This window comes from Excalfactoria chinensis, chromosome 1, assembly GCF_039878825.1.
Source record: "Excalfactoria chinensis isolate bCotChi1 chromosome 1, bCotChi1.hap2, whole genome shotgun sequence".
Taxonomy (NCBI): Eukaryota; Metazoa; Chordata; class Aves; order Galliformes; family Phasianidae; genus Excalfactoria; species Excalfactoria chinensis.
Window position 1 is genome coordinate 84,185,743 of NC_092825.1, and position 142,785 is coordinate 84,328,527.

The 142,785-nt window shown below is 42.7% G+C and overlaps 5 protein-coding genes across 7 annotated transcripts in view; all 5 read left to right on the forward strand.

The window, feature by feature from the left end:
* The window catches only part of TAGLN3 (transgelin 3), a 10,151-nt gene extending 3,207 nt beyond the window's left edge, over positions 1-6,944 (forward strand). Inside the window, exons 4-5 of the mRNA XM_072340076.1 lie at positions 3,350-3,452; positions 6,392-6,944. Of these exons, the coding sequence (XP_072196177.1) occupies positions 3,350-3,452; positions 6,392-6,533 (245 nt within the window). The 3' untranslated portion in view covers positions 6,534-6,944. The remainder of the gene's footprint in view (positions 1-3,349; positions 3,453-6,391) is intronic.
* Positions 6,945-16,830: 9,886 nt separating this feature from the next.
* On the forward strand, positions 16,831-50,789 carry TMPRSS7 (transmembrane serine protease 7). Its single transcript, XM_072350959.1, has 19 exons — positions 16,831-16,866; positions 22,721-22,862; positions 26,968-27,160; positions 27,938-28,068; positions 30,315-30,382; positions 31,391-31,584; positions 32,002-32,040; positions 36,396-36,624; positions 37,423-37,553; positions 38,686-38,798; positions 40,740-40,846; positions 43,264-43,400; positions 44,025-44,132; positions 44,738-44,848; positions 45,940-46,056; positions 47,011-47,188; positions 47,372-47,640; positions 48,635-48,771; positions 50,619-50,789. Exons 2-19 carry the CDS (start codon positions 22,812-22,814, stop codon positions 50,787-50,789), a joined length of 2,484 nt encoding a protein of 827 aa, XP_072207060.1. The 5' UTR covers positions 16,831-16,866; positions 22,721-22,811.
* Positions 50,790-52,638: 1,849 nt separating this feature from the next.
* Positions 52,639-105,080, forward strand: LOC140259542 (suppressor of tumorigenicity 14 protein-like). The gene is made up of 17 exons (XM_072350975.1): positions 52,639-52,719; positions 53,065-53,233; positions 53,813-53,937; positions 54,891-54,958; positions 55,969-56,150; positions 56,247-56,285; positions 57,037-57,256; positions 59,185-59,324; positions 60,204-60,301; positions 91,892-92,004; positions 92,838-92,971; positions 95,521-95,628; positions 97,557-97,676; positions 98,275-98,458; positions 100,474-100,745; positions 102,338-102,474; positions 104,922-105,080. The coding sequence occupies exons 1-17, from the start codon at positions 52,639-52,641 to the stop codon at positions 105,078-105,080; spliced, it is 2,349 nt and encodes a 782-aa protein (XP_072207076.1).
* A 3,900-nt stretch (positions 105,081-108,980) lies between these two features.
* C1H3orf52 (chromosome 1 C3orf52 homolog) lies at positions 108,981-116,540 on the forward strand. The gene is made up of 6 exons (XM_072337783.1): positions 108,981-109,385; positions 112,207-112,330; positions 112,894-113,021; positions 114,185-114,252; positions 116,016-116,215; positions 116,527-116,540. The coding sequence occupies exons 1-6, from the start codon at positions 109,209-109,211 to the stop codon at positions 116,538-116,540; spliced, it is 711 nt and encodes a 236-aa protein (XP_072193884.1). The 5' UTR covers positions 108,981-109,208.
* Positions 116,541-129,550: 13,010 nt separating this feature from the next.
* On the forward strand, positions 129,551-140,196 carry LOC140261800 (OX-2 membrane glycoprotein-like). 3 transcript variants are annotated; one of them, XM_072355630.1, is made up of 7 exons: positions 129,551-129,723; positions 131,108-131,214; positions 133,048-133,198; positions 134,206-134,541; positions 138,526-138,837; positions 139,224-139,363; positions 139,933-140,196. In XM_072355630.1, exons 3-7 carry the CDS (start codon positions 133,150-133,152, stop codon positions 140,017-140,019), a joined length of 924 nt encoding a protein of 307 aa, XP_072211731.1. In that variant the 5' UTR covers positions 129,551-129,723; positions 131,108-131,214; positions 133,048-133,149; the 3' UTR covers positions 140,020-140,196. The 3 variants fall into 3 exon arrangements, with proteins under 3 accessions (XP_072211731.1, XP_072211740.1, XP_072211749.1); XM_072355639.1 differs by lacking the exon at positions 133,048-133,198; XM_072355648.1 differs by lacking the exons at positions 131,108-131,214; positions 133,048-133,198 and having other exon boundaries at positions 129,681-129,723.
* The last annotated feature ends 2,589 nt before the right edge of the window (positions 140,197-142,785 follow it).

The following is a 142,785-nucleotide window of genomic DNA, read 5'->3' on the forward strand; positions in this document are numbered from 1 at the left end:
CTAGAAGGGATGACATTAGCTCATTTCAGGTGCTTCTGATTGGAGGCTTCTGCATTTTGTAATAGTTTTGCATAATGCAAATGAAAGAACAGTATGTCAATCCTTATGATGAAAAGGACTTACTTTTAAAGGAAGATCATCTTCCTTTCCTTGGTGACAATCTCTTCATTTTCTTTCTTTCGCTCATCTCCATTCCTGTAAGATGTAAGGGGAAAAGCTGGTAACTTCCCGATGACAGAAGGTCAAAACACAACTTGCAACCCAGGGGAGAGATGTACAGGACTTTTCTCCACTGTTGTTTTAGGACTTCCCAAAACTGATCTTTGTCTCCTCACTCCCACATTCTCTTTGCACCCCTCATACTGCTCATTAGAGTGCTGAGGTGAAGCAGCGCGTACAGGAGGGATCACATGAGGGCTTCTTGTGCCTAACCATAGCTCTGACCTCCAGCATCAGTATTGTTTTGAGCCCAAACCATCAGAACTTTGATGCATTGGCTAGACAGAAAGGACAGAATCTTTCCCACTGTTTCAGAATTACATAACTCCTACACTTATGAAATACTTCCAGGCCACAGTGTGTTTAGACAGACAGCAAACATCAAGGTATGTTTACATGGAAAGGAAATTAAGTGTGGCTGATAAAACAGTTTCTCTTTCACTGATTATTTTCCAAGAGCTTTCTCTTTGCTTTGAGATTCTTAGTAGTGATTAATGAAAATGTTTTAGTACGCAATCTGCAGTTGGCTGTTTCAAACTCACTCAGTCCATCTGGTGCATTTCTTAACAGGATCACCTCTCCTTTGGTTCTTCTTAAAGGAAGGGAGAGGCTGAGCAGCCTTTCCTAGTCCGTGCCCAAGAGAGCATGTTTGCTGTTTTACAGATATCTCCCTGCTATGTTTCCAGAGAGATAAGAGGCAGATGTAACTCTGGTTATAGCCCAGCCTGCACAAAGAAGTGTCTTGGAAATATAATTCAGAGCAGTTCTCCCTCTGTGGGTCTGAGCCCTTCCTCTCTGGTCCTGGAGAAGGCGGCCTTCTGGCTGCACATCCCCAGAGAGAAAGGGAGAGAGGTGACTGAGGCCCCCCTCCTCTAATGGGCCATGCCAAGACTCTCTACAGGGCCTATTGCACAGGACAAGATGTCACGAGATGAAGCAGATCTGGGGTATTCCCTGACTCACAGTGGCCAGTGTGTGTGCAGGAGCTCTGGGCCCCACTCACAGTTGCCTTGCAGCCCCTTCCCTCACCACTGAGAAGGGAAGCCGAGCTGAGCACAGAGTGTGTGGGGAGGCTGCCAGATGGTTGCCCGGGGCCCAGTGGAATATTTTGCTACCCTTTTGCTCTTTTTTGTGTCTTTTGTTCCTTTTTTCTTTTTTCTTTTTTTTTCTTTTTTCTTTTTTTCCTTTTTTTTCTATCTGTGTATGCGCTTGATGTCGTTATTCAGCTCATTCACTTTTAAATCCTTTCTCCATGTCTCTTCTCATCCCCTTCCCTTACCACAATGGGCATCCCAAGGACGTTATTTGTGGCATCTGTTAAGGCATATGGTACGTCTGCTACTGTTTGGAGCTTGAAGCGTCCCTCCCCATGCTGCTCCCTGTGTACGTGCCTGTGCGAGAGACCAACCCTCAGCTGCCCTCCCTCAAGCAGAAGCCATCTGACTCAGTCTGGTTAACAAACACAGGCGCAGGAGGATCCTGGATGGCTGATGATTTGTTTTCTGTACCAATGGTCCCCTGCAGAGAAGATTCCTGTAAGCTGTAATGGGTTATGTGACAGCCACAGCTGGAAGCCACTCGTCATTTTCAGCTTTAGGGTGTCTCCTTCACCTCAGCCAGTGCTTTATGCAGTGAGGTCTGTGTGAACCAGAGCCCCGAGCCTCATCTACCTGTAAGCAGGGCGATACTTATACATCATATGCTGAACTCCTTTCCTGTGCACTCCTGCTGGTCTACAGTGTTTTTCATTAACATTGTTCCACAGGAGGCATTTCTGGAGTCTGCTATCTTAGTTATGTCTTGAGCGTCACATGATTTTGTGAGTAACTTATTTCCCCATATGAAGAACTGATATGATCAGATCGCCCAGAGCCCTATCCAGCCTTGCCTTGAACGCCTATTTCCATTTTCATTTCAGAAGGAAAAAAAAAGGGTATATGAAACAAAATGTCCAAAAACTTATTCACCTCACACCATTGGAAAGGCATATGACAGCTCCTAGCGAAGCTGACTTCTTGCTAGAGAGTTTTTTAAATGTCCTTGTGTTTGAGTTGCTTTGTTTTTAATTAAGTGGAGAAATAAATGAAAGATGTTGATACAAAAGGAAGATTTACTTGTTGCCTTCATTTTGGAAGGAGAGACCAGAGGAGCGGGTACTACTTCTTTAAATAAAACCAAGTACTGACAGCAGGAATAGCAACATCTTTTGGAAATGAGCCTTATAATTCAAGGTGCCATCTTGGAAACTTGGTGAATTCTCAAGCAGGTGGAAAGCATGCATCTATGCAAGTAATAGACAAGTCCATCACCTCTCAATATAGATAGGAAATTATCCCTGAGAAGCTTTTTCTCTCTGTGTTGTTTATGAAAGAATGTTAACAATGAGTGAAGAGCAGGCATGGAAATTTTACTTGGCTAAAGGGGAGATGAGCACTGGCATTCTGAAATGAGAAATCAAATGTGATAAGGTAAGGAGGGAGGCTGTGGAAGAGTAATGTAAGTCAGGATTGGATGACAGCGACTGAAGAGCATCGACTTCTGACAGCCAGTGAAGGGAAACCAGTAGGAAGGATTTGAAAAGTGATTTGATGGGTAATCTTGGAAAGGCTGGTCCAAGTTATCTGCACGGGTCCTTTCCAGGACTGCCACGAGTCTCTGTCAGCAATGAGGACTGTCTGCAACTGCCAGTGTTTATATGATGGGATCAGTTTACAGGTGAAGCAGCAGAGGTACAGCACAGTTATTTGTCACATTGTTCTCCTTCAGCCACGTTTTACAGAGCACAGTATCAATCTTTTTATGTTCTCTTCTTAGCACAAAATGGGGTGGATTATCTAGAAGAGCTTAAAATAGCAGGAGGGAAAGCATTAAAATAGCTTTGAAACTTGAAAATTCCCAAACAGTTAAATTTTGCTTTAACACCATTCCTTTGATAATCTTTTTAATAATCTTTTGCATGGCGGCATTTTAATTTGAGCAACTCTAAAATAGCATTTATAGTGCTTCTAATGTACTTCTTCGGAGTAGCCAAGGGAAGCGGTTAATGCATTGGATGAAAGCGTTGTTCAGTGTGCCAAGCTATTTGTTATGCAAGGATTTCTTAAATTGGTTTTGCTGTTTGCCTTTCCAGGGAAGGACATGGCAGCAGTGCAGAGAACCTTAATGGCTCTAGGCAGTTTGGCAGTCACCAAGGATGATGGATGCTACAAAGGGGATCCATCCTGGTTTCACAGGTAACACCCAAAACGCAGTTTCCCAGAGCTGCCATTCATGGGAAGCTGGTATTACTGTCTGTTCTTGGCCTTTGAAGAAATTTACTGGGGAAGGAAAGGAAGACTCTTTACAAAATTTCCTTGTAGTGGAGAGATTTCCTCTTCAGAGTCTAGACAAGGGGATCAAATATCCAACCAGGCAGCAGCACTTTCTGCTCTTCACTAGTTCCCAGCTCACCGGCATCATTTGGCCTCTGCCTAACTACATCAGCCTGAAGTTAAACCGAGGCTGCTGTGGAGGAGCCCTGTGGGAGGGATGCAGTGCTTCCATGCTGCTGTCTTTTCTCAAGTAGTCCTCTTCAGCACACCTCACATCTCTCCTGCCCTGGAGCTGGGAAAGCACTATTGGTACCAGGACTAAGTGTACCTTGCCCATGGCTGCAGCTCTGAGTTCCACCTGCAGGCACCCCTTTATACTGAGCTGTCTTGGTGTGGACATCTGTATGTGCATGTGGGGATCCTACTGGATTTCTTTCTTAGCCATTTTTTCTCTTGTGGAGTACCACTTATCTGCAAAGAATGCTCTGTCTTCAAAAAGATGTTTATTTGTTAGAAAGCCCCATTTGTTTTATGGAGGCTGAGAAGAAGAGCAGAAAGAAAAGGATATCCTCCTACAGTTATCTTGCCTCACAGACGTAACATTGAAATGAGGTTCCCCTATCCAAGGGTATTTCATATGCTGAAACAGCTGAGGCATGTTAACAAAAAGGGTGCTGCCTGCTGCTCATTTGTTTCCCTGAATTTTCTGATGATTAGTTAAGGATCAGCAAAAAGAAAGCTAAATTTGTTTGTTTGAGCTAAAAGAGACTTAAAGTTTAGGTGAGCAAGTGTCAGCTCCTATACCTCCTTCACATGACATTCATTGAAATTTACTTTATACAGTCCACAAAGAGATTTTTATTTATTGAATATTACCGGCTTTAAAACTCAAATCCAGTTACATGCTTTAATTTAAACCAGATGTGAATTCACCATGACCCAGACAAGCTTATTTGTTTTATGTAACTATAACAAAGTCATGCAAGGAAACATTTATTTTCATCTCTGCTCTTAATTGTGGATGGGATAGTTTTCATTGGCATAATTGAAGATCATCTCCCTCCTTCCCTGACTGTCTGGGCTACATGGACAGCCAACCTGCATATCCTGCAGTCCCTGAAACACTGTTTTATAGCTGCTGCCTTTGGAAAACCTGTTGTTATTTCTATAAGGAAATAACATATGGCAGATTGGGAGCTGCTTTCCAAGTAGCTTAACCATCCCTTCAGGCAGATCGAGCCCCCTCCCCACCACCCAGCATTAGTCATGAGTCAGGGCATTCAGTCCAATTCTTAATCACCTTAAGTTAAACTGAAACATTTCAAGATTAAATTGAATGAGAGTACCCGTGCAGGAATTAGCGGTGATCAATACACCCCCACATTTGGGCAAAGCTGTTTAACTTTCCATTGCCTATGTCTTGCATGTCCACTTCTATTGGACCTGGCTGCTCTTTCCCAGTGTGTTCTGGTGAGGCTCATGGATGCACTGCTGCTTGTTATCTGTGAGTTGGCAGCCTCTGGCTCTGGTGCAAAGTTGGCATGAAAAGTTAACAAGTCTGCACACTGGCTTTGTCTGCACAGGTGGTGGAGAGAGTGCTGCTGGGTGATGGCAAACAGGTTAAACACAACTTGCAGCAGTGTGAGATGCTCTCACCTCCTTTTCTACAGCCTTGGTTAAGCCCATTTCCACCAGCCTAAAAACAAATCACAAGTACCTGCTGTTACCTGTAAGACTATCATACTAAAGGCAGCATTTATAATTGTAAAAATAACACCACGTGATTCAAACTATACAAGCAATCAAGTTTTACTAGCATATCCTTGGTCTCTTCTTTGATTTTCTCTGCAGTCTTTTTTCTTTTCTTTTTTTCCCCAGTCATTCTTACCTATCAACTGTCTCTTGATTTGCTCCACAGCACAACTGAAAAGTCCAGGGGGAAAAAAAGGTAGATTGAGACTGTACCTGGATGGGAGCTGGCTGAAAGCCTCCCTCCCTTTAAGACTGCAGGTTCTTGCCATTTATTTGGCAGCAGCAAACTGATCCTTCCCCTTCTAAGTGACTTGTTTTCCCCACCTTGTGTAAATGAAAGATTAATCAAGTACAAACTTTTATGCTTCATTTTTCTCCCAGTGCTATTTTCATGGAAAAGAGTCCAGATCTAGATGGCTTTTGAGACCGCTAATGCCAAAAGTGGTCAGCATGTTTTGGCAGAAGATAAAGGACTGTCATACGGTTAAGACACAGGTGCAAAAGCCAAAGTCTATTGCTTTAAAGGAAAGAGAGCTGGAAATGGCAACAGGGCAATTGTTCTGTCCTGCAGGCAAACATCATCCACACTTGTGAAAATGAACAAGCCACTTTGCTGTCCCTTTGTTTCTCTGGGTACACTGCGCTCACAATTACCTCAGTGAGTTGAATGTATACCATTGCTCTAGATGGATATCAATTTGTTCTACAGCACGGATAAGTATCTCAGTGATCAGATCCCATAGACCACAGTTTCTAAGAGCTATAGGACAAAATACTAACTCCATCACAAGTGTTTTACACAGCACTACATAAATATTTTACCTATCATAGTTGCTGGGGAAGCTATGAACCTGAAGGTTTTGAGTAGGCAGTACAGCGAAAGACTGAAGTGGTGTGGGTTTGAAGAGAGCACTTCTTCTAACAGCAGGAAAGCAATTAGCCCAGCCAGTATTGTCCATCCAGTGGGATGGTGCAAATGAAATACTGCAGTACAAGGGGAGGAGCTGTAAACACGAGCCAGTTTCAGATTGCTTTTCCCAGTCACCTGGACATACGCAGAATGACTGTGTCTGTGATGGTTTGTTTGGTTTTTTTTATGCATCTTACAGGAAAGCACAGCAGAATCGACGAGGATTTTCAGAAGAGCAGCTTCGTCAGGGACAGAACGTAATAGGCCTTCAGATGGGCAGCAACAAAGGAGCCTCACAGTCGGGTATGACGGGCTATGGGATGCCAAGGCAAATTATCTAAAAGCACCTCTGCCTGTAGAGATAACACTCCTGCAGCATGGTCTGTTCAACAGCAACAACAGGAATAAAGAAAAAAAACACGAGCTCATTAGTTCTCTTTCTGCCTGGTTTTAATCGTTAGTGCTCTGAGGTGTGGGGTATTTTTGGTTTGGTTTGTTTTATTTGCAGCTACAAGAGTTCATCTAGGAACTTGGGTTTTCGTGGTGTTGTGTGTCAGTTCACAGCACGTGCGCACCGCTGCCTCCTACTTTTCACTTCTGAACTATGCAAAGACAATTATTCTGTATTAATTTATTTGCGAAGTGTTCTCTTCCGTATTTGTCTCACACTTCTCTTGTATCTCAACCAGTAACCTCGTTCTTCGATTCAGTGATGACATTGTTTGATCTAAGAATAAAGACGTTAAAACACATCTTAGCCTCCTTTTTTGAAGGAAATAAAAGCAATGTGAACCTCTGACAGTGTGGTACAATGCTGAGGAGTGACATGTATTGATGACTTGGCCTTTGTTGCCTATAACTCCATCCCAGCCAGAGCAGGTGGAGCCAATCATTTCTTTCTTCTAAGCAAGTAGGAAGGGAAATGGGATAATCGGACTTTGTGAGCTTTTTTAATTCACAACAGAATTCTAAGAAGGCCTGAAGAGATGGTATCTTGAAAGGTAACAAGCGGTGACTTCCATTGGTCTCATGCTGCCCTGGGTCCAAACCTAGTGACACCCAGTGGCAGCTAGCTGCCCACTGACTAGCCCTGGAGCCAGTGGCACACACACTGACTCTGCTTAAACAAATTTCTTCTAGTGTGTAAACTGGGAGGGTGATCCTCCCAACCCAGATTAAGCTCCAGCCTACCTGTCAGGAGCATGAGAATAATACCTACCCACTTAATTCACACTTTGGTGAAGCTTGATAAGATCCTGGTTCTTCCTCTATGCTCTTGCCAAGCACTTTACTTTGGTGTTTGCTACCTGCTTAGGGCTGCCTTCCTATTACTGAGGTGAAATAGCTCAGAGTAGGTGTCTGTCTGAAATGGTGTACTTGGGGCAAGAGCTTAACCTGTAGCCGTGGTCGAAGTTTAGCTTGGTGTAATTTCCAACATTGTATGGGAAACTGGTAATCACAGCCTGAACCTCTGTTTAATCAGCTGAGGCAAGTGTTGGGTCAGCTGTGGGAGCACAGATGAGAGTAATCGAGCTGTGCTCCTCTAGACCTCATTTAAGGGCTGACCACCACTAAGGCAGCCTTTCTCTTGGAGATTGCTCCCTGGTGGAGATTGCCTCGGCATTTCCCAGTGAAGGTGTCCCTATTGGTGAGTTTTTCCTTATAAATAACCTTTTGAATATCTGTTATCATCTTTGTATTGTTCCACCTTACACAACATATAATCTAACTTGGTTATATATACCACACTGGACATGTTATGAATAGAATAGCTAATAAGCTGATTAAGAAAAAAGTAAATCCTTTACCTCCTTCTGATAAGGGAACCTCATTTTGTAGAACAGAATTATGAAGAGTTTAACATGCCTTGTATAGGCAAACAACAACTTGTGCTCCTGGAAAGAAAAACTGTATCTTATGGTGTATGCATAATGTGGCAACAGCACTGGAAAACCATAGCTGGAATGCCATCCTTGGAAGGCCTTCTCTAGCTCACAGAACCCTCATTCATCACCTGAATGGCCCTAAAGTATTCCCCTTAAGTTGCACCAGGGGAGATTTAGTTTGGATATTAGGAAAAATTTCTTCTTGGAAGGAGTGATGAGGCATTGGAACAGACTGCTAAGGGGGTCACCATCTCTGGATGTGTTCAAGAAAAGGGTTGATGTGGCACTGAAAAGCGTGGGTTAGTGGGCATGGTGGGGGATGGGTTGATGCTTGGACTAGATGGTCTTCAAGGTTTTCTCCACTGTTAATGATCCTATGGTTCTAAAACCATCAGACTAACCAATCTGCTAGTATCGGGCAGGAGATGCTCCAAAGGTTAACTTTGTCCTTTTGTGTTCCCATATTATGATGCTGAACTGCAAGCATTATTATTATTTAAATATTAACATGTTCTGACTTATTTACATCTTTATATTAAAATGTGCTTCTCAGCAAGTTTACGAACATCTTAATGTAAGAAGTAAATTAGTACAGTACAAGGCTGGTTGAATAACAAAGATGACAGGAGGGAAATATAGCTTTTCTTATGCCAACAATGAACTACTGTAAGCTTGCTTCTGTTGCATTAAAAGCACCTAGGCGGGTCTCCCACAAGCCTCATTAATCTCCATGACAACCTTATGTATTGTTCCTGCTAAAAGGCTGAATGTATATTAGAAATGTGTTTGTGTTGTCAGTGGTAGAGATGTACTCAACAAATGTCAAACACTGCACGTGCACTGGATATAATTATGCTTGTGTTCAGTGATTCATGAGTGAAAGAGAATGGAAAGTTCTGAGGTGGCGTGGAATAGGGCAGGGGGGCTGAAATGTGAGCAATATGTAGATTTTATTTCAGAAAGGGAGGAAGTGTATGAACCTTGAGCAGATGCAGTGTGGTGTGATGGTGTGCCCTCCACGTGAGTCTGTGTTTATCTTCAGCTATGGGGCTGAACTGCATCTTGCTTCCTGTGTGGGCTCGGTTTAAGGGCAAGTATGAGCTAAGGGAAGCCCTCTCCCACATTGCTTATGGCCCTTCTTGAAGCACAGCCGTAGCTGGAACAATGATCCTAGCTTAAAAGCAACACAAAATATGTCTGTAAGCAAGTGCTTATATATCAACGCCCAACAGCAGGCTAGGCCGGAAACACTGTTAGCATTGCTACCCTGTGCTTCAGTTTGCTGCAGCTGTAGAAATATGAATGGCATGTATTTGCCTTCGTGAAGGCATTGTGACCATGAGCTGGTTACATTATAGAACCATGAGTTCTAATGGTAAAGTGATATCTTATGCCCTTGTGAAGGGATGTTCTATAGGCATCCACATACGTGAGCTTGGAGTCTGAGTCCATCCCTATTTAAAGTGAGACCAGGTAGAAAGTAAATAAAGTCAGTATTAAGTTCAGTCAACTCAGTTAAGCCAAAGTTTGAGGACTGTTAGGCTAACATAACCTGACGCATTTTAAATTAAAAGGAATGAGTGTGCACATCCTTAGCAGATCTCACTCTTCAGTAAATCTGCCTGAGGCCGAGCTTTGCAGCATGCCTCTGCTGAAGATGATCTGTTTCCCTGGCTGCTGAGGCTAAGACAAAGCTACGAGGAAGGAAGGATAACAGTTCAGTGCACTAGGGTTTTGTTTCTGTTTTTGTAATAGATTGTATTTGGCTCTGCTTGTGTTGTCTGAAGTTGTTGCCTGTGTTTGTCTTGTGTGACAGCAAGGCTAGCACTTAATAAGGATAGACACAAGCAGATTACTCAATTGGCCTCAGTGTGCTTTTAACAGGGAACCTGTGTTGTGCCTGTCAGGGGGGCTTGCTGCTGGAGAGGCCATGGACCAGGGAAAGCACAAGCTACTAGTGGGGAAGTGTGCACAGCAGCCACATCTCCTGCTATTTAAGCTGTTTGATTGCTTAAAGAGGTTGTTCCACCCACCTGAATTCCCAAATAAAAACACCACCATTCAGTGACTAAGCCCAAGCTATAGAAATTCAGGAGGTAAAACAGGATAGAAAGATATTAACTGTTACAGTGGGGGAAAATCACAGCCTTGGATGAAAGGCAGTTTTCATCCTGCTGTGTTCATGTGATAACAAAGTGTGATGCTGTGACATTCAAGTGAAGATATAGCGCTGTTTCTCAAATACAGAAACAAACATCTTATTGTCATCTTATTGGATTTATTAAAGAAATTACTGTGGTGACCTTTCTTCCTAATGAAATTTCTGTTAAATGGCTCACTTTAGTAGAAATGTTATTTAGTGAGTAAGTCCTGCACTGTCTTGCAGCCTGAAAGGCAGGGTAAAGCCAAGTTGAGGAGTGCTGCTCAACATCACAAAGCAATCCCTGCTCTGCCCTGGTTTGTAAGGCTGTCTCACACAGTAGCATTCAAAGAGAGGAGGGCATGGCTGGCTGCAGGTCATCAGGTACAGGCTGCTGGGCATCTCCAAACCCCGCTGTAAGAAAGGGAGCACTCTGACTTGTCAATAACGATGGAAGATGGATGAGAGCTTTTGTGTGCACCATCAGTTAAATATCTTGTTTATCTTATTTTTTTATCGTTAAGGCACAGAAAGAGAGAAGGAAAAAACGTGCCAAGACTGTTTTCAGGGGTTGGTTTTACAGCATCATTGTGATGAGTCAACACTGCATGCTCAGTGTCTTTGGATAAGCTCCCACGCATAGCATAGTGTAGGAAAAGGGTAACTCTGCCGCTTCCAGTTCCTTCTGATAGATGTTGTTACAACCCAGCTATATAAGATATTCGAATGCCTCAGACACAGACATACCCTAACACCACAGGGCTGCTGGGCACCTGACTGGTCTTTTCAGGTTTGGCCATTGGTAGATGAGGACAATAGTCCTTCCCCAGCATGCAGGTACTTTCAGTATCTAAAGTGAGCCTATAAACAGGAGGGGAGTCAACTCTTTGAAGGGGCTGATAATAGCAGGATAAGGGGAAATGGTTTGAAGTTGAAGGAGGGAAGATTTAGGTTGGATGTCAGGGGGAAGTTCTTTACTGTGAGAGTGGTGAGGTGTTGGAACAGGCTGCCCAGACAGGTTGTGGATGCCCCATCCCTGGAGATGCTCAAAGCCAGTTTGGATGGGGCCCTGGGCAGCCTGGCCTAGTATTAAATGTAGAAGTTGGTGGCCCTGCCTGTGATGGGGGAGAGGGAGGGAAGGTTTGAAGATTCATGATCCTTGAGGTCCCTTCCAACCTGAGTCATTCTGTGAGAAGGGCCACAACAACATATGTCTGGCTGTAAAGTGCTTGAATGTCACAGCAACGATATTTTTTTCTAGCTGAACAGAAAAGCTTTTGATGCAAGGAGAAAAATCAATACTTCAGGAAGAGGTTTGGAAGGCTTACATGGGGTATCAAAGGAATTTGTGCTGGGAGTGATTGTCCTCTCTATATATCCTCTGAAGGGACATTTTGCACTCATCTGCCACAGAAGCTCAGATGAATCAAACGGTATGACACCACTGTGGTGGGATTATTAAAGCAAATATGCTTTTCTTGAATCCCCCCCTTCTTCAGATGAGTGTTTGGTAAGACGGGTTGTGGCTGGGTGCACAAGCAACCAGCTGAAGAAATCTTTGCTGATGAAAAAGCAGAGACTGAGCTGTAGCCAGGTGTATTTGGTTGCAAGATTACATGAAGGAGCTGCAGTGAAAGGTTTAATCATTGCCTTAGAAAAGATAAGTAAAATTCAGGCTGGTGCACATCACCTGGGGAACACTCTACTGTCTTTGCTCTGAGACAGCATCCCTTCAACAGCTCGGCATGGGCAGAAGCTGCAGATAAGCAGCTATTAATCCTCCTTGGCTGCTCACTAGTAAGTGCATCTTATTGCTGGATGGTGATGGAGTAGACGTTAGCCAGGAGCAGTGTGGCTGTTGCTGAAAATAGGGCATGTGGGAGTGAAGCTGTGCGAAAGCATCTGTCCCCTGAGCATGGCCAGTCCATGCGGGAGCTGCTGGGGACAGCTGGGCCCTGGGGAAGGCTTATGACCCGCGTGTGTTGCCTGCCTCCACCAAGGCCATGGCAGGAAGCTTTAGGGGTGGATCTGAGGCTCCTAAATATCAGAGAATATCTTGCAGGCCTCTATGCATCCTCTGCCTCTCTATGTGTTCTCTATCTTTCATATCATAGGGATATACTCTTCAGGATGTTTTTTGTGTTGTTAGAAAGTAAATTAGAATTGCATTATGCAGCCTTGGAAGTCTTGCTTACAAACAAAAGTTTATTTCTTTTTTCTGCTTTGAAATGTCCAGTTGTGTTCATCCTTCCTTTGGAAATGTTATCACACAGTCTGAGCTGTTTTGTGAGGTGCCAAGTGCAAAGAATGGAACATGCATGGCATTTTTCATTAATAAGTCAATTTATTGCCATTGCCTCTGAATGAAGAGAATTATTGTGTGAAGGTCTTTGTTGTGGTATATTTCTGTGTTTTCTGGATACAAACTCCTGTTAACAGTTGGCTTAAAGTAAGTAGGGAAAAAAAAATGTAGTACGTTTGTAGTAATTGATTATTTTCCTTTTAAAATGACTTCGCTCTGTCATTTTCATCTCATATGCTTGGTGCAGGATGAGCTCCAAAGCCAAAATGAATGTCTACCACAAGATTCACATGAATCTGTTTTATAAAATGACACCATGAATAATTAAAGTGCTCTTGAGTTGTTTGCTTTTCTGAAGCAGGATTGTAAAATAAAAGCAAGCTGCACAACTGCAGTGTCACTGGGGCAAGCTGTGTATGTGAACTTCACTTTGTTCTGTATTTAAAATCTCTGCCTCTGTGTAATCTTATGAATCCCTGAAGAACTACCCCTTGCAGTCAGTCTGTGAATTGCTCTCCCACCAGAGTCAAATACATCCAGGCAAATTGGAATATGAGATGGAGATAAATGGGCCCAGGGAGCACTTAACTGGAGGAGGGATGATATTCATGTCCTTCAGCTGAGTACAAATACTGTCTCCTATAAAAGTGAGAGGTATGGAAGAAAGTTTCAGTTCTGAACATTTTCTGCTTTCTTTAAGATGCTGTGTTCTACCTCTAATGGAATGAATCATGAACCTCAAGGTTCATCTGGAATGACTCTTTAGTTTTTAAGGAAATTGGTTTCAGCAAATGTTAACCACTTCACAGCAATTTTGAAATTAAAGGAGCAATTTAACCTTGTGTTTTCAGACAATCTTCTCAAAATTGTATTGTACATTTAATCTGTCCCTGGGTTGTAAAATGCATGATTAAGGCCAGCTGAGAGTAGTGAGCACGCCTTAACCTTCAACACCTTTTCTTGCAGTGCTATTTTTAGAGTATCAGAATCTTAAAATGGAGGATGGGGGCAGATGGATTTCTTTTGCTTGCTTGCAGTGTTGAGGTGAGTGGTGCGCTCCAAACTACACACTGTGTGGATAGGAAAGCCTGGATAGAACTGCAGGGATTGTGATTCTTATAAATGGGGGATGATGCATGCAGTGGCCTAAAACAAGCAAAGAAACACAAGGTATTTTTGATTTCTGGACTGCATGTTTCAGGTTCAATGGGAAACAAAAAACTAAAAGCAAATATTTTATATTCGTTACTGAAAAGCCTGTTTTATGGGTGCAGTGGATCATTAGGAAAAACAAATTAATGCAAATTAGAAAGTAAATGAATTAGAAGAACAGATGGATTTCAAGTTTTCTCCCCAGTGAGAAAGCTTGAAATAGCCTATGAAATACAGGGGAAGATAGGCAGAGGAAAAGATGCTTCAAGGGAAATAGGGCCAGAGTGGAAAAAGGGGGGAATCAGCAGCTGCTTTACAAAAAGGAGCATCCCTTATCTTTGTGAGGAGGGTATGAATGACCTCTTCAGACAGAAACATGAATCAGTCAGACTTAATGTCATTGGCATCACTCCTGCTGCCATCGCAGGTCACCAAAGGTCTTGAATTTTAGTTGTCCCTTTGGACACTGCTCATATATTTTCAGATAATATTGATGATTTAAACCTATGATTAACAAGTGAAGGTGAAAAGTCTGCCATCTCAGACAGGAATAAGGGAGGATGGACCTTTACGTGCATTAGTGGGAAGCAGTTCATAGGAGAGACTGATAATGTACCTTGCTTGAAGAGAACTGGCTCTTGTTTGTTTACTTGTCTGTCTAAAAATAAGACTGAAAAACAGCAGGATGAAAGTGCTTTTTTTCCAGAAGCTCACCTCTGTGCAGGCGAAGCTGCTTCACTGGGTGAGCTGTCCCATGTCTGGTGGGAGCTACTGATCTGAAAAAAGGAGGGCACTGTTCTCACTGAGGTCTTTTTGTTCTGAGATTTATCCATTAACAAATGTCTATCAATCAAATCGAAACCAGGATCTCTAAAAGAACAGGATTATTATTACTCTTTTTCTTCTGAAACTGTTTTGCTCCTCAGAGTGAGGAAAATTAACTCCAAAAATAGCTCTTCAGAGAACATTACTTATGGGCTGGGTGCTGGTAACTACATTTTGTCCTTTGAGATAAAGGTTGTGGCTACTGCTGTTTGCTTGGTATTCTGCAGAATGAATCACGTTTCCTCCCTTGGGACTCATTAAGAATGCAAAGCACTTCTGAGACTTACTGTGCTGCCATGGAGTCCTTTAAAATCCTTAGGAAGAGAAAATGAAATGTATTATGGATAATTCTTGAAAAAAGTCAGTATCTCTAACATGTTAAAATGTAGGAATTGTTATATATATTTCTAATGACCTCCCCCAGGAAACATACGTAAATTGGAGCCTGAATATTCTGTTCTTACTGAAATGCTTCCAGCTTTTGCGGCTATGGAGAAATGTTTGAAAAATGATCAGCCTCAGATAAATTCAGAAATTTGGTCTCTTGAACAGGAAGCCAACAAGGTGATCAGTTCAGCATAAGCATGTGAGTATAGTGAGACCCTTACAGCTGCCTCCTGGTAGTGGTTTTGGAGGCAGGGTATTGCAGTCCTACATGTTACTGGTGAGATGGAGAACCAAGATCCTATTAGGCTGTGGAAGATCTTGACCTAAGAAGGTATGGGTCTAGGCTGGCCATGTAAAAACACAGGTGCTTTTTGTCTTGTTTGGATTATTAAGTGGTCATGGTAGTAAAAACTCTTGGGAGGCTGGCTCTGTCAGTGTCTTGGCTGATCCAAAATTGGCTCAACTCTTCTTGTAACTTAGTAAAACACCATGAGGAACACAACTCAACAACTTTGTTTAAAAAAATCCACTACGGATTGGAGTGGAAGATCATCTCTGTTCTATTGCAAGGCAAGAAGATCAGAGTCTTGGTGGGTTCTGGCATTATTGTACACAAAGGATTCAGCATGGGGATCTTAGCCTATGTTTTCCAGATAACAAGACATTGAAGTTTTGCTGCAGTAGGCAAATGTAGCTTTCTTTACTAGACACCATACTGATAGACATATTGATTAGCTTTTCTTTCCTGTGATGACCTCTTGATCCTCATATGCTGATCCTTGAACAAATCTCAGGTGACTTCCTGAATTTGGCAAACTGCTGATCAGATTGATTTCCTGAATGGTCTTGAGTAGCTCCATTTTACGTTTCATGATGCATCAGCTCTAGCACTGACTGAGTTGAAACTCATACGAGCGGACTGTTTACCTGAAAGAACATGGAGAAGGGCTGCTTCTGAAAATGAAAAATGAAGTGTTTAATTTTCAGGTAGGCGTTTTGTCCAAAGAGCTGGCTCAAGTGGTGTTGATAAGAGACGTTGATTGATGGAGATGTATAACATAGCAGTACCGGAAGAAGGCCCACAGCTACCCTGAGTTTAGGCTGTATGGAGACCCAAGGGATGGAAGGATGCTTCTGTCTTCTGAAGTTCCACATAGCAGGCACAAGAAGCAAGAACAAAACAAAAAAGCCCAGAGCTATAGATAAGCTATGGTAACAATTTTTAGTTAGGAACATGTGAGACAAGTCATATACAGCCAAGAGGGTTCTAGCTCTCTCCATCTAACAGTTCTTTATTTCTTGCTATTTTGTCATGCACTAGTGAGTGCATAAATACACTGTGTGTGTCGATCATGCCAGGTCCTGGTCTTTTGAAGCTCTGCCACTGTCAGAAACACACAAACAGCAATCTCTGCAACACAGAACAGCAGAAGGGAGAAACAAATATAGTTTATGTGGATCATAGTTAATGAGTTCAATATGTAAACTTGGTTTGTTTTTTTTTGTTTCCATCAGTCCAGACCTTCTTCTTCCTGTTCTCACACAGCACTGAGCCCAAGGGTGCCAGCAGACATTCAAGTTGGTGAGGTCTAAGAGCTCATAATGAAAATTTCTGCCCCTGCAGATAAGGCAGAGCAGCTGCTTGCAAGTACTCAAGATGTCAAGGTCAAAGGGGATTGCACTCATCTAGGTAGAACAACAGGTGCATCTTTGGGGGGGAAGGAAAGTGAGCAACTGTGGGATTTGGTGAATCAGTTAGTGCAGTTCTTGGCCAGGTGTAATTCAAACAATAGAACTATTTCTGTTTAAACTTTCCTAGTCAAATTGGTGATGTTAACTCCTTGATGTCTCTCCCTGTTCGGTGAAGGACTGAAGAACATACTTAGCTTCTGCTTGCCTTTTGAGAGCTCTGTTACTAACCAAAACCTCTGGTGGATGAGAGAGGTCAACAGCAGTGTCAACGGCCCTGTGTCATGTCTTGGGTATGTTAAGCTGCACCATAATTCATGAAAGAAGGAATTGAATCCCCATATTCACCAGAGTGAGCAAAACACCTTGTTTGAAAGTGGAGGGGAAATAATCTGCCTAATAGTACGTTAATTCACATCACTGCTTTAAAAACAAATGAAGGAAATAATAATTTTGTTCTGCTCCTTTTGCTCCTACAGCTTAAAGTTGTAACTGCAAGGAAAGCACAACTGTGGAAAGGCATGATAGTCTGTTATGTTACTGTTTTATAGGGAGCTTTATTTGTGGCTTATGGAGAGATAGGCTGGCAGGAGGACTGTGGGCGTGCTGGATATAGTGTTCACTGGGAGAGAGGCTGTACTCCTACACAAGGGCTGCATCTTTGGTTCACTAACATTAGACACTGTTCTCTTGTCAGTTGGCCGTGCCTTACAGCAATGACTACTATAGAAGTGTGGGAAGAGTGATATTTGCCTTCCATGTGACACTCGGGGTTTGATGATAGAGAATGAGGTACCTGCGAATCATAACTGCTTCTTGGGATCTTAGTCTCAAGGAGTGATGCATTTGGAAATCTCTGCTTAGGAACTGAAGCTGTAAGGAACTTCGAAATATCTATTTTTGTTCTCTTTCAGTAGATCACAAACTTAAGTGTGATTTGAGGGAGAGCACAGGCACATTCACTGGTGAGCAAATATTTTGTCTTCACATGGTAAATTCTATTCATGCTTAGCCTATCTCAAGAACAGATGACTGAGCACTCTGATGGATGGGAGCTTGAGCAAAAGGATTTTCCATCACCTGAAAGGCTACAAACACAGCTTTCACTTGGCTGCAACAAGGCCTCAACTTGACTTCTGTAAAGGGTGATATCATTGGCTTTAGCACCAAGTGAACCAGGTCAACCTCAGTATTGTGAAAAACATTTATTTTTTTAGAAGTACAGCAGATATCCTAGGGCTGTGATTCTCCTAACAAGCCATATTTAATCTAGTAGAACAACCTTTGTTTTCTGTTTTTTAACAATCCTTGTCTTTCTCACTGCTGTATATAACTGTCTAGTAAGCAGGGGAGAAACTGAGAGTAACATTAGCTAGTGGCCCCAGTAAGAGGCGAGCGGTGCTTGGCCACTAACTGATTGAATAGCTAGGGCTTGTCTGTCTTTAAAATGCCACAGACTGATAAATGTGAGCAGTGGCTGAAGGACGTGCTCATATAGCCTTTTTTCTTTAATTAAAATAAATGAAGACACAAATAATTAAGCTGTACTCAGTCTGCATAGGCGAGGCAAAATAGTTGAATTAGTGCTCAGGGAAGCTTGCTATGCGAGGTTGTTGGCTGCTTCCCTTCAGATGATAAGCTCTGTCAATGGCAGTTACAGGCTGTGTCTGAAGCTTTAAAGAGACCTGTGACTTCCAAAATTATTTTATCTGTTGGTAACTGTTGCATCAGAGGCCTCAAGTGTGCACACATGAATGCTGTCAAGAATGGGAAATTAATGAAGAGTTTAAGGAGAAGAAAAGAATGTGTGAATGCTATGATTTCAAGCTGCTTTCCTAGATGTGAGAGATCTAACAAGTAAGCAGTGGTATTCGTTCAGTGGTTAAAACTGATACTAAAACATATGTTCAAAGTCAACTATTAATCACTTAATGTTTAGTAATCAATTGTCACCCACTTCCATACTTTGGTAAAGTCTCATTTCAACTTGCTCGCAATAAAAACCTCCAAAAACAAATCAAAGACACATCAATTCTGTGCATGCTCACCCTCCTGTGAGGGAAGACGTGTATCCAAAATATAAATGTATGCATGCAGATCTTTGTAGACTGGTTATTATCTGTACGAGGTTTTTTTTTTTTTGAGTATGTAGGTATTTGACCTTTCCAGGTTCAAACCTAGCTGAATTTGTAATTCATCTTCACGTACTGAAAAGGACAGCCAAAATATTTCTTCCTCTGGAGGTAATGTTGGCTGTAATTTGAAGAAATTATGCAAAGGGCACAATGTGTCGCTGTACAGTATTAGATTGTGCCATACAATATTAGACTCAAGAAGCTTTCTGACTGCCTTCTCAAGTGCTATCAGTAATCATCATTTAAACCCTTGCTCAGTCTTCACAGGCATATTAAGACCTCCGTTTTGATTAAGGAAAAATAGCTACAAGCAATATGCGAGAGAATTCAGGTTTTACTTGAACTAACTTGGGTTTATTCATTAACTCTTTTTCCTTCCTTGTTTTTTGGCAGTTTGCATGTCATTGCTACTTAGCAAATGGAGACCCTAAAAATGAGCAAACTCTGTTTTGAAGTCCAGATTGAAAAGGAGAAAAAAAATGAAATAAAAATGGGGCTTGTAGCTCTCTAGCGCACCCTGATAATTTAGTGGGCTCCTCTCCTAGCAGTAGGTTAGTATAGTGCAAGATGAGATCTTTCTCCTAGAGAGTTGAATCACTGGTATACCAGATTTCCCTGTGAAATCTGTGCAGTAGAGTCAGGCATCTCAGCTGTGGCTCGAGGCTGTTGCATAGACTGTCTGCAGCCTTTCCCTTAATTGAGGACTCAGTGGGCTGAGGTAAGGGATGTCACAGGTTATACCAAGTTGGCTTTGGTTATGTCAGAGTCTTGGAGAGACGGAAAACCAAGTTAGGTTGTCAAAAAAATATGCAACAGGAAGTCACAGCCCTAAGAGAGAATGATGTGGGTAAAACCAAGTGGCACATTCGGAGCATGAATGAACTGAGATGTCTATGATTTGTAACAGTGGTTTCTGTAGTAGTGGGGAAGAACGGGGAGGTGGAACTGATCTGGAAGCCATGGCAAAAGCAAGGAAGCAGGAGGCTACTGAAACTAATTGATGTGAGTATCATGTTGACTCAGGTCAGAAAGGGATAACAGGCATACTTTGATATGCATTAATTACAGAAGCTGAAATGAAACTGCTTAATTACCAGTTCATGTGAGCAAAGTAATGGCTCAAAGCCAACAACCATTTCTGGAGGACGTATGTGAAAGCACATTTCTCAGAAATTGAGTAATTGGCTCATATTAACCTTTCAAGCTGGCCTGGAATCAGCAGTGTCCATTGGGGAATCTAAAAGTAAGCCTATCATTGTGAGGAGATGGTATTTTTTTTAACGTCTATGCCTTCTTTTATAGGAAATATGTAACTAATGGCTATAGAAAGGAAACAGCAATATTTAGTTTAATAACCTGATTTCATTTCTTACATGTTTTCTGTATTATTTCAGTTTGCTAACCTGTGTTACCTGGAAACAGGGAAAGAAACCACCGAACTATGATTTCTCTATTTAAAAGTAGAGGTGGGGAAAAAGAAATAGCAGGTTTTAGGGCTTGGCTAGCAATCAGATTCCTGCTTGCTCGCTCCTCTCCTAAGCTGGACATGTGGAGAGAACAGGAAGAACAGGGAAGAGGAAAAGGCTTGTGGGCTGAGATAAAGGCGGGGAGGTTGTTTTGCCTGCAACAGTAATTGGTAAACTGACTCTAATTGGAGAAAACTGACTTAATTTGTTGCCAACTAAAAATAAAAATGCAGCTGCTAATTTGGGTGGTGGGAAACAAAAAGGCAAACACTGAAATAACACCTTTCCTCCTCTGCTTTCCCAAGTTCATCTTTGCTCATGTCTTGTCTGCTTGGTTACTTGTGGGGAAGTAACCAAGCAGTATGGTGAGAGCTATGGTCAGCATACAGTGGCTTCTCTCTGCCACTCCTGCCTTCTCCGCAGGATGCAGCTCTTAAGGAAAACCCATGTATTCTGGCATGGTCTCCTCTATGGGCTGTGGCATGGATATCTGCTCCTACAGCAGGAGCTCCCTTTTTTCCTCCTCTGGCCTTGGTTTTCCATCTGCTTCTTGTTAATTTTATTTTCTTCTCTCCATCAGGCATTTTTTCTCTTCCTGAAATACATTTTTTTCCAGCAGTGTCACCAGGCTGGCTGATGTGCTCAGCTGTGCCCTGCTATGGGCATACTGGAGATGACTGGCACTGGCTATATTCAGCACAGAGCAAACACTTGCCTCTTTTCACACAGCTGCATCACTCTGCTGCCAATGCTTTGCCTCCTACAGCCAATACAAACACTCAATTAGATGCTGTTTGGGATAAATTCTATTTTCTGCTTCATTTATTTCATGCGAGTGGCTCAGATGATATAGCCTAGGTATGAGAAAGATGCATTATAATGTTATTTACCTCACTGAAGGGAATGGAAATAACTTCTGTCTCAGCTAACCTTAGTAATCTGGAGAAAATGGCATCGATTTTCTTCCCAGGTTTAAAGCATACATCTAGCACTACAGCTTTTGATTGACTTTTACTATTGTCTTAATAACAAACAATGGTTATTTTTGTCTTCTCAAGGAAAAAAAAATAGCAGTGTTCCCCAAACTTTAATTCTAGGGCCTGTCCTTTTCATCTGAAGTATCTACATATTCCACTCTACTTCTGTCAAAATTAAGTGTAATTTAAATAATTAGAAAAAAAAAAAAAAGTGGGAGATGGATGCAAGCAATTATACACAGTAATCTGTATATACGTAATGTGTAGATGTATATACGTAATGTGTAGATGTATATACGTAATGTGTAGATGTATATACGTAATGTGTAGATGTATATACGTAATGTGTAGATGTATATACGTAATGTGTAGATGTATATACGTAATGTGTAGATGTATATACATATACATATATACATAATGTGTGTGTATATATATATATATGTTACTAAAGTGTTAATAAGGCCTGGAGCTTGTGGTGTGACAATATAAGGATAAAACACATTGCAGTTCTAGCTGAAATAACAAAAAGTAGATATTGAAGACACTGACATTGTGCTTAAAGGCATAGGCCACGAATAACCTTTAGACAAAATATCTTAATTTACAAGCACTTCAAAACTGTAGGATTTTTTGACCCATAGACGTGTACTTGAAGACTTCTATTGCTAGTTGCATTTATGGAGCATAGATTTTGCTTGGAGCTTGTGTTATGAAGTCTGGCTGCATCTTTTCTTTCTATCCTGTATCTCTTCATGATTACGTTGCTAATGTTTTTATGATTTTTAGTGTAGGCTTGATATATTCAATGATAAATTCGAAGAATATGTACTTTTTAAAAATAAAGTTGCCCTTTCTCCAATGCCATTTCCAAACTTGACCCAAGGAAGGCATTAAAACTGCTAATCACTTAAAAGCGCAGACAGCTCTATAGTTAGTATCCATTGAAGAAAGTACTGTTTTACATCCTCTATAAATATTTAATTACCAGAGAAAATAGGATGCTACTATTATGGAACAAGTGACTTCCTGCCTTTCATTACAAAAAAGGAGTCTCAGTTTGAAACTTGATCTGTTTTAACAATATAAAATATGCTTATTTCCAGGTTACAATAAAATAACTAAATTTGAGCCTTCAAAAGGTACCTTATGAAATTCAATGTGACAGAATGCTATTTTTGTTTGCAGTGGTCATTTGCTACTTGAAGCGCTCTTTACTCAAGGTGCTTACATTTTTTTCCTTCTTTGTACTTGCATAATTTTTCTTTCATTTGCATTTTACTTGGTATCTTTTTTTCTTGTTCATGGCAACTGATTTTGATAGATTTTAATGATGCGTAGATTTCAGCACTCTGATTTGATGTGTTAACAAGCTGGAGTCTATTTCAGATTAAAAAAAAAAAAAAAAGACTATGAGAAGCCTGTTATATTCAGACTGACTTTGATGTCTAAAGTTACTTGATAGCATCCTTCTAATATTCACAATTGAGCAACAGGGCAGATGAGATTACAACTGGAAACTCATCAAAGTAAACTGATGCCTCTTTTGGTTCTGGTCATTGCTGTTAGCTGTCTTCAGCTTTAGAAGGAGGAGCGGCGCTTGGGGAAAAAGTGCAAGGCTTTCTTAGCTGAGACAAGCAATAAAATTAATTTTGCTGGAATGGATGAAAGAATTGATCACCCAGTAGCGAAGCCTGAAGATGACCTAAGTGTAAGTAGGTTGAATTAAACATTCTTTATTTCTTGGCACTGTTAGATCTGTTACGATCTAATTCTCAAATAATAACCTTCACATTCCAAGATTTCTTATACCTTTACATTTTATAGCTTGATCTGTAAAAGTCCACGTATGTTTGTATATCTTCCAATTGTTAATAACCTGTATTTTCAGACAACTGAAATAATGGGATTGTTCAAGTAACAATGTGAAAAGCTTATATTAGTAACATGGCAGCATGTTTTTCCAAATCTATTTCTAGACAAGAAAGTCAACACTAGAATAGGTGAAGCGTTTGTGTTTTCTGGTTTTGGTTGTTTATTTTCCCCTGAGGTGATACAGAGTAGGATTACTGCATGAACATTAACTCACAACAAAGAAGTGGTTAAATAATTTAGTGATAGTCAAATTGCAATTTTAGCCAGAAAACACTTCTAGAATACAGAAAGTAAGCTGCAGCAACAAAGAGATGAATTAATAATTGTGATCCCTATTCAGGGAAGGCAACAGCTTAACTTTGCTTCTGTCTTCCTTACTACAAACTGTTTGTGATAAACTAATTAGGGAAATATTCAAAATGTAGAGCACAGCATTCAATACTGCTCTGAATTTTTTAAAAATAAGATTACTATTACAGTAGATGAAATGAAGACAATCCCAGCGTATACTCATATTCCAGTGATGTCAACCCCATGTAATTTCTATTGATCCCTGACAGGGATCTCTCTTTCTGTTTGTTTTTCTTTTTTCTAAGAAATAAATCTGCCTGGCTAGGCCTACAGATATGAACAAGAATGAAATCTCAAGATTTGGATATAAACTTTTCTTGGGGGAAACGATAAAAGCAGCAAGTGTACCCGTTGATCTATAAAATAACTCAAATTTCAGATCCTAAACATTGTTAAGCTGTCTTAAGTTATCCTACTGAACAGCTGAGAGTATAAGTGAACTTTACAGGACAGAACAAAGCTTAAAACAAACAACCAGGCAAATTGTTTTTGATCCTTACGTTAAATTGTGCTCAATAAAGCCTTACAAATACAACAGGTAAATTTTGTTCTTTTTGAGAACATGGCAAATAAGTACTGGTATTATCCTAGACAGAAGATATAGGTCAGGACTCTTTAAGTTATTTCACATTTTGTATGAACAAATGCCTTTAACTTACTTTCGTACATTCTCAACTCTGCAATCAAAGGTGGCTAGCTGTTGTGTTTAACAGTGGGCCTGGCAGTATATTTGTCATGATGGGTCTTCAGTTTTGTCTGTTTGGATATACAGAGCTCCTTCATCTAAAGCATTGCTAGGGCATAATGTCAGAGAATCTGACAAATGCAGGATGGTGAGAACTTCAGAAGGTGATTTACCAAGTGCTATTTTCAAACAGGGCAAAGCAGAACAGATTTCTGGGGCCTAGTCCCTCTGAGTTTTGAAGAACTCTAGGGATGACTCAGGTGTGCAACCTTTAGGGCAAAATTCTGTGTTTTTCATGTGTTCAAATGGAATTTCCCTTGCTTCCACAGGTGACTGTTGCAGCTGTCTCTTCATTGTGCTTCATAGAAAGAAGTGTGGCTGTGTGTTCTCTGTAACCCACTTTAGACAGGGAAATATATGACTAGCATTGATCACGCTGATTTTACTTGCAGCTCTCAGATTTTCCCAATACAATACAAGCTGTAGCTCTCACCTATTAGTGGCCATTCTCTGTAGTAGTTCCAGCTTATCAACATCTCTGTTGTACTGATGGGAGCTCTGATGCAGCTCTGATAGCATTAGGCAGAAGGAAACAAAGACTTATTTCCGATTATATCACAAATGGCTTTTGCAAATGTCTAATATTTATGCCTAGCACTTCCTGGATGTCAAACTCCAAAGGCATACAGTTTTTGTAAGCAATGAATTAACATAGCAACCCATGTTGATCATTTGGAGGGCAGTTCTTGGGTAGGTAACTTCTCCAGTGAAATACAATTGGTAATGTTGAAGAATGAGCCTTGTGCCTACAAGGCCTCTAAGAATTAAATGATGGCAAGTAGCCTGGAAGCCTGTTGCAGTCTGTCTCCTCACTATCTACTCCTGATAGCCCTGCAGAGATATGGAGGCCTATTCAGCACAGGGAACAGCTCAGTTTCCATAAGACAAAGCCTGTGCTGAGATATGTGTGTCTGTTCTGGTGTGGCTGTGAGCTCTCTTATGTACTTGAGTAGTCTGTACTGTACAGAGTCTACCCACACCTGAGCCAACAGTGTGATGGTTGACAATTGGATCGTGACAAGAGATTCCTGGTTTGGATAGCTGGGAGATGATGCAATTCTGAGTATGTCCCAGCCCACATGTAGCATAGAATTGTCTGAAGAGTGAGGGAAATGAACTTTGAAATGGTCATGAAGATTAAGCTGAATCTAAAATGAGCTTTTTCCTTACATTTTGAAGTGGTGGAGTTCATCTTTGTATTCATGAAATCTTGGACCAGGTCTTTTTGACCCAAAAATCTGTTATGTGCTTTATATAAGTCTTCCCACAAAAAGCTCTTTCTACTGACTTTTGACAGGAGTATGTTAGCACTTCACTCAAGGATATCCCACAGCTTTCCAAGGCATCCTCATGAGTGCCTCCCTCTCACAAGCACCAACGTATTTGTGAGATGTTTCTTGAATCTTTCCTATTACGTGGCAATATTATGTAACTTATAGTTGTGATATGAGAAGCAAATGTAAGTTTTTTTTTTTTTGTAGTTATAATTTTAGATTTAGCTAGGTATCATGGCCTTGTCTATCTTCAGACCCAATGCACTCAGTTATTAAAGCTTTGAATGGCCCAGGAACTTGCCAACTAATCTCTGTGTGGATGAGACAATGAGTCAACATGGAAAGATAGCTGAACCTTTACCTGATGCTGCTAGGAAATATTTGACTATCACAGGAGCTCTTCATGCACGAATTTTATGTAATCCCATGGACTTTCCCTGGCAGCTCTTGCTGTACACGTACCAACTGATAGACAGTATTTGTATGCTTATATGCATCAATTTTTTGCATGGAGAATCTGTTTGTACTGGGTACTCCCTCTGGCATTTTCATCTTAAGAACAGACAAAACAATGAATAAATAATGTAGGGAGTAGAAACTTCTCCTGTAAATGCAGATATGGTAACATACTAGTCTTTCAAACTGAGTTAAGACAGTCAGAAGATATTCTGAATAGTTTAGGACAACTGGGAATGTAGTTCAAAATAATCTTTTAAGGGGCTGCAAATCCAGATACTAACCTTGTCTAGGTTCTATCCCAACAAGAATTCAATTATTTGTTCCTGTCCACTGGGGAGAATTTCTTAAAGGGAGATGGATATGCAGGAAGAGACTGCCCAAACCCAAGATTCTTCATCCTGAAAGGAAGCTGAGTACATTACTATAGGAGTAGCCATGGTCTGAGAAGAAAGTGTGCTTTACTTTTGGAAGAGCAGTGATGCTTTGACTGTAGGCTTGGGAGGAAGCAAGGATAGTGTGCATGCATGCATCTGTCTCCTGGTTCCTTAGCAGCGGAATGAGGAGCATAGTACTGGGAAAAGGACAGTCTATCTGAACACTTCACTAACACTTCCCTTCTATTTCATGCAAAAAAACATGTGCCTGATTTTGCACCAAATTTGTATCACCCTAGTGAATGTTTGGGTAGTGAGACCGCTTGCTAAGTTATGTCAGCAAGTTGCCAGTGAAAAGCTGCTGTTCTGCAGTACTCATCTGTGTATACACCACCATTTAAACCAGTAAAAGGTAATTCAAGTTTGCCAGCTCTTTAGAAAAAAGAGGGTTAAGTTAAACTAATAGGAGATGCACAAGATATAAACATTTGTTCAGCTGGTTAATTTTGGATTCCTACTGCATAGTAAGCTATTATCCTAGGGCCCATCTCGTTTTTACACGCCCTCTGCAATTGTCTGGAAAAAAAGTACCTTGCTTTCTCGCTACAATTTAAAGTGTTGCTGCATTAATAATTGTTTTGTATGTGCAGTAACAGATGATTGTGTGTGGGTTTCTGTTCTAGCTTTTTATCAGTCAAATGCTTTTACATTTGCTTGTTGTCTCTCACCTTATTTTAGGTAGCCAACATCTCAGTCCAAATGGTGTCTGCAGAAGACAAGTTGGTAAAGAGGATTCTGGCGAAGAAAAAACATGGCAAGCTGAGGAAAAAAGAAAAGATGCTGTGGAATTTTCAAAACCAAATAATTCTTTTTACCCTCATTCTATTTGTTTTAGGAGTTGTAACCTGGACTTTACTGTGGCTCTTCATTGGTGAGTTGCTGAAAGCTCAGGCCTCTTTCAAATGTTGCTAATAACATCTTCAGTTGTTTGTAGGATCTCCCTTGTCTTGAAGGCTCTTCCTTAAAGAACAGAACAAACAAACAAACCCTCATGAATCTTATTTAAATGGAACACAGAAGAATTTTGAGTACCTTTGTTAGAACTTCATATGATTGCCTGCTGTTATGTTTGTAAATTCACAGCTATTGGTTTAGATATTGTGCTTTGTCTTTTATCAAGGATTACACAGAGCATTTCTTATATGCTAGCTAATTGGGCATATAGTTCTGATAACCTGATTCCTCATAAACTGTGACCTCCACTGTGTTTCTTGGGCTGCTGGAGGCCAGGTAAATCTTTTCCTTATGCAGAACAGATTTAATGAAGGAGAAAAATATAGAAAGTAACTACTTTTTTTCATGATCTGTAAAAACACTAGACAGGTCAAGAAAAGACATGATAGTTCCTGTGGAGTTTTGCCTTCTTGCTTAATGTGGACAGTGAAAGCCTTAGCACTAATACTGCCTAGGGTTCCTTAAGTACACTCCAGGATATGGACGTTGACATTGCCTTCATTATGCTTGTTCATTCATACCACTGTATCTTTGTATTGCACACACTAAACAAGTTCTTAATTAACCCCTGGCCATGAGAATTTAGAGTTGATTTGGTAGTTCTCTCCACTGTAAGGCTGAATGGATGAACTTGGTTTAGCATTTATGTGTTGTTTTAAAAATAACTAGAGTTTGTTTTCTTTGTTTCTTGCAGTTCAGGCAGAAAACAAAGATGCATTGTACTTTGTTGGGTTGTTCCGTGTTGCCAACATAGAGTTTCTCCCTGAATATAGGCAGAAGGAGTCAAAAGAATTTCTCTCCATGGCACAGAATGTCCAGCATGTGGTAAGATGAGTGGGCTGCTTGGCTAGCAACAAATAGCAAGAACTAGAGCTGTAAACAGGAGGTGTGAATTTCAGGTGCCATTGAGTCTGCTGTGATATTCTTTGCTTTCCCCTCTTTCTTTCCTTTCTTCTTCGTTCCCCCCTCGGAAGACTGCAAAGGTGGCTGTCTGAAGGCAGGAAGGAACTGGCTGCTTTTAGCTTGTTATTGTCAAGCTAAACTTCGGAGAGGTCTGTTTGACATTTACATTTACTAAGAGTTTTACATATTGTCCCCCACAAATCTGAGTCTATGAACAGAACTCTACACAAACCCTTCAAAACTTAATTGCCGCTTTCAAGACATTGATGAGGTCTTTTGCATTCAAATTGGTATCTGCTGCCAGTCTTCTGCCTTAGAGCATCTACAATTACACTCGAACTCTCGTACACATTTACATTTATATTTCCTTCTGATACCAGGTGTTCTAAAGACCATTATTCTTCCCAAACGCCTTGCATCAGTCACAGCAGAAGGAGCGCTCAGTGTTGTAGGCATACAGATAGGACTGCTTTACTGCTGGAAAGAAGTGTGCATCTCAATTACAAGCAAATTTGCCTTTGAAGAATTGTAGTATGGGCAGTGATCTATCTTTGAAAAGAAGGATGACATTTTTTCCCCTGGAAGCTGTCATGAAAGACTTGAAAGGAAGCTAGTTTTCTTGTCCTGCATGTCAGTGTCTCTTGAAGTGCTTTCTGGCCGGAGATGGAGCCATGCAGGTATTGCCTTTCCCCCACTCACAAGGGAGTAGATCCAGCCTACTGTGGGCCCTATGTCTTGCTCTTGTCCTGGATTATCAGAGGGAGATGGCAGATAAGAGGGTGAAGTGGCAGTATTACCACCTTCTACTTGAATGTAACTTCAAAATCATTTATTGTCTCTAAACTTTGCTTGAAATCACTTATAGAATTTTGCACTGCTGATACAGTGTATCTTGTTACCTGACTGGTAAGGATGCAGGGACTTTGAGTTTGTGAGGTTTGTGTTTACTTTTTGTCATTGAAACTCCTTTGTTTATGATTCACAGATATGAGATCCCCAGAACAGCAGCTAAAGGACCTCTCAAGATAGAACTGTTTCCCCTTTGATAGTAACAGTAGTGTACAAAATCCCTTATAGCCTAATCTGGAGAAAGTCTGAGCTCCACCTATTTTATTTAGGCCTGTAAAAGCATTGTTACGTTTTCTTGTGTCAAACACCAAAAGTTAGGAAATAACATTAATGTGCGTTCACAGGTTTTACATCAAAAGAATAGATATTACAGTCCCTTGGGTATTAATGTTAATGATAAAACTGCAGAGTACAGGCTCTGAACAGCTTGAGGTACATGCCACCTGCTGGTGTTAGCAGCGTGCCTCCTTCAATGAAAGGTCTGAAGTAACATGACATCAACACACTTAGCTAAAGAACTGGGAATGTACTTTCCCCAGTGGCAGTCCCACAGAATGAAATGGCAGTTTTTCCTTCTCCGTGTATATTGTACTGTATATTGGAAAGAAATATGTTAATGCTAAGCTGCAAATAGAGAAAATACAGGCACAAACTGAATGAGAATGCAAGAAATCCCCATTAATACTGGGATGAAGAACAAAACATAAACAGTGTTTTCTGGTGAAGGTGTTCAGGTGGTCCAGAGAGATTGTGGAGTCTCCATTCTTGGAGATATAACACCAACTGACTGTGGCCCTGAGCTGTTGTTGATGCTGTTTTGAGTAGGTGGGTTGGACTAGATTATTTTCAGAGACCCCTTCCAGCCTCAATCTTCTTATAATTCTGTAAAAAAAAAGATCTCTGTTTTATGCTGTTCACTGCATCTTAGTGGCAATGTGCATACTATGGATGCCTGTTCTTTTCCTGAAGATTGGCACTAAAGGTTTTGCATTTGGAGAGAGGAGGACTTTGTGTTTGGAATTTTCAGAGCAAAGGAAGTGCACCCTTTTCAAAACTCATTTATTAGGGAAAAGTGTTTACTGTACACACCAGCTGGCCTTGTACAGAAGATATGATGTTCCTGTTAACTCCGGATTCAGTATCAGTGCATTACAGGGACAATATCTGTCCGTGTCTATTGCTGTATGTCTGAACATGTGTGCTGATTTTTTTTTTATTCTTGGTGAAAAAGAGGATATTCCTGGGAAAATCTAGGCCTAGAACATCTGATTTTTTTGAAAATGTTATATATTTCACCAGCTTAATACTTTCTCTTTCAGATGAACTTGGTTTACACTACCTCCTCTTTCTCCAAATTTTATAAGCAGTCCACTGTTACAGAAGTCAGGTAAGACTGTGGTTAATGCATTCATATTTTTGCAGGATAATATGTGATATAATGAGCCCACAAGAGAAGCCTGTTTTTGGTCGCTGTGAATTAATTGTTCTGGTTATCACTTATACTGATAGCAAAATACATGTATAACCTGCACCAATTCCTTTCATGCAAGCAAGGGCAAACTAAAATCATCTCAACACTTTGTTTTCTTCAGGGTAAATGGAAATATAAGGTTAATTTAAGTTGCACAGAAATAACGTCCCTGAAGAATTATGGTGATACTTCGTCTGATAGGTCATTGATACCCTGATGTTTAGCCACTCTAACATGCTGTTATACATGTATAACATGCTATATTATTTACAAAATTTCATGTATTTTGTAGATGTTACTGATATTATTTTGTACTGACAGATATCTTTGCATGGGAAAAAGGAAAAACCTCTGTGCTGCGATCAAGTATGTTTACTTCAGTATTAAATGTGCAATTGATGTGAAAGGATTAAGTATCTCAATCCTCATGAACTAAGCGCAGTTCTGGAACAGGAGTTTCTGCCTTATGTTTGATTTAAGGAATCATCTTCTCATCTGATGAGCAAAGATTGACCATATTCAGCATCTGAAGTATTACCTAAGTAGTCTAGAAATTGGACCTTGCACACTACAGTACTCAGTACAGGGAGACATGCGCTGAGATGCAGAGTTCTGCATTTCTGGAGATGGCAATTGTGCCATTTCTGTTATGATTTTTAGGAAGTAACCCGGCTCTAACTCAAGTAGTTATGATGTTTTTGGCAAACCATGAAAGCCAGGAAATCATCCTAGTGAAGATCCTCAGCTAGGCATAAAGCATGTATTTTGGGGCTCCTTTCTTCAGGAAAGAAAATACATTTATTGTTTCAAATCAACATGACAATTTGTAAATGAGCCATGTTGCTCTAAAGAAGCTCGTGCTAAGAGTCGAGTCTTCAGAAAACTTTCAACGTGATAGTAATCTGTAGGACCTTCTTATTTCAGTAACAACAATAACGGAGGCCTTCTTATTCACTTCTGGATCGTATTTGTGGTACCGCAGGCAAAAGGCCAAGCACTGTGTGAGGACTGTGTGGCTGCCATTTTAAAGGATTCTATTCAGACAAGCATTGTTAACAGGACCTCAGTGGGAACGCTTCAGGGCCTTGCAGTTGACATGGACTCCATCGTACTAAGTGGTTAGTATCAGCACATGACCCTGTCCTTGAAGGGAATACTTTTTTAATAAATAAGTTTTTCCCCTTGGAGTTGCAGATTCTATAAACATACCAACATCTCTATCCTGTGCTTCTAAATGGGGGGGGGGGGAGAGACCAAGGGTGAGGAAATCACTTCCTAGGTACCTATGCCTCTGGCCTTCAATTGAATTGGACTGCTTAATTGAGATGCTGTCCCTTCATTCCTCAGGCACTGAGGTTTCATCTGCAGACATGACTGCTATTTCCAAAGCAGCTCGCAGGATTTATAGAGATGGGGTGGGCTCGGGCAGTTTCCCTCATTGAGACAGCTGTTTCATTCTGTGTGCTTAGTGCTAGGATTAGAAATTCTGGGTTTTGTGCAAATGAGAAGACTCACATGACCTTTCTTCTGTGCAGCAGGTCTTCGCTCAGATTACTGGTCGACAACGGGAACAGGTAATTCACCATTTTGGCAGCTTCCTGGCAGAGGTAGAGAATGAGTTCTAATTCATGTCTTAAGACTCAAAGTTATTGCTCAGTATTAATTTAAAAGGGTCATATTCAGCCTTGGCATTTCTATGAGTTTTGCATGTGACAAATACAGAAACTATCTGCCTTCATTTTGACTTTGTATCAGTATCATGGTGGGGAATAAACTTAGCAGTTGTATTCCATTTACTCTATGCTGAAAAGAATATAAACCTGTTCTAATCTGGGCAGTACTGAATTTAAATCTGTTTATTGGCTTTTAGCCTGAACGATAACAAAGTTTTTGTCTATCTTTTATCCTTCATATTCCCTTTTCTCCAAGCTTAATGATGCATTTTTCTTTTAGATGAATTCCCCAGCGGAAGTTAGTCCAAGGAGTTCAATTTAGCCAGGGTAATGGGAGATGCTGTTTATATTCCTGTCTGATTTAGTGTTTTAAACCTCCCTGTGAGATACTTTGCTGGTATGCAGAGACTTTACAAGCAGACAAGCACAATTCAAAAGTACATCACAGCTCTGTTCATTAGCACATGGAGTAGATACCTAGAAAAAAAAACACTGCTAGGCTAAGCATTAATATACTAACCAACTTTGATGAACTACCTGTTAAGTCTTTGGTTTAGGCACTGTCAGTCAAACAGGGGCTTGCTGGTGTCTCTTGGTCCTTGACACAGGCTTATTCTTCTTGTTGTCAAATCACATTCTTTCAACATCTATATTCCTCTCCATATCTATGTTTTGTTTTTTTTTTTTTTTTTTTTTTTTTTTTTTTAGAGAGATTAACTTGTACAAGGGCTGCTCTGAAAGTAATGCTTCCTACTTTCTTATACTGGCCCACGATGCCAGAGGCAGATATTGGTGGCATGGCAATAGATGTTGAACCTTCTTGTCAGTGTTCTCTTACATTTTGTTGTCATGTAACAGATGGCAGCAGAGGGGCAGTCTGACAAAATGGAATCTGTCACAGAATCATAGAGTGGCTTGGGTTGGAAGGGACCTCAAGGATCATCAATACATTATTGTCACTGTGCAGTCATTGAATTCCTCCATTTGAAAAAAATGGCACCCACCGACATTCATCATTGCTACCTGAATGTTTACAGAGACCAAACAGTGGATGTGAGCACAGTGAGGAAGTAGGTGATACATCTGGTGACAGTGGGTCACCTCTGCAGATGTGTACAAGTTCAGCATGCAGGCTCTTGTTCATCACTGGTAAAAATGCACAGGTAATGGTGGTGACTGTGTCGAAAAACAATGTGTCATAGCTGAGAATTTGCTGTATCAAATAGTGTCATTGCACCCTTTGTATCTGTTGTAGTTTCCAGGGAAATAAATGGGTGATGTTACTTACAGAGCGACCTACTTAATTTGTATTGTTGCCTTCTAAGAAGTTCTTTCCAAACAACACAATCCCACAGACTATTTTTTCCTTAGTATCCTTTTTCTTACTACTTCCGTATACTTTCCAGAACACAAATAGCTGGAAATTTGCATTTGTTTAAGATAGTTTCATTGCACCTTGTTTGATGGCATTAGTTATCCAGTTATCCCAGAAAAAAGTTTGGCAGTAGATTTTCTGCTATGAGACATGTAGCATCTGGTGATCTCTGGTTTGTTTTGCCCTTCACGGTTGAGTCATGTTAGTGCATTACAGTCAGTCCTGCAACTAACTGTGGCAAACTTAAATCCTTTTTAGTAGTTCAGAAGCTCACAACATATTGTAACATTTTAATTACATAACAAATATCTTGGTGCTTGCTTGCATAGCAATTTCATTTTCCAGTTCAGTGTTCCAGGGCAGAGGAATAGTTTTTAAAATTCCATTTATCTGTTTATTGTAGGTTTAACCTGTTGTCTTTCACAGAATGGGATAGGAGTGACCTGCCATGTCCTAAGCATCCTTCAAAGATTTACAGTGCTGTCAGTCACAGATGCTGACTGTTATCTATGAGTCGCACTCATATCAGTGAAGTTGCAGAACAACAGCATGAATTGCTATGGCAATTCAGTAAATCATATATTGATGCAGTTTAATTTGCTTGGTTCCCTTGATTATGTTTGTTTAGGTCTGTAGAATATGGTGAAGAGATGAAAGTGGGATTAAGTTCATCCTCAGCCTGAGTAGTACTGTTAATACAACAGAAGGAAGGGATGCCATCCAGAGGGACCTTGAGAAGTAGACCTATATGAACCTAATGGGGTTCAACAAGGCCAAGTGCAAGGTGTTGCATGTGTGCCAAGGCAATAGCAAGTATGTGTAAAGTCCAAGAGAAGAACTCACTGAAGCAGCCCTGTGAAGAAGGACTTGGGCATCCTGGTGGATGAGAAGCTTGAGGCAAGCCAACAGTGTGTGCCTGCAGCCTGAAAGGCCGTCTGTATCCTGGGCTGCATCAAAAGAGGGGTGGCCAGCAGGAAGAGGAAGGGGATTTTTTCCCTCAGTACTATGCTTCTGAGAACCTAGTTGGAATACTGTGTCCCAGGTCTGGGACTCTTAGCACAAAAAAGGCATAAAGCAGTAGGAGCCTCAAAGGGGGCCACAAAGATGATCAAAGAGCAAGAGAATCTCTCCTATGAAGAAATGTTCAGGTAGCTGGGATTGTTCAGTCTGGAGAAGGTCTGGGGAGACCTCTCTGGGGCCTTCCAGTGCTTGATGGGAGCTTAGGAGGAATATCAACTTTTTTACATGGGAAGATAGTGGCAGAACAAGGAAGAATGCTTTTAAACTAAAAATGGGAGATCTAGTTTAAATGTTAAGTGGACATTTTTCATATAGAGGGTAGTGACGCACAGGCTGCACAGTGGTGCTGTGGTTACCCCACCCTTGGAGGCATTCAAAGCCAAGTAGGATGTGGCTCTGGGCAACCAGATCCAGTGCGTGGAAGCCTTACCCATGGCGGGGTGATGGAAGTGAATGGTCTTTAAGGTCCCTTCCAACCCAAGCCATTCTATGGTTCAATGACTCTATGATTACTTCTAGCTCCAGGACATGCTCTGAATTCTATGTATCATGCTCTTTACCAGCAGTGAGCCAGTCACATTGTAATTCACTTTGTAGCAATAACGATAGTAATAGAATTGCAAGGAATTTCTGTTGATTTAAAACTGTCTGTGTTAGGGGTGAGAAAATATGCAGGAAGAGCTACTATTAAAAACAAAAACAAAAACCCACAACAATTACTGGAAAGAGATAAAAGAAGGAAAAGTGATAGCTCAACCAAAGCATAAAATAGTTATAGCTTTAACTGAACTCAAGTGGCATGTGACTGACAAAATGTTTGCAAGCGTTTATTGCATTAGTTTCAAGATTAGGATTTAGAAGTGAAAGCTGGGCAAGGCCTGCCTCTTCCTGCCTTGAACAACTAGTGATGGAGGCACCAGCATTCCATCTGAGTTGATGAGTGAGGGCAAATTTTCACTGTGCTCTATTTGAAGTTCTGCTACTGTAACTATTTCAGACACTTGTCTCCTTAGAAGGTAGAGATTCATGCAAATGTTTACTGAGCTTTATTTTCCCTGATTTGCCTGTTTGCTCCTTCTCACCTTTCAAAGTGCTACATTAAGAATTCTAGGAATTCCAAGCAAAACAAAAAATAAAAATAATGATAATAATAAAAAAATAAATAAAAAAAATTTCCCTAAACATTTTGCTGAATGGAAACTGCTGTATTTAAATGAAACAAAGACCTTGATATATTTGACTTGAAAGGCATACTGTGTTCAGCTTCATTTGAGAACTGTATGTAAGTAGGGTAACTCTATGGTGATTTGTTGAATTTTTATTTTAATAAAAATAGGTTGTGTAGGCAAAGTTGTATTGTCTATTTTTTACAGCACTTATTTTCTAACAGTGACTTCCAATGCTGCAAATGTTTTCAGAACTTGATATTACAAAATGCTGGTCTGAATTCATTTTGGCTCTACTTTGCACAGGAGGCTAAACAGGAGAATTTCTAAAACCACTTCCAGCCTGTATTAATAGGTGAATCTGAACATTTCCTAGGGAATAATTGTTTGTTATTTGTCCTTTGGGGTCCGCAGATCTTTGTTAACTGCGAACATGTGCTGCAAAAAATGGCAGAGCTTTTGTACCAGTACTCTTACAGCTATAGTACTGTTTGCCATGCTTTTTAGCTGTATGAATTGACTTCTTGATCATGGACTTGTAAGCAGAATAAGAACAGTGAGTGGCATAGACTTTGTTTTCCTGTTGGATATGCAAACATTCTTATGTTGCTTTAGTTCAAGCGTTTGTACTCTGCATGGGTTTAAGTGTTGGTTTTGAGCAGGTTCCCAGTGTTGAAAATGTGATGTTTCCGCAGGAACAAACTGTATGTATGATCTGCATGCTGATCGTCTACATGAGCATTTTCCTCTGGATATCCATGCTACCTCTGGGGGAACAATCTGCTATCTTAAACTGATGGCATTAGTGGGTCATCTTATTCGTCTTTCAATAGTATCCCTTCAGATTGAAGCAGATAACTGCATCACTGACTCGCTAACTATTTATGACTCTTTGATGCCAATCAAACATAAGATACTATATCGGTGAGTATATGTTCTCACTGAGAATTCATTGAAAAGCTTTTCTGAAGATTTGTCATATTAAATTATCAATCAATAAATCAAAAATTATTATTTGTTTTGTTTAAATACTCTGATTTCTATGCACACAATATAAAAAATGTTTTTTATTTATTTATTTTAATCCCTGTAAAGAAGTGGAAAAGTTGATGAAACTGTTATATATTCTTCAGATTCTTCTTTATGTTTTCAAATAGAGTGCATCCTCACATGCATAATGAAATATGATAAGTTCATGCATTAATAGATGGAATTTTTTCTTTATCAGTGGGGAAACAGATGTTAACTGGAAGAAAATGTCATAATTTCCTCCTGTAAGAGAACTTGTCTTCCACATAAATTGGGCTTGTTTAGCTTGGAGAAGGCTCCAGAGAGACCTCAATGGGGCCTTGTGGTATTTGAAGGGAGCTTACAAGCAGGAGGGGGACCAGGTTTTTACACAGTGTGATAGTGATAAGACAAGAGGGAATGGCTTTAAACTAAAAGAGAGTATTTATGTTAGATGTTAGGAAGAAACTTTTTTACTCTAAGAGTGATAAGGCACTGGCACAGCCTGCCCAGAGAGTTTGTGGATGCCCCATCCCTGAAGGCATTCAAGGACATGTTGCACTGCTGTAATTAGAGGCACTTCTGAGTTTAAATGCATGGATTTATTATTATTATTTAACTAGGCTTCAAAGTACATAAGCACTGCAGCAGGGGAAAACACATATTGGGAACAACGTGTTGTTGATACAAATCACTCTTTTCTTCCCCCCTTAGAGCTTGTGAACCAGCTGATTCCTTGGTGTCACTCGTGTCCACAAACAATCTCATGCTGGTAATATTTAAGGCAGCACACATAAAGGAACAGAAGGGATTCCACGGCTATTTTGAGGTCATTACGCAAGAAAGTGAGTTTGTTATGTGTTTGGAAATGTATTTGTTGTATTCTTTCTACCTAAAAGCCATAAATGGATATCAGCTGCTCAGATTAGCAGTCTATGCAAAATAAGAGTGTAGAAAGCTGAACCGGCACAGACTGAATTTAGTAGGTCAGAGCTGCAGTGTACCAGTAGGTGGAGTTGTTATTCCAGATGTGACAGTGCTCGGGCCTTTCTCCTGGTTTGGGACTCAGTGATAATGTTCAAGGTGGAAGGACCTCAGCACTGAAAATTACTTTGAGAAAGAAAAGCTTCAGTAGCTCTGACTGCATTTGATTGCTGGTCTCTGCTTCCTCAATAACACAAAGGAACCGGTTGTGTTTGCTTATCGAGACTCTCTTCTGCCTTTTATTGATTTAAGCTTGAAGAAATCGGTCACAGTCATAAATAGCATAAGGAGCCTCACCCTTGTAGCACAAAGACAGAAGTATAACGCAATCCGAAAGAGGAAATGAAGCTGCAATTAAGCTGCTCAAAAAGGTCCTGTTTACTTTCAGTGGTGAGAGTGATTAAGCACTGAAATACCATGATGCAAAATTAATAATGTACTTCTTTTTTAAGTAACTTTATGTTCAGGGTATGTTGTTACTTGTTTGGTTTTGTTTGCTTTTAAATTGTCTAAATGCACTGATATGTTATAAAAAATACATTTTGCCTTCCAGGAGGCTGGTAATGCTTCACAGTGTTTTCTCCTGGTCCTCCCTAGCTAAGATAGAAATCACCATCCCAGTAAAGGGCTCTCTTTAAAGAAGGAAAAACATTTTGTCATTCCTAAACCTCTGAGCTAAAGCTAAAGTTTGCAGTCATTTCTGGCAGCCTTAGAGTATCCAACAGGCAGTATGAGCTTCCTCTGTTGCATGTGCCTCTCATCAAGCAGAATCTCAGCAAGCATTCATACAGTTTACAACCCTTACCTGTCTGCAATACTGGAAAGGTTAATTTATGACAACCTGAAACCAGGTAAACATAATTCCTAAGCTGTCCAGTTTTACAGTGAAATATTGGTAAGACTTGAACGAGTAGCTGACTAAATAGCTTTGTGGGAAGTAGATGATTTACCATCTTTTGCCTCCTCTTTTTCTTTTTTTCCTTTTTTCTCTAGGGTGTGGAAAAGCCATAGTGACAAAAGAGAAAATTGGCTTTGAAGGGAGAATCACAAGTCCTTATTACCCAAGCTATTACCCTCCAAAATGCCTTTGTGCGTGGAACTTTCAGGTAACACAGATTTCTTTCTAAGCTCTGTTACTTGTTTTGAGCACACAATGCCTGGAAATATAGCAGAAACAATTGAGTAGAGGGTACTCTTCATCCTCATAGTTGCGTCAGTTTATAGAAATGGCACAGCTGAATAGCTGTCTGTGCTCGCTTTTTGTTTCGTTTTCAGTGCTTGTATTCTTAATGTAGAAAGCACATTTCTTAGTGTTTATATAGTTGTCCTATTTATTACAAAGGTAAAGAGCTGAGAAGAAATAAATTTTGACATTCAGCTTGTGGAACTGCTTCACTGCAGAGAATGTAGGCTTCTCCTCCTCTTTCAAACTTATCAAATTGGAGGAACAATGGAGGGCACAAAAAGGAACCTTTTCCCTCTAACCTCACTAGTACTGCTGCTTCTCTGATAACTTCTCTTAGTCTATTTTTGTTATGCATAATAAATTGAATTGTTCTCTTCTAAGATGGTCTGTCCAAACAATGCAATCCCACAGATTACTTTTTCTTAGTATCCTTCTACTTAATCTTTTCAGCACTTTCCTGAACACAAATCATTTGAAGTTTACTTTGTTTAAGATAATTTTATTACACATTTTCTGATGACATTAGAAATCCGAAAGGTAGATTTTCTGCTATGAGGTGATCCTTGGTTTATGCTTTGCCCTTCACAGTCAAGTCATGTTAATGTATTACAATCACCCTGAGATTGATTATGGCAAACATTAGTTGTTTTTGGTAGTTCAACTTTCAAAAATCACAGTTGATTTTAATCAGTCTTCTTCGTTGACCTTCAAATGCATAAACTTGTATTCTGGATTATCTCTTTTTGCATTTCTGGATGGCTTTCATGACTTTTTCTTTCTTTAAAGCATTGTCCTCCTTCTCAGTAAGGGGTGGTGTTTCTCAAGGATAAAATGTATTGGTACATCCTCTTTTGTAGAAGGATTAGATGTCCAAATTGTGAAAATAAAACAGACTGCAAGATTGATATTTTGGGGAAATTTTCTGGTACCTGTTTGGAATCACAGTTTTTCTTTCTGCAAAGAACAGGACAATGGATAAAAAGTGTTCTACTCTGCCCATCTTCCTACTTCAGCTGCTAGTTACCCATGTGGAATTTTACCAGTTTGAATGATGTCCAGCTAGCAAAGATCTGCTTCGTTTTCCTCCTCTAGAAAATTAGGATGATCTTTTTGCTAAACCTCAGCCTGAACTTCTAAAGTTCGCCAGCATAAGTCTTGGGAGTTGTCTGTGTTTTTTTTTCTTTCCAAAATAGTTTAATTTCCCTGTAGTTTAATGTTGGAATTTTCCACATCATGCATTTTCTATAAGAAAGGAGAAAAAAAAAATCATTTCTTGATTCTTGCTGTGACTCAGCCCTTGCTTTTGCAAGAGGCAGCAGTGTTTCTTAAAAAGTTCTTTTAACAAAGGAAGTTACAATTAGCTCCTCTGATACTGCCAGGCTTAAAATATTTTCCATATTAGCAAGTCCTTGGCTGAACAGCTGCTAGAAAAGGCTACCATGTTATCGTCGAAATTACTAGCATTTCAAAGGTGGCACATGTGCAGTGTCTTTGCTAACAATCCATTGTGGCTGTCTGTCCCTGCACAAGTAAATTTGGATGTATTTGAATGCTTTGATCGTGACACAAAAGCTGCCTTCTATCTATGGACAGTGGCTTTTTGAAGATGAAAGGGCTGTTGGCTAGAGGGGAAGAAAGCCTACAGCTGTGAGTGGCCCTTTGCCAGCCTTTGCTTTGACTGGGGACTAATAGCCGTCAGGTGTCTCAGGTGCTGGCTGTTGAGTCAGGGAAGTCAGCACAGCTCACAGAGCCTGGCATTGCCAAGCACCGTAATTGCTGAGATCAGTCGAAAGGCTATCATGAACTATGTTCACCAAAGGAAAAGGAAGCTGGCTTGCACTGACCTTCTTACTCACAACAGACTCCACAGAAGAACCTCGGTATAGCTCTGAAGTTTCATAATTATACCATCAGTGAGAAGAATATTAAAGGCTGTGAGCGAGGATGGTGGAAAATTAATGAGCACATGTAAGTACTTCTACATGCATTATTAAACAAATGCTACCAAAAGAAACCTTGTTATCACTACTGTGGTTCACTTTGAGAGTTTACACAAAGACAGCAACACTTCACTAGTGTCCCTTACGATTCTTTATTCACTATGGTTGATGATGTAAGTGAACTTTCATAACTAGTGTGTTAAAAAAATTAAAGAATCAAACGAAAAGCTCCAGGAAGCTGAAAATAAAAGCCCTTGGTTTTCACTGGGAAGAAAGAAATGAGAAGTGCAGCTGAAGATAGATGTCCAGTAGACCCTGACGTAAGTCTAGGGTGACTGAATAAAGTGTGTGGAAAGCTTTTTAAGTGTAACTAAACTCCATGATTGCTCATGAGGACGCCAAACTTAGCTGGCTTATCGTGAAAGGTACTACAATGAGCTTATTGGAAACAAACTCCTCCCATGTTCCAGTCACTGGCTTTTGAAAGAGAAACTGCAGAGGTGGGCTGCCAGGGTATGCCATTTTTAAATGCTTTTTATTTACATAAATATTGCTATTTCGTACCTATTTCTTCTGCAATTTTAAAAATCACATTTAGGTCAATGAATGATGAGGCAAGGCTAGATTTAGCATGTTGAATTCTAATTAAAAAATATATATGTTCAAATGGAAACAGCGGTAAGATCAGAATTGAAAGTGAATTTCTGAACTCATTACTAAAACTACAAGTAGAGGAAGAAACGTTTCCTTATTCTTTGATACCACGTTATACTTCTATAGAGACGATTCAGTTTGCCTGAAGCTACTGACACTGTATCTTAATGGGAATTGGTGGCCAAATCACACAGGCATGAAAAAAGCTGGTAAAAGCAGACAATGCGGTGTGTTTGTAGGTTTTTCTTGGTCTTCTTTGTGACATAAGCGGAAGAAACTGAAGTTTTAGAGATTGCTGAGAGGTGGATTAAATAAAGGCAAAATCTGATGATGAGTTCATATTACAAGAGTTTTCTCTATGAAAGACCCACTTTCAAATAAGCCTATTCATTAAACATTCCACAGAATCAAATGTCACAGTATGACCCTCAGAAATGTATTCGGGGGTTAGTTTTGAAGAACTACAAAACAGTGCATGCTCCCATTCTTTTTGTGAGCAAACAAAAAATGGAACACCAACTCTTCAGCTTCCTGAAACGGCAGCTTAAAATGTAAATATAAATAAAGAATGGAATTATGAAGATAATAGAATCATAGAATGGGCTGGGTTGAAAAGGACCATAATGATCATCTAGTTTTAACCCCCCTGCTACAGGCAGGGTCACCAGCCACTAGACCAGGCTGCCCAAAGCCATCTCCAGCCTGGCCTTGAATGGTGTGGACAAAGTTTCTTCTGACCTCTAGATCTGGCTTCATGTAACTGGAGACAAAAACTGCATGGCTACATTCAGTCCTTGTCGTTCTTCCAGAGGGTATACAAAATACGTTGCTTTGCCTAGTTCCAGGAGTTGTAGCTAACAAAGTGCTTTAGCTGAAATTCCCATTGACAGAGAGATTGCCTGCATTCATTGGCATGAAGTGCTGCTATGAAGAAATGCAATAGTTTTCCTCCATTCTCAGCTATCCCTTTGGTGTTGCAAACATAAACAGTGGAAAAAAATTACCTCTGGATAATACTGTATTAGTCTATTTAAGAATAAAATAACTCATTTTGCGTTCAAGTGCACTTTAGATGTAGTATGTGACTTTTCACTGCTGTCAAGAAAATGTATATGCTAAATGTGCTAAGAATTATTACAGATGCTTTTGTTTTTCTATCTATTTAGACTAATAAGTACTTTTGTTGACAGGAGACCTAGAGCCACTTAGTTTTCTTCTAAGTGTTGTATTTGGTGTGTTTTGTTGTTGTTCAGACAGAGGAAAAGGAGCTTAGCTCTACTTGTAGCACAGCCTAAGTAGTTAATGGTCAGTTTTACCACATGTAAGATTGCATCCAGTTTTCAAATTTTCATCCAGCAACATTGTAAGGGAAACTATTAATCACAGCCTGAACCTCTGAATAACCATCTGAGGCAAGTGATGGGTCAGCTGCGGGAGCACAGGAGAGGGTAATTCAGCTGTGCTTCTGGAAGGGGGGAGCTCGATTCCACCTCTCCTAGATCCCGTTTAAGGGCTGACCACCACTAAGGTAGCATCTCTTTCTGGAGATTACTCCTTTGTGGAGTTTTTGTGGCAAGCCTCAACATTGGTGAGCACCCATCTTGACTGAAAGCCTCAGCACTGGCAAGTCTCTTCCTTATAAAACCTCTGGCTATCCATTCACATAGTAATTGCAACTATACAATATTTTCCTTTTAAAAATATGTATTGTTGAATTTCAGTGGTGTTTAAATTGTATGTGAGGCAGTTTTGTTGTGAAGGTGGCTCTAGAAATCTATTGATCCCTTTTAGGTACTGTGGTTTCTATGTTGATCACCAAACAGTCTTCCACATTGCAAGCTCTGCTGTTAACATTGAGCTTCAGTGCAGTTCAAAGGTGTCAGAGAAGCCCCTTCTGGTGGAATATGGCAGCTATAACATCAGCCAGCGTAAGGCCAGTTTTTATCTCTTCCAACCCATCTTTGCATTTTAGCCCTATAAAATAGAACTTATCATGTTCGGTCAGACTTAATTATGTTTATGCTGGTAACTGTGTTGATATTAACTTCTCAATGCTAATCTTACTAAGCTAAGTAACCAGCAAACCAAGAGTCTTTTCTAGCTTGTCAAGGCTATGTGGCTAAGGTTTGTGAGTGTGTGAAGCATTCTTTGGTTTCCTGTGTACATACAGTGTATTTTCTTCTGTATAGTCCATAAAGCCTTCTGCATGGCCAGAGCATGCATATGCAGTAAGCCTGGCAAACTCCTGAAGCCTCGCATTTCATTCTACCCACACCAGTAGCTCTGCTTGCTATTTCCTTTCTATTTAATAAAACCTGACATAATGTGAGATCATCCACTTTGATTCATTGGATGATGAATGTCAGTCAGTTGAAGTCTGCTTTTCTTGTTTTCATCGCCAAAGTTCTGTTTGCAGTCTTCCTGTTACTACAAAGAGTGCTAGGTAATGAACACAATATGCTGAATAACCAACTGCTTGTTCTAATTAGTGTGCAAGTAGAAATTTTTGCAGTCTTTTTCTGTTTTGTTTTGTTTCTTTTTTTAACCTCCAGCATGTCCACCCGGATATTTCAAGTGTTCTACTGGCTTATGCATCCAGCAGATGCAGCGCTGTGATGGGGTAAACAACTGCTTCGATGAAAGCGATGAACTCTTCTGTGGTTTGTATTCACTTATCAGAGATCTGGACTACAAAACCCACTGAACATATTCTCTGGTCTTATGGGGCAGACAAAAAAAAAGCTGAAACTTCTTTTAGGAGAAAGAAAGAAAGATGTTTCCAACTTTGTCCAGGTTCAGGCTGTCATTTGGTCTCTTGAGAATTTAATGAAAAAACTAGTAATGAAGAAGGTATGTTATTGATAAGCAAGAGGAAAAGAAATAATATGGAAAAATGGTTGTGAGAGATTGTATTTTAGGTTTTTCTCCACTGATAACTGCTGGTAAACGTGAAGTTCTGTTCTATTTCAAGAGTAATTATTTTATTTTCATATGGGAATGGCAAATTGTGTTGGACACAGTAGATGAGAGTGATAATAAATGTCTATGGTTGAAAGAGCACAAGCCATTCCACTTGGGGCACTGTGAGAACTAGTGCTGCTTACTGATGTCTTCTGCTTGTTGTTTTCTCCATGTGAAATGTGGCACTTAAAATAATCCTGGTAGAGTGCAGTGAAGCTATGACAGTGATACCTGGACCTGGTCAGGAGCATAGTGTTAGCACTAAGATGATGCTTCTGTAACTGACTTGATTTGTATTTTAAAGTTGTCCCTGAGTGGAACTGTAACTCCAGCTTTGTGATACGGGATAATTTGCTTGTCTGCAATGGAGTAAGTGATTGTGAGAATGGAGAAGATGAGCAGAACTGCACTGACAGTAAGGCTTCTCTCCTGGTTGTTTTTTTAATACTCTTCTATTATTCATTCCATCCTGATTTGAATACTACGTTCAAAGTTAAAAGGCAAATCTAACACAGGCTTTATAATTCTTTTCAATTTTCTGTTATGCTTGTAAACAAGTAGCTATTGATCTAAATTGTTGTGGAATTCTTGTGAACTCGTGAACATCTGTTTCAGTGAAACGAGACATGAGAATTAACTACAGTGAGTACGGGATATGGATCTAGGGATTTAATTCCCAGATTTTATCTCCTTAAAGTAAAATCTTTGGCAAATTATTTCCTGGACTTTGTTTTACCATAAGTAAAATATCAAGAAAAAGGATTGTTTCTTTGGAACTGTTTTCAGAGTTATAGGGCCGATGCTTTTAAAATGCTATGGAAGCTGTGTGTTTGGCAAACAAGTCTTCTATTTCTTTAACTTCTCAGAATAAATGGAGAAATTGGCGTGTGAAAGGGTGCCCCACTAGCAAGAGCTGCAAGTAACATTTTAAAAGAGATGTAATGTTTATGAGCTGCTGAACTTTGACGATCCATGTAAACTGTCAGAGTATATTTCTGTCTATTGAGAAGAAAAATAGATTCCTTGGAGTAGCATCCCTTATTGTGAGGCATCGTGGAAAAAAACTGGGAAATGCAGTATTATTGGACACAATTAGTAGATTGCATCCACTGCAGTGTTTGTTTGTTTGTTTAAATGTAATACTGAGATATAGAGGAAGTTCCACTCCAGAGTACTGGATGGCCTTTCTTTCTTTGCCTAGCGCTTAACTCTATTGGCATATTTTTGCTAGTATATTTATGTTCACCAGTCTTCTGGGAACAGGTGAGTAGGAGTCTGTGTACAAAGGCACCTCCAGCTTAGTACAGGCACCAGTGCAAATGCAGCTTTACTTGAATAACTTCTTCAGTTTAAGGATTGGATTAAGCTATCCTAGCCAAAGTGCTTTTTGCTGTGTTCTCTCCTGTCTGCATATCTCTTCATGCATTAATTTTGTCTGTGCAGATGTGTGTTTACATGTAAAGCTGTTCCAGTATTCATCTTTCTTTTTCCACACAACTATTTCAGGTATTCCTTGCACCAACCACACATTTAAGTGCAGGAATAACATATGCATTAAGAAACAAAATGCAAAATGTGATGGGACTGTGGATTGTACTGATGGAAGTGATGAAAGCAGTTGCAGTAAGTCTTTCCTGTTTTTTTGTACTTTGAACATTTTCCATTTTAAAACCCTTTATTTCTTCCTGTTTTAGAGTACATATTACTCATGCAGCATGCAGTGATGTTTTACTTGGTGATAGTGGGATAGCGGTCAGCTATCAGTTTACGTCAGGTCTGATTGCAGTGTTTGTGGGAGGTGCAGTTTATAGCTATTGGAAGTTTCAGCTGTTATGCTTATTACAGCTAGGTTAAGGAGCAGAGAAGCTGGGGTAACTGCAGAATGAACTTGGCCAGCTGGTAAATGGTATTCTTACTGCTGCAGCAGAGTCAAGTGTTCCTGTTGGATTTGGAGTGTACTGAGACTGCAGGAGTGACACAGGTGCAGTGCATGTTGTTGGACCACTTGGTTTCTGAGGTATTAAATGACCACACTACACATATATAGCTATTATTGTAAACACACCATTTCCACTCTTTTTGCTGGCAGTAAGTTTGTAGGTGCTACTGAACTTAATTCCCACCAGAAGTACTCCTTTCAGGTCAGGATTAATAGTAGGAGAAATAGATGAAGGGGTGTCTGTTTCAGCATATTAATTGTGCTGCTTGTTAAGTCAGTGGATCCTCTGATATTCATAACACAAGAAAGACTGGAGCCAACTTGTGTGGCAGAGCTAGAAAAGAAACTTACCTTACCCATGCTAATACCTTTTTCATGGTGCCACCTCTCATTTTAGGAGCAGAGTATTGAATAAAGGAGTTTTCTGATTAAAGCAGGATAAGGAAATGAACTTCCAATAATGTTACTTTAAATGTTTTGTAGAGTACCTGCTTTAGCAAAGGAGCTGGAGTTGATGATCTCCTGAAGTCTCTTCCAACTCTTGCAGTTCTGTGATTATTTCATACCCTATGCAGGAAGCACTCTCATTAAAGGAAAGCACATGGGATGGAGACAATAACCTGAAACACCCCTTGCAGGTTGTGGCAGCAGCAAGAGTGGCAATCTCATCTCTCGGATTGTGGGCGGTACAAACACTAAGGAAGCCGAATGGCCCTGGCAGGTCAGCCTGCATTTTGTGGGAGCTGCGTACTGTGGGGCATCAGTGATATCAAAAGAATGGCTTGTATCTGCAGCTCACTGCTTTCAAGGGAGCAAGTAAGCAGTCTTTCCTCCTAACTCTGTCCCAGATATTGCTAGTGTCCTGAAACACCTTTAGCTTCCAGTTTGAACTGGACTGAAGGATGGTGTGCACTCCTTCTCCTGTCCCACTGCTGGGATAGGCTGTGCATTTTGAAGCATGTTATTGAAAATTTGGCATGTGTTACTGTTTCCAACCAGGCTGGCTGACCCCAGAGCATGGCGTGCTCACTTGGGGATGAGAATACAAGGCCGTGCAAAGTTTGTATCTGCAGTGAGAAGGATCATCGTCCACGAGTACTACAACAGCAGAAACTATGACTACGACATTGCATTGCTGCAGCTGAGCAAGCCATGGCCCGATACAATGAGCCATGTCATTCAGCCAATCTGTGTGCCTCCTTTCTCGCACAAAGTCCGCAGTGGTGACAAGTGCTGGATAACAGGTTGGGGCCAAAAGCAGGAAGTAGGTAAGTTTAATACCATCAGCTGCAGGTCTGTGTGCTTCTGCTTCTAAAATTCTAATGTTTTTAGTTTGCTCCCCTCTGGAAGTAGGTTCTGGTACATACATACCTTCATTTGCTCAGGAAAATTGGCTACCACTCCTGTGGATCTGGAATACCTGTGTGCTCCTGCTAGCTAAAACTTAAAGGAAGTTGCACTTTCTCTAAGTCATAAAGCATCATGTTTTCTGCTTTGTTACTCTTGGAGGTGCATTAACCTTCTTAAATTGACTTTTTGCTGCCTGCTGCAGGAGAATTAAACTAAGGCTTCCTGCCTTCAGCCTCTGCAGGCTGAACAGTCCTGAGGTGTTGACCTACCTGTGAGGCACCAGCTCATCCTTGGGGTGTGGTGTGATGAAATGGATGCACCACTGACAAAGTGGATGCCCTACATAACAGTGAGCTGCTCCTTGTCAGGGGAAGGTCTGGTCCTCTCACCACCTTGTCTCAGGCTGCTTCTACCTTGACAAAAATGCTGGTATCCTTTGTCCCTCTTTGTGGCCATCCAGTATCAGAAAGAAGAGCCAAGGGAAAGGATTTGGGGATGGTACACTGGCTGTGTGTACCATTGATTAAGCTCCATGGTGGTGACAACTCTAATTGCAAATCTTTCTTATTGTAGTCCAGATACCTTTACAAAGTCCTATTTTCTTTCCAAAGTAAAAGAAGGAACAAAGCAGGAAATCTTGAGGCATTTTACAAAAGATATTACCAAAGGCTTTTTGGTCAACCTTAGTGATTAGGCCATTGTATTTGGTGTTGTTGAAAGACCAAGATCACATTATATAGATGATATTTAGAAGCAGCTTTCCTTACTTTGATAGTTGGCTATTTGGAGTCTGGAATAGCCTGGAGTTCAAACATATGTGTGGTTGTTTTCTGGACTTCCTGGCTTTGCTTTCAATAGATGATTAATATGTTAAGCTCTTATGAATCATCTTCCTTACAATTTGTTTTCCAGATGATGAAGGTGCTGCAGTTCTTCAGAAAGCAGAGGTGGAAATTATTGACCAAACATTGTGTCATTCCACATATGGAATTATCACAGCTAGAATGTTTTGTGCAGGATTAATGTCTGGAAGAAGAGATGGGTGCAAAGTATGTACTTCAACACAACTCACACAGTTTATTTTGTCTCATTGTTGCATGGTGAGGCATAAGAACAGGCTGGCAAGTTGCCTTTTTTTTCTGAAACACAGCTATGTAAAAGAGCTATCAACCAGTCTGCAGTTTGGGTATTCTCAGAGATTTGCTGCTTTGTGGATGTGAATAGGATCGTGACGTTTCAGTTGCAAGCCTAGATCCAGAGAATTTGCTCACAGTATTGTGGTGAAGGTAGACTGTTTCTGATAAGAGGGTCTCTCAGCTGTAGAAGAAACTGAGAACTTACCTTAATTTTTTTTTTTTTTTTTTTTTTTTTTTTTTTGATGTATGACTACAGGGTTGTCAGATGAGATGCAGACATCTAGATATAAACTTTCAAATGCGTGATATTTCTGGCAGTGCTGTAAAATAAGCGGAGTTCTGAATTTTCATTTGTTATACTGGGTAAAGTTGCTGGTTTTTATGATGGTGATTTAGTATCTTCAAGATGTTCTAGATTTCCCTATATAGATGTATGACAGACCACAGTGGCTCTCATGGCAAGCAGTGTCTGAGGATTTTTTGCAGAATATCACGTACTATCTGTTTGTTAGCAGGTTGTGAGACCACTGACATCAAACCTCATTTCATTAACTGGAGAACTTGTTTCTTCACTCTTCTGCCCACTCAAGACAGAATCAGTGGAAGGCATAATTCAGAAGTCCTGGGGCTGTATTTCTACAAGGGAAAATGATGCCTCAGTGTGTTGGGCAGTTTTTAGAGCTGATAGAATTGCAGGGTTTGTGTTTCATGAAAATTACTGCTGCTCCAGTTTCTTGTTGTCCCAGTAATTAAAGAGAAGGTTTAATGTTTGTTTCTCTAAACTCAAAATGTTAATAGTCAAGGATGAAAGATGGATCTTCAAAGTTAAATATACAATAATTTTGTGAGACAATTCAAGATGATCGTGCTTTGGGTAGCAGGTAGCTTTACTGGTTTGCCTTCCAACCTGAATGTCCTATGGTCTTTTAAAAGTTAAAGCAAAAGAGTTCACTGATTCTAACATAAAATCTGCATGGAAAGAAAGCATCCCTTTGCAAACATTAATATCTTACCAACTCAGGTTTTGCTTTTGGAAATCCTCTTTTACATCCAACGATTTGGTAAAGCTCAATTAGCTAGTAGCTATTTCAGAGAAGTTATGTGTACAGCAGAGTTTTTCAGGAAAGTATAAAGTGGATTCAAGAGATTCTCCCCAAACTGTGGCACATCTTTTGCTTGAGCTGCTGTTCATATTTTTAGGCATTGTGTACCTCTAGTCTACTCACTTATGCCTACTATAGGACAGTAATTAGTTGTGGGTTTTGTTGTCAGTTCTTTTTTCTGGGCCTTTTTTTGTTGTTAAGAAAAAAGAAGTATTGATATATTTAATCTGTTTTATTTGCTTTTAATTTGAAAGAAGTGATATTGCACATTAAACACAATAATCACAGTTTTATTTAGAAAATGAAAGGCTTTGTATTTAGTGTCCTGAGGTGTGAAACCTCTAAATGGACATACATGTTCACTAACAGATTTGGGGTTTAGCTTTAAGCTTGTGACTGTGAAGTTAATTGTGAATTGGAAATATAGATCATAAAAAGTAGTATCCTAATACCTTTGAAGAGTGCCAGCCAGCTCTCTCTTCTGTGAAAGAGTAAACTTTGGTAGAACTGTGCTTCAAGAAGAGAAAGACAAAGCATGAAGTTTTTGACATAACTTCTAACATAAAGTTACAGTATGGGAAAACATAATGTTGGAATTATTCAAGAAATATATCTCCTTAATAAATGCATACAACTTGAATTTTTTTTTTTTTCCAGGGTGATTCTGGTGGACCATTGTCATGTCAAAGCAATGAAGATGGAAAATGGTTTTTGACTGGCATTGTTAGCTGGGGTTATGGATGTGGAAGACCGAATTTTCCCGGTGTCTACACAAGAGTGTCAAATCTTGCACCATGGATTTACAAATATGTGCCTTCAGTCATGTAACTTGAAAGCTATTTTGCTGGAATAAAACCTGTGCTGGATATCTTCATTAAAAAGCATGTTTGGCTAAAAGCTGTTAAGTGTGGGAATTTCTTTGCATGTCTCCCCACTGTCACAATGTTTGATTTTTGGAGCACACATATGGCAGTAACAAGCACCCTTTGTTCAAACCCTGGGGAAAAGAGAATCAGAGAAAGAGGTTGATCTTGAGATTATTCTATACAGATATCTGGGGACACAGGAGGAGATGTTGAAATGAGCACCAGGACCTTTTTGCTCTTTTTACATGGCACAAGTTATATGTATGTACAATAATCTATCAGGAAACTGAAGATACAGCTGACTGTCTGGTGACAGCTTAAGTTTCACTCATTTCCTCTCAGTTGTGCGTACAGTAGTTCAGAGTGACATGGCAGTCAGACAATAGCACTTAGTTTTCCTGCCTTCACTCTCAAAGAGAGAGCAAGTGAGTTTAATCCTCTCAAATTGCAGGACACTCATTTTTGGGGGTCAGCAGTTCTGCAGATAAGCATGGAACAAAGCATTAGCAATATACCTTTTCCAGCTTCTGTTTTAATTGTCTGCATTCTTTGAAACTACTAACTCTTTTGTTTCCTGCCTTATTTTCCCCCTAGTCAAGATTTTTTGTATATTATCCACCTGAGAATTTGAATTCTTTATCTTCAGGCTACCTTGACAAGATGAGTAAATATGATGGTGTTTGTTACTGCAATGGTCTTGCCCTTGTCCACATGAAACTGATGCTTCTACCCTCTGAGAGGTGTCTTGAATCATCACAGATTTGGGTTCTCTGAATGTGTATATTATAAACAAAACAATAGATACTTATTTCATTTTTGGAGATGATGAAAAAGAGATTTTATTCACTCTGAGCTCTTTCTAGGGCTTTCTTTTCCCTGAAGGAGAGGGCAAAGTGTCAGTCAGCCAGCAGTTTGTGCACATAGTGCAAGTAGACTTGGAGGAAAAGAAGAGGAGGATGTGAACGAAGCAGTCTGTCTACAGTTGTATTTTGCATTCCTGAGCTGTAAGTACTGCTTTCCAGTTAATCCCTTCTGTAGTCACCATGTGACCTGTATTTGACTTTGGTTGTTCCATTTTTGTTTTCTGGAGTAGAGTTTCCTTGGACCTGTTCTGTGTTATTGCTTTTATTTTCTTTCCTCCATCCAGCTTTGTTTTTTGCCATATACACATGAAGGTATCACATGTAGTAAGTAATTTCCCCACACAAATCCTCAATTTCTTCATTCATTTCTTCTATCTGCAGAACTCTCTGAAGTTATTGGCTTGTTGACTTGATACCATTTTTAAGTCTGAACAGGAAATACTCTAATTGCTTTGCAGTTATGTTTGTTCTGCTGCACAGGTTTAAGTCTATTGCATTTAAAACCAGAAAATTCAGGTGGTCTTTGGCATTGTGTGTTTTCTCTCTTTTATAAATATTTCTGTGGATTCTTTCAGGTGTTCTTTAGAAATTACACCATTTATTCTAGATCTGGGATTTTTTTTCACTGTAAATTGCTTGTGTGTCGGTTGCACTGTGGCGCTCTTGTACTTCTGAAAGAAGAGGGTGGGTATTCTGTTTTCAAATAATGGGATTCATGTCTTACTCTAGCAGTTAGGAAAACAAAGAGTTACAGTGATGGCAACTTTTCCTCCCCACCTTCTTTGCAGGTCAGCTGGCTCCAGCTTTCAGCAGTATGGTAAAGGTGAAATGAGAGAAGCCTGGTGTGCGAGCCGGTGAGCAGTACGCTATTGCTGGTTTATGTTTAAGGAATGAGGTTCATCTAGGATTTTGTTATTACGTTTCTCAGAAAGCACTTGTCAAGGTATCATGACACGGGCTTTCCCATCCAGACGGATTTCTGTGTACAGCATACCAGCTCCATACCACCCTGAGCAGGCTGGTGGGCAGGTAAGAGACAACAGTTGTGCTTTACATCAGGGGCACAGTAAACAATCTCTCTGGCATCTTCTGATTAGTATAGACCTCCGCTGATGTGTATTGATCTCTGCTCTTTATGTGCAATTGCTTCTAACTAAAGTGACAGCAGTACTTTCCCACACCCTGACATTTTATCATTTGAAGTGCAAAAAAGTGAAATGCATGGGTTTTGTGTGTGACGTAATGTGAAACACATTGTCTTAATCTATTAATTTGTATCTGATAAAAACTGAAAGAGCAAATATACTGAAAAATGATACAATAGGTCTCTTTGTGTTGCCTCACAAACTGATGCCGCCCTATGTCTTTCTTTAGGAAAATCCGTATATTCACTACTGCACATCCTACCGAAAGGGCTTGTGTCAGAAGTGTTATTTCATCAAATGGATGAGACTGTGTTTCTGGAGAAGATGGCTTCTAGGAATATTATCTCTAGTTTCTTTATCAGTTACAGTAATTGTGCTAATCCTTCACTGTTCGCTCTGTAAGTGTTATTCCCCAGGACTGTCTGGATGGGATGGTGGTTTTGAACTGCGTGAATGGTTAGTTTCAAAAGCTCTGTGCTAAGCAGTTAATGTGTGTGCAATCATTGAATTTCATTTCTCCTTAACATCCTTTCTAAACAACAAAATGCACAGAAATCAGTGGTGTTGATCGTTGTACAAGAAGGCATGTATTTTATTCCTAATTTTTGTCTCTGCTTATGAATACCGTCATTATTTGTTAACTTTCCCAATAGCCTTGATGAATTAGCAGTCTGCCCTCCAGTCACTTTTTCAAAGCAGAATGAGTTCCTAGTTTTTGTGTACTTTTTCTCCTCTCCAGGAGAAGAGCCCTGCAAAAAGAAGGAAGTTTGACAGCTACAGCATTACTGGTAGAAATGCTTATCTGAACCTGTACCTCTAGCAATGGAATTCAGATCTCTGGCTCTTAGTGTACTTTTCTCTTCAGGACTAATGTTTGCTGATGCCAAAGACAAATATATGCTTCTGCAAATGTCTTGTTCCAGAACCTTTTCCGAAATGTTATTAGATGTGCTGATTTTTGATGTCTTTTTCCTCAGCTTCAGCTTTCTCTTTAATATATATTGGTGGAAGTGTAGAAATTCCTAATCTGACATACACAAGTGATCTCAATGATCCCAGCTCCCAGCAATTCCTCCTGCAAGCAGAGGCAATCCAAAATTATGTAAGTCCCCACGTAGGTACAGCAATAATTTAATTATATTTATTGCAGAATCAAATTAAGATTGAGGAGGAGACTCCAGTCTGAGTCACAATTTTGTGTTTGTTTTTTTGTTTTGTTTTGTTTTGTTTTTTTGGTTTTTGGTTTTTTTTTTCTGAATAATGAATTTAAAACACGTCTTGTGGAGTTGTATGGCTTTAAGAATACAGTTACACAGCTGTGTCTTTCTCTCTTACCATAAAGACAGCATTTCTGAGGGCTTTATGATTATGGACAAATTGTTATGCTTGAAGGAGTTTGTTCTTTTGTTTTGCTTTTATGTACTTGAAACTTCTTCCTTGCTACACATTTTCTCTTTGAGCTGCTTCTGTTTGTTTTTAATTCTAGCTCGCATTGAATGCATAGCTGTTTTGGTTTGCTCTTCTGTTCTCCCCGAAACACTGCTTGCTTTCTTGTGCTGCTGATGTGGGTTCATGTTTTTGAGATCAGTAGTTTCTCTACTTGCAAACAGAAGCTTCAAACACAAAGTAACTCTCTGTTAGCCCCTATTTGCCCCAGAGGGCTAATTGTGTGTCCAAGCTGCTTTGTGCATAACCAATACATTTTGCTTACATCTAGATTACATGACAGAAACTTGCCACAACTTCTAGGTAACTAAAATATGTGAAGTCTTATAGCAAAATATGAGCTGGCTTGATAAAAGCTTATTTTTGATGGTTCAATACTAAGAGCTTTCTCAGTGTTCTTATAAAGGTGATCAATTTGAATGTGAATGTGTGCGTCTTTATGATCCCTGTCTGAGACATTTGTTGAAATTGTTTGATTGTGTCTATCATGTGTAGGGGGTTTTGGAAGGGAAAAAAAATTAAGGTAAATAATTCCCAATGTAAGACTCATTATTGACACTAAAATATAACATTTCAGAGTTACTTTCACAATTTATCTTTACTTGTCAGCTCACAGAATCATATGAGTGTTCCACCTTGGGAAAGTATTATTTGAAGTCTATCGTGGCTGCTTTCAGGTGGGTACTTTTCCAGCATGTAGTTTAAATATGAGATCTTCAATTGTGTTAGTGTCGTCCTTTTGGTAGATTTTACATTTGTTACTTAGGGATAAAGTGCTATGATACTGGGATAATATGCTTCATGACAGGAAATGAAGACAAGAGAAAAATGTGAACTAAGAACTAAGCACTAAGATAAGTGTGATCTCAGATTGGTTAGAGAAATGAAACCTGACTAATGGTGCCTTTGCTCTGTAAATCTGTTCATCTACTTCTGTTTATTAGCATCATAGTCCAGCATGATTTTTTTTCATGCGTTGCTAATTCAGGTTTTCTGTATTCAAATGAAGCTCCTTTTTAGCCTTTCAAAAACAAAATTTAAAAGCATAACGTTGGGCAAGGAGCTCTATTTATGTTCCTTCTGAGAAATGTAAATGCTTTGAGCAGATGGCTGCTACTGTGCCAGGTTTCTGAGAGCTGGAAGGTTGGTCCATCAGTAGTTTTGAAAGGATGGTTGTGATGGACTGTCTCTTTGAATCACTGAAAAAGTACTTTCTGTATCTCTACACACATCATTTATATTTACAAGAATTGTGTGAAATGTATCAAAGCACGGGCATAAAATTATATTGTTGTGTGGTAAGAAGCCTTAGTTAAGAAATATTAAGGCAAATGTATCTAGAACTGGAATACAAGCTTTAAGGTGTATATCATTTACAGCAGGTATGAAAACATCCGATTCCATAGAATTATTTGGAAGATTTTCTGCAAGGAGAATATTTTTGATTGTGTATTAATGTTCAAACTGCTTTTTCTCAGTTTTTCTAATGCAAGTGTGTGTGTATAGACATGTATATACAAATCAGTTGCTGAATGAGAAAGCATTTTACCATCATGTTCAGCTGTAGTTCTTTGCATGGCAGTTCAACTGTCTATCAAACTAATGCAAGACAGAAATACAATGGAAATCACATTCAAAATACTATCTAGAGTGTACTTATGACACTGATGCTTTTTCCTTTACACAGTGAAGGAGAGAATGGACTTCGAGCTTACTACTGGAATACATTCTGGGCACCACAGCATATTACTGATTCTCTTAAAAAGTTAATCCCATTGGAACAAAAAGAAATGAGCAGTAAACAAATGCCTCACGTGTTTGGTACTTCTGGGGAAGGAGACTTTGATCTTGTTACAATGGAGCTTTTTGGTAACAATGTACCTGTCATTTAATATCTATTCTGTCAGTTTTTCTTTCTCTGGTTTTGGTCGTTGGATCGTGTAATTGATAGTTACTAAATTTCAGTTTCAGATTCTACAGAATATGATGTGATGCTAAAATCAGGTAATTATTCTTCAGTTCCATATTATTCATATTTCTTGTGGGGAAAAAGGAAGAAGCAACAGAAAAATAAAAAACCTGTGCTAGGGAAATGGAAGTTTCTCAGTTATCCTTGTATCTGTGGGGCTTACGAGTCAAACTAAACTAGAGATCTTTGCTGGCTTGAAAGCACCTTTTACTGGTTTTATTATGATCTTCTGAGTAGCATAGCTGAAATTGAATACTCTGCCTTAAATTGAATTGAGCTGTGTGTCCTTGGCATCTTCAAAAAAAAAAGCTACTGCATATAGCTAAACAGAGTTTTGTTTTCCTTGTGACTGGTTTATTCGTAGTTAGTGATCACTCAAATACTGTAGAACTTCAGTTGGCTCTTCCCAGTGTTTTGATACCATGTATGTCTCAAGATTGGTTTCCTGTACTTAGTGTTCTCATTGCATGAAGATAGGCCAATAAATGGCAAAGGAAGTGGCAGGTTTCTGGCAGGTTATAGCTGCTACAGATGAGTCCCCTGCTGCTTGCTGATTGTTCAGTGAGCCAGTGGTGATGGTGAAGCTCTGTGCTTTGTTGTCCAGAGCAGAAGGAGGTGATGCAGTCTGGAAGGGAAAGGGGTAGATTTGTGAAAATAAGTCAAGAGGAGATTAAAATAATCAAGAAATGCAGGTAGGTGTTTATTGCCACCACTTCCGAAATTTTCACCGATTATTTCTTTTTCAGCTTCAGTTTTTCAGCTACTAATATAGATTCTTTTATACAGTGGTATCCTTTGACCTGTATGCAAAGCCAGGTAACAACAGAACTCTAACTCTGATGAATCCGAAGAAGTCTTTTTATCAATGGAGGTTGCGAGTTCCTTCTAACTGTGTGGTGAGACTGGTAGTTACCTCTTTACATGTTGTCGCTTCAGAGAGCTGTGCATCACATCGCTTATCTGCATATGATTTCCTTCTTCCTCTGCAGAACAAGATTATTACAAGGTATGTCAGTATAGGGCAAAAGAGATTCATGAGATGTAGAGAAGCTCTCTGAAACTGCTGAGTATGAAATTGATCTTGATCGGGCTTCCAAAATGTAAGAGATTCCAAATACAACTTAATTAAAATTCTTGTATAAAATGTATGATAAAAAGGTCTTTCATATTATCCAACCTATGATCATTTATAAATTTCAGTGGGTTTAATTTTACATTATGAATCATTTTTTTACTATGTGGGAGTTCATAAAATTGCTGACACAAAGATACAGACTTCATTTTTTTTTTTTTTTTTTTTTTTTTTTAGAGTATTGTATTTTATTAATTGTAGAAAATGCCTATTTTATAGTAGTTCATTCACAGTCAAACCTCTGTTCATAACATGTTTACATCTATGGAAGGCTTCATCTCCCGAGTCACTTTGAAGTCCACTTGCATAAATGAGATGAAACATTATTGTAATTTTCAGCAGCCACACTAATCCTAATTTTCCTGAGTCAAATTTTGTGTGGACGTGTGAACATGAACAAAAGAGTCTAACAAATAATTTTAGAATAGTCTCAAGGACAAAAAAAAACAAACCAAAAAACAGACAGACCTATTAGGTAGAGAGGTAGATGTTAGGTGCGCATGCAGATTCAGTTAGTAGTGTCTGAAATGTATTTACTTCGTCGTGCTTTCAGTTTCTTGAAATGAGGAGATTGTCCTTTTCAGCTTTTTAAACAGAATTTTGTCTCTGTTCCTAAGCAACGAGACAATAGACCTCATAATTGTTGGTGGATTGTCAGAAGGCCAGGTTTATATAGTCTAATTCCTTCTGTAATTAATCAAACTCTTATTGTCTCCTAATCAATGGCACCGTACATAGCTAGCACAGCATGGAGAATCCCATGCCTGATGCTGGGCTGCATATGCTCTACTGCTGACTATGGGTTATTTCCTAAATGGTTTCTCTATTGTGTGGTGGCTCAGCTTATTGCGATCCAGATATGGATAGTCACCCATATGCATGAAAGCACCAAGAAGCTAGCAAAACCCACAAATGTAGGATGCAACATGTTTAGAAAGCACTGGTGCAGTAAGTCATAAGTATAATATCAAGAATATGTACATGTGCTGATGTCTATCAAAGCAGCAGAGAAAAGAATGTGATTGAAGTGGTGTTGAATGCTCTTAGGATATCTACAAACAAACCAATTTTCTTGATTACTTCTATTACCAAACTTGCAAATGTCCCTTTTTACTTATGCCTATTAGTTTTCTACTTGAAATTTTTCACACACATGGAATTGTAAATTAATGAAGTGAAATACTAAATACACTGTAGATTTAAAAATACAATAAATAATTTAGAGATCCATTAAATATCATCTCATGTTACAAGGAACAGTAAGTATTCAGGCTTCAGGATATAACTGAATTCAATTATTTAAATTAAAGAAGAATAAAAGGAAATAATTGCCACAGATGGAGCTCTAAGTCTATTATAAAAGCTCTTGGGATGTGAAATCAAATTGAATGCTAAAAGGCTGAAGATACCTTGGGCTCATTACCTGTTGCAAAGATGCTGTGCTACACTGCTGATCTGAGCACTTTTTGGCTTTTTCATCACTACCCATTACTTCTCAGTATTACAACTGCTACTGAAATAACCTCATCTGGTACTGCCTTTCTGATATTTCTACAGGTCTCAAAAGTCCAGCACACCTGTTAGGCAAGAATATCTGTGATGCTTATTCTAAGTTGCTTAGCAATGATGCAAGGAAATTAGCATCTTGTGTAGTATCAATGAGGTGGAACAACTAAGGGAAAACGGTAGCCAGGGAAATACTGCTGAAACAGCTGATTGGATCAGTGTCATTTCCGCCCAGTCACTCAAAAAAGGGGACTGGACTGTGGGAAACTTTCTATGCAATCTTTTCTATATTTCAGGTGGTGTGGCTCTGGAGCCTGGAATCCTCCAGTTATACGTTTAACTTCATCGAGTAATGTCATGTTACTTACCTTCTCACTGGACCACAGAGAAGAAAGGAATATACTAAAAGCTCACTTTCAAGCAATTCCTAAAATTGGTAAGTGACTAACGTAATCAAATGTGTAATGCAAGCACATTTATTGCTCGTTACCTCTAAAACCAGTGCTACTTCTTGAATGTATGTGGGGGGCGAGGGAACGCTCACACCTAAGTCAGTGAATTGTCCTTCTGATCCATTTAAAACAAATATCTGAGAATTGAACAAAGAATAAAATCATAGAATATCCTGAGTTGGAAGGGACCTCAAAGATCATGGAGTCCAGCTCCTGGCTACACACAACAACACCTAAATGGTGTCTGAACGCTCTTCAAACTCCACCACCTTGAGGTCATGTCCACTGCCCTGGGCAGCCTGTTCCAGGCCCCACCGCCCTCTGGTGCAGACCCTGTCCCTGACCCCCATCTGCCCCTCCTCTGGCATAGCTCCATGCTGTTCTCTTGGGTCCTGTGGCTGTCATAGAGAGCAGAGCTCAGAGCTGCCCCTCTGCTCCCTGTGAGGGGCTGCAGTCCACCATGAGATGTCTCTTCAGCATCCTCTGCTCTGGGCCAATTTATGGGATGTCAGATGCTTCTCATATGCATTGCCCTCAGGATCCTCCATGATCTTTCTAACCCTCCTGTGAATACTCTATAATAATGTTATGCCCTGCTTACATTGTGGCACCCAAAGCTGCACCCAGTGCAGCAGATGAGGCCACACAATACAGAGCAGGACAACCCCTCCCCTGGTCCATTGGTAGCACTGGGCCTGATGCACCTCAGGTTATGGATGGTACTATGGGCTGCCAGGGCTTGCTGCTGCCTTGCCTTCAACTTTCCATCACCCAGAACCCCATGTCTCTATTCCAGGATAGAGACTCTCCATTTTAACCCAGCTTAGATAACTGTGCTCTTTACTGTTATAATTCTCCTCCAGCGTGTGGTGGTCATTACATTTCCTGGAATGGAAGTCTGAGTTCTCCTTACTACCCAAGTTACTACCCACCAAACATTGACTGCAGCTGGATCATCCGAGTAAGTTGTGGGAAGTATTCTGAGTTGTGGTGACTTTGCTTTATGTTACGTAGACATAAGACTGGGAGAAATGTCTTTTGATGTTGGTGAAATGAAGGAATAACATAATAAGACTACTGCGCCTGATTTCTCAGGCACCTCATTGTCTTCTTCTCATGCACAAGTACCAGCTGTGGAAGAGAAGGATTTCCAGCTTCCAAAAGATTGAGTGTTGTGCATGACTGAAATAAAATGGTGGACAAGATGACAATTCCTAACAGCTGGAATAAACTACTCGTATTCTGGGCTTTATTTCCGTATCAGAAAGACAAAAAAAATGTTTATGTAAATCCATGTCTCAAACAGTGCGCGGTACACTATTTCCTTGAGCTATGCAGCAGAACCTTCTTAAATTTCTTATTTGACCTTCTAAGAACACGTGGTAGTGCAAACATATTGTGAACATCAGATATGGTGTTTTCTGCTTGCTGCAGAAAGCTTACATTTCTTATCTAGCACAATCTGGCTAAAGGAGGGGCTAAAAATGTTTCTATAGATGTTCAAAGTAGAAAAAAAATTGTTTATTTAAAGGTCCTGGTGTGAATCATAAAAAATATCATATTTTCAATCCATTGTAAAACATGATTCACATACTATGTCAGAAGCAGGCTTTTTTGTTTTGTGGTTCTGATGCAGATGGTCGAGGTACTGACGCGGGGTGGGGTGCTTCTGGACCCTATTCTCACCAACAAGAAGGAATCTGAAATGGTTTCGACCGGTTCCAACCAGTTCCGACTGGTCTAAATTGGTCCAAACCGGTTTTCACTGGTACAAACCAGTTTTGGCTGGTCCAAACCGGTTCCAACTGGTCTAAATTGGTCCAATCCAGTTTCGACAGGTCCAAACTAGTTTCAACCGGTTGTAACCAGTTCAAACTGGTTTCGACAGGTCCAAACCGGTTTCAACCGGTTCAAACCGGTTCCGACAGCTCTAAGCCAGTTCAAACTGGTTTTGACCGGTTCAAACCGGTTTCCGACTGGTCCAAGCCGGTTTTGACCGGTTCCGACTGGTCCAAACCGGTTTTGACCGGTTCCGACTGGTCCAAACCGGTTTTGACCGGTTCAAACAGGTTTTGACTGGTCCAAACAGGTTTCGACCGGTTCAAACCGGTTCAAACCGGTTTCGACCAGTCCAAACTGGTTTCGACTGGTCCAAACCAATTTTGTCTGGTCCAAACCGGTTTCGACCGGTTCAAACTGGTTTTGACTGGTCCAGACTGGTTCTGACCAGTCCAAACCGGTTCCGACTGGTCTAAATTGGTCCAATCCAGTTTCGACTGGTCCAAACCAGTTTCGACCGGTTGTAACCAGTTCAAACTGGTTTCGACTGGTCCCTGTAACTAAGAAGTCGGGAAAAGGTGTCAGGAGACCTGCGTGGATGAGTAAGGAACTCACGTGCAAGCTCTGCAGAAAGAAGAAAGTACACGGTATGTGGAAAAAGGGTCTGGCCACTTGGGAACAATATAAGAATGTAGTCAGGGACTGCAGAGATGCGACCAGAAAGGCTAAAGCCCACCTGGAGCTGAATCTAGCTAAGGAGATAAAGGATAATAAAAAAGGCTTTTTAAAGTACGTTAACAACAAAAGGAAGGCTAGGGAGAATGTGGGCCCCATACTAAGTGAGGGGGGTGTTCTGGTAACGGGGGATGCTGAGAAGGCGGAAATACTGAACGCCTTCTTTGCCTCTGTCTTAGTGAAAGGGCTCTCCCCCAGGAATCCCAGACCCTGGTGATTGATGAGAGAATCTGGGGAATGGGAGATTTCCCTTTAGTCAGGGAGGAGGTGGTCCGTGAGTGCTTAGGAAACACTGATGTCCATAAATCCATGGGACCTGATGGGGTGCACCCACGGGTGCTGAGAGAGCTGGCAGAGGTTATTGCTAAGCCGCTCTCTGTAATTTTTCAGAGGTCTTGGAGAACTGGGGAGGTGCCTGAAGACTGGAGGATGGACAATGTCACCCCGGTCTTCAAAAAGGGCAAGAAGGATGACCCGGGTAATTATAGGCCAGTCAGCCTCACCTCTGTCCCAGGGAAGGTGATGGAGCAGCTTGTGCTGGATGCCATCTCCAGGCAACTGGGAGTAAAGGAGGTTATCAGGAGTACTCAGCATGGGTTCACCAAGGGGAGGTCGTGCTCGACCAACCTGGTGGCCTTTTATGAAGATGTCACTAGCTGGGTGGACGGGGGGAGAGCGGTAGATGTAGCCTACTTTGATTTCAGTAAGGCTTTTGATACGGTCCCCCATGACATCCTTATAACAAAGCTGAGCAAGTATGGGATAGATGAGTGGACAGTGAAGTGGATCGAGAATTGGCTGACTGGCAGAGTGCAGAGGGTTGTCGTTGGCGGTGCAGTGTCCGGCTGGAGGCCTGTGACTAGCGGCGTCCCCCAGGGGGTCTGTACTGGGTCCAGTCTTGTTCAACATCTTCATCAACGACCTTGATGAGGGGATAGTGACCACCCTCAGCAAGTTTGCTGATGACACGAAGCTGGGAGGATTGGCTGACACACCCGAAGGCTGTGCTGCCATTCAGAGAGATCTGGACAGGCTGGAGTGCTGGGCAGTAAGAAACCAGATGAGGTTTAACAAAAGCAAGTGTAGAGTCTTGCATCTAGGTAGAAATAATTGCATACACCAGCACAGGCTGGGGGAAGACCTGCTGGAGAGGAGCTCTGCTGAGAGGGACCTGGGCGTCCTGGTGGACGACAGGTTGGCCATGAGCCAGCAGTGAGCCCTTGTAGCCAAAAAGGCCAATGGCATACTGGGGTGCATTAAAAAGAGCGTGGCCAGCAGGTCGAGGGAGGTGATCCTCTCCCTCTACTCTGCCCTGGTGAGGCCTTATCTGGAATACTGTGTCCAGTTCTGGGCTCCCCAGTACAAAAAAGACAGGGATCTCTTGGAAAGAGTCCAGCGGAGGGCCACAAAGATGGTGAAGGGCCTGGAGCATCTCCCCTACGAGGAGAGACTTAGGGAACTGGGTCTGTTTAGCCTTGAGAAAAGAAGGCTGAGAGGGGACTTGATCCAGGTTTATAAATACCTGAAGTGTGGGAGCCATAGTGGCGAGGCTGGTCTGTTTTCAGTAGTGCGTGGGGACAGGACTAGGGGAAATGGGCTGAAACTTCAGCATAGGAAGTTCCGCACGAATGTGCGCAAGAACTTCTTTACGGTGAGGGTGACGGAGCACTGGGACAGGCTGCCCAGGGAGGTGGTGGAGTCTCCTTCTCTGGAGATATTCAAGACCCGCCTGGACGCCTACCTGTGCAACGTGTTGTAGGGAGCCTGCTTTGGCAGGGGGGTAGGACTCGATGATCTCTAGAGGTCCCTTCCAACCCCTACAATTCTGTGATTCTGTGAAAACGGTTTCGACTGGTTCAAACCGGTTTCGACTGGTCCGAAATGGTTTCAACTGGTTCAAACCGGTTCCGACTTGTCCGAACCGGTTTCAACCAGTTCAAACCAGTTCCGACCGGTCTGATCCGGTTCAAACTGGTTTCGACTTGTCCAAAACAATTTCGACCGGTTCGACCGGTCCAAACCGGTTTTGACTGGTCCAAACCGGTTCCGACTGGTCTAAACCGGTCCAAACAGGTTTTGACCGGTCCAATCTGGTTTTGACCGGTTCAAACCGGTTTCAATTGGTCCGAACCGGTTTTGACCGGTTTGAACTAGTTCACACCGGTTTCGACTGGTCCAGACTGGTTTTGCAAGTTCAAACCAGTCCAAACCAGTCCAAGCCGGTTTTGACCGGTACAAACCGATTTAGACCAGTTCAAACCGGTTCCGACCGGTCCAAACCTGTTCCGACTGGTCTAAATTGGTCCAATCCAGTTTCGACCGGTCCAAACCAGTTTCGACCGGTTGTAACCAGTTCAAACTGGTTTCGACAGGTCCAAACCAGTTTTGACTGGTTCAAACCGGTTCAAACCGGTTTCGACTGGTCCAAACCAATTTCGTCTGGTCCAAACCGGTTTCGTCTGGTCCAAACCGGTTTCGACCGGTTCAAACTGGTTTTGACTGGTCCAGACTGGTTCTGACCAGTCCAAACCGGTTCCAACTGGTCTAAATTGGTCCAATCCAGTTTCGACTGGTCCAAACCAGTTTCGACCGGTTGTAACCAGTTCAAACTGGTTTCGACTGGTCCAAACCAGTTTCGACCGGTTCAAACCGGTTCAAACCGGTTTCGACCAGTCCAAACCAATTTCGTCTGGTCCAAACCTGTTTCGACCGGTTCAAACTGGTTTTGACTGGTCCAGACTGGTTCTGACCAGTCCAAACCGGTTCCGACTGGTCTAAATTCGTCCAAACCAGTTTCGACCGGTTCTGACCGGTTCAAACCGGTTTCGACTGGTCCCTGTAACTAAGAAGTCGGGGAAAGGTGTCAGGAGACCTGCGTGGATGAGTAAGGAACTCACGTGCAAGCTCCGCAGAAAGAAGAAAGTACACGGTATGTGGAAAAAGGGTCTGGCCACTTGGGAACAATATAAGAATGTAGTCAGGGACTGCAGAGATGCGACCAGAAAGGCTAAAGCCCACCTGGAGCTGAATCTAGCTAAGGAGATAAAGGATAATAAAAAAGGCTTTTTAAAGTACGTTAACAACAAAAGGAAGGCTAGGGAGAATGTGGGCCCCATACTAAGTGAGGGGGGTGTTCTGGTAACGGGGGATGCTGAGAAGGCGGAAATACTGAACGCCTTCTTTGCCTCTGTCTTAGTGAAAGGGCTCTCCCCCAGGAATCCCAGACCCTGGTGATTGATGAGAGAATCTGGGGAATGGGAGATTTCCCTTTAGTCAGGGAGGAGGTGGTCCGTGAGTGCTTAGGAAACACTGATGTCCATAAATCCATGGGACCTGATGGGGTGCACCCACGGGTGCTGAGAGAGCTGGCAGAGGTTATTGCTAAGCCGCTCTCTGTAATTTTTCAGAGGTCTTGGAGAACTGGGGAGGTGCCTGAAGACTGGAGGATGGACAATGTCACCCCGGTCTTCAAAAAGGGCAAGAAGGATGACCCGGGTAATTATAGGCCAGTCAGCCTCACCTCTGTCCCAGGGAAGGTGATGGAGCAGCTTGTGCTGGATGCCATCTCCAGGCAACTGGGAGTAAAGGAGGTTATCAGGAGTACTCAGCATGGGTTCACCAAGGGGAGGTCGTGCTCGACCAACCTGGTGGCCTTTTATGAAGATGTCACTAGCTGGGTGGACGGGGGGAGAGCGGTAGATGTAGTCTACTTTGATTTCAGTAAGGCTTTTGATACGGTCCCCCATGACATCCTTATAACAAAGCTGAGCAAGTATGGGATAGATGAGTGGACAGTGAAGTGGATCGAGAATTGGCTGACTGGCAGAGTGCAGAGGGTTGTCGTTGGCGGTGCGGTGTCCGGCTGGAGGCCTGTGACTAGCGGCGTCCCCCAGGGGGTCTGTACTGGGTCCAGTCTTGTTCAACATCTTCATCAACGACCTTGATGAGGGGATAGTGACCACCCTCAGCAAGTTTGCTGATGACACGAAGCTGGGAGGATTGGCTGACACACCCGAAGGCTGTGCTGCCATTCAGAGAGATCTGGACAGGCTGGAGTGCTGGGCAGTAAGAAACCAGATGAGGTTTAACAAAAGCAAGTGTAGAGTCTTGCATCTAGGTAGAAATAATTGCATACACCAGTACAGGCTGGGGGAAGACCTGCTGGAGAGGAGCTCTGCTGAGAGGGACCTGGGCGTCCTGGTGGACGACAGGTTGGCCATGAGCCAGCAGTGAGCCCTTGTAGCCAAAAAGGCCAATGGCATACTGGGGTGCATTAAAAAGAGCGTGGCCAGCAGGTCGAGGGAGGTGATCCTCTCCCTCTACTCTGCCCTGGTGAGGCCTTATCTGGAATACTGTGTCCAGTTCTGGGCTCCCCAGTACAAAAAAGACAGGGATCTCTTGGAAAGAGTCCAGCGGAGGGCCACAAAGATGGTGAAGGGCCTGGAGCATCTCCCCTACGAGGAGAGACTTAGGGAACTGGGTCTGTTTAGCCTTGAGAAAAGAAGGCTGAGAGGGGACTTGATCCAGGTTTATAAATACCTGAAGTGTGGGAGCCATAGTGGCGAGGCTGGTCTGTTTTCAGTAGTGCGTGGGGACAGGACTAGGGGAAATGGGCTGAAACTTCAGCATAGGAAGTTCTGCACGAATGTGCGCAAGAACTTCTTTACGGTGAGGGTGACGGAGCACTGGGACAGGCTGCCCAGGGAGGTGGTGGAGTCTCCTTCTCTGGAGATATTCAAGACCCGCCTGGACGCCTACCTGTGCAACGTGTTGTAGGGAGCCTGCTTTGGCAGGGGGGTTGGACTCGATGATCTCTAGAGGTCCCTTCCAACCCCTACAATTCTGTGATTCTGTGAAAACGGTTTCGACTGGTTCAAACCGGTTTCGACTGGTCCGAAATGGTTTCAACTGGTTCAAACCGGTTCCGACTGGTCCGAACCGGTTTCAACCAGTTCAAACCAGTTCCGACCGGTCTGATCCGGTTCAAACTGGTTTCGACTTGTCCAAAACAATTTCGACCGGTTCGACCGGTCCAAACCGGTTTTGACTGGTCCAAACCGGTTCCGACTGGTCTAAACCGGTCCAAACAGGTTTTGACCGGTCCAATCTGGTTTTGACCGGTTCAAACCGGTTTCAATTGGTCCGAACCGGTTTCGACCGGTTTGAACTAGTTCACACCGGTTTCGACTGGTCCAGACTGGTTTTGTCCAGTTCAAACCAGTCCAAGCCGGTTTTGACCGGTACAAACCGATTTAGACCAGTTCAAACCGGTTCCGACCGGTCCAAACCTGTTCCGACTGGTCTAAATTGGTCCAATCCAGTTTCGACCGGTCCAAACCAGTTTCGACCGGTTGTAACCAGTTCAAACTGGTTTCGACTGGTCCAAACCAGTTTTGACTGGTTCAAACCGGTTCAAACCGGTTTCGACCAGTCCAAACCAATTTCGTCTGGTCCAAACCGGTTTCGACCGGTTCAAACTGGTTTTGACTGGTCCAGACTGGTTCTGACCAGTCCAAACCGGTTCCAACTGGTCTAAATTGGTCCAATCCAGTTTCGACTGGTCCAAACCAGTTTCGACCGGTTGTAACCAGTTCAAACTGGTTTCGACTGGTCCAAACCAGTTTTGACTGGTTCAAACCGGTTTCGACCAGTCCAAACCAATTTCGTCTGGTCCAAACCGGTTTCGACCGGTTCAAACTGGTTTTGACTGGTCCAGACTGGTTCTGACCAGTCCAAACCGGTTCCGACTGGTCTAAATTGGTCCAAACCAGTTTCGACCGGTTCTGACCGGTTCAAACCGGTTTCGACTGGTCCCTGTAACTAAGAAGTCGGGGAAAGGTGTCAGGAGACCTGCGTGGATGAGTAAGGAACTCACGTGCAAGCTCCGCAGAAAGAAGAAAGTACACGGTATGTGGAAAAAGGGTCTGGCCACTTGGGAACAATATAAGAATGTAGTCAGGGACTGCAGAGATGCGACCAGAAAGGCTAAAGCCCACCTGGAGCTGAATCTAGCTAAGGAGATAAAGGATAATAAAAAAGGCTTTTTAAAGTACGTTAACAACAAAAGGAAGGCTAGGGAGAATGTGGGCCCCATACTAAGTGAGGGGGGTGTTCTGGTAACGGGGGATGCTGAGAAGGCGGAAATACTGAACGCCTTCTTTGCCTCTGTCTTAGTGAAAGGGCTCTCCCCCAGGAATCCCAGACCCTGGTGATTGATGAGAGAATCTGGGGAATGGGAGATTTCCCTTTAGTCAGGGAGGAGGTGGTCCGTGAGTGCTTAGGAAACACTGATGTCCATAAATCCATGGGACCTGATGGGGTGCACCCACGGGTGCTGAGAGAGCTGGCAGAGGTTATTGCTAAGCCGCTCTCTGTAATTTTTCAGAGGTCTTGGAGAACTGGGGAGGTGCCTGAAGACTGGAGGATGGACAATGTCACCCCGGTCTTCAAAAAGGGCAAGAAGGATGACCCGGGTAATTATAGGCCAGTCAGCCTCACCTCTGTCCCAGGGAAGGTGATGGAGCAGCTTGTGCTGGATGCCATCTCCAGGCAACTGGGAGTAAAGGAGGTTATCAGGAGTACTCAGCATGGGTTCACCAAGGGGAGGTCGTGCTCGACCAACCTGGTGGCCTTTTATGAAGATGTCACTAGCTGGGTGGACGGGGGGAGAGCGGTAGATGTAGTCTACTTTGATTTCAGTAAGGCTTTTGATACGGTCCCCCATGACATCCTTATAACAAAGCTGAGCAAGTATGGGATAGATGAGTGGACAGTGAAGTGGATCGAGAATTGGCTGACTGGCAGAGTGCAGAGGGTTGTCGTTGGCGGTGCGGTGTCCGGCTGGAGGCCTGTGACTAGCGGCGTCCCCCAGGGGGTCTGTACTGGGTCCAGTTTTGTTCAACATCTTCATCAACGACCTTGATGAGGGGATAGTGACCACCCTCAGCAAGTTTGCTGATGACACGAAGCTGGGAGGATTGGCTGACACACCCGAAGGCTGTGCTGCCATTCAGAGAGATCTGGACAGGCTGGAGTGCTGGGCAGTAAGAAACCAGATGAGGTTTAACAAAAGCAAGTGTAGAGTCTTGCATCTAGGTAGAAATAATTGCATACACCAGTACAGGCTGGGGGAAGACCTGCTGGAGAGGAGCTCTGCTGAGAGGGACCTGGGCGTCCTGGTGGACGACAGGTTGGCCATGAGCCAGCAGTGAGCCCTTGTAGCCAAAAAGGCCAATGGCATACTGGGGTGCATTAAAAAGAGCGTGGCCAGCAGGTCGAGGGAGGTGATCCTCTCCCTCTACTCTGCCCTGGTGAGGCCTTATCTGGAATACTGTGTCCAGTTCTGGGCTCCCCAGTACAAAAAAGACAGGGATCTCTTGGAAAGAGTCCAGCGGAGGGCCACAAAGATGGTGAAGGGCCTGGAGCATCTCCCCTACGAGGAGAGACTTAGGGAACTGGGTCTGTTTAGCCTTGAGAAAAGAAGGCTGAGAGGGGACTTGATCCAGGTTTATAAATACCTGAAGTGTGGGAGCCATAGTGGCGAGGCTGGTCTGTTTTCAGTAGTGCGTGGGGACAGGACTAGGGGAAATGGGCTGAAACTTCAGCATAGGAAGTTCTGCACGAATGTGCGCAAGAACTTCTTTACGGTGAGGGTGACGGAGCACTGGGACAGGCTGCCCAGGGAGGTGGTGGAGTCTCCTTCTCTGGAGATATTCAAGACCCGCCTGGACGCCTACCTGTGCAACGTGTTGTAGGGAGCCTGCTTTGGCAGGGGGGTTGGACTCGATGATCTCTAGAGGTCCCTTCCAACCCCTACAATTCTGTGATTCTGTGAAAACGGTTTCGACTGGTTCAAACCGGTTTCGACTGGTCCGAAATGGTTTCAACTGGTTCAAGCCGGTTCCGACTGGTCCGAACCGGTTTCAACCAGTTCAAACCAGTTCCGACCGGTCTGATCCGGTTCAAACTGGTTTCGACTTGTCCAAAACAATTTCGACCGGTTCGACCGGTCCAAACCGGTTTTGACTGGTCCAAACCGGTTCCGACTGGTCTAAACCGGTCCAAACAGGTTTTGACCGGTCCAATCTGGTTTTGACCGGTTCAAACCGGTTTCAATTGGTCCGAACCGGTTTCGACCGGTTTGAACTAGTTCACACCGGTTTCGACTGGTCCAGACTGGTTTTGTCCAGTTCAAACCAGTCCAAGCCGGTTTTGACCGGTACAAACCGATTTAGACCAGTTCAAACCGGTTCCGACCGGTCCAAACCTGTTCCGACTGGTCTAAATTGGTCCAATCCAGTTTCGACCGGTCCAAACCAGTTTCGACCGGTTGTAACCAGTTCAAACTGGTTTCGACTGGTCCAAACCAGTTTTGACTGGTTCAAACCGGTTCAAACCGGTTTCGACCAGTCCAAACCAATTTCGTCTGGTCCAAACCGGTTTCGTCTGGTCCAAACCGGTTTCGACCGGTTCAAACTGGTTTTGACTGGTCCAGACTGGTTCTGACCAGTCCAAACCGGTTCCAACTGGTCTAAATTGGTCCAATCCAGTTTCGACTGGTCCAAACCAGTTTCGACCGGTTGTAACCAGTTCAAACTGGTTTCGACTGGTCCAAACCAGTTTCGACCGGTTCAAACCGGTTCAAACCGGTTTCGACCAGTCCAAACCAATTTCGTCTGGTCCAAACCGGTTTCGACCGGTTCAAACTGGTTTTGACTGGTCCAGACTGGTTCTGACCAGTCCAAACCGGTTCCGACTGGTCTAAATTGGTCCAAACCAGTTTCGACCGGTTCTGACCGGTTCAAACCGGTTTCGACTGGTCCCTGTAACTAAGAAGTCGGGGAAAGGTGTCAGGAGACCTGCGTGGATGAGTAAGGAACTCACGTGCAAGCTCCGCAGAAAGAAGAAAGTACACGGTATGTGGAAAAAGGGTCTGGCCACTTGGGAACAATATAAGAATGTAGTCAGGGACTGCAGAGATGCGACCAGAAAGGCTAAAGCCCACCTGGAGCTGAATCTAGCTAAGGAGATAAAGGATAATAAAAAAGGCTTTTTTAAGTACGTTAACAACAAAAGGAAGGCTAGGGAGAATGTGGGCCCCATACTAAGTGAGGGGGGTGTTCTGGTAACGGGGGATGCTGAGAAGGCGGAAATACTGAACGCCTTCTTTGCCTCAGTCTTAGTGAAAGGGCTCTCCCCCAGGAATCCCAGACCCTGGTGATTGATGAGAGAATCTGGGGAATGGGAGATTTCCCTTTAGTCAGGGAGGAGGTGGTCCGGGAGTGCTTAGGAAACACTGATGTCCATAAATCCATGGGACCTGATGGGGTGCACCCACGGGTGCTGAGAGAGCTGGCAGAGGTTATTGCTAAGCCGCTCTCTGTAATTTTTCAGAGGTCTTGGAGAACTGGGGAGGTGCCTGAAGACTGGAGGATGGACAATGTCACCCCGGTCTTCAAAAAGGGCAAGAAGGATGACCCGGGTAATTATAGGCCAGTCAGCCTCACCTCTGTCCCAGGGAAGGTGATGGAGCAGCTTGTGCTGGATGCCATCTCCAGGCAACTGGGAGTAAAGGAGGTTATCAGGAGTACTCAGCATGGGTTCACCAAGGGGAGGTCGTGCTCGACCAACCTGGTGGCCTTTTATGAAGATGTCACTGGCTGGGTGGACGGGGGGAGAGCGGTAGATGTAGTCTACTTTGATTTCAGTAAGGCTTTTGATACGGTCCCCCATGACATCCTTATAACAAAGCTGAGCAAGTATGGGATAGATGAGTGGACAGTGAAGTGGATCGAGAATTGGCTGACTGGCAGAGTGCAGAGGGTTGTCGTTGGCGGTGCGGTGTCCGGCTGGAGGCCTGTGACTAGCGGCGTCCCCCAGGGGGTCTGTACTGGGTCCAGTTTTGTTCAACATCTTCATCAACGACCTTGATGAGGGGATAGTGACCACCCTCAGCAAGTTTGCTGATGACACGAAGCTGGGAGGATTGGCTGACACACCCGAAGGCTGTGCTGCCATTCAGAGAGATCTGGACAGGCTGGAGTGCTGGGCAGTAAGAAACCAGATGAGGTTTAACAAAAGCAAGTGTAGAGTCTTGCATCTAGGTAGAAATAATTGCATACACCAGTACAGGCTGGGGGAAGACCTGCTGGAGAGGAGCTCTGCTGAGAGGGACCTGGGCGTCCTGGTGGACGACAGGTTGGCCATGAGCCAGCAGTGAGCCCTTGTAGCCAAAAAGGCCAATGGCATACTGGGGTGCATTAAAAAGAGCGTGGCCAGCAGGTCGAGGGAGGTGATCCTCTCCCTCTACTCTGCCCTGGTGAGGCCTTATCTGGAATACTGTGTCCAGTTCTGGGCTCCCCAGTACAAAAAAGACAGGGATCTCTTGGAAAGAGTCCAGCGGAGGGCCACAAAGATGGTGAAGGGCCTGGAGCATCTCCCCTACGAGGAGAGACTTAGGGAACTGGGTCTGTTTAGCCTTGAGAAAAGAAGGCTGAGAGGGGACTTGATCCAGGTTTATAAATACCTGAAGTGTGGGAGCCATAGTGGCGAGGCTGGTCTGTTTTCAGTAGTGCGTGGGGACAGGACTAGGGGAAATGGGCTGAAACTTCAGCATAGGAAGTTCTGCACGAATGTGCGCAAGAACTTCTTTATGGTGAGGGTGACGGAGCACTGGGACAGGCTGCCCAGGGAGGTGGTGGAGTCTCCTTCTCTGGAGATATTCAAGACCCGCCTGGACGCCTACCTGTGCAACGTGTTGTAGGGAGCCTGCTTTGGCAGGGGGGTAGGACTCGATGATCTCTAGAGGTCCCTTCCAACCCCTACAATTCTGTGATTCTGTGAAAACGGTTTCGACTGGTTCAAACCGGTTTCGACTGGTCCGAAACGGTTTCAACTGGTTCAAACCGGTTCCGACTTGTCCGAACCGGTTTCAACCAGTTCAAACCAGTTCCGACCGGTCTGATCCGGTTCAAACTGGTTTCGACTTGTCCAAAACAATTTCGACCGGTTCGACCGGTCCAAACCGGTTTTGACTGGTCCAAACCGGTTCCGACTGGTCTAAACCGGTCCAAACAGGTTTTGACCGGTCCAATCTGGTTTTGACCGGTTCAAACCGGTTTCAATTGGTCCGAACCGGTTTCGACCGGTTTGAACTAGTTCACACCGGTTTCGACTGGTCCAGACTGGTTTTGCAAGTTCAAACCAGTCCAAACCAGTCCAAGCCGGTTTTGACCGGTACAAACCGATTTAGACCAGTTCAAACCGGTTCCGACCGGTCCAAACCTGTTCCGACTGGTCTAAATTGGTCCAATCCAGTTTCGACCGGTCCAAACCAGTTTCGACCGGTTGTAACCAGTTCAAACTGGTTTCGACTGGTCCAAACCAGTTTTGACCGGTTCAAACCGGTTTCGACCAGTCCAAACCAATTTCGTCTGGTCCAAACCGGTTTCGTCTGGTCCAAACCGGTTTCGACCGGTTCAAACTGGTTTTGACTGGTCCAGACTGGTTCTGACCAGTCCAAACCGGTTCCAACTGGTCTAAATTGGTCCAATCCAGTTTCGACTGGTCCAAACCAGTTTCGACCGGTTGTAACCAGTTCAAACTGGTTTCGACTGGTCCAAACCAGTTTCGACCGGTTCAAACCGGTTCAAACCGGTTTCGACCAGTCCAAACCAATTTCGTCTGGTCCAAACCGGTTTCGACCGGTTCAAACTGGTTTTGACTGGTCCAGACTGGTTCTGACCAGTCCAAACCGGTTCCGACTGGTCTAAATTGGTCCAAACCAGTTTCGACCGGTTCTGACCGGTTCAAACCGGTTTCGACTGGTCCCTGTAACTAAGAAGTCGGGGAAAGGTGTCAGGAGACCTGCGTGGATGAGTAAGGAACTCACGTGCAAGCTCCGCAGAAAGAAGAAAGTACACGGTATGTGGAAAAAGGGTCTGGCCACTTGGGAACAATATAAGAATGTAGTCAGGGACTGCAGAGATGCGACCAGAAAGGCTAAAGCCCACCTGGAGCTGAATCTAGCTAAGGAGATAAAGGATAATAAAAAAGGCTTTTTAAAGTACGTTAACAACAAAAGGAAGGCTAGGGAGAATGTGGGCCCCATACTAAGTGAGGGGGGTGTTCTGGTAACGGGGGATGCTGAGAAGGCGGAAATACTGAACGCCTTCTTTGCCTCTGTCTTAGTGAAAGGGCTCTCCCCCAGGAATCCCAGACCCTGGTGATTGATGAGAGAATCTGGGGAATGGGAGATTTCCCTTTAGTCAGGGAGGAGGTGGTCCGTGAGTGCTTAGGAAACACTGATGTCCATAAATCCATGGGACCTGATGGGGTGCACCCACGGGTGCTGAGAGAGCTGGCAGAGGTTATTGCTAAGCCGCTCTCTGTAATTTTTCAGAGGTCTTGGAGAACTGGGGAGGTGCCTGAAGACTGGAGGATGGACAATGTCACCCCGGTCTTCAAAAAGGGCAAGAAGGATGACCCGGGTAATTATAGGCCAGTCAGCCTCACCTCTGTCCCAGGGAAGGTGATGGAGCAGCTTGTGCTGGATGCCATCTCCAGGCAACTGGGAGTAAAGGAGGTTATCAGGAGTACTCAGCATGGGTTCACCAAGGGGAGGTCGTGCTCGACCAACCTGGTGGCCTTTTATGAAGATGTCACTAGCTGGGTGGACGGGGGGAGAGCGGTAGATGTAGTCTACTTTGATTTCAGTAAGGCTTTTGATACGGTCCCCCATGACATCCTTATAACAAAGCTGAGCAAGTATGGGATAGATGAGTGGACAGTGAAGTGGATCGAGAATTGGCTGACTGGCAGAGTGCAGAGGGTTGTCGTTGGCGGTGCGGTGTCCGGCTGGAGGCCTGTGACTAGCGGCGTCCCCCAGGGGGTCTGTACTGGGTCCAGTTTTGTTCAACATCTTCATCAACGACCTTGATGAGGGGATAGTGACCACCCTCAGCAAGTTTGCTGATGACACGAAGCTGGGAGGATTGGCTGACACACCCGAAGGCTGTGCTGCCATTCAGAGAGATCTGGACAGGCTGGAGTGCTGGGCAGTAAGAAACCAGATGAGGTTTAACAAAAGCAAGTGTAGAGTCTTGCATCTAGGTAGAAATAATTGCATACACCAGTACAGGCTGGGGGAAGACCTGCTGGAGAGGAGCTCTGCTGAGAGGGACCTGGGCGTCCTGGTGGACGACAGGTTGGCCATGAGCCAGCAGTGAGCCCTTGTAGCCAAAAAGGCCAATGGCATACTGGGGTGCATTAAAAAGAGCGTGGCCAGCAGGTCGAGGGAGGTGATCCTCTCCCTCTACTCTGCCCTGGTGAGGCCTTATCTGGAATACTGTGTCCAGTTCTGGGCTCCCCAGTACAAAAAAGACAGGGATCTCTTGGAAAGAGTCCAGCGGAGGGCCACAAAGATGGTGAAGGGCCTGGAGCATCTCCCCTACGAGGAGAGACTTAGGGAACTGGGTCTGTTTAGCCTTGAGAAAAGAAGGCTGAGAGGGGACTTGATCCAGGTTTATAAATACCTGAAGTGTGGGAGCCATAGTGGCGAGGCTGGTCTGTTTTCAGTAGTGCGTGGGGACAGGACTAGGGGAAATGGGCTGAAACTTCAGCATAGGAAGTTCTGCACGAATGTGCGCAAGAACTTCTTTACGGTGAGGGTGACGGAGCACTGGGACAGGCTGCCCAGGGAGGTGGTGGAGTCTCCTTCTCTGGAGATATTCAAGACCCGCCTGGACGCCTACCTGTGCAACGTGTTGTAGGGAGCCTGCTTTGGCAGGGGGGTTGGACTCGATGGTCTCTAGAGGTCCCTTCCAACCCCTACAATTCTGTGATTCTGTGAAAACGGTTTCGACTGGTTCAAACCGGTTTCGACTGGTCCGAAATGGTTTCAACTGGTTCAAGCCGGTTCCGACTGGTCCGAACCGGTTTCAACCAGTTCAAACCAGTTCCGACCGGTCTGATCCGGTTCAAACTGGTTTCGACTTGTCCAAAACAATTTCGACCGGTTCGACCGGTCCAAACCGGTTTTGACTGGTCCAAACCGGTTCCGACTGGTCTAAACCGGTCCAAACAGGTTTTGACCGGTCCAATCTGGTTTTGACCGGTTCAAACCGGTTTCAATTGGTCCGAACCGGTTTCGACCGGTTTGAACTAGTTCACACCGGTTTCGACTGGTCCAGACTGGTTTTGTCCAGTTCAAACCAGTCCAAGCCGGTTTTGACCGGTACAAACCGATTTAGACCAGTTCAAACCGGTTCCGACCGGTCCAAACCTGTTCCGACTGGTCTAAATTGGTCCAATCCAGTTTCGACCGGTCCAAACCAGTTTCGACCGGTTGTAACCAGTTCAAACTGGTTTCGACTGGTCCAAACCAGTTTTGACTGGTTCAAACCGGTTCAAACCGGTTTCGACCAGTCCAAACCAATTTCGTCTGGTCCAAACCGGTTTCGACCGGTTCAAACTGGTTTTGACTGGTCCAGACTGGTTCTGACCAGTCCAAACCGGTTCCAACTGGTCTAAATTGGTCCAATCCAGTTTCGACTGGTCCAAACCAGTTTCGACCGGTTGTAACCAGTTCAAACTGGTTTCGACTGGTCCAAACCAGTTTTGACTGGTTCAAACCGGTTTCGACCAGTCCAAACCAATTTCGTCTGGTCCAAACCGGTTTCGACCGGTTCAAACTGGTTTTGACTGGTCCAGACTGGTTCTGACCAGTCCAAACCGGTTCCGACTGGTCTAAATTGGTCCAAACCAGTTTCGACCGGTTCTGACCGGTTCAAACCGGTTTCGACTGGTCCCTGTAACTAAGAAGTCGGGGAAAGGTGTCAGGAGACCTGCGTGGATGAGTAAGGAACTCACGTGCAAGCTCCGCAGAAAGAAGAAAGTACACGGTATGTGGAAAAAGGGTCTGGCCACTTGGGAACAATATAAGAATGTAGTCAGGGACTGCAGAGATGCGACCAGAAAGGCTAAAGCCCACCTGGAGCTGAATCTAGCTAAGGAGATAAAGGATAATAAAAAAGGCTTTTTAAAGTACGTTAACAACAAAAGGAAGGCTAGGGAGAATGTGGGCCCCATACTAAGTGAGGGGGGTGTTCTGGTAACGGGGGATGCTGAGAAGGCGGAAATACTGAACGCCTTCTTTGCCTCTGTCTTAGTGAAAGGGCTCTCCCCCAGGAATCCCAGACCCTGGTGATTGATGAGAGAATCTGGGGAATGGGAGATTTCCCTTTAGTCAGGGAGGAGGTGGTCCGTGAGTGCTTAGGAAACACTGATGTCCATAAATCCATGGGACCTGATGGGGTGCACCCACGGGTGCTGAGAGAGCTGGCAGAGGTTATTGCTAAGCCGCTCTCTGTAATTTTTCAGAGGTCTTGGAGAACTGGGGAGGTGCCTGAAGACTGGAGGATGGACAATGTCACCCCGGTCTTCAAAAAGGGCAAGAAGGATGACCCGGGTAATTATAGGCCAGTCAGCCTCACCTCTGTCCCAGGGAAGGTGATGGAGCAGCTTGTGCTGGATGCCATCTCCAGGCAACTGGGAGTAAAGGAGGTTATCAGGAGTACTCAGCATGGGTTCACCAAGGGGAGGTCGTGCTCGACCAACCTGGTGGCCTTTTATGAAGATGTCACTAGCTGGGTGGACGGGGGGAGAGCGGTAGATGTAGTCTACTTTGATTTCAGTAAGGCTTTTGATACGGTCCCCCATGACATCCTTATAACAAAGCTGAGCAAGTATGGGATAGATGAGTGGACAGTGAAGTGGATCGAGAATTGGCTGACTGGCAGAGTGCAGAGGGTTGTCGTTGGCGGTGCGGTGTCCGGCTGGAGGCCTGTGACTAGCGGCGTCCCCCAGGGGGTCTGTACTGGGTCCAGTCTTGTTCAACATCTTCATCAACGACCTTGATGAGGGGATAGTGACCACCCTCAGCAAGTTTGCTGATGACACGAAGCTGGGAGGATTGGCTGACACACCCGAAGGCTGTGCTGCCATTCAGAGAGATCTGGACAGGCTGGAGTGCTGGGCAGTAAGAAACCAGATGAGGTTTAACAAAAGCAAGTGTAGAGTCTTGCATCTAGGTAGAAATAATTGCATACACCAGTACAGGCTGGGGGAAGACCTGCTGGAGAGGAGCTCTGCTGAGAGGGACCTGGGCGTCCTGGTGGACGACAGGTTGGCCATGAGCCAGCAGTGAGCCCTTGTAGCCAAAAAGGCCAATGGCATACTGGGGTGCATTAAAAAGAGCGTGGCCAGCAGGTCGAGGGAGGTGATCCTCTCCCTCTACTCTGCCCTGGTGAGGCCTTATCTGGAATACTGTGTCCAGTTCTGGGCTCCCCAGTACAAAAAAGACAGGGATCTCTTGGAAAGAGTCCAGCGGAGGGCCACAAAGATGGTGAAGGGCCTGGAGCATCTCCCCTACGAGGAGAGACTTAGGGAACTGGGTCTGTTTAGCCTTGAGAAAAGAAGGCTGAGAGGGGACTTGATCCAGGTTTATAAATACCTGAAGTGTGGGAGCCATAGTGGCGAGGCTGGTCTGTTTTCAGTAGTGCGTGGGGACAGGACTAGGGGAAATGGGCTGAAACTTCAGCATAGGAAGTTCTGCACGAATGTGCGCAAGAACTTCTTTACGGTGAGGGTGACGGAGCACTGGGACAGGCTGCCCAGGGAGGTGGTGGAGTCTCCTTCTCTGGAGATATTCAAGACCCGCCTGGACGCCTACCTGTGCAACGTGTTGTAGGGAGCCTGCTTTGGCAGGGGGGTAGGACTCGATGATCTCTAGAGGTCCCTTCCAACCCCTACAATTCTGTGATTCTGTGAAAACGGTTTCGACTGGTTCAAACCGGTTTCGACTGGTCCGAAACGGTTTCAACTGGTTCAAACCGGTTCCGACTTGTCCGAACCGGTTTCAACCAGTTCAAACCAGTTCCGACCGGTCTGATCCGGTTCAAACTGGTTTCGACTTGTCCAAAACAATTTCGACCGGTTCGACTGGTCCAAACCGGTTTTGACTGGTCCAAACCGGTTCCGACTGGTCTAAACCGGTCCAAACAGGTTTTGACCGGTCCAATCTGGTTTTGACCGGTTCAAACCGGTTTCAATTGGTCCGAACCGGTTTCGACCGGTTTGAACTAGTTCACACCGGTTTCGACTGGTCCAGACTGGTTTTGTCCAGTTCAAACCAGTCCAAGCCGGTTTTGACCGGTACAAACCGATTTAGACCAGTTCAAACCGGTTCCGACCGGTCCAAACCTGTTCCGACTGGTCTAAATTGGTCCAATCCAGTTTCGACCGGTCCAAACCAGTTTCGACCGGTTGTAACCAGTTCAAACTGGTTTCGACTGGTCCAAACCAGTTTTGACTGGTTCAAACCGGTTCAAACCGGTTTCGACCAGTCCAAACCAATTTCGTCTGGTCCAAACCGGTTTCGTCTGGTCCAAACCGGTTTCGACCGGTTCAAACTGGTTTTGACTGGTCCAGACTGGTTCTGACCAGTCCAAACCGGTTCCAACTGGTCTAAATTGGTCCAATCCAGTTTCGACTGGTCCAAACCAGTTTCGACCGGTTGTAACCAGTTCAAACTGGTTTCGACTGGTCCAAACCAGTTTCGACCGGTTCAAACCGGTTCAAACCGGTTTCGACCAGTCCAAACCAATTTCGTCTGGTCCAAACCGGTTTCGACCGGTTCAAACTGGTTTTGACTGGTCCAGACTGGTTCTGACCAGTCCAAACCGGTTCCGACTGGTCTAAATTGGTCCAAACCAGTTTCGACCGGTTCTGACCGGTTCAAACCGGTTTCGACTGGTCCCTGTAACTAAGAAGTCGGGGAAAGGTGTCAGGAGACCTGCGTGGATGAGTAAGGAACTCACGTGCAAGCTCCGCAGAAAGAAGAAAGTACACGGTATGTGGAAAAAGGGTCTGGCCACTTGGGAACAATATAAGAATGTAGTCAGGGACTGCAGAGATGCGACCAGAAAGGCTAAAGCCCACCTGGAGCTGAATCTAGCTAAGGAGATAAAGGATAATAAAAAAGGCTTTTTAAAGTACGTTAACAACAAAAGGAAGGCTAGGGAGAATGTGGGCCCCATACTAAGTGAGGGGGGTGTTCTGGTAACGGGGGATGCTGAGAAGGCGGAAATACTGAACGCCTTCTTTGCCTCTGTCTTAGTGAAAGGGCTCTCCCCCAGGAATCCCAGACCCTGGTGATTGATGAGAGAATCTGGGGAATGGGAGATTTCCCTTTAGTCAGGGAGGAGGTGGTCCGTGAGTGCTTAGGAAACACTGATGTCCATAAATCCATGGGACCTGATGGGGTGCACCCACGGGTGCTGAGAGAGCTGGCAGAGGTTATTGCTAAGCCGCTCTCTGTAATTTTTCAGAGGTCTTGGAGAACTGGGGAGGTGCCTGAAGACTGGAGGATGGACAATGTCACCCCGGTCTTCAAAAAGGGCAAGAAGGATGACCCGGGTAATTATAGGCCAGTCAGCCTCACCTCTGTCCCAGGGAAGGTGATGGAGCAGCTTGTGCTGGATGCCATCTCCAGGCAACTGGGAGTAAAGGAGGTTATCAGGAGTACTCAGCATGGGTTCACCAAGGGGAGGTCGTGCTCGACCAACCTGGTGGCCTTTTATGAAGATGTCACTAGCTGGGTGGACGGGGGGAGAGCGGTAGATGTAGTCTACTTTGATTTCAGTAAGGCTTTTGATACGGTCCCCCATGACATCCTTATAACAAAGCTGAGCAAGTATGGGATAGATGAGTGGACAGTGAAGTGGATCGAGAATTGGCTGACTGGCAGAGTGCAGAGGGTTGTCGTTGGCGGTGCAGTGTCCGGCTGGAGGCCTGTGACTAGCGGCGTCCCCCAGGGGGTCTGTACTGGGTCCAGTTTTGTTCAACATCTTCATCAACGACCTTGATGAGGGGATAGTGACCACCTTCAGCAAGTTTGCTGATGACACGAAGCTGGGAGGATTGGCTGACACACCCGAAGGCTGTGCTGCCATTCAGAGAGATCTGGACAGGCTGGAGTGCTGGGCAGTAAGAAACCAGATGAGGTTTAACAAAAGCAAGTGTAGAGTCTTGCATCTAGGTAGAAATAATTGCATACACCAGTACAGGCTGGGGGAAGACCTGCTGGAGAGGAGCTCTGCTGAGAGGGACCTGGGCGTCCTGGTGGACGACAGGTTGGCCATGAGCCAGCAGTGAGCCCTTGTAGCCAAAAAGGCCAATGGCATACTGGGGTGCATTAAAAAGAGCGTGGCCAGCAGGTCGAGGGAGGTGATCCTCTCCCTCTACTCTGCCCTGGTGAGGCCTTATCTGGAATACTGTGTCCAGTTCTGGGCTCCCCAGTACAAAAAAGACAGGGATCTCTTGGAAAGAGTCCAGCGGAGGGCCACAAAGATGGTGAAGGGCCTGGAGCATCTCCCCTACGAGGAGAGACTTAGGGAACTGGGTCTGTTTAGCCTTGAGAAAAGAAGGCTGAGAGGGGACTTGATCCAGGTTTATAAATACCTGAAGTGTGGGAGCCATAGTGGCGAGGCTGGTCTGTTTTCAGTAGTGCGTGGGGACAGGACTAGGGGAAATGGGCTGAAACTTCAGCATAGGAAGTTCTGCACGAATGTGCGCAAGAACTTCTTTACGGTGAGGGTGACGGAGCACTGGGACAGGCTGCCCAGGGAGGTGGTGGAGTCTCCTTCTCTGGAGATATTCAAGACCCGCCTGGACGCCTACCTGTGCAACGTGTTGTAGGGAGCCTGCTTTGGCAGGGGGGTTGGACTCGATGGTCTCTAGAGGTCCCTTCCAACCCCTACAATTCTGTGATTCTGTGAAAACGGTTTCGACTGGTTCAAACCGGTTTCGACTGGTCCGAAATGGTTTCAACTGGTTCAAGCCGGTTCCGACTGGTCCGAACCGGTTTCAACCAGTTCAAACCAGTTCCGACCGGTCTGATCCGGTTCAAACTGGTTTCGACTTGTCCAAAACAATTTCGACCGGTTCGACCGGTCCAAACCGGTTTTGACTGGTCCAAACCAGTTCCGACTGGTCTAAACCGGTCCAAACAGGTTTTGACCGGTCCAATCTGGTTTTGACCGGTTCAAACCGGTTTCAATTGGTCCGAACCGGTTTCGACCGGTTTGAACTAGTTCACACCGGTTTCGACTGGTCCAGACTGGTTTTGTCCAGTTCAAACCAGTCCAAGCTGGTTTTGACCGGTACAAACCGATTTAGACCAGTTCAAACCGGTTCCGACCGGTCCAAACCTGTTCCGACTGGTCTAAATTGGTCCAATCCAGTTTCGACCGGTCCAAACCAGTTTCGACCGGTTGTAACCAGTTCAAACTGGTTTCGACTGGTCCAAACCAGTTTTGACTGGTTCAAACCGGTTCAAACCGGTTTCGACCAGTCCAAACCAATTTCGTCTGGTCCAAACCGGTTTCGTCTGGTCCAAACCGGTTTCGACCGGTTCAAACTGGTTTTGACTGGTCCAGACTGGTTCTGACCAGTCCAAACCGGTTCCAACTGGTCTAAATTGGTCCAATCCAGTTTCGACTGGTCCAAACCAGTTTCGACCGGTTGTAACCAGTTCAAACTGGTTTCGACTGGTCCAAACAGGTTTCGACCGGTTCAAACCGGTTCAAATCGGTTTCGACCAGTCCAAACCAATTTCGTCTGGTCCAAACCGGTTTCGACCGGTTCAAACTGGTTTTGACTGGTCCAGACTGGTTCTGACCAGTCCAAACCGGTTCCAACTGGTCTAAATTGGTCCAATCCAGTTTGGACTGGTCCAAACCAGTTTCGACCGGTTGTAACCAGTTCAAACTGGTTTCGACTGGTCCCTGTAACTAAGAAGTCGGGGAAAGGTGTCAGGAGACCTGCGTGGATGAGTAAGGAACTCACGTGCAAGCTCCGCAGAAAGAAGAAAGTACACGGTATGTGGAAAAAGGGTCTGGCCACTTGGGAACAATATAAGAATGTAGTCAGGGACTGCAGAGATGCGACCAGAAAGGCTAAAGCCCACCTGGAGCTGAATCTAGCTAAGGAGATAAAGGATAATAAAAAAGGCTTTTTAAAGTACGTTAACAACAAAAGGAAGGCTAGGGAGAATGTGGGCCCCATACTAAGTGAGGGGGGTGTTCTGGTAACGGGGGATGCTGAGAAGGCGGAAATACTGAACGCCTTCTTTGCCTCTGTCTTAGTGAAAGGGCTCTCCCCCAGGAATCCCAGACCCTGGTGATTGATGAGAGAATCTGGGGAATGGGAGATTTCCCTTTAGTCAGGGAGGAGGTGGTCCGTGAGTGCTTAGGAAACACTGATGTCCATAAATCCATGGGACCTGATGGGGTGCACCCACGGGTGCTGAGAGAGCTGGCAGAGGTTATTGCTAAGCCGCTCTCTGTAATTTTTCAGAGGTCTTGGAGAACTGGGGAGGTGCCTGAAGACTGGAGGATGGACAATGTCACCCCGGTCTTCAAAAAGGGCAAGAAGGATGACCCGGGTAATTATAGGCCAGTCAGCCTCACCTCTGTCCCAGGGAAGGTGATGGAGCAGCTTGTGCTGGATGCCATCTCCAGGCAACTGGGAGTAAAGGAGGTTATCAGGAGTACTCAGCATGGGTTCACCAAGGGGAGGTCGTGCTCGACCAACCTGGTGGCCTTTTATGAAGATGTCACTAGCTGGGTGGACGGGGGGAGAGCGGTAGATGTAGTCTACTTTGATTTCAGTAAGGCTTTTGATACGGTCCCCCATGACATCCTTATAACAAAGCTGAGCAAGTATGGGATAGATGAGTGGACAGTGAAGTGGATCGAGAATTGGCTGACTGGCAGAGTGCAGAGGGTTGTCGTTGGCGGTGCAGTGTCCGGCTGGAGGCCTGTGACTAGCGGCGTCCCCCAGGGGGTCTGTACTGGGTCCAGTTTTGTTCAACATCTTCATCAACGACCTTGATGAGGGGATAGTGACCACCTTCAGCAAGTTTGCTGATGACACGAAGCTGGGAGGATTGGCTGACACACCCGAAGGCTGTGCTGCCATTCAGAGAGATCTGGACAGGCTGGAGTGCTGGGCAGTAAGAAACCAGATGAGGTTTAACAAAAGCAAGTGTAGAGTCTTGCATCTAGGTAGAAATAATTGCATACACCAGTACAGGCTGGGGGAAGACCTGCTGGAGAGGAGCTCTGCTGAGAGGGACCTGGGCGTCCTGGTGGACGACAGGTTGGCCATGAGCCAGCAGTGAGCCCTTGTAGCCAAAAAGGCCAATGGCATACTGGGGTGCATTAAAAAGAGCGTGGCCAGCAGGTCGAGGGAGGTGATCCTCTCCCTCTACTCTGCCCTGGTGAGGCCTTATCTGGAATACTGTGTCCAGTTCTGGGCTCCCCAGTACAAAAAAGACAGGGATCTCTTGGAAAGAGTCCAGCGGAGGGCCACAAAGATGGTGAAGGGCCTGGAGCATCTCCCCTACGAGGAGAGACTTAGGGAACTGGGTCTGTTTAGCCTTGAGAAAAGAAGGCTGAGAGGGGACTTGATCCAGGTTTATAAATACCTGAAGTGTGGGAGCCATAGTGGCGAGGCTGGTCTGTTTTCAGTAGTGCGTGGGGACAGGACTAGGGGAAATGGGCTGAAACTTCAGCATAGGAAGTTCTGCACGAATGTGCGCAAGAACTTCTTTACGGTGAGGGTGACGGAGCACTGGGACAGGCTGCCCAGGGAGGTGGTGGAGTCTCCTTCTCTGGAGATATTCAAGACCCGCCTGGACGCCTACCTGTGCAACGTGTTGTAGGGAGCCTGCTTTGGCAGGGGGGTTGGACTCGATGGTCTCTAGAGGTCCCTTCCAACCCCTACAATTCTGTGATTCTGTGAAAACGGTTTCGACTGGTTCAAACCGGTTTCGACTGGTCCGAAATGGTTTCAACTGGTTCAAGCCGGTTCCGACTGGTCCGAACCGGTTTCAACCAGTTCAAACCAGTTCCGACCGGTCTGATCCGGTTCAAACTGGTTTCGACTTGTCCAAAACAATTTCGACCGGTTCGACCGGTCCAAACCGGTTTTGACTGGTCCAAACCAGTTCCGACTGGTCTAAACCGGTCCAAACAGGTTTTGACCGGTCCAATCTGGTTTTGACCGGTTCAAACCGGTTTCAATTGGTCCGAACCGGTTTCGACCGGTTTGAACTAGTTCACACCGGTTTCGACTGGTCCAGACTGGTTTTGTCCAGTTCAAACCAGTCCAAGCTGGTTTTGACCGGTACAAACCGATTTAGACCAGTTCAAACCGGTTCCGACCGGTCCAAACCTGTTCCGACTGGTCTAAATTGGTCCAATCCAGTTTCGACCGGTCCAAACCAGTTTCGACCGGTTGTAACCAGTTCAAACTGGTTTCGACTGGTCCAAACCAGTTTTGACTGGTTCAAACCGGTTCAAACCGGTTTCGACCAGTCCAAACCAATTTCGTCTGGTCCAAACCGGTTTCGTCTGGTCCAAACCGGTTTCGACCGGTTCAAACTGGTTTTGACTGGTCCAGACTGGTTCTGACCAGTCCAAACCGGTTCCAACTGGTCTAAATTGGTCCAATCCAGTTTCGACTGGTCCAAACCAGTTTCGACCGGTTGTAACCAGTTCAAACTGGTTTCGACTGGTCCAAACAGGTTTCGACCGGTTCAAACCGGTTCAAATCGGTTTCGACCAGTCCAAACCAATTTCGTCTGGTCCAAACCGGTTTCGACCGGTTCAAACTGGTTTTGACTGGTCCAGACTGGTTCTGACCAGTCCAAACCGGTTCCAACTGGTCTAAATTGGTCCAATCCAGTTTGGACTGGTCCAAACCAGTTTCGACCGGTTGTAACCAGTTCAAACTGGTTTCGACTGGTCCCTGTAACTAAGAAGTCGGGAAAAGGTGTCAGGAGACCTGCGTGGATGAGTAAGGAACTCACATGCAAGCTCCGCAGAAAGAAGAAAGTACACGGTATGTGGAAAAAGGGTCTGGCCACTTGGGAACAATATAAGAATGTAGTCAGGGACTGCAGAGATGCGACCAGAAAGGCTAAAGCCCACCTGGAGCTGAATCTAGCTAAGGAGATAAAGGATAATAAAAAAGGCTTTTTTAAGTACGTTAACAACAAAAGGAAGGCTAGGGAGAATGTGGGCCCCATACTAAGTGAGGGGGGTGTTCTGGTAACGGGGGATGCTGAGAAGGCGGAAATACTGAACGCCTTCTTTGCCTCTGTCTTAGTGAAAGGGCTCTCCCCCAGGAATCCCAGACCCTGGTGATTGATGAGAGAATCTGGGGAATGGGAGATTTCCCTTTAGTCAGGGAGGAGGTGGTCCGTGAGTGCTTAGGAAACACTGATGTCCATAAATCCATGGGACCTGATGGGGTGCACCCACGGGTGCTGAGAGAGCTGGCAGAGGTTATTGCTAAGCCGCTCTCTGTAATTTTTCAGAGGTCTTGGAGAACTGGGGAGGTGCCTGAAGACTGGAGGATGGACAATGTCACCCCGGTCTTCAAAAAGGGCAAGAAGGATGACCCGGGTAATTATAGGCCAGTCAGCCTCACCTCTGTCCCAGGGAAGGTGATGGAGCAGCTTGTGCTGGATGCCATCTCCAGGCAACTGGGAGTAAAGGAGGTTATCAGGAGTACTCAGCATGGGTTCACCAAGGGGAGGTCGTGCTCGACCAACCTGGTGGCCTTTTATGAAGATGTCACTAGCTGGGTGGACGGGGGGAGAGCGGTAGATGTAGCCTACTTTGATTTCAGTAAGGCTTTTGATACGGTCCCCCATGACATCCTTATAACAAAGCTGAGCAAGTATGGGATAGATGAGTGGACAGTGAAGTGGATCGAGAATTGGCTGACTGGCAGAGTGCAGAGGGTTGTCGTTGGCGGTGCAGTGTCCGGCTGGAGGCCTGTGACTAGCGGCGTCCCCCAGGGGGTCTGTACTGGGTCCAGTCTTGTTCAACATCTTCATCAACGACCTTGATGAGGGGATAGTGACCACCCTCAGCAAGTTTGCTGATGACACGAAGCTGGGAGGATTGGCTGACACACCCGAAGGCTGTGCTGCCATTCAGAGAGATCTGGACAGGCTGGAGTGCTGGGCAGTAAGAAACCAGATGAGGTTTAACAAAAGCAAGTGTAGAGTCTTGCATCTAGGTAGAAATAATTGCATACACCAGCACAGGCTGGGGGAAGACCTGCTGGAGAGGAGCTCTGCTGAGAGGGACCTGGGCGTCCTGGTGGACGACAGGTTGGCCATGAGCCAGCAGTGAGCCCTTGTAGCCAAAAAGGCCAATGGCATACTGGGGTGCATTAAAAAGAGCGTGGCCAGCAGGTCGAGGGAGGTGATCCTCTCCCTCTACTCTGCCCTGGTGAGGCCTTATCTGGAATACTGTGTCCAGTTCTGGGCTCCCCAGTACAAAAAAGACAGGGATCTCTTGGAAAGAGTCCAGCGGAGGGCCACAAAGATGGTGAAGGGCCTGGAGCATCTCCCCTACGAGGAGAGACTTAGGGAACTGGGTCTGTTTAGCCTTGAGAAAAGAAGGCTGAGAGGGGACTTGATCCAGGTTTATAAATACCTGAAGTGTGGGAGCCATAGTGGCGAGGCTGGTCTGTTTTCAGTAGTGCGTGGGGACAGGACTAGGGGAAATGGGCTGAAACTTCAGCATAGGAAGTTCCGCACGAATGTGCGCAAGAACTTCTTTACGGTGAGGGTGACGGAGCACTGGGACAGGCTGCCCAGGGAGGTGGTGGAGTCTCCTTCTCTGGAGATATTCAAGACCCGCCTGGACGCCTACCTGTGCAACGTGTTGTAGGGAGCCTGCTTTGGCAGGGGGGTAGGACTCGATGATCTCTAGAGGTCCCTTCCAACCCCTACAATTCTGTGATTCTGTGAAAACGGTTTCGACTGGTTCAAACCGGTTTCGACTGGTCCGAAATGGTTTCAACTGGTTCAAACCGGTTCCGACTTGTCCGAACCGGTTTCAACCAGTTCAAACCAGTTCCGACCGGTCTGATCCGGTTCAAACTGGTTTCGACTTGTCCAAAACAATTTCGACCGGTTCGACCAGTCCAAACCGGTTTTGACTGGTCCAAACCGGTTCCGACTGGTCTAAACCGGTCCAAACAGGTTTTGACCGGTCCAATCTGGTTTTGACCGGTTCAAACCGGTTTCAATTGGTCCGAACCGGTTTTGACCGGTTTGAACTAGTTCACACCGGTTTCGACTGGTCCAGACTGGTTTTGCAAGTTCAAACCAGTCCAAACCAGTCCAAGCCGGTTTTGACCGGTACAAACCGATTTAGACCAGTTCAAACCGGTTCCGACCGGTCCAAACCTGTTCCGACTGGTCTAAATTGGTCCAATCCAGTTTCGACCGGTCCAAACCAGTTTCGACCGGTTGTAACCAGTTCAAACTGGTTTCGACTGGTCCAAACCAGTTTTGACCGGTTCAAACCGGTTCAAACCGGTTTCGACCAGTCCAAACCAATTTCGTCTGGTCCAAACCGGTTTCGTCTGGTCCAAACCGGTTTCGACCGGTTCAAACTGGTTTTGACTGGTCCAGACTGGTTCTGACCAGTCCAAACCGGTTCCAACTGGTCTAAATTGGTCCAATCCAGTTTCGACTGGTCCAAACCAGTTTCGACCGGTTGTAACCAGTTCAAACTGGTTTCGACTGGTCCAAACCAGTTTCGACCGGTTCAAACCGGTTCAAACCGGTTTCGACCAGTCCAAACCAATTTCGTCTGGTCCAAACCTGTTTCGACCGGTTCAAACTGGTTTTGACTGGTCCAGACTGGTTCTGACCAGTCCAAACCGGTTCCGACTGGTCTAAATTCGTCCAAACCAGTTTCGACCGGTTCTGACCGGTTCAAACCGGTTTCGACTGGTCCCTGTAACTAAGAAGTCGGGGAAAGGTGTCAGGAGACCTGCGTGGATGAGTAAGGAACTCACGTGCAAGCTCCGCAGAAAGAAGAAAGTACACGGTATGTGGAAAAAGGGTCTGGCCACTTGGGAACAATATAAGAATGTAGTCAGGGACTGCAGAGATGCGACCAGAAAGGCTAAAGCCCACCTGGAGCTGAATCTAGCTAAGGAGATAAAGGATAATAAAAAAGGCTTTTTAAAGTACGTTAACAACAAAAGGAAGGCTAGGGAGAATGTGGGCCCCATACTAAGTGAGGGGGGTGTTCTGGTAACGGGGGATGCTGAGAAGGCGGAAATACTGAACGCCTTCTTTGCCTCTGTCTTAGTGAAAGGGCTCTCCCCCAGGAATCCCAGACCCTGGTGATTGATGAGAGAATCTGGGGAATGGGAGATTTCCCTTTAGTCAGGGAGGAGGTGGTCCGTGAGTGCTTAGGAAACACTGATGTCCATAAATCCATGGGACCTGATGGGGTGCACCCACGGGTGCTGAGAGAGCTGGCAGAGGTTATTGCTAAGCCGCTCTCTGTAATTTTTCAGAGGTCTTGGAGAACTGGGGAGGTGCCTGAAGACTGGAGGATGGACAATGTCACCCCGGTCTTCAAAAAGGGCAAGAAGGATGACCCGGGTAATTATAGGCCAGTCAGCCTCACCTCTGTCCCAGGGAAGGTGATGGAGCAGCTTGTGCTGGATGCCATCTCCAGGCAACTGGGAGTAAAGGAGGTTATCAGGAGTACTCAGCATGGGTTCACCAAGGGGAGGTCGTGCTCGACCAACCTGGTGGCCTTTTATGAAGATGTCACTAGCTGGGTGGACGGGGGGAGAGCGGTAGATGTAGTCTACTTTGATTTCAGTAAGGCTTTTGATACGATCCCCCATGACATCCTTATAACAAAGCTGAGGAAGTATGGGATAGATGAGTGGACAGTGAAGTGGATCGAGAATTGGCTGACTGGCAGAGTGCAGAGGGTTGTCGTTGGCGGTGCAGTGTCCGGCTGGAGGCCTGTGACTAGCGGCGTCCCCCAGGGGGTCTGTACTGGGTCCAGTCTTGTTCAACATCTTCATCAACGACCTTGATGAGGGGATAGTGACCACCCTCAGCAAGTTTGCTGATGACACGAAGCTGGGAGGATTGGCTGACACACCCGAAGGCTGTGCTGCCATTCAGAGAGATCTGGACAGGCTGGAGTGCTGGGCAGTAAGAAACCAGATGAGGTTTAACAAAAGCAAGTGTAGAGTCTTGCATCTAGGTAGAAATAATTGCATACACCAGTACAGGCTGGGGGAAGACCTGCTGGAGAGGAGCTCTGCTGAGAGGGACCTGGGCGTCCTGGTGGACGACAGGTTGGCCATGAGCCAGCAGTGAGCCCTTGTAGCCAAAAAGGCCAATGGCATACTGGGGTGCATTAAAAAGAGCGTGGCCAGCAGGTCGAGGGAGGTGATCCTCCCCCTCTACTCTGCCCTGGTGAGGCCTCATCTGGAATACTGTGTCCAGTTCTGGGCTCCCCAGTACAAAAAAGACAGGGATCTCTTGGAAAGAGTCCAGCGGAGGGCCACAAAGATGGTGAAGGGCCTGGAGCATCTCCCCTACGAGGAGAGACTTAGGGAACTGGGTCTGTTTAGCCTTGAGAAAAGAAGGCTGAGAGGGGACTTGATCCAGGTTTATAAATACCTGAAGTGTGGGAGCCATAGTGGTGAGGCTGGTCTGTTTTCAGTAGTGCGTGGGGACAGGACTAGGGGAAATGGGCTGAAACTTCAGCATAGGAAGTTCCGCACGAATGTGCGCAAGAACTTCTTTACGGTGAGGGTGACGGAGCACTGGGACAGGCTGCCCAGGGAGGTGGTGGAGTCTCCTTCTCTGGAGATATTCAAGACCCGCCTGGACGCCTACCTGTGCAACGTGTTGTAGGGAGCCTGCTTTGGCAGGGGGTTGGACTCGATGATCTCTAGAGGTCTCTTCCAACCCCTACAATTCTGTGATTCTGTGAAAACGGTTTCGACTGGTTCAAACCGGTTTCGACTGGTCCGAACCGGTTTCAACCGGTTCAAACCGGTTCCGACTGGTCTAAACCGGTCTAAACAGTTTCTGACTGCTCCGAACCGGTTTCAACCGGTTCAAACCGGTTTCGACTGGTCCGAACCGGTTTCAACAGGTTGAAACCGGTTTCGACTGGTCCGAACCGGTTTCAACCATTTCAAACCAGTTCTGACCGGTCTGGTCCAGTTCAAACTGGTTTCGACTGGTCCAAACCAATTTCGACCAGTTCAACCGGTTCAAATCGGTTTTGACTGGTCCAAACCGGTTTTGACCGGTCCAAACCAGTTGCGACTGGTCTAAACTGGTCCAAACAGGTTTTGAACGGTCCAATCCGGTTTTGACCGGTTCAAACCGGTTTCGATTGGTTCGAACCGGTTTCGACTGGTCCAGACTGGTTTTGTCCAGTTCAATCCTGTCCAAACCAGTCCAAGCCAGTTTTGACCTGTACAAACCGGTTTAGACCAGTTCAAACCGGTTTAGACCTGTCCAAACTAATTTTTACCATTTGTAGCTAGTTTCGACCAGTCTGAACTGTTTTCGATGGGTTCCAACCGGCTCCGACTGATCTAAATTGGTCCAAACTGGTTTCGACCGGTCCTAACTGTTTCGAGCGGTTCAAAGTGGTTTGAACCGGTTTTGACTGGTCCAAACCGGTTTCGACCGCTTTGAAGTGGTTTTGACTGGTCCAAACTGGTTTCGACCGGCCCAAACCGGTTCCGACTGGTCTAAATTGGTCCAAACCGGTTTCGACTGGTCCAAAGCAGTTTCGACCGGTTGTAACCAGTTCAAACTGGCTTAGACTGGTCCAAACCGATTTCGACCGGTTCAAACCAGTTTCGACTGGTCCGGACCGGTTTCGACTGGTCCAAACCGGTTTCGATCGGTTTGATGTGGTTCAAACCGGTTTTGACCGGTCCAAACCGGTTCCAACTGGTCTTACTTGGTCCAAAAGTTTCGACCGGTCCAAACCAGTTTTGACCAATTGTAACCAGTTCAAACTGGTTTCGACTGGTCCAAACCGGTTTTGAATTCTGTGATTCTGTGGTCGTGTTGATACTTCACTTATCCTTTTGTTTTTAGGCACCCTCCCCTGCCTACAAGCTCTCACTAAAAATCCTTGCAATACAAATTCAAGAGAAGTCTCCAGGGTCCAGTAAATGTGATAAAGACTGGTTAGAAATTGATGGAGTTAGGTAAGTCAATGTACTATTTTCTGACATGTCATTTTGCACTTTGCAGTTTTACACATCATACTAAGGAAAAAGGTCTCACCAGGTTTGCTTCCACTGAATTTCAGCTGAATAATGCTTACTTCTTCTCTATTACTAAACATTCATCATCATGATAATTTAAGCATACAACTTTTTCTACAGTGACTGATACTCACTTTATTATTTCTCTTGAGAGCAACAATGAAAACTGCAGGATTATATGCAGCTGCAGTGGATCTGAGTATTTCTGGCTATGATCTCAACATGGGTGAAGAGCTTGCATAATTAGAAATTTCACTTCCTATGCCAGTTACTCTTTAATGGTTGTAACTGTTTTCAGCAAATAATGCAAATAAAAATGTTTATTCAGGGAAAAAAAATTAAAAAGTATTCAGAGTGATTTGTCTCTTGAAAGAATTGCATTGATATGGCAATAGCTGTTGTTTGGTTTTATGATTTCCTTGCTAGATACGCAGCCTGTTGAGTTTGCAGAATCAAATGTGAAATCTGAAGTTAAGCATGCTGAGAAAGTGGTTGATGTTTATAAAGCAGACTCTGACAATGATTATCTTGCTCTCTCAGAAAAGTATGGTGGGGTGGAATGGAAGGTATTTGTTAATACACTTTCTAATACTTCTGTTTGGCTGAAAAACTTATCACACACACAAACAAAATGGCAACAAAGAATAGCTCACATCTTTTTTGCATTGCTTTAAAGCTTTTTGGCATTTGTACTCTTCAATAATAGGAAAGGCAGCTAGGTGGTAATGGCCAGTTTGGTCAGAAGTCAACTCCTTTCAAATTTGCCTTGCCAGGTACTGTAAAGATATTTCAGAAAGTGGCAGAAACAGAGAATATGGCTATTCTGTTGCTATCAGCTTCCATTCCGATGAACTAGTCACCCATAGAGGATTTTATATTGAATACAGAGCCTTCAGTCACACAGACCGTAAGTGCACTTTAAAAGGAGCCAAAAGAAACCGTTTTTGACAGACAATGTACATATGAAACAACTTGCCTTTTTGCTTATTTTTGAGAGGAATATTTAAAATGTTATTGTGCATTTTACTGAACAAATGAACTAGTTATTTGCCTTTTTGCCAACACACCTTACAGTAGCCAAGATGCAACAAGCAAACTGCATGACAGAGTTGTGAAAAGTGCAACTGTTTTGTCAACAGGAGTTAACCATGACCTTTAAGTTCACAACTCTGCATGCTCCGAATCAACTTCCAGCTTCAGAATGTGAGTTCTGACTGAAAGTTAATGAAGACATCTTGCTGGCATGTTCCATGAAGATGGTTGGGTTTCTTATAGCCCTTCCTTGACTCCTCAATCTCCGTGCTTCAGAATCAGTATTAGGGATATTTTTGAGACATCCAGAGGGCAAAACAGGGTTTTTTTTAGAACATGGATATGTTTGTTTCTGACTTTTCTTAGACTAGACAATGTTTCTGCTGTATATTCTAAGTACTTGATTTCTGCTTACTTCCAGAAACACTTATTTACATATTTCCAGAAATATTATTTTTGTTTCTAAACAGACTGACTTCCTTTTGCTAATGAAATTCTAGGGAGTGGAAGCTCTCCATGACTTCAAAAGATCACACTGTGAAACCTGAAATCCTCAGCTTGCTTGACTGAGCGTGAGCATAGTTCTTTAAATTGGTGACTTAGAAGTATTTATGTATCTGAGATAGATTATTTTTCTTGCCTCTCAGACTTTTATAGAGGAATTCCTGTCTTGAGCTACTAGTACTGGTCTGAGTAGTGTTTTTTCCTCCTTCCAAGGCAGTAAAAAGAAGAAAACTACTCCAAATTGGAATTGACTAAATCAATGTGGGACAAATTAGTTTGGTCCTTCAGCCTTGTTTAGCTGCTAATTTGCCTCCAGTGCTGGAGGAGCAAAAATTAAAGTTGACCTGATCAGAAGAGAAATGATGTGTGATTGCAGCCCAAAATGCAAACAGTGCCTTGGGCTGCATCAAAAGAAAGAGGTGGACAGCAAAGAAAGGAATGAGATTTCTCCCTTCTACTCTGCCCTTCTGAGACCTATCTGGAGTATTACACAAGAAAGATGTGCTGCTGTTGGAGTAGGTCCAGGGGAGGGCCACAAAGATGATCAGAGGTTTAGAGTCACCTCTCTTATGAAGAAAGGTGTTGAGAGAGTTGAGCTTGTTCAGTCTGTAGAAGAAAAGGCTCCAGGATGACCTAATTGCAATACTTAAAGGGATTTTAAAATCAGGAATGAGACTGCCTACAGAAGCTGTGGATGTCCCATTCCCAGAAGGAATCAAGGCCAGGTTGGATGGGGCCCTGACCAACCTAATCTGCTGGAATGTAACCCTGGTATGGTGGTGAAACTGGATAGTCTACAGGTCCCCTTCCAACCCAACCCGTTACATGACTCTGTGATTTTTCTAGCTTGTCCTTGACAGTTTAGATGCATAGATACAACGTACGTTTCTTTAAGTAGTCTGTCAGATTACTGGAAAGGCTGTTTGGATGGTAATGATGAATTAGATAGCGGTAGGGCAAGTATTTACAAGTTAAGATTCTAAAAAATGAAACAATAGCTAGTCAAGCTAAACTATTTCTAAGTACTGAAGAATGGTTAAAAGTAAGCATGCAGGTTTTAGTTTTGATTTGGTTGAACACTGTGAGAACATAAATATAAGAGAAATTGTATATGCTATCTTGTGTGAGAATTTGAGGAAGTGTGGGGACCAGTGAGAGAAAAAAAAGTATCAGAAACTGTTTCCAGAAAGTGATTGCCAGTGTCTCACAGCCAAAATGGAAAGATATTTATATTGTTCTGCTAATGTATGTTACTGATCATTACATAATTTCTGTTAGTGGTTTAAATGATGGGCTAGAGAAGATGCTTATGAAATAAGAAAAGTGCCAGAAACAGGAAGAGTAATGGATTTATGAATGGACCAGGTGAGCTGGAAAACTTATATAAAGAAAATGATATTCCATTCAGAAAAGATATAATCTGGACTTCTGTAATCAAATACACAGATTGATCACTTACACTGCTTTTCTGTTGAAAAATGTCTGGGATGTGATAGTGACTCATAATCTGACAGGATAGTCACAAAGTTCTACAGTTGTGTATGTTTTGTCTGTTAACAACAACAGCAAGAATAACAAACAACAAGAAAAAAAAATCATAATAGAATGTAAGACAAATGTTTGAAAGGGTTTTCACATCTGCCTGTGTGAGGGCCTCAGCTGGAGTTAGACAGTGCACATAAGAGAAGATGGGAAACAATAAAGTGATGCCAGAAAGAGAGACCAGAAGGTAAGCCGGGTTGAGAGAGCAGGGCACAAGTTAAATAATGCAGCAAATCTTTCCCTCACTAGCAGCTAACAAGAAGATAGACTGATAGAAATAATAAGTAACATCAAGATGACCTGTAGCAAGTGAAGATAACATATGGCCACTAACTAGATATTTGGATTATAAAGCATTTACAGACCTATCTTCTTCAGGTTGTACTCCAGAGCAGTTGAACTGTGGTGATGGAAAATGTAAGCATCAATATAAGACCTGTGAAGGTGGTGAAAGCTGCGGGGAAGCCAGCAATGAAAACAACTGTTGTAAGTATGTATTTTTTGCTGTTTTCCAAGAGATGGTGGAAGGCAGAAGGAGAGATATGTAGATGTGTTCAGTTTTATTTTCAATGGAAAACTTTCTCATTCAGTTTGTGAATCTTCCAGTAGACGTGCAGATTAGAAATACAGTGGTATTTTCTACATGTAAGAATCCAAAACAAGGCTTTTTTTTTTTTTTTTTTCCTCATCAAGAAGTACTTTTGTAGTCAGTGTCCTGAAAATGACTTTAAGCAGCCATTTCTATTTGTAATGGTAGGCACACACCATCTCCCTCCTCACACAAAATAAAGCTCAGACTTCTTAGGGGGTTCCAACATTTTTTCTGTGAGTCCAACTTGACTGACTAAGCATACAGTGTACTTTTACATGAAGTCTTTAGATTTGCCTATGCGTAAATAGAAGGTCGGTGAAGAGCAAAGAAGGTTAATGTTATCTCCAAATGCCTATTAATAATCCAATTAAGTACACAAAATCTAGATGCTACTTTCTGAACTTAACAAATGAATGCATCTTTAGCTACTTTCTGCCATAGCTTAGCTGCTAAGTATTCCCTGCTGTTTTGCAGCAGGAATGATTCATGCTACTTTCACAACTGGTTGTTACTGTTTGAGATAAATGATATGGTCAGTCTACCAATAAGGACCTGCTGTATTTTAACCTTTCTTCTCCTACTGATTCCTGTGCAAGTACAACAACATAAGGCTCAACCAAAGTATTAACTGGGATTATAAATGAATCTTAAGAGATGTCCCATGTCCTATAATCTCAATGACTAAAAGAAATGACAGTACCATTACATGAGAAGTCTGCTTAATGCAATCTAAATTGCAAAATAGCTTTAAATTCAGTTCCCTTGTGATGTGGACCTATGTTGGTAGCCATCCTGCTTCTCATCACTTATTCATATAAGGTGAATGGAAATGCTTCTGAATTATTTTCTGAATTTAGTATTTCTACATACTCTTTCTCAGCACCAAATACAAGTTTTGTAGTAGTAAAAACATATCAATCATAGTGTAACTTGTTTATGGGAGAGTCTAGAGCAGTAATTAATGAAGCAAAATCCAGGATAACAGTGCATTTATTTGGAAGATCTAAATTGCTTGCTGTGCATTTCAGTTAGAACAGCAAATTCTCATCCACTGTTGCCTGATCAGTACCAAATAATGTACGGGAAAGAGACACTATAAATTTGGGACTTTTGTCCTTTTACCACATACACATCTTTACAACACCATTATGGGCACTGCTGGTACTACGAATGTCTCCTTGAACTTTGCCACTATAATGTCTGCCTTGCTTCGAATCTTAGGTCCTTGATGTAGCCATCAGAATGTCCTTGTTTGCTAGAAAACATCCCTACTGCTATTTCGAGGTTGCTGTAAACAACTGATAATAAGATTCATAGAACCATAGAATCATAGAATGGCTTGGGTTGGAACGGACCTCAAGTATCATCAAGCTCCAACCCCCCTGCCACATGCAGGGCATGATGTCAGTGGATAGGTCAGAATTCCTATATAGCAAACTATGATAATTATTAACAAAAAATTTATTGGAGGTTGCTTAACTTTCTCTTAAAAACAAAAGCGAACATCTGAATAATATCTGCTCTGTAAATGTGTGAATTGTAATGAGAATACAAATCACAATCTGACAAGCCTAGTTTACTCACTTTGAAGTCAGAATGAATGCAGCTGAATGCTGCGCTGTCTTTCTTCAGGGATGACTGAGATTTAAATTAGTGTGATTATTAATGCTTTTCCACAGAGGGGACTGTTTACACTGGCACAGGCTATGACTTCAGGCAGATTGGAATGTGTGGCTTTGAACAACTCTTGGAAAAGAAGAGTAGGTTAATCATTTGAAGCTCTGGCTTTTAACACACGACACTGTTTTCTCTCTAATTTCAGCCTACAAAAATTGCTTCCCTTATACTTACAAATGTCTTAATGGAAAATGCTTGTTGAAACCAAATCCTGAGTGTGATGGGAAAAGAGACTGCACAGATGGATCTGATGAAATGAACTGTGGTGTGGTAACAGTTATTTGAAAATTAGTTAAAGACATCACAAATGGAGTTAGGAATTGGATCTATTGTCAAGTATTACTGCATTAAAAGTTGATAACATCAGATGTAGGTTTTAAAAATATTCCTGGTAACATTTGCATGAAAATGGACATCTTCAATTTTGTGCCTTCTCATTTTAAACTTACTAATTTATTCTGTCTGTGATTATTTATTTCAAGCAGTGAGTGTTTCCAGGTCGCTAAACTGGTAGATCTTGTTGCTCGTTTGATCTGAATGAAATGAAAAGACTCCTGGAGCAGCGTATATAAGTAGGGAAAGGAAAAGATCTTAATCCAGTAAATTGTTGAAAACAGCCCAATTTAGGATTACATTTAAATGTTATTTTTAGGTTATTAACCTCTTAGGGAATCTGTTATGGAGGATAGGCAATGTGTGGTTTATTCCTTTGGCATTTTTCCAACTGTAAAAAAAAAACAACTTTTTTTTTCCTCCCCAATGGCCTTGTGGTCTGTAAGTAAATGTTAGTTTATGTATGAAGTGTAACAAAGTAAAATGACCTTGTGTTTTCCTTTTCTACTTTTTCCTTTTACTTCTTTTAGCTTGTGGAAGAAACCAGTTTAAGAAAAGCAGGATTGTTGGAGGTGAAGATGCACAATCTGGAAAGTGGCCTTGGCAAGCAAGTTTACAAATCGGAGCACATGGCCATGTTTGTGGTGCATCTGTTATTTCCAAGAGGTGGCTTGTATCTGCTGCCCATTGCTTTCTGGATTCTGATTCTATAAGGTATGGAAAAAATATGCTGTCAAAGAGTTCTACAATTTGAATTTGATAATTTTGCAATACTGCTTTCAAATGTCTGTAGTAGTTATTCTGTGTTCTGATAAATTGAATAAGGTGTAACTGTGATGTTATAAGTACATGAACCCTTGGTTTATTATGCATTCTCTGGAAGTCCCAGATATCTGAAGTAATTTTTCTGCCTCTGTCTCTAGTGGATCCTGCATAATAAAACGCACTGCTTTATGCCCACCAATCAGTGTTCAGTTTAGATATCTTAAACTGAAAAGACATGCTTCCGATATGTGACAAGGAGGACAGATTAGTAACACACTTCATGACTTCCAAAGCTCCATGGTTACATTTTGAAAAACAGAAAGCCATGCATTTTAATTTCAGCAATTGAAAGTATTCAGTCGCTGAGACCTGAGTTTGTCTGCATGGCAATACACTAGAAATAATTTACAGTAAAGATTTCATAGCTTTTTTGTAAGATAATCTGGAACTTGTGCAACATATGGCACATGTTCAGACAAGATGGAGATAATATTTTTGCTTGTCAAGTACATTGCAGTTCTCTTGATGCAAGGTGTACATGAGTTCCAATAGTATGACTGCATATTAGTTTTTGGGTTGGTGACAAATGTTTTGCATTCCCGTGCTCTACATTCAAGGGAAAACAATTGCCTTCATTCTAACCATTTTTACTAACCCGCTAATTCCTACAGTGTTGCATACAGTTGTGGAAAATGCATTAATGCCCTCAGGAAAGAGACTATACTGAATAAAGGCTGTAAATATTGCAGAGACAGCTACAGCAGTGCACTGCTTGTATCTGAGATGTAATCTAGCTTTTATTCAGCATGGAGAAGTTTGTTCAGAGAATTTCCCTGAGCTGTATAAGTATCCCAGTTATCCTTAATTGAGTAGATGACCTCTCTTCTCATACACAGAAACATGAATGCATATGAGGATTTTTCCAGTTCTGTATGCTCTGGTGCATCTTGATTTGACCTGAATTCTCATATCTGAGGCCTAATGGCTTTACTCCATTATCAAATGATATAATTACAGTCAGAGAATTCTCAGAATAGCTGTCCATTTGTGTGTTGATTAGGCTTTTTATACATTAGCTTCGGACAGTTTTGAAAACTGTGGTGACATGCAGTAATAGGTTATTGCTGTAGCTAAATAGCCACTTTCAAATTTAATTATCCAATCTGAAAAAAGTAATTTTATAATTAAAACTAATGTGTTACTTAACAAAATTTTGACCAAGATCCTGAAGAACCATTGCTAGTGAGAGAAGAATATGTGCTTTTAAGGCTTGCATGTCAGAACAGTTGACTTTGGCCTGTTTCCTAGCCCGGGAATGTCAAAAGCAATACTGACTTTTACCCAAGACAAGTGTTGTTGAAAGTATAAATGTGCTGATAACAGAGCTCTGAGAAACCCATTGCTAATAGCTCAGTCTGGTTTTGCTTTGGTCGTTTCCTGTGGGCAGCATCATGACTGATAATCTGCCTGACCATCTGTACCGCATTTTTTTTCTACCTCAGATATGTTCTAAGGCTATTTATGCAACAGATTTCTGGTGAGTTGGTTGAAGTTGATCTCTGCACCAAAAGAAAACCATACAGCCAACTGCATTACTGAGCAAAACTGCATGGTTTACCATGGCATAGCATTGTCATTCTGTTTTTACCATACCTGAATAAAAGTCAGATTTGAAAGTATTGCAGAATGCACAGGGTGCTTTGCTTACTGAAAAGATGGCTGAAAAAAGTGCTTTTCCAGGAATTGATCTTATAGCTCTGGATGTCATTACTCTCAAAAAGGTAATTTAAACCATTACTTAATGCCTTAGGAGGCAGAGTAAAACATCTATCTTCATAAGTGGTATTCTACTCCATTCATTTTGTTTTGATGAATCTCATCAAATACCATATTGTTCCTAAAATGGAGTGAACTGGCACTGCATTGCTTTGTAATGGGTTGTTCTAAAAACATTCTCTTTACAGATACTCTGCTCCATCAAGGTGGAGAGCATACATGGGTTTACGCACTGTTGATGAAAAGAGCAATCATGTAGCTGTGAGATCAATCAAAAGGATTATTGTCCACCCACAGTATGACCACTCTATCTCAGATTATGACATAGCCCTGTTAGAAATGGAGACACCTGTATTCTTCAGCGAGCTGGTACAGCCCATTTGTTTACCGAGCAGCTCTAGAGTATTTCTTTATGGAACTGTCTGCTATGTAACTGGTTGGGGAGCCATAAAAGAAAATAGTATGTTCATTTCCTGCAAAATTTCCTGCTTCTTGCAAGTTTGACTTAATTTTAAATATTAACAATGAAATATTTATAGTCCTAAGATAATTTTTTCTGGTTTACATAATAGTTCTATTAAAAACTTGAAAATGTCTGAATTGCTAGGCTATAAATTCTGAATATACTTGTAGTGGTAAGTATCAATACACATAATCTGTATGGGGGCCAGAGATTATATCACATATCACTGAAAAATAAATGTGTTACATTTACAAAAAACAAGTCCCTTTCCATCTTCATAGTCCATTTATCCGGTGAATAGGTTGTAATCTATCTTCAAGTCAAGAAAACAGGAACTTGGAATAACAGAGTAGAAAGACTTTGTCTCTAAGGCTGTAGTTAAAAATATGGAGCCCCTGAAATAATTGTAAGAATATGGTGGGTTTGGGTATTGTCTTTCTCTTAACAAAAGGTAAATTCATGTTTATCTCAGGAGGAGTGCTGACTGCAGATCAGAGCAGCATGCTGCAGGAAAAAAAGCAAGCAGAGTTAGAGAGGGCCACAGAGGAGCCTGCAGGATCTTGGCCCCATCGCACTGGAGCCAGCTTTGAGACTTGAGTGTAAACAGCTCCTCAGCATTGCATTAGTGTCCACTGTTGTGCTGAGATCAAACCCTTCATGTCTGATCAGAAGCCATCTGCTGTGGTAGTGCTGGTTTTCCTAACATGCAAAAAATATTAAATAAATCTAAGATAACCACTGAATAGCCTGATAAGTTGCAAATGATATATATATATATATGTGTGTGTATTTTTACATGATGCCTTCTTATAATATCTTTTATCAAAATAATTTAGGTAATATTTAAAATCAATCTAAAGGTATCTGGAAAAAAAAACATATTTTTCTGTCTTGTCTAGTTCATTCCCAACTCACCCAAAGAGCCTAATGAGTAAACAAACTTCCATTCATCCATATACTGAAAAAGTTCACTTTTCACATAGTAGCTCACTATTGGACCAAAGCATGACTGAGGATAGTAGTTCACAGCAACACCTTATGCCAATGCTTTGGTACAGAATCAAGCTCCTAGTACGACTTATGACTTACATGCTTGAGTTTCAGTCTCCCTTTGCTTCCAGTTTCATTTCTTAGCTCCTTATCCATAAGTGAAAGGATGGAAAACAGTACAGGAATTTCCTTGGCTAGGCCATACACAGCGTTTAGAGAGAACCATAGTGTAAATAACAACAAAAAGCTTTGGGCACAATTTGAAAAGACATTCAAAATGAGTTAGATTCAGTGGTATGTTGTATTATTTTTTTATAATTTTATGACTTTTTATTACTTTCTGGCAGAAAAAAGTTCATAAGAATAAAGACTGAAGCAAAAAGGGAATATTGTTGGTGCATACAGACTTCTTTGTCTAAAGACTGTGTAGACAGCAGTGTTCAAAAGCTGAGGACAGGCCACAATTAAAGAGAGAGGAATTTTCATCTATCAGTTGGGTAGAGTTTGAGTTTGGAGCAATTCTCCTTTGTTTTGGCATGTGGTTTCCACTGTAGACATCTGTACTACTGACATGTTTGTAACATTTGATTTTTTTCTAGGTCATCTTGCCAGAACGCTGCAGGAAGCTAGAGTGAGAATAATTAATCAAAGCATTTGCAGCAAGCTGTATGATGATCTCATCACCTCTCACATGCTCTGTGCTGGAAACCTTAACGGTGGCACTGATGCATGCCAGGTAATCTGGTGCTTGTTAAGAAACTGAAAATAAATGTTTACTTTCATTGGGAAACTTCAGAGTTTAGGTTAGTATTTTTGTTGCTCTTTCCCCGTCCTTAGTAGTAGGAGAGTGAGGTGTCCTGAATGCATGATCAATTTAACATGGCAATTAATGATCTTCAAAATAAGAAAGGGAAATTAGCATAAATAATATCTGAAACCTTGAGAAATTCTACTTCACAAGACAAGGAGTAAAATGTGTTTAAAACAATTCTTTTACCTCTCCAACAATTAATTTTCTTCTATAGAATCATAGAAATATAGTAGCAGTGGTGTAAGGATAAAGGGAATGAAGCTAAGAGTACCTGCACTTTTTGCTATTTATGTTGAGTTTTTTTTCCCCTTTTTTGATATCTGGGTGTTGGGATTGCAGCGGTCTGACAAGAAATGTACTGTTACAGTTGCAAACAAATACGTAATGCAGAAAGTAAATTTGGTAAATGCAATTGAAGTGCTGCCTCTTTGTTTCATATGTTTGTTCATGCATATAATGAGTTTTGATTGCATCATGGTATCACGAGTTATATGATCTAGTTTACTTGTGCACACAATCAGAAACTGTCCTTTGGACATACTTCAACTGCCTTAACTCTATCTTCTTTTTCTTCCTAGTTGTTTTACTACCTGTGCTATTTATCTATCTTTACTAAGATGAATATTCATTTTATGAATTATAAATGCAGTCATTTTTCTAGAGACTGTGTAAAGGGAGAAAAACATGTTACTGAATTTAGACAGTGGTAATTTGATTCAACTTCTGTATAATATATAAAGTTTACTGTTTTAATGTGATAGGTGATTTTTTTACAGTATATAAGTCTTAATGGGTCAAACTTCTTCATACACAAAGGACTATTTGTAGGATCCTCTTGTAGTCTTTAGATTCTTAGTCAGTGAAGTATTATTTTGTTAACTTAATGTTCCATTTATATATGATTTTAAACCTTTGAACTGTTTTGTTTAAACATGTTGTAATATACCTAAGGCTTGAAGTTCCTCCAAAACATGTGTTGTGTAAAACATGCCCTTAGATTTTTAGATGGATATTTTAACTGCTATAGACCATACTGTTTAATCCAGTTTCCAATACAATATGCTATGTTGTGTCCCAGAATGCTGGCTCTCTGGGTCTCTAACATTTTTGTCCGTAGCAGATTTATTATTTCTTTTTCTTCTGTCTCCAGCGTATTTCCCGTGCAGTGTTCGAGATGAATGACGCTGAACTTCAGTCAATTCCCACAAGCACCCTGAAAACCCTTGCATTACAATTCAAGCCTTGTAGTCATTCTGATTTGTTTTATTTCTTCGTGGTCATATAACCAGCGTAGTACATTCACAGCTCACGTGAATTTTCCAAACAGCTTTTGTCTTTAGCTGATGTGGTAGTTACAGTGAGAAATAGTGTATATTCTTTCTAGCTTAGTTATCTTATCACTCTTGGGTGTTCTCTGGTTTTACATGGTTCCTCTTTCCAGGATCCTTCCTCTTTCTACCTTCACACAGCTCCTTCTGTCTTTCACAAGCAGCTGTATAACTAACTGACCAGAATATATAGACTCTTTTCTCAAATTGCCTCTACATCAGCCTCTTTGATAATCCAAATTGCCAGTATGACAGCACCCCAAGAGAGAGGATTAACTCATCTGACTTTGTTATCATTAGATAATTTTGGTTAGTTGCCTGTCTATTGATGTTCCTTTCTGGTATGTGGCTTTCTTCTGGCCTCTTGTGTGTTTTAGCTCCAACTGGAGGCAGCAGAAAAACCCCAGGCTCAATTTGGAGGCTGCTAATTGCCTTGTATACATCACAAGAATCTGAAGATATAAGCTGCATTTATAAACTGTTCAGAATTCCGTGAATTATCTGTTCAATGAAGGCAGGCAGTGAAGGTCACAAAGCATTTTTTAGCCCAAGCATGTTTTCTTTTTGTGCGCTAAACTAAACTGGAATCTTTAATTTTCGATGTTGTACAGACCAGAATGTTCCTTTTGAGAAGACAGCTTTTATTTGCATGTCCCATGTAGTCTTTGTTCCTTTCCTTCACTCTATGAATGTGGCTGCAGACTTGAAAATGAAGCTGCTAATACCTAAACACACCTTTCCTTGGTATCCTTCTGTTCCTGTTTAACATCATAAAGACTTTTGCTTTCAATCTGAGAATAGATAATGGTCAACGGTAGTAGAGTTCCCTCTTTCCATCCCTGTCTTTTCCTCTCCCCCATTCAGCTCATGATGAATTGCTTTTTGAATCCTGTACACCAGCAGGGAGTAATTTTTCACTTTCCTCTTGCCTTTGCATTGTGTTGCTTAGTGTGCTAATTTTGTAAGCTAAAACAAATTGAATAAATTCAACATTTTACTGTGCTCTGTGTGCATATGCTAATGGATAAATTCCCTTTGTTTCAGGGAGATTCTGGAGGTCCCTTGGCCTGCACAGGAAAGGGAAATAGATGGTACCTTGCTGGCATTGTGAGCTGGGGTGAAGGATGTGCTCGACGCAATCGTCCTGGTGTATACACTAAGGTGACAGCACTTTATGACTGGATTCGTCAGAATACAAACTGATGTGCCAAAGAGAAAATGCAGGTCATCTCCATTACAAAAGCCTCTTCCTACGTTTTCATGTACATGAGAATGCTGCTGGCTGTTTCACTATGAAAGAAAGCACTATCTTAATGCAGAAATGATCATTTGTCATTCACCTAGTGGCAACTGTTTGGATTCTGACCAAATAACTTCAGGTTCCTTTTGGATTCATATGTCTTATTCCCTACCAGCAGAAAAAAGTTGCTCTGTACCTTTGCGTAGGCGTACAAGGATATTTGTGCTCACATCCCATATATACTCACATATATTCCCTTACTGATGTTACAGGATTCTAAATGTGAGCAATTCCTCTGGTTTTTTGTTTTGTTTTTGGTGTTGTTTTTTTGTTTGTTTTGTTTTTCAGTCTACAAATAATATGATCAGTATAGCATACAGATTTGAGATGAATTTGTGCTTCAGTTTTGCTGCCACTTCATGGCTGCTCTTTTCTGGGCTGTAACTTCTAGGCTGTCTTCTTCTGTGATTTTCCTAAAATCACCAAATACTCAGATCACAAATGTTATGATTTAAAAAAAAAAAAATAAAAAAAAATAAAAAAATACGAATAGCAAATAAGAGAAAATACTGTATTTTAATTAATTAAACTAAAGAAAACTGCATGTAAAAATGCATTGTGAATTATGCTTTTTTAAAGTTCCTAAGAAAGACCTCATAAGCTTTTGGTTCATCAGCAAAATGTTAGGAATTTAGAATACGGCCCCTTTCCTATCGCTAAAGGTTGTAAGTACGTACTTGTGCATGTAACTTATTAAGATAAAATGGTATATTTGCCTTATTTATTGACTGTTAATACCAAGGCTATTTATTAATTCCCTTCTTTGATATTAGGCTGCATTGAAATCGTGAAAACCAGAATGATTTCTTTTATAAAAGAACTGGCAATCAGATATCAACTGTAGCACACGCTGGTGTGTAAGCTGGTTTGTATCCAAGGTTTGACTATATTTTCTTCTTCTTTTTCTCCACCTCCAAGCAGCTGAGGGCTTAATTAGCAGCCATGAAGGAAGTGGTAGGTGGCAATTGTAGTGGAATGGTGACATTGGTCCCTAGGTCATAGAAGGCCAGTGCTTCAGTGGGTGCTAGAGACTGCATATCCACCTGCCTAAAATGAAAGGCTAGAACTGCCTGAGGAGAGAAGGTACCACATGAGCAAAACAGGCCAAAATGCATGGTGGCATTTTTTTAGGGGCATCTTTCAAGCAATCTGCTTCAGGATTACTGCTTTGCCAGGAAGTCTTTTGTGTTGAATCCAGTCTTCTAGTAAAAACAGGCAAAATCTTGCACTCTGAGACTCTCCTGATGAACCTGGACATCTTCCTCAGTCTTTACTGCTTTCTTACTTTCTCTTTACGCAGAAAAAATACTTGTAGTGTCTAATGTCTGCAATGTGTAACAAGTAGATTTTTCTCATCTCTGGCTCCAGCATGCTCTGTGTATTCTGGCATGCTTCTGGTGGGTTTGTGCTGCTTTCCTTGATGTCCTCGATCTGCAGTGAAACAAGTTTCAAGGTAATGTTCTCTGTTTTGTCTCTTTTCCTGGCCAGAAGAAAGAGTTGTGCCCATATGATGAAAAAAGAATTAAGAGGTCCTTGGTCTCAGTGAAAGTAAATGACACCTATTCTATCATAAGATCACTCTTTCAATCTTAGTAGTATCTAGCTTCAAAAACGATAATCTGTTGATGATAATGTAAGCCAAATATTGCTGATCTGAAGATTTTAACGCTGCTTATTATATTACATAATTCTGACATTCAGTTTAATAAAGAATTTGTCTGTATTTTCTAGAGGGTATTAGAATCGTGCTGCATATTTGGAAGTGTTTAGCTTTTAAAACAGGTGAAAAGGATGAAGCTGTCAGCTTGAATGTCAGTCCTTCCAGGTCACAGCATGCTTTTTTTCTAAAGTACATAAATATGTGGTTCTTGTTTAGCCACTGATCTTTGGGAAAACATGAGAGTGAGTTAGTACTGTAATTTTCACACAGTGTGCTTCCTGCGTGTAATAGGGATTCTGCTTCTCCATCCTTTCTTGCTGTGGTTTTGGGCATTCCCCTTGCTGCTACCCCTGCAGCAGTTCTTGTGTCAAGCTTCTTACGTAAACTATACTCAAATTATACTCTGTAGGGGTTTTAGGTAACTATAAAACATAAGTCATTCACTTCTTCTTTTTCAATAAACACGTGATAAAAATGTAAGTGTATATGTTTCCTTCATTTGGTTGTGCCTCTGAAACTCTAAAGCTTGGATACGGTCAAAACTGCATTTGTACTTTGGAGTTTACATTTTGGTAAAGCTAAGCCAAACCTGCCTGCATGACAAAAGCATGCATTTAAGGACATGTGTTTCTTTTCCTTATTTAGAAACAACAGTTGCCTTCACTTCAGAATGAAATAGCTTTCCTGCTGTTCAGTCTGAGATAAGAGCCTAGGCCAGAAGGTTCAGATCAGTTCTTAACTTCCCGTTTTATTTAAGAATTGGCAGTTCCATGTGTCAGAAGGGTCAGTTGCTTCACTGGAAAGAAAAAAAAAAAGACACTAAGTGTGAAAGCTAGATCACCCAGACAACAGAAATTCAGTTCACACAGAGTTCCTTCAGAAGGGTGGAATAAATGGACTTTGGCATTATGAGATCCATAATCATTAACTCACTTGACATAGGAAAAAAGTTGCTGGAAATACATGAGTGGAAATCAAGTATGCAAACCCAGTTTTCAGCAGGAATACTGAGAACCAGCAGGTAAATACTTTTCTAGTGAAGATCCCAAGTGAATTCCTGTGGATTCAGATACCTGTTTTGATCTTGATGGCTGTCCAGCTTCATCCTCAGTACTCCAGTCTTTTAAAGATTCTCCATGGAACTTGTGTTTGTTTTTGTCTGCTGATTTAAACCAAGCCTTATGCTCAGCTTCACAGAGTGCCTCCGCCTGGATGACTGCCCCATGACTTCAGCAATCCAAACCTCCTTGGGAATACTCTAAGCTTAGTAGCCAGAAGAGTTGCACAATGAGAAAATCTGAGGGAGAAAAACCCATCCACAGTATTTGGCAAAGAAAAGAAGGAGTGGTTCTGTGAGTGGATATCCCAGCAGAAAGAGACTTTGTTCCCTTTTTAATGCACTATCCTCTCTTCCGAGGCAGGAGTGTGAGCATCCTTTTGATCAAAAGTAAGAGGAGTGCTCTGTGGCAAGGAGGAAGAAACCCAAGGAAGGAGTTAAAACAAGAGAAATAAGAGGAGGTAGGATGAAGAATACTGGATGGGTGGGAGGGAGAGGGGAAAATAAGCCCCTGGCTACAGTAATCGTTTTATTTCTCGTGGCAGTCTAGTGCAGAACAAATCACAATTCACACAATGATTTGCTTTGTAAAACCCTCAAGGGCACAAGATAAAATAGAAGGCCACCCCCCTTCTCTCTTCAGATTTGTTCTTTTTATGTGGAATTGAATTCTCAACTTCTTGATTTTACACTCCACAGTATGTGAATAGACACAAACTCTTCTTTGGCATCTGACATGATTTCAAGCTTCAGAACAGCTAGAGAGGACAATTCCCAGAACAAAACTAAGTAGTGTTCAGTTCCAAATAGACTGTACTGGGAGACTAAAATTGGAAGCATTAATGGAAGATGTAATCTCTCTTTGTAGTTCAGTAGAACCGCAAGTGATGTGATACTTTCCTTGGTTTGTGCTGTCGAGAACCACATCTGCTTGTCTGTATTTCACTGTTTCAGCTGAAAGCAGCAAGGAAAGCAATCCAGTTGCTTTCAAAATCACTTCAGCAAATGGCAGCACTGCCGAGGGTTAGTCACCTGCTCGTGCTTGTCAAGGGCTGGGTACAGTAAGGCAGACAAACTGGAAAGCCTAGTCTTGCACAGTGGAGTTGTGGAGACGAGGCGAATCGATACTTCCTCTCCCTCCCTTTCTTACTTGGCTTGTGCAGATGATGTTATTTGTCTTTCCAAGGATTTCCCCTTACTTACTGACGTTTTGAGATTGCTCCTGTAAAAACTATCCCAGCTCTCTCACTGTTACAGTCTTCAGCTTCATACCAGAACTGCTACTGGCATAATTGCTGCTGAAACCAGAAGGAAATGAGCTGGCTCCGTGCTTGCTACAGAGACAGAGGTCCTCACACAGGAACAGAAGCTATGAAAAGGCAAAGCTCTGATGGGGAGCATGAGGTTATTGAATTGCAAGAAGTTAATGGGGAGGAAAGTACAGCTGATCTTAAGAAGCCTCTAAATTCTCAAGTACCTGCAACCAGCAAGGTAGGAATTTCAGTTGCTCATCTGGTGCTTGTGGAGCTGCCGGGGAAATACCACACAATGAGAGAAGTGGCATTTCATAGAAACATCGTGTAGGGGCTGTTTAATTTGTTTGGAGAAAGGGTTCTCGCTTGAAAACAAAGGCTGAAAGTGTGTAAAATGTATTTATTTCATTTTGCTCAATGAAACACGCTAGTGTAGGAGTCAGATATTGAGCATTATTATTTTTTGGTGCCGTTAGCCTGTGAGCTTTATCTTAGGAAATAAAAGTTGTACTTGGTATTCTAAATTTTGCTTTCTGTTTTCACGCGTTGCCAGTGGGATTGGGCTTGAAACTAGAAGGGAGAAATGCTGAAACACATTAAAAACAGGCGTTCTGAAGGAACAAACTGATCCAAAAACAGTGCTGCCAAAGCGAGAATAAGATGCCCCGCAGTAAAGTTTGTAAACCATGTTGGATTCTCCCTCTTTGATCTTTGTGCAATTTGTGGTTGCTGACATTTGGTAATTCATATAAGAATGCCCCAATGCCTCAATTAAGAGTAGTGCGTGAGTCCTGGGTTAGCTGGTGCCCAGAATTTAGCTTCAAGCTATGGGGCAGTCTAATGCTGGCAGATGAGCAGTATTTACTCATGAGTGGCCGTGGTACAAAATTCTCATTACTTATTTAAGCGCAGAGGGAAAATGTGTGGCAGAAATTCCACATTTCTGTGTGGGCAGACTTTCTGGAACAGCTGAGCCCACCTGAGATCTCGTCAGCATTAGTCATGCTGTCTCTCCCTTCCTGCTCCTGGCATTCTCTCCTTTTTTTGAACCCACTCATCGTTTCAGTGTTGATTTGTGCCATTAAACAAACAGCCCAATTTCCCATACCATATAGGGGGCCAGTTCTTTATCCTCTGTTCGGGTGAGCCGAACCAGCCTGCTACAGGATCAGGCAAGTTCTGCAAAGGTTCAAAGAGGAATAGGAGAAAAGGTGGAGGAAAGAGGCTCAGCTGCCTTGAGAAACTGCCTTGAGTTTCTGTTCAGCCTTCCCCTTCCCAGAAATGTGTTTTCATCTGGGCTCTTTCTGCTGATTCTGGGATTTGATTTCCTATCCCGTGGGAAATACTGGAAAATTATTACACACTGCTTCCTGCTCAGACCGCAGATTAATCACAGTGGCCCTGCCCATCTGGGAGAGAATTTTTTCTGTCGCTTCTTCCTGGAGGTCTTGTGACGTTTATGGGCAATGTCCAAGCGAGTGCTGGCCCTGCTGATGAGACACTGTCGCAGAGCTGAACGTCCACTTGACATCAATCCAGTTTACAGTGCTTGATTAGCAATCAATCTTTTGTGATGGCCTGAATTTGTGGCTTGTATCCTAGGTGGGAGTTTGGTAACTGTCTTGACTGATGATATGAAGCTGATTTCATCAGTGTAGCACTGGACAATAGTTACCAATTTGTTTGGTTTTGTTTTTTTTTTTCAGATAAAGAACTTATATACTAGTGTCAGGTATTAAACTGAAGGTTGGCTCTTCCAATGCATTTTTTAAAAAATGAAAAAGAATCCCCATGTGTATATATGACCACTTGACTGTGTGCTTTAAGAGAAACTACGTTAAGCCAGTTGCTCTTCATTCCCCACAAAAGTGAAGTTCCCCACGGGAGGTGTCTGTAGAGGACACTTTCTGTTTGTCTACCCCATATCCTGGAGAGCTCAGGTAAGCTCTTTCTGGGGATCTTTCCTCTCTTCCCCAGTGCAACTGCCGTTCCAGTGAAGTTTTAAGCCAGCTGGTGAATGTCAGTTCAATTCATTAAAAAGTATTCTGTCATGCTAGGTTCTTAGAAAGTTCAAAAGGTGAAGGAAAGGAAACTAGATTAATGCCACCAGCAAGCAGCTACTTCCTGTCAGTCTACCTATGTCTGTCTCAGACAGCCCATAACACGTGCTTTGCCACATTTGGTGCCAGAGACGAAAAGACACAGAGTTCATAGGTTTACAGTAAATGATTAGAAGGATAAATGAAAAGGAAAGCATGGTTTTCTTACACATTCATGCTCTTCATTCAAATTTCTGTCTATGGAACAAATTAGTTGGCGTTTATTTGTTTTATTATGTCACCTAAGCTTGTTTTTTAATGTTAGTACAGCTGGGTTAGCTAATAACCTTGCTCTTAAATCTTAGTAAATTTAAATGAAATGTAGTTATTGTCCTTTTGTTCCTACGTGAACATGCATGCAAACCCAATTTATATGAAGGTAATTTCCTTGTCATCCAGAACATGTGAGATTTGTAATAATCTTTGAGTCTACTCAATAGCTTCCCAGTATTTAATCTTTTAAAGGAAAGGGAATTAGCTTTAAAAGTCTTAATTACTCTAGTGGTTTTTAATGCAATAATATCTAATGAATAGCATCTCATTTGCTTTGAGTTCTGGCATCCGGGAGTTATGCAGGCTAATAAGATCAACATCACAGAGGTGAATTATCTTGGAAGTTCCTCTAGACATGTTTTTAGCTGGGAGACATGGCACACTTTAAAAGGACAGCCTGTGGGACACACACATCAAAATGATGTAGCTGACAAAAATTGGAAGCAGTGAAAGAACATTTGTAGAGTCTCATCTTTCCGAGCATTTCAAGAGTTGAAAACTGAACAAATGGGGAATACTGTGTCTCTCAGGTAATAACCTGCAGGTCTGTCTTCCCTCTTGCACCAGTACTTAATATAGTAAGTACTTAATATAGTGAATTACTTACAATAAGACTCTCATTTATGTTCTTAAATGTTCTTCCCACCTTATTTCATTAATGAAAATTCACTTTCCTTTTGTAATTAGGAGAGAGATCAATGGAAATCTTGTAGGAAGATCATTTTCTGGAGGTGTAAACTATGGATGGTTTTAACTACAATTTTTGTTGGTTTGTTCCTGGTCATTCTCATCAGCCTAGCTCTGTATTCTAGTAAGTACCTTACTCTTGGCTTGTTCTCTAATAAAAATGAGCAATATGTACAATCTAATAAAAATATTAATTGAACAACAGCATCCTTTAAACTCCTACTGAAAACTGCATTGGAGATGTGGGTGCCAATTGCAGAAGGTGGTGTTTTGAGTAGAACATGTGAAGGCTTTTAATTGAGCAAGCAACCAGTAACTTGCAGCCTGTTGGTATGGCTGCTCTTGTAGCTAAATGAGATAGCATTACTAGAGCAGAGTGAGAGCTAGGGTAGAAATGATGCAGGTAACACTGCAGCTTAGGCAATGGATCGTTCACCTCTCCTTGTGTGATGTCTGCCAGGCTCCCAGAACAGATGGCTGTCATTGATGGGGTCAGTCACTGTCCCCTGGGTGCTGTCACTTTTCTTAAGATGACTCACGCTTTCTTTCTGTCACTCCAACCTAGTCATTACCTAGCAAGTTTGTGTGAAAGCCACCTTGGAGAAAGCCAGGAAGTTGTTGCTTTTTCCCCAGTAATTCAGCTAACTGGAACTTTTCCTACCCTTTCTATCTCCTTTTGGATATTAGATGTTTACACAGATGAAGATGATTATTGGTATACAGATGAGCTGCTACAGAATTATCACAATTTTTCTGGAAAGTTCAACTTACTGTGTGGTCTTCCACATCTTTTTTCTGAAGACATTACTAAGAGGGTACGTGTTGATGTGCTTCTTGGCAAAGCAAATTTTCCTTACGTAGGCTCAGCGTTTTTTCTTTTAAGAGCTTTCTGTTTCTCTGTGAAGCAACTCAGCCATTTATAAGTCCACATAATTTGTTAAATTTGGAATTATATTTTTGTAAAGAAAAACTGGCTGCTTTTTTCAGCAGTGTGTGGAGACAGGACAAAGGGAAATGGCCAGAAACTGGAGCATAGGAAGTTCCGCATGAATGTGCATGAGAACTTCTTTATTAGCACTGGAACAGGCTGCCCAGGGGGGTTGTGGAGTCTCCTTCTCTGGAGATATTCAAGACCCACCTGGACACCTACCTGTGCAACCTGGTGTAGGGAACCTGCTTTGGCAGGGGGGTTGGACTCGATGATCTCCAGAGGTCCCTTCCAACCCCTATGATTCTGTGATTCTGTAATGACTTAAGCATTTGTTGCATTTGCCAGGGGAAAAAAATAAAAAAAAAAAAAAAATGTAAAAACAAAACAAAAAGAAAACATCCTGTTTTTTACAAATCTCTATTTACTTAATAGTTGAGTAATAATTGAGACATAATCTTCACTTTTTTTCACTGAACAATTGAATAGTTCAGCTAAGGAGAGGCCTGTAGAGGTCTTCTAGCTCAGTGCCAAATTTGCATTGCATTCTCCTGTGAGTGTATAATGCCAGTCTGAGTTTATATTTGCCATTTACACTGAGCCATTACTGACTGAGTTGCAGCTGAAGCGAGGCATGGCAATACTGGTTTAGATGTACTGTGGAATGGGAGTCTCAGTTGGGACACCTTTCCCTCTGCCAAGTTAGAATAGAAGGGCTTTTTGCCACTAATAAGAACCCAAGCCAAACAACATAAATTGCTCCTGGCAACATGAGCACATACTTTTAGTTCACCCTGAATGCCTTCCTTTGTGCTAAGGTAATACAATAATCACTCAAACACACAGATTAACTTGTCTGTCAAGCTTAAATGGAATGTGTACAAATTCCAGGGCAGATATTTGCAGATATTTGACCTTCAGCACCTGTGTTTATGCCCCTTAAAACACCTTTATAACAATGATTCATTGTACCATCTTTTATGGAGAAAAGAGAAATTGAGGGGAAGAAATACCTTTTTAAATTTAATTCTTTTCTTTTTTCACTTTAAGATAACAGATGTCTACCGCTCATCTCCAGCTCTAGGACGCTACTTTAGGTCTGCTAAAGTGGATTTCAGGTAAGTGATTTCTATTACCAAAATTATCAGAAAGTTACAAACTTTTGATGAGATGTTTACATATGTAAATGTGCATAACATCTGAATCTGTGAAAAACAGTTTTGGGGAGAGTGATAAATATAGGTAGTGAAAAACTGATAAAGGATCCTCTGGCGTACAGTCCTACTAGTAATACATAATGACAGTAGCATTTTGTTACTGATTAGTATCTTCTCTGCTATCTTTGATCCCAAGTGCAGGCCAAAACAAGCTTTTTCTTATTAAGAAGAAAATGATCTACTGGAACCACCTGAGAGCAAAATGGATTAAATAGCCTTAAATAAATACAAGCTCAATTGGCAGCATTCTTTGTTCTTCTTTGTTGTCAAAAAAACCCTAAATGCAGCAGGAACATACAATCAGTGGAAGTCAAAGCAGTAGTAGCCCATTGATGTTTATATGGGACCATTTTTTCCCCAGTTTACTTTGAGTGCTGGGAGCAAATTCAGAGCAGCAGCATGTTGGAGTCTGGAGGAGCAGGAGCAAGAGGCAGGGCAGGTAGCACGATGGAAACTGGGTTAGTGCCTGTGGTCATTGGTTATACATGACAGAGAAGCTCAGCCACTGGAGAGTCATGGGCCCAGAGGAATAGTAGTGGTGGGAAGCAGGGGAAAAGAACACAGGCTTGCCTTGAAAGGCAGAAGAAAGCTTCAAGCTGGAATAGGGAGGAGATCTTACCCTCAGCAGAAACTGACACTGAAGGAAGGCTGAGGAGTTCATTGTGTTTTAGACACTCGTGTTTTAATCCACGAAGATTCCACAGGAGTGAAACTATGAAGTTGCAGGAGAAATGGGGCTGGAAAGCTCAGCTGTAGTGTGATCCTCTGATGGAGAAGTAGCATTGTGGCAAGTGAAATAGAATCCAGAGAACTTCTGAAAATGCAGCATTACAAAGTGGATGAGGAAAACTGGAGAAAATCGTGGGCAGAAGGTTAACAAAAGCCCTGGATCCTTGAGCTGGGCCAAGAGGCAGACCTGAATGTACTCTGGGGAATGTGTTCCCATGTACCACCAGCCATGGGCACACTGTTCAGTGGGTGAGCTTTAGCTTCTTGGCTTTTCAGGCATAAATAATGATTTAGATCAAGTACAGATCTGTAGTACTGTGTACGTACTGCCTAAGCAATCTATCTCTGCCTCTTTTTCCCTGTGCAATTTCTTTATTTTGGCATCCTAAATTCTGCTTGAGTAAAATGGAGCTGTTTATTTGTACTTAATGGATTTGGTAGATCACAAACCATTAAATCTCCTGAGAAGGACTGTGGTTAACTTCATCCATTCCAGAGCTCAGTCTAGAGGCACAGCTGGGTTGTGCTGGCTGCTCCTATCAGGAGAGCAAGTTTTTCTGCAGGTCTTTAGCTAAGTTGTGTGCCAGACATTGCAGCAACTCTTCCCATTTCATTATGTATTTGTTAGGCACAAATGCTGAAAGCCTCATCCTCACATCTCTAATTACCCTTTGTGCATTGGAAAACATGCCTCATGTATGTGCCCAGTTTCCATTAATGTCAAGAACTGCTTGGAGAAGAGAGGAGGAGGAAAAAGAGATGGAATGCTTTGGTGGCAGGTTTTATTTCTATTTTTTTTTTTTTAAGATACTTTTCTTTAGAAAAAAAGTTTAAAGAAGAAATCTGTGCCAACTTTGTGAGAAGTCAGCCTCCTTGAGGAAGAAAGGATTCATTGGTGACTCACAGGCATTCATTCTTGGCTTTCTGTTTTTCAGTAATGAAAGCTCCACTGTATTTTACCAACTAGAGTTCCTTGTACCGCCACCAACAGAGGAGTTTATGGAGAATGTAATGAACCCAGACTTTATAAGGAATGTTCTACTTCAAAATATTTATGATGAAGAAGATACTCCTAATCCCGGGCCATCTGAATGTACCAGGTTAAAGCTTGACCCAGCTTCTCTCACATCAACATGTAAGTACTGTACTTTAGAGCAAGTGTTTACAAAGAGCACAATTATTTACTTGAAAGGGGGGACATCTTTCTGGAAAGATGGTGAGATTTATTAGTTCATGTTTTGCACAACTTTGTAAAATACTCCCTTTACAAGAAAGTCTTGTTATGCTTAGCTTATAAACTGGAATTCTTTATTTGGTCCTTAATGAGAAATTGAGTAGTGATGAGGATGCTTGGCTACAGAATCCAGCCAAATTCTTCTGATCCCCTCTAGCATTTAACACATTTCATTTTAAATGAACCAAATGTTCCCATTTCCGGATTTCTAGTGAAAAGGCAGTGATTCCAGTGTATTTAGGTTTGTCTTTATTGAAACATCAGTATAAAAGTCATATGAGCCTTGAAGTTTCACTGAAAACAATTCGGGGAGCCATTGTGTTGTTTTTTCCCTGAATTTATAGAGACATAACCAAGTGCCTTCAGAATAATCCATGAAGTGACCATGGCACAAGGCCTCCTAGAGTTTAAGAAATGTTTGGAAAGACAAACATGTAGTCTAATTTTTAGGTAGTCTGGGAGGGGGGCGGGGGGGGGGGGGGGGTAGAGGGTGGGAACAAGAGTTAAATTCAGTGATCCTTCTGGTTCCCTCCCAGCTTGGAATATTCTATGAAGCTGGACTGACACATCACTATACATTATATAAAAGTAAGATTTGTGCTTAACTCATTCCTCTGTAATCTCATGAAGGGACATGAAATTAACAAGTCATAAATTCTAATCCTCAATGTTATTTTATTCCTTACATGTTGGTAATATTTAAAGGAAAAATAAAATCCACGGTAACAATACAAAAAGGGGCAGGATTGAATACTCTGAAATATCTAACTACAATTTAGTGTTAATAATGTGTTATTTTTACTTTCAGGAGAATAATGGACAGACTCCTCATCATCCTTACCTCCTGGAAGAGGTGGTCTTCTACTGTCTAGTAGTGATCTCAGGTTAAGGAGTCATTCAACAGGTGGAAACACTTCTAAAGATGTTATTCTTTAAATGAAAGTGTGGTTATTGGTATGAGAGTGTTTTACTCCTAGAACATTGCTACCTCCTTTATTTTTGTGTGGAATTAACGGTAAAGCTTCAATTGTGTGAAAGTAACATATTTTGCTTGAAAAGGGCTCTGCTGGCTTCTAAACCTCTAATGTTCCTCCCTTTCTCCCTTCCTCCCTTTCTCCCTTCCTTCCATGTTGTTTTAAATGATTATGGATTCCTTGAATGATCTCCTAAAGCAAATGACTCCTTTCTTCTGCTCCTGGTTTATTCAAAATTATCTGCACAACCTCATCCTTGATGCTTGTGTTCACCTATGCTCATGTCTTTTCCTTTTCTTCTCAGCCAGCTTCACCTGCCATATCTCAAACAATCTAAAACTTAAATATGCTTTCTATTTTCTTTAATTACATGCAAAACTTTTGTACTTCCTTCTTAGGTGAGTTAGTACTCACATCATCCCCTTGTTCATCCTATAGTCTTCCCAAGGAAGGAAGCATCTGCTCTTTTCTCTTCTGTAGTGTGGAATAAAAATGAAGAAGGAAGAAGCATTGGGAAGACTTCAATGCATCTGAATGCTGCAGCAATCTTTCAAGAGTCAAACTGGCTGTGTGCTTTAGTAATTAGCTACTGGTTCCTGTGAAAAGTCATCCACTGGATTCACATCTCTGAATTCAGAGGAAAATGAGTTTCTGCTCTACTTATACCTCCTGCTGCAGAACTGATGGGGGAAAAAAAAAACAAACCACAAAGAAAAGAAAAACCACAAGTAAACAGATGCAAAATACTTACCTTAACAAGGCACTGACAGTTGTTCTTGATAACATGAGATCATATGGGAGAGATAAGTGTCAAGAGGAAGATGCTGAGGCAGACAATGTAGGCCAGTGCAGCATAAGAGTTACAGCCAGTAATTGGCTATAGCATGAAAGCTAAAAATTAAGCTTTAACTTCATGAAGAATGTGATAGATCCACTACCATGTTAGTGAACTATAACTTTTTGTCACTTACAAATGTTTGTAGCCAGTATAAATGTTAGTATTGTTGCGTAGATAAATTTATTTTAAAGAACATTTTGTATTGTGAAGAATACTATATGGAAAATAGTCTTTCTGTTTTTTTATTGTTACTAGTTTATTTAAAGAGCAAACTGAGAATTACGCTATGCATTAAATTATTTATTTTTACTCTAAAATTGTTCATTTTCATTCTTTGGCATTCTTTCAGCATTTTGAGTTGAGAAATAGCAATGGGAATTCTGAATGCTGAGAGAAGTATGAAGGGTCTGTTTAACACAGCCATGCACTCAAATGATCGTTGTTGTTCTAATTTTATCTGAGCTTGGGGATGGGGGATGGTCTAGAGCAAATTAAGATGTTACTAAGCTCACATCTGTGATTAATTCTGACTCCATCTTGATTTGCAAAATGTAGCAGTGGCCATAAGTACCATAATTTCTCTTTTCTTGCTTCATTTGATGAAATGGTGTGATTGTATATTTAGGGCTATTATGTCTATACATGTATCTAAAAAACAACAGCAACAACAAAAACAGATCTACAGATATACAAATGTTGTGCATTGATATCCTACTCAGCATACAATTAAAAGAGATACTCATCTCTTTTAATTCATAGTTTGCATAGGTTATCCCAAAAGCAACAGCCTATGGAAATAACAGCAGCAGCAAGGAAATAGTTTGCCTTTGAGATGCTGCTTGATTTTATTGCTTTTACTGCTTCAGGCGACTGAATATGCCAATGTTTCTTTATCTTGATTCTCTTTCAAAGAACAACAAAAAATAATAATCACTTATTTATGAAGACACCTCCATGCACATTAAGAATTAATGAGGAGAAACAAGAAACTGCAAAGCATTCATTTTTTTCCCCTCTGCTCCAGTACTTTTACCCAGGCAGTTCAAAGGGAAAAAAGCAGTGAAGTTGTAGCTAGATGTAGGGCCATTAAGATGATCAGAGGGCTTGGAGCACCTCCTATGAAGAAAGCTTGAGGGAACTGGGCTCGTTTAGCTTGGAGAAGAGAAGGCTCCAGGGAGACCTCATTGTGGCCTTCCAATACTTGAAGGGAGCGTATAAACAGGAGGGGGAACAGCTGTTTATGAGGCTAAACAGGGATAGGACAAGGGGAAATGGTTTTGAACTAAGACAAAGGAGGTTTCAGTTAGATACTAAGAGGAAGTTTTTCACATAAAGGGTGGTGATGCACTGGAACAGGTTGCCCAAGGAGGTTGTGGATGCCCCATCCCTAGAGGCATTCCAAGGCCAGGCTGGATGTGGCTCTGGGCAGCCTGGTCTGGTGGTTAGTGACCCTGCACATAGCAGGGAGGCTGAAAGTAGGTGAGCATTGTGGTCCTTTTCAACCCAGGCAATTCAGTGATTCTAGGATTCCACAGAAGGTATCCAACTTTACAGCATGTCTCCAGACCTTCTTTGAACTCTAACTGAAGTTTCGAAATGCCAAAAAAAAGACAGCTAATCATATCTGATTTACCTCTTCAAGGTAAACTGATAATTCAAAAGAAAATAATAAGATGGTATAATGATTATCTTATCCATTAGGATCAGGATGGTATGAAAACATTTCATCAAATTAGGTAATTTGGGTACAAAGAAAGATTTTATATCAGGAAAACTGCACAACACTTTTTTTTTTTCCAAAATGTTTTAATACAAAAACAGAGGAAAAAAAAACACATACAGAACACATACATAAGCAAGAACATCAGCACATACATAATCACTTTATGAGCTCTGGTGAACAAATGAATAACCAGTTTCAGTGATTAATGATTTCACTGTCTTCTAGGTGCAGTGGCTTGAAATGCCTGGATTTATTTATTTGTTTATTTACTGTGCACAGTTTGTTGTGTTCTTCATTCTATCCAGTTTTTTTAGGACTTCACTCTGTGGCAAGTAGCATTGCATCAAGGGGTGGCGAGGAGGAGAAATGCTGCCTTTATCCAGGTTGTATCTTTGTGTGTATATTTTAAAAGGAGGTAAATATTATTATTATTGAATTCTTGTGACTTCTATCATTAATTCTACTAAATCCCAGAAAAGAAAAGAAAGAAAAGAAAAGAAAAGAAAAGAAAAGAAAAGAAAAGAAAAGAAAAGAAAAGAAAAGAAAAGAAAAGAAAAGAAAAGAAAAGAAAAGAAAAGAAAGCACTGTAAAAATCCTAAAAACTTGGCAAAATCATGAAGGCTCAATTGCTTCTAGCAAAAAACATTCAGTTTTCCATAGAGAAACACTGGTTTGCAGTGGTAGTTACTGCTGATTCTTCTTGTTTTAACTGTTAAGTACTGTATCCTCTCTATGCTTCATTCTGTGATTGCTTTTTCAGATTTGTCTCATTGGGACTGACTGGCAGATATAAGCTTTTATAACATAAGAGAGATGCTGTCCATCTTGTCTGAAGAGTCAGCACAGCAGATGGGATGATTCGGAAGGCCACCTGCTGCTGGCTTAACTATTCAAGTCGTTCCCAGGAATGCCATCAGAGCAGAAGGACTCCCTTTCTAATGGATCAGGACATAATCGTACGCATTCTGGTCTTCAGAGTAGGTGGTATGTTGCTTGCTCTTGGGCATGTTGACAATTGCGTATTCCGTCTGAGTTTTGATGTTAGTTGCATAGGATTCGGGTCTGACACTGTGGCTGACAGTTGAATACCACATTCCACTGGTATTCATAGAGCCTTTTTTGTCACAGTGTTCCTGAGAGCAGGGAGAGGGAGAGAGAAGGAGAGATGAATCAGCTTCAACATGGTAATACCCTCTTGATGAAGAACCTTGCAGTGCTCCTGCAGTGGTGTTAATCTACATGTGTAGTACTGAGAAGGGTTTGCAAACCTTTAGCCATTTCTCTTTTGTATGGGCTGCACCTGCACACCAGGAGCAACCAGCAACATGTAACTGCTGTGCGGCTGGATGGTGATGGCCTGAGTGTTCTGACATTGATACTGCCTGCTGGTGGTTTCCATGGCAAAACATTCATCACACCACGCACATGGGAACACAGTAGCACGTATAGGGAAGTTCAAATCATCCTCTGTCTTGGATGTACCCAGGGACTGGGACTATTGATAAGCTGGCTAGTGTGCTTGGCTGCCAGCACCTAGAGAGACCAAGTGCCAGCCACCAGTGTGAGCCAAACCCAGGTACAGCACCTAGAGTAAATGTGTGTGGGTGTGTGGATCCTAGTAAGGGCCCAGGTGTTGCAGGGGATACAAGGACAGCTGCCCTCTGCCTGGTGCCCCTCATCTAGCATGTTCCTTGGAACCAGAGAGAGAAGGAAGAACCATTCATTAATGAATGAGAAGGCAAGATTGCATGAGTAGTTGACTTCCCAAACCTGTTGAAACCTGCCCATCCTTTACCTCCTGAGCACGTCAGCTAATGTGTTTTCGGTGACTGCTCATCTAGGTAGGCAGAAGGATGACTCATTAGATCTAAAAGGATGCTGTGAACTGGAGCCAGAAGTTAAAAATTTACTTGCCCTAATGCTTCATTTGAATTCACAGAGTAATAAAGCTAGTGAGTAAATACAGATTTTATGGTGACATTCGCTACTGTGCAGTGCAGAAGCTATATGTTTAAGTGGATTTTGCTGAGATCATGCTGATATTTGTAGCAGAGCTACCTTTTGTGCTCTGTAAGTGTAACAAAGGTCTCTGTTGCATGAGTTATTAAACCCAAGGGGTAATCCTTTGTTTTTCAAATCTGGGCATGAGAAATTGTCATTGGAATCATAGAAACATAGAATTGCTCAGGTTGGAAAAGACCTTAAAGACCTTTGAGTCTAACCACAACTTAACCATAGTACCCTAACTCTAATAACCCTCTGCTAAATCATGTCCCTGAGCACCACATCCAAATGGTTTTTAAACACATCCAGGGATGGTGACTCAACCACCTCCCTGGGGAGACTATTCCAGTGCTTAGCAACCCTTTCTGTAAAGTTCTTCCTAATATCCAACCTAAGCTTACACTGGTGCAACTTGAGGCCATTTTCCCTCGTCCTGTCACCAGTGAGAAGAGACCAGCCCCACTCTCACTGTAAGCATCTTTCAGATACTAGAAGAGAGCAAAAAGGTCTTTCCTCAGCCTCCTCTTCTCCATACTGAACAGCCTCAGTTCCCTCAGTCACTCCTTGTAGGGCATATTAGAATATAATTCCTGAGGAATCTGTCAGATATTCTCAGATGTACCAATCATCTTGTCTAATTGGGTTCTGCTTGGTGTGGAAGATCTCCTGATGTGAGGGAAGCAGCACTATGAAAATAATTCCTGAGTTTGGAATTGAGGCTTTGCACAATTTTTTGAGACTTACCTTACAGAAGTTTTAAAGAGCAGAGCCATTAGGGAGAACATGCTTAAGAAAAGGAATTCCCTATCTTTCTGCAAAGGCCAGGCTACCCTTTCCCTAGCCACTGTCATAAAGAACTAGAAGGGCAGCAGCATTTCTCTTAATGTACCTGAAAATAATAACAGTTAGGCAGTTTATTTTCATAACTAACTGGTACTAAATCCACCAAGTGAAGTCTGGAATGGTTCTTGATCCTTACAACACACAGATCCACCCAAAACTTAATTGTAGCTGCACATTCCAGAGTGCTTGCAACCTATAAGTTTTGCAAAGCTGTTGTCACCGACTTTCTCTTATCAGTGAGGAGAACGAAGTGTGGAGGTGGAGTGATTTGTCCCACGCAATCCCAGCACAGGAGGAGTGTGTATGAAGACTCCTGGCCCTTTGGTTGAGTCTTTTGTTAGTCACAGACTGAGTTTAATACTTGGAAAGAACGATCTTTGTATTGTAGTAAAAACTCTCCCAAGACTGTCTTCAAACCTTGCTCTGTGGATCATACTTGGGACAAAAAGGTCTCAAAACCAGACAGCTACTTGGCCGGTTCCCCATTAGAGTTCCACCCTCTCCTCATTTCTTCCCCCTCATCTCACCCCATGCTCACACAAACAATGAGCTCATTTAATCACACCCTTTTCTGTCACCTTGCCCACCCTCTTAAAACTTTGTTAAACACCCACATATCTACAGGCAACTTTTGCTTTGCTGCTGTCTTAAAAAAATAAAAGTAAAAAGAAAATAGAGCGGGCTGCTAAATGGCAACACATTTTTCTGCTCTCCACAAGGTTTCTGCTGATTATTTATGCTTGGTGATTTAAAAGACAGCTTCCGTTACCCTCTGTTAAATTAACTATTCAAAGCAGAGGTAGAAGACCATAGGTACTCAGCTGCTGTGTTCTGATCAAATCACAGAATCTTCTGAGTTGGAAGGGACCCTTAAGGGCCATCTAGTCCAACTACCCTGAAATGAACAGGGACACCTACAGCTCTATCCAGTTTCTTGGGAGTCTCATCCAGCCTGATCTTGAATGTCTCCAGTAACTGGGCATCCACCACCTCTCTGGGTAACCTGCTCCCTGCCTCTCCAAAAATAATTTCAGAGAATGAACGCAATGCACCATTTGGATGCCTTGAGCAGAAAGGATCTGCTCTCCCTCCCCTTCTCGTTGGGGAGATGACTGTGGGCAGATAAGCAGGCACACACCAATGGGTGGTTACCTCTTCAGCTACCTCAGGGTGCCTTACCAAGGCTCCTGGATCTGACCCCAGAACAGGGAAGAAAGATGGACTGGGCAATGTGACATCACGCCATCCTCCTGCATGCCCTGTCATGCAGCACAGACATTTGATCTCTTGTGTTTTGTAAGAATCTAAAAGTTTAACTTGACAGCGCATGCTTTCAGGCTTCTTTTCCTCCTCCTAGAAGCAGGAAGGAATTGGCATCAGAAATCTTATTCTGTTCCAGAAGAGATTTAGCCATTTATCAATATGGTTTTTGTTTTTTTTACGCTAGGAAGATTAACCAAAACCTTTTAACTTCCCAAGTGTTAAATCTCTTTTATTCTTTCAACTGGAGACTTCTTCTATTGCTCAAGTGAGTAGGTAACAATCCAGATAAGTGACTTTTTATTAAAAGATGCCATGCTGAAACTGAAACTTTTTTTTTTGCAGAAAGCACACCAATTTTGATGGAGCTGAAGGCAGGAGAGGTTACACTGGGTAGCAGGCAGACAAGGGGAACAGGCTACAGTAGGGAGGAGAGAGCAATACTCCTTAGAAGCTAACAAGGGAAGGTGATGAACATCTCTTTTCTTTCAGACAGGAGGATGCCTTGGGTGAGCAGTGAAAGCATGTGGTTGAATCATTACCTGGGCAGGACTTGGCGGGTGACTCTCGGTCTGCGCTGGGAAGAGAGGAAGCAAAGTGACTACCAGATCTTGTACAGCTGTAAGGCACAACCATGAACCACTGGGACATGGGTTGTGGGAAGGGACAACCCCTGGGATTCCCTCTGGGGGATAGAGAAATCTGGTGGATGGTAAAGATTAATTTTTTCTGTGGTTTAGCACACACTTATACCTTGTCATGTTACTCACTGACCATGATGAAACCCAGGGAAATAACCTCAGTGGTTCAGAAGTCTGGATTTATCAAGCAGTTTCTGTCCCATGACCATCTAAATGACAGTGAAAATGAAAGGATGAAGCTCTTTGCTCTTTGTCTCATCCTTTCTCACAGCTCAGCTTTATTTTTAGCTGCCTATTGGGTTCTCGCTAGGAAGCTGGTTGAGCTGTTGGTTGCTCCTAGAACATTTCAGAGCTGAACTTTCACTTCTGCCTAAGATAGCAGAGCTTGAAGCATGCCTTCTTTGCAACCTGACTGAAGGGAAGGCATCAGACCCTCGGAATTGCATTAGAGTTGCAATCCAGAGACCTGGCAGAGTTTTCCAATACTACAGTGCTGCCTCGGGGCTGCCATGAGGTTGCCAACATACACAAATATACATAAACAAGAAGCTGCTCCTCTTGAGTAAGTACTCAACTCCTGAAAGCAGCGCTACATATTATACCATCACTGCATAAACTGCTTTACCCACTGACAGAAGAGATTGCAGTCTGAACTGAAACCAAGATCTTGTGGTTTATGTGAATGAATGTGATTCCAGCTACATGAGTCTTCTCTGTTTACATATTTAATATGCTCAAACTATTTTATTAGCAGAACACCTGATAGAGTTCACAGGGTTGCTCTTCATTTTTAATCTTACAGACATTAAATACTATAGCACATGAAGGTGCTCTGCTAGATACATGTTTAGTTGTAAAGCCTGAAGACACTTTTTGCTCAAACGGAAAAACATATTTAGAACCATAGAATCATGGAATACCCCAAGTTAGAAAAGACCCGTAAGGATCACTGAGTCCACCTCCTGGATCCACACAGGACCAGCCAAAATCCAAACCCTATGTCTGAGAGTATTGTTCAGGCATTTCCTGAGCTCTGGCAAGCTCAGTGCCATGACTGCTTCCCTGGGGAGGCTGTATTTGATCCTGTGTTTCTAGGAAAAAATCCTAAGATGGGCTGCACAGTTACACTGGAGCACCGCATGGCTGGGGCTGTGGTGCTTCAGGGTGGTTGAGGGCACCCCATGGCTCCCTCCCCCCAGAGTGTTGGAAGAGCACCTTTACTTACTTTCCTTGTCAGAGTATCTCTTCCTCCATACAGGAATGCTCATCTTCCACCTGGAATGCAGGGACAATGGCAGAGGGTCAGCTTGGGTGCTGGTTAGATTTCATACTTCACTGCCAACACACAGGGGCCTGTGATTACCTGGGCAGCTCCCTCCTGCTTTGAGATCTGTCCTTCTACATGGCATTTTGTCTTGCTCAGCTTTTCCCCAGCATGGCTCTTTTCCTTGGATTGGCTTGGTTAGCTCTTTTCTTGGGTGGTTGAAAAAAAAATACCACATTTCTGTAGCAAACTAGACCTTTGTACTGCTGCACAAACCCTAGATAAAGTCTTCTTTAGTCAGTAATGAGGACTCCTCTGGGAAATTATGCTGTGATCTGAGGATTTAGAATGTTTCTCAACATCTGTGCTCACAGAACGGACCTCCACAGCAGGAGGTGTCCAATTGGAGGGCTGGAGCAGGACTTGTCTGTGTTTGGAGGGGTTTTGAGAGGGGGTGTTGCTTGTTGGGATTTTTAGTTAGCTTGTTTCTTTAGGTAATTATATGTATAGCTTTAGCAACAAAAATTCTGGGAAATAGATCTGGCTAGCAGTTTTAAACCAGAAGGGATGTGATTTAAATAGAAACAAAACCAAAACTGGTTGCCTTCAGCTTTGTAGTTTTGCTTTGCTCTGTGCAGAAAAGCTTGTTTGAGCTCTTCTACAGGCTTCAGGGCTGTCACATGAGAGAAGTGGTCAGGACAAAAATAGCAGTGACACTAAAGACTGAGCTCTCCAAACAAATGGGAAGAACTGGTGAACCTGGGAATATGTGTGCTGCCAGCAAAGTTACATACACATTTGTAAGGAAGAACAGCCAGTCTCATGTTCTTCCACAAATATGATGCTCCTCTGGTCCTCTGATGTCATGGAGCGTTACTGCATGAGGCTTCAAGAGAGAGGACTTCACTGGGGAGCTCCATCTAATCTACCCCCCTTCAACAAGAGGTTATGATCTGGAAATAGTTCTGCTCCTGCCTGGTTCCTTAAATTAACCACCTCTAGCATAATACTGCCAGAACCCCAGAAAAACAAATATCAACCATTTCCACTCATCTGGTTTATTTCTTTTCCAGACCTGGTTAAAGCTACTCAGTGGAGATGCAGACAGCTGTGTGATGTGGGTGCACAAACCTCGTTCCTTAAGAATTTGAGCTGATAACTCATAAGTTATAAACAAGGAACTCAAGTCTTTGAGGAGGATTTTTGATGTCAAGTTACATGCCTATAATCTTGCACAAGAAAATCAGAAGTTTTTTTTTCATCCCTCTGGTTTCTACACGGTCTGTTATTTCTCAGAAAGACATGGATTTATCAGCAACCAGGCTACTGTGACCAAGGAGTGACATGCCATATAAAGTTGAGGGCGGAATGGTGCTGCTGACTGACCCAATCAAACACAACATGGGATGTTGATGTTTCCTGTCCCGAGAGAAGAGCCCAATAGTATTAGTGTTGTGCCACCTACCTCTCCTGGTAGCAACTTGTTTCTGGAAAGGAGTCAGGAATGTTAAAAAGCAGCTGGAGTCATCTCCATGCAAGTGTTGCAGGCACTTAAAATCATGGGGATTGAGTAGGCTTGGGAGTCAGCACCCTACAGGCACAGGTTAGGACCACCACCTTCACACTGACTTTCTTGGCCTTGACTGAAACTGCTAGAAAAATCAGGACTTCAAGTTTTGGGAACTTCAGCCATTTCCCCTAAAGATCACCCAAAATACTTGCTCCCTGTACCTCTGTCAACATGGAGGTGAGGGATGCCCTCTCTTTGAGAATGAGCAGAACATTTAATTTTGGCAATAGCAAGCCTCATCTGAGTTCCTTAAGGCCGAGCAAGTTGTCAGAATATAGTGGTTTTCCAGCTGTGTTTACGGAGAATGGTGTTACCAGTGAGCTCTGATGACCATCCTTTGGAAGTGCAAAGGTAGAGACTGAGTGGAGTATTTAACAGCAGCAAGGCTGACACACAAACACTTGACAAAGTAATGGCGGATGGGCTGGGTGATTGGGTCAGAGAGTCTTCCGAGTGGTGCCACCACTTTTCCAGAGTAAATGTTTGTGTTAGTGAAAGCCACTGCTGCATGTAAATACAGTATATATATAATCATCTATCTATACACAGTATATGGAGAAGGTCACCCTTATTAGATGCAATTCAACAGATAATAAGAGAAGTCAAGGTCAACTTGTAAATGCGGTTTTCCTATCTGTAAGGTCAGGGCAGCTGACAAGGATGCTCTACTCCTTGTGTTTCTTGCTTGTAACATCCTTCCTTGTCTCAGTAGGCTCTGAGTGCTGCAAACTTAGGGGTGTCACCTCTGCAAAGAACAGTCCAAGGCAATACTCAAAAACCACACTGTCCATCTTAGTTTGCTTGTCAAATTATCCTTGTTTATTCAAGAAACCCCTTGTTGTACACTACCTAGTCCTTTAAAGTTGATTCATTGAAGGTATTGTTTTCTCAAATTCTAGTGAAATCACTCTTTGAGATCTAATCTAATGAAGCATAAAATGATATTGAACCTACCTTATTTTTGGTTGAAGGTTTCCCATCCTTCCACTGGATCTCTGAACCCTTGGGAAGCTAATTTTCAGTGTGGTTTCCCTGCTTTCCAAATTTGTTGTACTGTATATGTCACCAAATGAATATCACTGATCAGAGAGGCTCCTTACCTCTTCCACTCACATACTATACACCAAATAAAACACTCAACCACAGCTACTTAATGTGTGGAGGTAGGGAAAGTAGGAGGGGAGAACGAATCAGTGACGTGGCTTCCTGACGCACCAAGGCTGGAGTGTGCTGCGCTGGTGACCTCCCCAAGAAGGCTGATGAGCTGCAGTGTGGACTCCCTCTAGTATCCCTCATCTGAAATAGCAACAGGGAGTGCACTCAGGAGGAAACCCAAGTGCCTGGCCATCTGCACCCCAGTGCCTTGTTTTGTAAAAAAACAAGGCCTTCAGCCCCCTCAAAAAAAGAACAACCCATAATTAATCTTTTTTTTTTTTTTATCCTTCTTTCTTCCTGAGATACAAGGAGAAGAAAAATAAAAAAGACAGAAGTACAGTTTGCCAGACTCATAATTTAATAATCTTATAATTCATTCACTGTTGTAACATACTATGTGAAGAAAAAGCCTCTAAAACATGAGGTGCCTGCAGCAATTTTTTCTGAAGCACAGATGTACATAGAGGGGGGTAGTTAACCAGATGATTTCACAATGTCTGCTGTCCCTCAGTAACATATAGTTGTATAGACCAGCACGCTTCACCATGCATCAGAACTCAGCCAAGTAACCTCTCTGGTGCTTCACTCCCAGGTCATCCCACACCAGGTCTCAGCATCACTGGCTGTAATGGACTGTGATGCACCTTTTGGCACTCCAGTAGTGGCAGGACTGAGTCTGCTTTAGGAAGATACCACAGCCCAAACATATCCAACTCAAACACAGCTGCATTCAAACCATCCTTGTGCCATTTGATCTCACATTTGTGCCCAATGGTGACACACTGCCTGTATACCTAAACAAATGGCCAGCACCTGGTCCTGCTACCTCCCTCAGCTGCTGATTGTTGGTCTTTGCAGCAGCACTGGCTTGATTGTAAATCAGTCATTGGCTGTTGCCTCCACCCCAGCATGCTGCTGGGACCTAGAAGGGTTTGCTTTATGTGTGCTTTATGGGCACGAAGCATTAGACCTGTGTGACTGCTTTTGGGAAGCTGCTTCCTGATATTTGCAGCAGGTGAGGCTTATAGTGTACTGGTGTTTGGACCTTCAAAACCACTGAAATTCAGCAGTGGGTGGAACTGTTTTCTTCTACTCACAGGCAGCACCTTAAGCAGAGGCACTGAATCTACTAATGAGGTAGGTGGTTTATTTGTTAACCTATGCTTTCCTGTTTATAAAGAAAACAGAAATCATAGGATGGTTTGGGTTGGAAGGGGTCCCAAGGAGCCTTAGGAAAGAGGAAGTCCTGAAGGGAATACTGGAACAGGCATGTGAACAAAATGCTAATAAATGCATTATACTATTTGCTACAGGATAAATCCATGATTCTCGTGTTTTGTTTGCTAATTAACAACCTTGGCGTGTGCAAACCTAGCTATTACCTAGTTTAGTATTAACGATGTAAGGAACTTGGGCATCTCTGCCTCTTTTCTATTTCTGGCCCTATACTTTAATGGCTGTTATACTGTTGCTTGGTAGGCTGAAGGCTCATTTGAGACATCAGCTCTACCACTGGTTTCTTACTAATTGTTAGCTAAAGAGCATTGCTGGGTGCTGCTGCCTGCTTGCTGGGGCAGAGCAATGATTCCCAGAAAGATCACCCTGATGTTCCTGGAGAGCATGCTTTGCTCTGCTACACTGCCAGGCACAAACACTGCCTTTGCCAGGATTAGAGATGAGGACCAAGCCCATGCTTTCTGGCAGAAGAGTTAGGACCTCTTGTGTGGTGCAGCCAACCTTCAGACACAGCAGAACAGAACAGCTTCTACTGCACAAGCCGATTCACAGGTTTTGTGTATGATTTTGACATTAGTCACACTCTTTCAGTGTTGGTATCTGAGAATGGGATTAGCTGTGGTTTCTCATAAAAAGCATGGAGATCTAAAGTAGTTCCATATTGCACAACACAGCCCCAGGTGACGATGTATGCATTATTTTTCTTTCCCAGAGTGTCTGTAACAAGCCATGCTGGATGATGTGTCACATGTTAAGAATAACTTCTTCATTTTTATTCTGATGGAATTCCAGGAAGGCAGCTTTAGTGTCCTCACACTGACTGGAAATGCTGTTATGTGTTCTAATAGCTACTGGCAGGACAGGGCAAGTACATATTAAAGGGACATGTAATTGGTTGTTCCAGAAGAAGACAAAGTGTTGTTACACAAATTGTTTCTGACAGACTTGAAGGTATCTAATGAGTTATAAACACTAAAGTAATTTTGAAATATTCAGCCTATGAAGTCTGTGAAGGTAATGAGACAGGTAATTTTAAGCTTCTTTATTGAGGGTTATTGGAACTTAAAGCCTTAGATCCATGTTCACCAATTCTAGCATTCTTCCCTACCTGCTGAGTAGTACTGAGAAGTACTACAACTGTTGAGGATGAAGAATATTTACTTGCATATTACTAAACTCCAGTCAAGGATATTTTTATTATCCCAGCCCTGAAACATATCCTTCCCTCCCTTTCTCCCTTTTTGTCATGGATTTGTCATTGATTGATGTTTGCTGGTCCCTGCAGGAAGGCAGTCAGCCAGAGATGCTGTAGCAGTCAGGTATGCATTGTGTGAGCTGGAATGGGGTCCTTGTGACCAGGAGCCCAGGGAGAGGCTGGAAGGAGCAGCCAAGGTATGCAGTCACTAGGGAGGGGGTGTTCTGTGAATAATTTCAGGTCCACCCATTTTGCCACCTGTGATGGCCATATCTGTCTTCTCTCAGGATGTTGGGAAGAGTGTAGGCTTGCTCTTTGTTAGAAGGTGCTTACTCTAGCAGCAGGCAAGTCTTCAGTGTGGTTTGGAAAGACTTTGGGAGGAGCAGAATGTTTTTGACAAGAAATAAAAAGGAGTGTGCTTCTATTCCTATGAATAGAAAGTTATGTAAATTGGGCATGCCGTTCTTTCATGCAAAGTGCAGTTCCTTTTGTGATCACTAAGTGGTGAGGTTCAGCCATGAAGATTTCATTGTAAAGATCTGCAAGTTTCTTGAAGTTCTTCTGTTGATATTTTGTTTCAAAATCATAATAGACCTAACACACACACACACACACACACACACACCTGCAAAGTCTGGAGAGCATCTTCACATCTACATCCTATAGAGGTCACTCTCACCCTGCCAGGAGGCTTTGATGCAAAAGGATAGAGTTCCAGTATATCTTCAGTGTTTTTCAGTTTTGAAGGTTCTGAGGGTGAAGATCAGAAATTAAGTATTTGCTTGTCAATCAGAGGTGTCCATTTTAAAGCTGCCAGATCCCTCTGACATGGTCCAAGGACTTGCTTCATATCTTATTGGAGCTATTTCCTATACAATAACTGTAGAATGGTTTAGAAAACCTCACAGGAAATATATTTCACAGATTTCTTGTCCTTGCTTCTTTTGATAGGTCAGAATGCCCTTCCAGAAATACTAAGGGAGAATAAGACAATGGAAATAACTCTAGGAAAGGAAAACACAGTGATATACCTCAAAGGGGGAAGACTATAGTGTAAGGCAGTCCCAGTTTGCAGAGTGAAATGAGTGAATCATTGTGCCTGCTCAAAAGTGTATGACCGGAATGTTTCTAAAGGGTAATAGGAATACCAAAACTCCAGCATTTTTTTTTTTTTAATTATTAAGGTAATTAATTACCACTTGAAGACTGAAAGGAGGAACTATGAGTGTGAACACACATAAGAAGTTTTTGTTTTATTGAGGCTTGGGCCTGTTGGTTTTCCCCAAGCCACTCACATGATCAAAGGTTAGCCTGTGCAGCAATTCAGATAAATGATAAACAAAAACATTTTGAACATGATCACAGTTGACAGCGCCGTCATCATTTGCAAAAACATAAGCCACCTAATCAGAAAACAGAAACATGCGACTGAGTGTGCCAGTAACCGTTTGATTAGCAAATGAGGTCTCGCTGACTGACTTGATGAAGGGTGAAGATGTGACCCACGGGACAAGATTTGTATTGGTTTCAGCAACGTGATCCACTGTCAGAAAAAGAGAAGCACAGAAGTTGACATGACAAAGCAAAAATAACACAAACACAGTGACTCAGAGCAGCCCAGTGAGCCACCTCAACCTGTGCCCATCTCTCCCTGGGCTCCTGTTCTGGCTGAGGCCTTGAGGCAGCACTAGCTCCTGATGCTACAGTGCACTTGCAGGCACTGAGCTGTGGTGGCCATTCCTCTTGAAGTGGCCATTCCTCTTACTCTGCGCTTGGTGCTGGCTCCAGGACCACCCAGCTGTCACCCAGAGACATAGCCAGGGTAGAAATGTGGACTTTAGTTTAAGCCCTTGACAAAACCACACAAGAAAGGTGCTTCTGAAAAACCCAGCCTTGTAAATCCTGTCTCTCTGGTGGCCTGACTGGGAAACCTAGGTTTCCAGCTTTGACACTTGTCAGAATTTTTGTTATTCAGCTGAATGCACGTGGGGCAGAAAGAGTTTATGAGGCACCTCTTACCGTATGCGCAGAAAACGGAATGTCCCTAGAGAGAGAGCAAAACATATAAAAAAGGGGAAGCCGTGGTACAATGGATCAGTCGCTTGCTTGTTGGTCCTGGGTACGAAGCTGGGATGATGGCCACTTGCCTGCTCCTCTCTGGCCTCTGGGCCCTCACCTCAGGTAATCTCCCATTCTCTTTTCTCTTCTTTGTCATTGTGCAGAAAGCTTCAGGGGACAAAGGCAGCATCTGCTCCTTGAGTTGTTGTCAGTGTGTTTGGAAGCTGCAGGCAAATATATGCCTTTATTTACAGTTTCTGCATCATAAACCAGTGACCCACAGGACTAAAACTGGATTTCAACTCCTGATTTAGATGAGACTTGAGCCAGGGTGTGGCACTGATTTTCTTTACCAAGGACAGAATTATCTGCAAGGATGGACATTATACTTTTAGACAATTACAAGTTCAGACCATTAGAACTGTGGGCATGTTACATTTGTTTTTGTACTTAACAAAGCCTGAATTTGTCCCCAGACAGCTTCCATGGCCATGGTGTGTATTCTGCCCTATTTTGCTCTGCTGAGGTCTGAACTGCAAAATACCTGCTGGCTTCATAGCTGGCTACGAGGTTTTCTGCACATCTCTGCCTAGATAAGCTATGCCAGGGGGTTTAGTTATACTTAAGGTAGACGAGTAAGCCTCAAGACACTGCAGACAGCCTTACTCCTCTTTAAAAACAATACTTTAGGTTTCTGCAAACTGAATACATTTTCAGTGCTCTATTTCTGATGCTATGTCTCTTCCCATGCACCACAGAGAGATGTGTGCAGATAAAATTTAAGAGCTATTATCCAATGAACCAAAGAACTTTGGGGCTGGGCTGTTAAACCTGGGAGCATTCAGCCACTTGCTTGTCTCTTTGTATTTTTTTCCCTATGTGGCAGTGAATTGGAAGAGGACTGATTATTTTTTCCCTTCACCCCAGAGATCCCTAATCACACATCACTGAGCCGCTGAGGTGTTTCACAGGAAGTGATGTGAGAGGTGCCACCTTCAGCTAAACTCCAATGGAAAATCATTTAAGCTGTGCTTCTAGTTTTTCCCCTGGCTGGGGTGCAAAGCATGTGCTGGGGTGGGCTGCAGTGGGATAGTGGAAGATGCTAAATGTGGTCCCTGTTTCTTCACCAGGCTCTGTGCAGGTGATGCACAAAAAGGTGCAGACGGTCCAGGCAGGTGGAAATATTACTTTCTCGTGCCAGTCAGTCACAAACGAAGATGTAATACAAGTGACCTGGCAGAAGGAGATGGATGGGGCTGAAGACAACATAGCAACTTACAGTACAATGAACGGACAAAAGATAGCAAAGGGCTACGATGGCCACGTGAGCTTTGCCCACAGCGAGCTGCAGGCCTCAGCCATCTCCCTTCACCGAGTCACCCTGCAAGATGAAGGATGCTACAAGTGCATCTTCAACACCTTTCCTTCCGGAGCTGTCACTGGCAGGATTTGCCTCAAGGTTTACGGTAAGGCACTGTAATTGCAGAAAGGGTATGACATCTTTCTGAGGACCAAGCCATTCCCTCTGGGGAAACACCTTCCCTGGTCAGTGCTCATTGCTAAATCTCTGTGAGAAAGGTGTCACAGTTTTTTCCCTGGCTTTGCCTTCCTTGTCTTTTTTACTTCTGATGGGAAGGCACTGTTGAACACTTCTCCAGTTTTCTTCCCTTTTAAGTCAACAGCAGCTGATGGGTGCCCTGCTGCTTCCCTAGAGTTCCTCTGGCCCAACACTGCACTGGCAGCTGTCCCCACGTGTCCCCCTGACTTGCTGACCTGTATCTTGTACAGGTCAGCATCAGCTTGTTTCACAGAGAGCCAAAGCACGCATCCACAAGTATCCTCACACGCAAGGAGCCCTGTGCTGGGGAAAGAAGCAGCCTTGGCTTATGAGGAATGATGACATAAGCAACAGTGGACAGAAAAGGGGAAACATGGGGGAAAAACAGATCTGAAGCAGAGGTCTTTTTTTTTCCTCTCTTCTGATAAAGCTCCTAGAGCAGATCACTTGATGCTGAGTCATGCAGAGGGTAAATGCTGAGGAATTACAGGAATATATGGAAGAACTTAGCAGAGAGATTTCATTCTTGCTTACTATGTGAATCTAAACGTGGAGTTAAATGGGCTCTCATTTATTCTGTCTGGTTTTTTTATCCAAGTGCGGGAAATGTTTCACAAAATTACCAGCTTTGTGGCTATGATCCACCTCTTTCATGCCTCGAGCTCTGCTAAACAAAAGCAACAAAAGCTGTTGTTTTAATTTGTTTTTGTTTTGTTTTGTTTTCCTGCTAGATGTACTCCTGTCAACTGCTCTACCTGCTTCTCTCAAAGGCACGTCAGCTGGGGGTTTCACTTCCCTGGCAGCAGGCAGCCTGCTGCCTCAGTGCTAGGGTGAGCACGTCACCAACTAAGTGCTTGCAGAAAGGGTTCATTTTAGCATAGCTGCAATAACACATTTGAGATGGTCTTAATTTCCTTGATTTCCCAGCCAAGCCTTTCAGCAGGCTGGAAGGGAAAAGATGGCAGAAATGATCGGGGGCAAGGTGATGCCAGGCAAGGCAAGCAAGCTGACTAATGGCAGCACATGCAGCAAATGAGCTGCTGGCATGTGTCTGCCATCTGACAGGAACAGCCAGGAAGTTTACAGGATGGTTATTGCCCGATTGCAACAGCCTTAATCAGAAGAGGCTCTTCCAGAATGGACACAGTGTTGCGTAGTGTGGGGAAGTGAAAACTTGATAAGAACAAGATATGATGCTGGGAAAAGTGGAATAGGCATGGGAGACAGAAATCTTAGAACTGTTTAGCTGAAAAATAACAATGTGAAGCAGTAGCAGCAGTCTTCTACCCCATAATAAACGATTTCTTGGCACAGTATTTTCAACCTGCTTTGTAGGTTTCTTTAGCACCTGTTCTTTCACCTCTCTTTTCCACTAGAAATATTTTGCTGACCTTTATTTCGAAAGAAGATGAGAATGAAACCCAGAAAGGGATAGAGTTTGGAGTATGGAGAGAGGTGCATGTGTCACTTGAGTCTAAGCAAGGTTTTGCTGGGTCCAAGACCTATAGACACCTTCTGCCTGCAGAATGAAATTACTGAAATGTAAGAGAAAGTGATTACATATTTTGACTGTGTATCTACTACAGGCATATAGTAAGGCGAAGAGCAACTATCCATTGTTTTTCTTACCTACAAATAATTCCCTGGATTCCAGTGTGGGAAGGCAGATTACTGTCTAGTGGGGAGAATAGATTTGACTCACGTGTGTCTGCCAAGATGTGATGCTGAGCAGTTTTTCTCTCCTCCTCTGTGTGCCTTTATAAGCAATGATTCACCTTAATCTTTTGTAATTGGTTGAGATTTGAGATTGCCAGACTGGAGCAATGGTACAGATCTGCCTTCTGTGCTTTTTAAATCATGCTCTCTGTTAACACTCAAGGGAAAAAAGTCCATTACAGTTTTCCTTTATTGTTTTAGGACATCATAACCTAATGTTTGAAGTTAGCTCTGTGGGTGGTTGTGCTATTTTTATACATCCCGTGAGTGAAAGAAGAAGTTCAGAAATCATTTATTAATCAAAACATAAAGTGTTTATGACACTCATCATTTCAAAGATGGGAGATTTTGAGAAATTCCAACTGAAATCCCCATAAGCCTTTTCTTTTTTTTAAGCTCTCAGAGAAACACAAATAGGGTTTCATCATCTCTGTTTCTAGGGTCTGAGTTTCTATCTGTGGGTGATGCAAACATTGAGAAATACCTACTTTATTCTTCTAGGCAGCATAACCATAGTAATAGTGAAGCAAAGCCATACGAAAGCAAAAATGATGATGTAAGATGTCTCAGTGGCTGTTATGGCTTGAAAGATCCAGACAGTTTCATGAAGTGCAGATAGGATTTTACCAGGGGCACAGGTGCTGCTATGCAGTTGGCATGTGCTGTTTCCCCCCCCTTTTACAGGACCACTTGGTGTTCTCTATGTGTCATTCATACAGAATCCTTCTTTTAATGCCCAAAATGAAACATGAAGTCATTTTTCTCAGGAAGACTAAGCAAATCTTTCTGTTTAAACCCAGCATTACTAAAAAATAGTAATTGTTCTGACTTTTTCTTTTTTGCTGTGTAAAATAGCAGTATATGCATATAGCACTATTAAATAGTACTATTTCTCATCTAGTTAATAGACACTTTTTAAATGAGAAGGCATTCATATTAACTCAAACTTGAATAAAACCAGAAATGCTATTGCACTTAAATGATTTTTTAAAGGCAGCATTATCAGAAGCAGACACCCAGAAGTAGAATATGATTTAGACCCCTGTATTACCAGCACGTGCATTGATGTAGAGGCCAGGCTGATGAATTGTTACCTGGAAACTTGTGTTTTGGGAGATCTCACTCCCAAATGGAGTTATATGTCTTTATAAGTCTTAGCATGACAGTCTGAGTTAAATAGACTGGTTTGAGGAGGAGCTTAGATGAGGTGACTTCCAGAGGTCCTTTGAAACCTGGTTTATAGTTTGATTTTATGATCTGATTGATTTTCACAGGTACAAAGTGCATCCATGATAGTAGCAGTGAATAGCAGATATTAAGTTCTCATGTTTGGTTGTTCCAAACAATGCAAGGTTTGGGTACTTTGACAATCATCCCATTGCCTCCTAATGAGTTTCAAGTGTCAAACTCCAAAAGATTTCCCTCCAGGACCAAGTGCCTTGGTTTTCCTACTCCATACATGTGTGCCCCAGTGGCGCAGTGGTAGAATTGCTGCTTGCAACACCGGTGGCCCGGGGTTCGAATCCCCCCTGTGGTGCAGGGGGTAGAAGTGCCGCTTTGCTACACAGAGGGCTCGAAACCCAGGAGTTGGACTCGATGATCTCTAAGGTCCCTTCCAACTCGCACGATACTGTGATACTGTGATACAGTGGAAAAGAGCTTATCATCTCTGTGTTTTCTTCTGCTTTCTTGAAAACAGCTTATCTTGTCCAGGGATGTCTCAGGTGTCAAAGAAAGCTTCTTGCACTTCTCCCCCTTCTTTATTTTCTGAAAACACTGCAAATATAAATAGGAATCAACAAGCAGGTTTCATGTGAATATGTGTGAGTGGTATCTGAGGTTCTTTGCATCTGCTAAGACTAAATAAGACTGCAGTTTCAAATCTTGAAGAGGAGGAATTTGGAAAAATGATCTTTAACAAAACTTTTGGAGGTTACCATGACACCCCTAAATTTAACATTACAGGAAAGAAAAAAATGAGCACAAAGCCTTCACCAGGGAAGCAGAGGGGCAGTGCTGAGCTCTGCTCTGTGTGACAGCAACAGGGCCCAAGGGAATGGCTGCAAGTCCCTTCCAGCTTGAGGTATTCTGTGATTCTAAGATAACGGTAAATACAAGTGTTCTTAGCTCAAATGTAAGAAGTAAGTAACACATTTTTTTACTTTGTGTTTTACAGCCATCTCAGACCCCAAAGTGGAAGCCAAGCTTATACCCAGCCCTGACAAAGCTGAAGTCTCTGAGGAAGTGGTGGGAATGAGCTGCTCAGCAACAGGGAAGCCAGCTCCAAAAATCTCCTGGCACCTTCCCAGCACCCTGCTGCAGAAACCAAAGGAGTACCACATAAAGCTCAGCAACCAGACCATCACTGTCATCAGCAACTTTACCCATGCCCACTCCAAAATCCTCAAGGAGTACCCCATTGCCTGTGTGATCCAGCACCCATTTCTAAATGTGACCCTGTCCTTGCCTATGGACAATCTGACACAAGGTCAGTAGCCAACCCTACTCCATCCCTGGAATAGAAGACATGGAAATATGTCCTGGGCTATATTAGCCTCTAAGGGCTGGAGGGCAGGTGGGAAAGGCACCATGAAGAGCAGCTGGGATGGGGAGGGACAGAAGAAGGTGCTAGGGAACAGCCAGACATCCTGGGCAATGATGCAGACATTTGGCATCCATTTGGGACACTGTGATGTGTCACTGGGTCATCAGACCCCAAACACAGGTCTGTTAGTTTTACTGCTTGTATGTATGCTTGCACATGACTCTTTAGCTCCTCTGACCCAGGAGATCAGCCAAGGGATGTCCAAAATGGGTTTGGATATTTTTATTTCATACACAAGCCTGACTGAACACCTGCTACTTTCCCCACAGGTCAGGACAGTATTATGGCACCAACCATGGCCATTGTTGTGGGGCTGTTGGTCCCTCTGATGTTCCTCCTCGCTTTGCTCCTTTACTGCTGCCTGAGACACCTTCGTGACCCAGAGAGAAACCCAGCCTGGCCTTGCTGGGTAGGTCTGTGTTCCCTCACTGAGGAACAGCAAAGTTCAAATGGGAACCATACCCTTATATCACTCTTCTGCATGGCTAGGCCATGCCTTCAAGGATGTGTCTTGAACAGGAGGGGGGATCTTGAAGAGGAGCATGCCACAGTGCGTTGCTTAGGATGGGAAATGCAGCCAAATTTGACTCTGCTGGGTTCTGTGAAGGATGCAAGATCAAAACAGGAGCAGACCCAGCTGGATGCTGCCACGTGACTAAGTCCTGTTTTGTGTTGAAGGCACCTCAGCCTCTCTGCAGAACGTGCCTGAGACATGCACCTTTGCCTCTAATTAATGTTGTGGAGAAAAAATAAGGCAGTGTCAGGAAGTACAATGCATTCCTTTCACTGATGCTATTTTTCTAAGTCCAAGCTGAGGTCTGCTAAGGGGGTTGTGAGAGGAAAGGCTCTGCCTACCACGCTTGAGCACCGACAGACACAAAGCCTGATTTGCTAATGCAGGCAGCCCAAGTCTGAACCCCTGCACTTAAAACATCCATATATTTTTCAAAAAGTGAAATAAAACATCTCTTCTGCTAGGTCCTTGCTGTGTGTGCCAAAGAGAGAACATGTGGATGGTCCATGCTTACTGGCAAGCGGGCTACCACTGCAGTGCCCAACACGTGAGCTCCTGCATGCCCTGCACATGGACATCTTGGACTGTCATGTAGACCTGATGTGACATCACACCAAAGGAATTACAGAGGGGCAAAAAAAGGAATGTCTTATAATACTTATTTATTTTCCTAGACAACTGCATTCCATTTTGTAGAAGAAAAGCTGTGAATTATTTATTTGAGACTCTAAGACTGTTGGCAATGTGTGTGTCTGTAATGCAACTTCTATGCTGCACTTATTCTCTTCCCACATTTCAACATCCCAGGCTCCAAGAGGAATGAGGACTGTCCGAAGCAGTATGGTATTTTGTGGGACAGTGATTTAAAAGGTACTGCTCCAGGTGGAGGGAAGCAGAAGGAGTGTGGGACTCTGCTGGCATTACTGAGAGCTGCCAGGAACCTTCTCGTCAGCGCGCATGGGAGATGGAGCATGTCTGCAGCTGGATCAGACTTGAAACCCTGGCGGCAGGCTCCAAGCCATCAGACACCAGGAAGTTACCATCCTTTCCTAGAAGGTTATTTACAGGCAAAGGGAAGTTTCCTTCTCCTTCTGTGGTTTCCACAGCCAATTTTTCATTTCCCTAATCTAATACAGCTGCCTCTTGTTTCCACATATCACACCTGCCTGGGGGAAGAAGCAGGGGAATTTAAGGAGTGTTTGGAAGGGTATCAGGCAGAGCAACTCTCTCTCTACCCCTGTGCTCCTGGCTCCATGCAGCAAGTGTTTGCTCTCTGGTTTTTCCTTGCATATCTACTTCATGTATACTTCCCGGATGAAGCAGGCTATTTGGAGGCTGAAAAGCTGAGTCAAGTGAAATAAAAGAGAGTGGGTGAGCTGAGAATGAATAAACGCACTTCTTGTCACAAAAAGCTTTTATAGAATCCCTAATGCTTACTAATAGCTGGTCTGATGATTGCAAGGAAAGGGGAACCAGTTACAGACCAGCAGCTCTTGCAATTGGGAATTTTTCTCTTGAGCCCCATGACTGTCAAAGGAAGAAACCTGACTTTTTCCAAACTTGCCCACAACTGCAATTTAGGTTTCCTCCACACCTGCATGGGAGAGAAGCAGGCCTTTCCCGGGAGTATTTTGTATCCAATAGGATGCAAGCAAAGGAGTACTGCTCCACGGTTCCTGGGCTGAGCTGTGTCAGATCTCTCTGCTTGGTAGGGTCTGCACTTGGCCTTCAGGTGTTGATTTAATTTTTTCTAAGAATTGTTAAGGTTGTTTTAAAGAGAGGATACTACAAATATTTGGATTAATGGGCCTTTCTTTTTTATTTTTTCTTTTTAAAATGAAGGGAAAAAGTAGAAAGGTCTGTTGCAGAAACAGGGAGTTTAGACATGGGAATGAAAAGAACTTTCAGAAGGCTGATGAAAAGGCACAAAGATAACAAAAAAACCCCTTATTAAGCATATGGGGATTGTAGAAATATGTTTTTATTTTTTACAGTTTGATCTGGAGTGGGGAAAAACAGTTTGAAGTAAAGAAAATGCAGGCTTACGTGTGTTTCTGACTTCTGCTCTTTATCTGAATGTTGAATTGTGAAGAGCTTTTGTATGTTTCTGCTTACTGGTGCAACAGAACTAGAGGCTGAAGGAAAAGGGAGGACATTCAAATGATACTGTGCAAAAAGAAGCATGTTATTCATCTGCTTGTCTTTTACAACCTTGGAATGACAGTGTTTAAAACCAGTATGCATATTTACCTTCATAATATACAAATCCATCAGCAGAAATATAGCACCATAAAATACCATATGGCTGCTGTTATTGTGTTTGGCTTCATGTAGGTCTGAATGCAGGTATCCAGGCTACATACAATTAACCAGCTGTCAGATGTGGAAAGGAGTATAAAATAGAAACCGCCCTTGAGAGAACAAGGAAGCATGTGACTGAGGGGATGATGGTTTTACTGTGGGTGAATAATATCCTAACTGTTGTTCTGAGGTTTCTTTACGACTATCTTGTACTTGTTTGTTAAGTTACCTCTGTGAACAATTTGGTAGCAAAACTCCGCTGCTTCAGAAGGGTTTATTCATATATTTAGTATTTGTTTTAACAAACAGAATGCAAATTTCAATAGGTCTGGAGAAACAAAAATAAAGCTCTTCAAACAGAATGAACTGCTCTATACTTCTGCTCCATTCAAGCAATGTGGAGCAGCTTGGCTCTGTAAGTAAGTGAAAGCATAGTGTACAGGAATGTCCCAGGTTAGTTTTACCACCACCAAAATCCCCCAAAGCCTAGGTAATAGTATGGTTACAGCCTACATCCATACACTGACCAAAATTCCCCCTTGCTTCAGGACCTCATGATGGGTTTGGTTACAGAGGAGATGGGGGAAATGAAGGTAAGGACAATTATAACATAGCTCTGATGACAGCATAGGCTGTAACTGAGCCTGAAGCACATATTCCCTGTAGAACTTAGTCTTGCATTATGTCTCCCACAAAGGTTTGGATTTTTTTTCTTTGTGTGTATGTTTCTATTTGGTTTTGTTTTCCTTTGCTTTTTGTGAACTGGGTCACTTGAATAGGGTTGACTTTTTCTCTGGGACTTTGATTTTTATGGAAGGGTGCAATATGATTTTTTATTCACCTGGAAAATATAGTCAAGTCAAACTAGAGAAAAGCCTATTGCATATTGGTGTACTAGTCGTTCATTGGAATATAAAAATCATGGAATCATTAAGGTTGGAAAAGACCACTATGATCATCTAGTGCAACCATTGGCCCATCACCACCATATGCCCAGTAACCATGTCTCTCAGTGC

Coding starts and splice junctions, on each gene's coding strand:
- C1H3orf52 (XM_072337783.1), top strand. CDS start 109,209: ATGAGCTGGCTCCGTGCTTGCTACAGAGACAGAGGTCCTCACACAGGA. Junction 109,386..112,206: donor AAGTACCTGCAACCAGCAAG/GTAGGAATTTCA, acceptor TTTTGTAATTAG/GAGAGAGATCAATGGAAATC. Junction 113,022..114,184: donor CTGAAGACATTACTAAGAGG/GTACGTGTTGAT, acceptor TTTCACTTTAAG/ATAACAGATGTCTACCGCTC.
- LOC140259542 (XM_072350975.1), top strand. CDS start 52,639: ATGACACGGGCTTTCCCATCCAGACGGATTTCTGTGTACAGCATACCA. Junction 53,234..53,812: donor AATCCTTCACTGTTCGCTCT/GTAAGTGTTATT, acceptor CTTTTTCCTCAG/CTTCAGCTTTCTCTTTAATA. Junction 53,938..54,890: donor CAGAGGCAATCCAAAATTAT/GTAAGTCCCCAC, acceptor TTTACTTGTCAG/CTCACAGAATCATATGAGTG.
- TMPRSS7 (XM_072350959.1), top strand. CDS start 22,812: ATGGATGAAAGAATTGATCACCCAGTAGCGAAGCCTGAAGATGACCTA. Junction 30,383..31,390: donor TCCACTGTTACAGAAGTCAG/GTAAGACTGTGG, acceptor TTCTTATTTCAG/TAACAACAATAACGGAGGCC. Junction 44,133..44,737: donor AAGCGATGAACTCTTCTGTG/GTTTGTATTCAC, acceptor TGTATTTTAAAG/TTGTCCCTGAGTGGAACTGT.
- LOC140261800 (XM_072355630.1), top strand. CDS start 133,150: ATGATGGCCACTTGCCTGCTCCTCTCTGGCCTCTGGGCCCTCACCTCA. Junction 134,542..138,525: donor GATTTGCCTCAAGGTTTACG/GTAAGGCACTGT, acceptor TGTGTTTTACAG/CCATCTCAGACCCCAAAGTG. Junction 139,364..139,932: donor ACCCAGCCTGGCCTTGCTGG/GTAGGTCTGTGT, acceptor CTCTTCTGCTAG/GTCCTTGCTGTGTGTGCCAA.